Below are 144,179 nucleotides of genomic sequence, written 5' to 3'. Positions count from 1 at the left end.
GATCCAATCTCCAGGCTTAATCTCTCCTGGTGGCAGCTCCGCTGGCAATCTGGGAGGAAGCACATGTCGAATCTCACTCTTATTAGTAACCTAGGCGGGTCAAGACTTCATTCCTAAATTCTGGCCCATTATCACTATATAATGCCTTTGGAATCCCCCACCTATGAATGATTTCTCTACTCAGACATTTTGCTACTGTGATTGCATCTATAGATGTGGCTGGGAAAGCTTCTACCCATTTAGAGAAAGGTCATATCATTACCAATACATATCTCTTCCCTTCACACGGTGTTAGATGTATAAAGTCCATCATCCATGTATGGAATGGCTCAGGGGGTGTAAGAATTGCCCCCTTTTGTGCAACCACCCCACCCTGTGTATTATAACTTTGTGATGTTGGGCATTTCTTAGAAAAGTTTTTTTTTAGGTAAGTGGTGAGTCCAATGGTATAGTAACTTTGATCTATTACCCCCCTCATCCCTTCTCTTGATACATGGCACTGCCAAATGAGCAGCAATGTGGAACCACCCCAAAAAACGGCTAAGGAAAATAAAGCAGGGCGAATAACCCAACCAAAATGAGTGCTAAAAGGCGAGCGCTGCAAGGCCATCCCAAAATAACAACCTAGTATAAAAGACTAGGTAAGCAAAATAAAGAACCTTGAGTCGCAGCTCAGAAAAACGCACAAACTACATACCGGGGACAACGTCCCTCACCCACAGGCTCACATGAGCCGAAAACAAAAGAGAAAACCAAAAGAACCTATAGGAAGGCGTTCGCAGTGTACACCACACTAGCGAGCAGAACACCTTCCTTACCTTATTTTCTTTTAAATGAATTTGAAAACCCAAACCAGCACAATACCTGACTCCTATAATCACTGAGTCTACCGTGTGCTTTACCAGCTTGGTGACAGAGCGAACAGTGACACCGAAGCCACGATGGCGTCTGAGGCTGCCATAGGGACGGCATATATCAAATCTAACAGTGGCTGCACAATCTGTGCAGTCAGGAATCCAGCTCCGGAAGAAATTTACAGTACCCAAAAGTGACATCATGTCCTTTTTAGTTCTAGGTTTCGGCATCTGGGCTATTGCCAGTTGTCGCTCAGGCAATATAGTCTTTCCCGTTTTTGAAATGTTATGGCCCAAATATTGAACTGTTTCCTGCCACAGTTGCAATTTGCTTTTGTTCACCTTGTGACCCTGTGAGGCTAAAAATTTCAAACATGCCACAGTATCTACTTTACATTGTTCCACCGCACGCGAGCAAATTAATATGTCATCGACATATGTTATAATTTGGCTCCCTTGAGGGGGAGTAAATCTCGCTATGTTTGCCTCCATTGCTTGCGTAAATATTGCTGGTGATTCCACTTATCCCTGCGGACAGCGAGTATATGTATATCTCTTTCGCTGAAATGTAAATGCAAACCAAAACTGTGAATCTGGGGGAATGGGCACGGAAAAGAAAGCATTCGCTAAATCAATCACAGAAAAATGAGCAGACTGCGGTCACATATCATTTAAAATAGTATTGGGGTCCGGTGAGACAGGAGCCTTTGGAATTACCGCTGCATTTACTGCTTGTAAATCCTGCACTAATCTCCATTCTCCATTCGCTTTACGGACTGGAAAAAGAGGCGTGTTACATGGAGAATTTGGGCAAGACACAATTACACCTTTATCAAATAATCGTCCGGCAACAACTGTAATGAGGCCGCTGCTAACTCATCGGTGTAATAAAACCATAGAGCTGTAGCAGAAGTCGGGGTACCCAATTTAAATTTGGATTCGTATCTCGGAACAACTTTTTGTCATCACCTGCCCGCCTCATTATATCACGCATAAGTTTTTTTCGTATGGGCAGGCTTCAGCAGTCCACCAAATTCCTTTACCCAAAATGATTCCCATTTCCCCGAACCATAATGCCGACACTCCACACTCTCCCCAGTCATAGTCAAAGTCACGTCATCTGTCCCACAACAGTCCTTACAACAGTTACAACACCCCCCTTTACTGTTAGTGTGTTAGTTTTACTGTTAGTATTTTTTATTTTTATTTTTTTTACTCTCTCTGTCTCACATAAACACAAGCCGAATTCAGGGGTACCGTCACTCACCCGTCCGCTCCTCTCCTAGCCCAAAGAGCCTTGACTCGCTCCGGCTTTTGGAGAAACTCCCGACTGGCCTCCTACTAGCCCAAAGAGCCTTGACTCGCTCCGGCTGAGGTCTTTAGCTATATCGTCTCGCAGACGACCCGTGCACGGTTTGCAGTCAGCGCTGATTCTCCAGGGAGTACAGGTGAGATATTGGTATCCCGGACGAGCCCCCAATGTGGTGGGAATTTTAATTTATTCCTGTAAGAAAACACTCAGAGACAGAGACAGTAAATAAAATCCAATCTTTACTATGCGCATAGGGTCCTAGTTACATGCAAAAACAAGGACAAAGGTTCCAGGACCTTTGTCTGGATATATGTAGGCACAGAGCGCAACAAATGTACGCCCCTTCATTAGTATTCATTAATATTTCTGATAATCAATATTCAAAGACAATCCACCGCTCTTCTCCTTACTATAGATTGTTTATTCATATCTCCCCCTTCAAGGTACGTCATGCAGATGCATGTTCTCAAAACATTCCAGCATGACGTATACGCAGGGGCCTGTGCATTTAACTTGCGCGTCTGAGAATAATCTATCTTATCTTGTTTTAACTCCCTGTTTCTAGGAAGATAATCCCCATGGTAGCTTCCGTCATGAGGTATTATGTTTTTGGTTCTGCAGGCTCTCAGGCACCAAGACAAGATAATCCAGAACACACAGTTAATGGCCGTGGCCTTGGAGGCCCATGGTACAGACAGGGAGAGACATATCCACTCACACAGTTACAGAAAATAATATTGAGTAGCACAAGGCAAGTTATGATACTTTAATAAGTGTGTATACTCTGGATCATTCCAGCATAAGCAACCAATAATAGTATAAGAAATTAGTAAAGGATAAGTAATTCATAATATGATAAGTAATTAATAATGAAATAATCACATGAATATATAATTTCAACAACAGCGCTCCTCTCCGTCAGTGAGTCGCTCCATGCCGCACAAGCAGACTTATGACTCCATCATAAGAAAGAGACTGGGCAAAAATGGCCTGCATGGCAGAGTTCCAAGACAAAAACCACTGCTGAGAAATAGAACATTAAGGCTCGTCTCAATTTTGCCAGAAAACATCTTGATGTTCCCCAAGACTTTTGGGAAAATACTCTGTGGTCTGACGAGGCAAAAGTTGAACTTTTTGGAAGGTGTGTGTCCCATTACATCTGGCGTAAAAGTAACACTGCATTTCAGAAAAAGAACATCATACCAACAGTAAAATATGGTGGTGGTAGTGTGATGGTCTGGGGCTGTTTTGCTGCTTCAGGACCTGGAAGACTTGCTGTGATGAATGGAACCATGAATTCTGCTGTCTACCAAAAAATCCTGAAGGAGAATGTCCGGCCATCTGTTTGTGACCTCAAGCTGAAACAAACTTGGGTTCTGCAGCAGGACAATGATCCAAAACACACCAGCAAGTCCACCTCTGAATGGCTGAAGAAAAACAAAATGAAGACTTTGGAGTGGCCTAGTCAAAGTCCTGACCTGAATCCTATTGAGATGCTGTGGCATGACCTTAAAAAGCCGGTTCATGCTCGAAAACCCTCCAATGTGGCTGAATTACAACAATTCTGCAAAGATGAGTGGGCCAAAATTCCTCCACAGCGCTGTAAGACTCATTGCAAGTTATCGCAAACGCTTGATTGCAGTTGTTGCTGCTAACGGTGGCCCAACCAGTTATTAGGTTTAGGGGGCAATCACTTTTTCACACAGGGCCATGTAGGTTTGGATTTTTTTTCTCCCTTAATAATAAAAACCTTCATTTAAAAACTGTAAAAACTGCATTTTGTGTTTACTTGTGTTGTCTTTGACTAATATTTCAATTAGTTTGATGATGTGAAACATTTAAGTGTGACAAACATGCAAAAAAATAAGAAATCAGGAAGGGGGCAAACACTTTTTCACACCACTGTATATATATATATATATATATATATATATATATATATATATATATATATATGTGTGTGTGTGTGTGTGTGTGTGTGTGCGTGTGTGTCTGTGTGTATGTTCAATGGACTAATCCCACTATTGTTGCAGGCAGGGGCCCCACCAAGGATTTTGGGCCCCATGGGAGGCTCTCACATCAGGCCCTGCCACCCATGGTCTAATATGTTTTGGGCTCCTGTCAGTCAGAGCCCTTGGAATCATCCTAACACTCCCACCACCCTTCCCTTATAGGCTATTTTCTTTCACCAGATGTCAATCTCAATATGAACCAGTCACGCAGCTAGTAAAACACAGCTATGATACACACAATAAATGTAATGCCATTTGTTGTCATACAGGTTTCAGTTACCATGCAGTTCATTTATGATTTGCCCCTGGTAATAATAATGACCTGAACCCCAGGCTTTCCAGGACTGGAATAATCTAACCAAGTTTAGTATAATTTTGTAAAATTTGTGTCATTGGTAAAAAATATGTTTGTGCTACTGTATAGTAAAATCAAATTAATTAATATAGACAAATATTATGACTCATTAAATTATGCACTTCTTGGCAGCCAGGCTGTCATATAAACTTGGTCTTTGGCATAAGAGTAGTTATGAGTAGAACAGATTGTTATTTTTGTTGTTTTATTCATCTTATTCACAATATTGATCTCAAAAATGTAATGTACAATGGAACAGATTGCATGAAAGTGAATGTATCCTCAAGCCAAATGGTAAAAGAAATGGAACTTGAACCCAGGAAAAAGTCCGGAGAAATTAAAATCACTTCCCAATTGTCTTTGAAGTTACCATCTATTGTATAAAAACATAATTTTCAGACCATGTTCCCCCACAAGAAAGATGCCAAAGTGTGAAGTGCAAACAGAACAGATCAGCAGATGGGATTTCAACAGCCTCACTAATACGAACTAAGGCATATCAATGGTACTAGAAAGGAACAAAAACAATAACAAATATAGCTGCAAGCAAGCCCAATACGCCATTGCAACAGTTGAGCTACTGTGCGGTCCGAGTGACCTTGACGTGATATTCCATCATTACAGAAAGGGTACAAAAAGTCATGACTCTGGCTCAAACTGGCTATGACAAATGCCTGTTTAAAACATTTTAGCTTCTTATAGTGCCACCATAATGGATAATCAGCTTCATATTCCACCAGTGGCCATTTACGAGTGCCCTACTACCAAGTTTCAAAGAAATAAACATGGCAGATATGCCTAAGTAGAAAATTTGCTGTCTAGCAGCACAATTTTGTTTGATTAAGCCAAAAAATATACACCATAGCCTTTTAGTATGACTGTTGATTGGACTACCAAGTTTGATGGCATTAGGGCAAGCACTTAAACTCTTATAAGCATGTTTATGAAAGACCACACCCTCTGTAGATTTCATTGGCTAGTCGTGTTTTTGCTTTTTGAGATCGACTTTTTGTTTATTTTAGATATTATGCTTTAGATTAGTTGTACCACATTTCAAAATTTCCTCTACCAATGTGCAAATTTCATAAAAATCAATCTGTAATAGGTGCTACCACAGACTACCGTTGTTAGAAATTTTGCCAATTTTAAACATTTTAGTTATAGTGCTAATGTGTGGTCAATCCTCGGTTATGCCTAAAAACGGAAATACACTTTCTTGCGCCTGCCTCATATTTGATCAGAACAATATATTAGATTATATTACGTTATTGGCGCTTATCTAGAGCGACATACAGTTGATTAGACTAAGCAGGAGACAATCGTCCCCTGGAGCAAGGTTAAGCAGGGTTAAGGGCCTTGCACAAGGGCCCAATGGCTGGTGCAGATCTTATTGTGGCTACACTGGGATTCAAACCACCAACCTTGCCTGTCCCAGTCATTTACCTTAACCACTACGCTACAAGCCATCCCTAGGGTTAGCTTTCTATTATGGTTGTTGATCTACCAAGTTTTGTGGCATCATATTAAACCATCTTGAAGTTATAGGCATGAATTGGCTGATAGTAGCTTTGTTTTTTGACATTTGTATGGTATCTGATACTGTATGGTTCCAATATTGGTTCATGGACTATTTCAACCAAGTTTCATGGAGATTGATCAAATCTTTGAGGAGGAGTAGCATTCGCTGTGTTTTTCACTAAAGTTCAAAATGGTGGAAAATCTAAGGAAGGTTTTTCCTAAAATAATAATAATAATAATTTCACTCTCTGCTCTCTAATTATTCTGAAAATATTTTCCATTTATTCCATTGCATTTTACCTTTGTTTAGTTCTGGTTCATTCTTTCAGTATAAATTGCCTTGGTTCAGATTACTGTAGGCCTTTAAGTGGTTAATGAACTTCTGTACGGCAGAAGGGATCTGCTGACTACAGGTTCTGAACAGCCAGTGGAGATCTTCGTGAATCTCAGGCGTCTGGGAAATATAGCTCTGGAGAACGAACAGTGACCTCGGTCTGTGTATCAGAAATGGTGACAAAATCCAATGAATGAATGAAGTTATAGCAGTTGTACCTACAAGTGATCTACGTGGTTTCCTGCACTCCAAGTAATCAAACTTATCGATGAGGGAAGATAGTTGCAGTACAAAAGCTAATACAATCAATTTTACTGAAGAATACCTCAGATAGAAGTAGCTAAAGGATATTGAATAGTAAGGCACAGGAAAATCTTTGAAAAACGAAACGTCCGTTGCAGACCAACAATTACATCCACTCAGACATACCTACACTCCAGAGTCAGGAAAAATAACAGGTGTGCAATCCAAACAAGTTCGGGCACGGGATACCAAATAGGCTACTTGATTAGCCCCCTGGCTACGGCATCGAAAACGAAGCGAATAATCAAATTGAATAAATAAATATTCAATAATGATATGCTGGTTAAACATAACGTAGAAACGTACAAATATTAAGTTAGCGGTAGCCCTGTCACATTAAACATAAATAATTTCATAAAATAAAATAAACGTTGGTATTGCAAAAGGCGTTCTATACACGTCGTTCTAGCTTACTTTGCTACTTGATCAAAATGTCCTCGTCAACGTCTTCGACTGTTCAAGCAGTAGGCCTACCCATATGGAAATCCTATATCGTCCAGGTAGGGTTGCTACATTTCATTTGTGAAAAACCAGAACATTTGACGCGCGACGCGGGGCGTTAAACCATATTTGCAAATATATTATGTTAACAGTGGGGTTGGCCTTATCCATTCAGAAAAGTGCTCTCTTTTTGCCCCGTCTGAGTTGTACGTTGTATATCGTTTTGGGGGTTTTTTTTGCTGCTGGTTGCTTGTCTGATTTTGTTATCTCGTCCTCCTCGTCTGTCTCTCCAACCATTTTATAAAACCGACAAAATGTATATAAAATAAATCAGAAGTATTAGGCGATTACCTCTGGGTTAGTAGCTAGTTGAACTTTTCCACGGTGGGGTCGTTGAAGTGAACGCACGCGCCAGACTGACAGTCCGTGCAGCAGTTTCTGGGTGATAAGGTAAACTTTCGTATTTCTGCTACCAGTTCAAAAGAAGTAGAGGCATTCGTCGCTGTGTTTAGCTCATGTTTACCTGTTTACAGACACGGGATTGGATGTCTAAACGTAAAGAGGAGATATCCCCTTATAGCCCATCCCGAGATTTCTGCCCATCGGACAGTTTTTTGCTGTTCTTCTTCTTCCCTTCCATTATTACAGAAGGTGGGTGGGCGGTTACATATAGTGTTGTCAAATCATACAGGATTAGTAGAATTTGAAGAAAAGATATATGCTTGCTATGTCTTAAATTGGGAAAGATAAATCACATTTAATCCCATTTTGGACCATCACCCTATGGGGAGAAATACAGTTGATCAAGGTTAGAGGCAGTCAACCAGGAAGGATTTCTACAGACAGCGCTGCAGAAGAATTCGAAAATCTACGCAACAATATAAACACAGGATTAAGTGCTGTGGCGCTTCACAGATTTGATCCATTTCTTTGTCGCGTCACAAGGGGGCGACACATAAAATGGCAAAACTGCTGTTCACGTTTTTATTCCTACCACGGATAACTGAAACATACAACGCAATGCTCGTAAGTAATGAAAATGTATGATTTATTTCAACGTTGACCATAAGAAATAGTTTCAATAAGAAGGCAGTGGAGGGAAGTGATGATTAGAAGATATTGAGGTTCAGAGATTCCAAAGTGAATGGGCTCCAAGCAGAAATGACTTTTAAATTTGGCAGTTTTTCAGACTTTTAAACAGTATTTTTGTATGAAACTTAACACACGTATATAGTGCCCAATAAAAACGATGACAACAATTTTTTTGGTCAAAAATGTCCGTTTTAACGGTAAATATCTTAATTGCATATTTTAGCCTGTATATTATCGATACTATTCTTTCACGGTTGTGTTTCTTATCCAGGCAAATCACAGATTTCACAACAAAGTGGAGCCACTGGAGGTCTGTGGCCATTCCCTCCCTCAGGTACGTTGGACTACAAGATTCTTTTCGAAATTCATGAACGTTTTTAGAAATATGAGGCTATTGTTTCAGCACACACCCTCTTACGCGGATGGAAACATGTTGATCCAAAATGAAGTTGCAGAATTTCCCCAAAATTAAAGTTTGAGGCTGTTTCAAATAGAAATGGATAGTTATCTTATTTCATGTTCTATCACTTCAGCATTTTATATTTTTTAATGGACTCGTGACTGTTCCGAGTTTCGGACCGGGACGTTCAGTACAGAAAGACGTTTGGTGAAAAGTAACTATTTTACTTTATCTGACAGATTCACGTATTTTAAGGAAGACTTTAATGGACCAGTTGTGCCTGCTCTTTTTTTGCCAACAGTGTTTAATATTTATTTTTGGATTTTCACATATATTGTACAATCACAATAGCACTCAGTACTCCATGACATAAAAGTAACATAAAAACAGATTATTGCTGGGCATCACAAACCGTCAAGGAAACAACACTTCAACAGAGTGAATTGGCACTCAGTGAATGAATGAAATAAAATACAAATAAAACAGAAAGACCAAAAATAAAAATGCTACATTGTATTAATGGAGAGGAACTCAATTTCAAAATAGAGAAGAAACGGTTGCTGGATATTATGATTCTTGTGGGTGGAGCCCCGGGCAGTGAATTTAAGCTGTTAAGTTTAAGATGGGATATTACCTCCTCTCGCCAGCGCCTGTGAGATGGCGCCATAACTTTCTTCCAACGAAGGAGTATCAAATGTCTAGTAAATAAGGTGGAAAATGCTGGTAAGTTGTTATTGGTCTCTCCTGCAAGACTACACCAAACAACGCAGTCAATGGGTTAGGATCAATAACCGTAGTACATACATATGAAAAGGGACTAAATACCTGTCCAAAATGGGGTCAGTTTGGGACATAACTAAAACATCTGACTTTGGCTAGCTGGGTCTCGAATGCACCTGATACAGGTTGGGTCTAAACCTGCGTTGAGTTTGGCCAGCTTACTCCCAGATAGATGTAACCTGTGCAGAACTTTAAACGGCAACCGCCCATGTCTAATGCCAACAGTGTTTTAACATTGGATGATATAAGTATAATCTACTAGGGGGGAAATGTCACAGGTACATTTATAACTGCACCACTGCTATATTCTAACTGGTGTCCTATTTTGCTTTGCCTTCCAAAAAAAAGAGGGAAAGAGAGAAAGAGCAGGAAGAGATAAGGGAAATGAAGGCATGGATGAGGCAAATTGAGAAAGAGAGAAAGAGGAGACAAAAAGAGAAAAGGGAAGAAGAGAGAAAGAAAGAAAGGCTGAAGAAAAACATTCAGGAGATGGAAAGAAAAGAGCAGGAGGAGAAGGACAGGAATGCAGCATTAAAACACTTTAGGGAACATGAAAGGAGGACTGAGGAAATGGAGAGAAGAGAAAAGAAGGGCAAAAAGCAGATGGGTGAGCAGATAAGGAAGGAAAGGGAGAGGAAGAACATCCTTGAGAGGGAGAGAAAAGAAAACGAAAGGGCAGAGGAAAAATGTCGAGTGGAGATAGAGCGGAGGAAAAGGCAGGATGAGGAGAAGAGAAAAATACAAGAGAGGGAGGTACAGGAGATGGCCAGAGTGATTGAAAGGGAAGAGAAGATGAGGCAAGCAGAAGAACTGCGGAGGAGAGAGCAGGACATGAAGATTGAGATGCGGACAGAGAGATTGAAGGGAGCCAGCGTTAAAAAGAAAGAAAAAGAAGAGTTGAGGAGAGAAATACAGGACAAGATAATCGCAGACAAGCTGAAGAGGGACTATCAAAAGCATGAGAGGAGGCGAGCGGAGGAGGAGCTGAGGAGAGAACTGGGCGAGAGGAATATGGAGGAGAAGCAGAGGAAGGAACAAGAAAAGGAGGATAAAATGCACATGAAGGAGCTGATGAAGAAAGAGAGATTAGATAAAATCCAGGACAAGTTGGAGAAAGAGAAACAGAGGAAGGACAAATAAAAACAAATAATACGCAACTCCTTTATTCTTAAGCTGAAATTCATATTTTAAATATGCTGTCTATTCACTCAAATTCATACTCTAAACTCATACTCTGAATACACAATCTATAAAATCAAATTCAAACTCATTCATTCATTCCTATCCCAGCATACAATGGGTGAAAGGCAGGAATACACCCTGGACAGGTCGCCAGTCCATCGTAGGACACACACCATTCACTCACACACTCAAATTCACGGGCAATTTAGACTCTCCAATCAGCCTAACCTGCATGTCTTTGGACTGCGGGAGGAAACCCACGCAGACACGGGGAGAACACGCAAGCTCTGCACAGAGAGGCCCCGGCCGATGGGGATTCGAACCAAGGACCTCCTTGCTGTGAGGTGGCAGTGCTACCCACTGCACCATCTGTGCCACCCACAAACTCATACTCATAATTCATATTTATTTGGCTTTTTGATCATTCAAAGATGTTTTTTTCCAAAGGGATGGACCAACTACAGAACACAGGTTAGACAAAGCAATCCCTATAGATTGTCAGTTATCCATAGCCTTGAACACGTCTAGTTCTAGATAAGCATAGGCTATGTCAGTAAAGTTACGTAAAATCATGAACTACAGTAAGGATTTAAAGGTATGGTAAAGAGCTGCAACATCAAGATGAAGATCTATGCGCCACAAAAAAAAGATTTCCACGAAGGAAAGACACACACACACACACACACATAAGAGTTGAAAAGAAACAAAAAATTTAGGAGTTTGTATGAGCAAATGAATTTATATTAAAGCAAGATGCATGTAAACAAAGAATGCAAATGTGTATCAATTACAGTGCTAATAAAATCTATAGATTTTAGCATACTTTGTCAAATGGGGTACATGTTGTTTACAGAGCTGCTACTAAGCAGCATTCAGCTGCTTCCACTCTGTCCTCCAATGGTCAGGAACACAAAGTCAATCCATGATCCATTCATCCATCCATCCATCCATCCATTAAATTACCCGCTTATTCCTGGTCAGGGTCGCGTAGGGTGCTGGAACCTATCAGCATGCATTGAGCAAGAGGCAGGAATGCACCCTGGATAGGGCGAGAAAAAAAAATGAAATCCCTCAATAATGTTTTTAAAGATTCACCCCATAGCAGTGACATCCACTACACAGTGTTTTACAATTAAATTTGAAATATTCCTTTTCTTCAGGGCTAGAAGTTGAGCCCAGCTGAGGACGCACAACCCCAACTGTAGGGGTTAAATTTACCCCTATATTTGGGGTATTTCAGGGACAGTGTGGTAGTTGAGGCCTATTCTGTTTGTGTTTCCGTTTGCGTGTGAGTGTTTCAGTGTGTGTATATGCATGCGCACGTGTGTTCATGTCACAACATGTAACTACCATTGAAGTTTGTTTAAATAAGTATCACTACGAATTAATAAGTAGGTAACAAGGAAGAGCCATACATTCTCCTGGAAATGTGGTGGTGAAATTTCAGTAAAATGGCGGGCAGCAAGATTGGACCAGATATCTGTACAGAAAGAAGCCTGATGAGGACGAGAGGGTGGAGGCAGCATATGGGGGCGGACAGAGCAGCAGAGGCTAGTTTGAGCTGAGGGCTCCTCACACTGTGGGGTCCATCCTCAGTTTGTTTGTGTTCAAATGGCTTTGACTTTGATACGTTTCATCTGCTTCTTCTGTTCTCTACGGTGGACAGCATCCTGAGAAAGAGCATTTTAACCATCCTTTAAATACCAATGACATTACATACACAAAAGAGACAACAACCTATTCCATGTGCAAAAGAAAGCTAGCCTCCCTCTTTGGACTACAAAGTGCCCCTTCTAACACCACACGCTCGGAAACACATTCAAACTCTCCATCACTTCATAATATTTATACCCCAGCATTATTCTACCCCTGATAATACCCCTGACAACCCCACCCACATCTTGGTTATCCCTTCACCAATTATCTTTTTTCAGTTCATATAAATTTTTGCCATTCTAGCTTCGAGTCCAAGAATGAAATTAATAAGCTGGCTGTTGTCTGTAAAAGTTTCCCCCAGTGAACAAAATAAATTCTCACAGCCTGTGAAACAAGGAAAAACTGAGAAAGAGAGGGAGAGATTGAGGTAGAGGGAAAGAAAGAAAGAATAGAGAGAGACAGAGGGAGAGTGAGGAAGTGGGAAAGAGAGGGAGGGAGAGAGAGACAAGGAGAGTAAAAGAGAGAGGGAGAGAGACAGGGAGAGTGAGAGTGAGAATGGGAAAGAGAGAGGGAGAGATGTGTGGGTGAAGTTTCCATCCAAATGTTGAGCAAATGTTGGCAAAAAGTAGGCAAAGGAAAATGTGAATATGTGTGTGCTTCCATCAACTATGATGAATGTGACTTAAGTTACATTACATTACATTACATTATTGGCATTTGGCAGACGCTCTTATCCAGAGCGACGTACAACAAAGTGCATATCCATAACCAGGGATAAGTTCGCTGAAAGACCCTAGAGGGAAGTACAATTTGAACTGCTACCTGTACAACAAAGATAAGGACGAGGGCCAATTTTTTTTTTGTTTTTTTTTGTTTTTTTTAACAAGAAACAAACAAACAGAGCAAAAGTGACCAAAGTTAACTATCAAAACACTGCTTACCTGGCCAACTAAAAAATACCGATACACAAAGCAAGTCACAGAGACAACAATTAAGGTTCACAGGGAGGTAGGGAGGGATGGGGAGAGGTGCTGCTTGAAGAGGTGTGTCTTTAGCTTGCGTTTGAAGGTGGGGAGAGATTCTACAGTTCTGACCTCAACGGGGAGTTCGTTCCACCACCGTGGAGCCAGAACAGACAGCAGTTGTGAGCGTGAGGTGGAGGTTCGGAGAGGGGGAGGTGCCAAGCGGCCTGTGGAGGCTGAACGAAGAGGTCTGGCAGGGGTGTAGGGTCTGATGATTTTTTGTAGATAAGCTGGGGAAGACCCCTTAACTGCTTGGAAGGCTAGCACCAATGTTTTGAATTTGATGCGAGCCATGACAGGCAGCCAGTGGAGGGTAGTAAGCAGGGGGGTGACGTGCGAGTATTTGGGAAGGTTGAAGACCAGACGAGCTGCTGCATTCTGGATAAGTTGGAGGGGTCTGATGGCGGATGCTGGGAGGCCAGCCAAGAGGGAATTGCAGTAGTCCAGGCGGGACAGAACCATCGCTTGGACCAGGAGCTGGGTCGAGTAGGGGGTGAGAAAGGGGCGGATTCTCCGTATGTTGTATAGAAAGAACCTGCAAGACCGGGTCACCGCCGCAATGTTCTCGGAAAGGGACAGTCTGCTGTCCATCACCACACGGAGGTTCCTTGCACTGGGTGACGGCGTGAGTGTGGTATCCCCGAGGGAAATGGAGAGATCCAGATGGGGAGAGGTATTAGCAGGGATGTATATCATTTCAGTCTTGCCTGGGTTGAGCTTTAGATGGTGGTTGTCCATCCAGCTCTGGATGTCCCTCAGGCAAGCAGAGATACGGGCTGAAACCTGCGTATCAGACGGCGGGAACGAGACAAAGAGTTGGGTATCGTCCGCGTAGCAGTGATAGGATAGCCCATGTGCAGTGATCACAGGGCCAAGGGAGTAAGTGTAAAGAGAAAAAAGAAGCGGACCTAGGACTGAGCCCTGGGGAACTCCTGTGGCGAGGGGCCGAGGTGTCGAAACCGAACCAGCCCAGGCAACATGGAAGGAGCGACCAGAGAGGTAGGACTCAATCCAGTCCAGGGCTGTGCCACAGATGCCCGTTGCTGACAGGGCAGACAGGAGGATGGAGTGATCCACAGTGTCGAAGGCAGCAGAGAGATCTAGAAGAATGAGGACAGAGGAGAGGGAGGCTGCTCGTGCGGCATGGAGTGACTCACTGACGGAGAGGAGCGCAGTCTCTGTCGAGTGGCCGGATCTGAAGCCAGACTGATGGGGGTCTAGCAGGTTGTTGTTAGAAAAGAAAGAAGAAAGTTGAGTAGAAGCGGCTCGTTCTATAGTTTTAGAAAGGAAAGGAAGAAGAGATACTGGGCGGTAGTTCTGGATGATGGAGGGATCCAGAGTAGGCTTTTTTAGCAGCGGAGTGATGTGGGCCCTCTTGGAAGATGCCGGAAAACAGCCGGAAGACAGGGAGGAGTTGACAAGGGAGGTGACAAATGGGAGAATGTCAGGTGTGATAGTTTGGAGAAGAGAAGAGGGGATAGGGTCAAGGGCACAGGTTGTGGGGCGGTGGGAGAGCAGGAGTTGAGAAACATCAGAGTCTTTAAGGGGGGAGAAAGTGGAAAAGGAAGAGATGGGCCTAGAGGGGGGGAAGGGCACAGTGAGGGGGGCGGTGGTTGTAAAGGATCTGCGGATGACTGTGACCTTCTCATCGAAGAAATCAGCAAAGTCATCAGCAGCGAAGGAGGACTGAGGAGGAGGAGCCGGTGCGTTGAGGAGAGAGGATAAAATAGAGAAAAGTTTCCGGGGGTTAGAACCGGAGTTCTGAATTTGTGTTTGATAGTATTTAGATTTGGCGGCAGTGACAGCGGAAGAGAATGCCGCCAGGAGAGACTGGTAAGTTGTGAGGTCTGAAGCGTCTCTGGATTTCCCCCACTTCCTCTCCGCTGCGCGGAGGCTGGCCCTGGAGGTACGGAGGGTGTCAGATATCCAAGGGGACGGGGGGGATGTGCAAGGCGGCTTTGAGACAGGGGGACAGAGGGAGTCAAAAGCAGAGGAGAGAGATGAAAGAAGGGCGGCAGAGTCAGCGGGGAGTTTGGAGAAGGATTCGAGAGAGGGGAGTGAGGCGGTGACAGTGGTGGCAAAGGAAGAGGGTGAGAGGGAGCGGAGGTTACGACGGGCTGAGGAAGGGTAGGTGGGAGGAGGGGGAGGAGGATGGGGAGGAAGATGGAGGGAGAATGAGATGAAGTGGTGATCAGATGTATGCAGAGGGGTAACCGTGAAATCAGAGCATGAGCAGTTCCTCACAAAGACAAGGTCTAGGACATTGCCCGCCTTGTGGGTTGGAGGAGAGTGTTGCAGGGAGAGGCCGAAGGAGTGGAGTAGCGGTAGGAAGGCAGCAGCCTGGGAGGCTTCAAGGTGGATGTTGAAGTCTCCAAGGAGAATCAGCGGGGTGTCATCCTCAGGGAAGGAGCTGAGAAGGGTGTCTAGCTCATCAAGGAAGCTTCCCAGGGGCCCTGGAGGGCGATAGATAACTGCAATAAAAAGGTTAGTAGGGTAGGATACTGCAACAGAATGGAATTCAAAAGTGGATATGGACAGGTCAGAGAGGGGGAGAACAGAGAATTTCCACGAGGGGGAAATTAAAACACCAGCACCACCGCCACGGCCAGAAGGCCGGGGAGTGTGCGAGAAGGAGAAGGAGGACGAGAGGGCAGCGGGAGTGGCGGTATTGTCAGGTGTGATCCAGGTCTCAGTTAGGGCAAGGAATTGTAGGGACTAAAGGGAGGCATACGCAGGGATGAAGTCAGCCTTCCGAGTGGCAGACTGGCAGTTCCATAGTCCCCCTGTGACAGCAAAGTCCTTACAGGGGGTGAGCAGGGGGTAGCTGAGGTTGGAGGGGTTCCGACGCCGTGGAGGCCCACGTCGCAGGGGGTGTCTTCGGGGGAGAGAGCACACTGGGATGGGGTGAAACATAACAGCATAGCAAACTGGGACGGAGCGTCGCTCTGAAGACGCCTATTTAAAGCACCTACAAATCGCTCACAAGCAGTATCAAATCAGCGCTAATCTCCTGACAAACTCCTGACAAACTCAGCAATTTCAAACAAACGTTCAATCACTCTACAGGTATGCAACCAGTATGAGTGATTAACAATACAACAAACAGCAATACAACAAACAGACTGGCTCAAGCCCTAACCTCAGATTGTTCAAATTAGCAATAACGAAATTACATTTTACCGTATCTAGTGGACGGTCCGCAGCAATACCACACACCTGGTTACAATGATGCACTAAAGTCCTTGTCATGTCATCATTTATTCAAAAAATCTGTTTCCTTCGCTCTTTATCACATCTCTTTGTAGATACATCAACTTTTCTACTTCAGCCAAGTGAAAAACTTAACTGGATGGTTGGATTGGGCCTGATCCAGTACTTGTTAGTACTTGCAGTTGCAGCTCCTCACCTCCAGGCGGCGCTGTCTCTCAGGGTCCTCTTCCTGCATTATCTTCTCCTGCTGGACCCTCCTCTTCTCTTCACGCCGCGTCTACGCCACCTCCTGCGACTGTGCGTGCGTCTGCGCGCATGCGGTTCCTCTCCGCTTCCTGCCTCCCCGACAGACCCCGGAGACACGTGTGCAGTGTGCAGTGTGCACGCTGCACGCACACACAGGTGCCTCGGGGTAGATCCTGAGGTGCAGTGGGTGGGCGCAGCTGGAAACCAGACACAGGAGATAGCAGATATCAGAAAAAATTATTCTTTTTATTTTTTATGTGTTCGTTTTTTTTTTTTTCGGGGTATTGGTAATGGCGCCCCCCCTCAGGCCAAGGGTAGGGGAAAACTGGAGAAATAAAAGGGGCCGTTCAGGCAAAATCAAGTAAGGTTCTTCCCAGACCATGGTATGCTCCAGGGCCTCCTTCCCTCTTCAGCCGCGTCAGGGCTGGGTGGGGGAAACACAAAGATATGGGGTAAGTAGGATGGGATTTTATTTGGCTCACGTGTCCAGCGTCCGTTTCCGGGTCTTTGGGGTTGCCATTCGTAAAGGTGGGGTCTCCTTCAGGGTCAGTACGGCAGGGCGTAGACGGTCCTCCCTCTCTCTCTCTCTCTCTCTCTCTCTCGGAGCAGGGGTGCCACAACACACAACACAGACATACACACAGACACACACACACACACACACATATACACACTCACACACACACACACACACATATACACACTCACACACACACACAGACACACACACACATACAAACACATACCCAGCCACATACACACACATGCACAGACAAGCATACACACACACACACACACACACACATACAAACATACACACATACAGGCACATACAAACACACGCAGACAGGCATATACAAACACACACACAGAGGCACACACCCACACATACAAACACATGCAGACACGCAGACACACATACACACGCACATAGTTTTTTGTTGTTGTTCTTCTTCTTCCTTTCCATCATTACAGAAGGTGGTGGCGGTTACATATAGTGTTGTAGGGCGGCCTGTAGCGTAGTTGTTAGGGTAAATGACTGGGACACGCAAGGTAGGTGGTTCTAATGCCAGTGTAGCCACAATAAAATCCACACAGCCGTTGGGCCCTTGAGCAAGGCCCTTAACCCTGCATTGCTCAAGGGGAGGATTGTCTCCTGCTTAGTCTAATCAACTGTACGTCGCTCTGGGTGAGAGCGTCTGCCAAAATGCCAATAATGTAATGTAATAATGTTGTCAAATCACACAGGATTAGTAGAATTTAAAGAAAAGATATATGCTTGCTATACCTTAAATTGGGAAAGATAAATCACATTTCATCCCATTTTGGACCATCACCGTATGACCCCTTAGGTGAGAAATACAGTTGATCAAGGTTAGATGCAGTCAACCCGGAAGGATTTCTACAGACAGCGCTACAGAAGAAGAATTCGAAAATCTATGCAACAATATATATTCAGGATTAAGTGCTGTGGCGCTTTACAGATTTGATCCATTTCTTTGTCGCGTCACAAGGGGGAGCCACATAAAATGGCAAAACTACTGTTCACGTTTTTATTCCTACCACGGATAACTGAAACATACAACGCAATGCTCGTAAGTAATGAGAATTTGTGATTTATTTCAACGTTGACCATACGAAATATTTTAAATAAGAAGACAGTGGAGGAAAGTTAACATGATCAATACTAAGATTTTCCAAAGAGTTAGGCTTTTACGGCTTAACTCGTGAGCTGATAATTAGAAGATATTGAGGTTCAGAGATTCCAAAGGCTCCAAGCAGAAACGGCTTTTAAATTTGGCGGTTTTTCATACTTTTAAACAGTATTTTTGTATGAAACTTCACACACGTATTTAGTGCCCAATAAAAAAGAAAAAAACTATTCATGACATCCATCCATCCATCCATTATCTGAACCCGCTTATCCTGATCAGGGTCGCAGGGGGGCTGGAGCCTATCCCAGCATACATTGGGCGAAAGGCAGGAATACACCCTGGACAGGTCGCCAGTCCATCGCAGGGCACACGCACCATTCACTCACACACTCACACCCATGGGCAATCCAGACTCTCCAATCAGCCTAATCTGCATGTCTTTGGACTGTGGGAGGAAACCGGAGTACCCGGAGGAAACCCACGCAGACACGGGGAGAACATGCAAACTCCGCACAGAGAGGCCCCGGCCGACGGGGATTCGAACCCAGGACCTCCTTGCTGTGAGGCGGCAGTGCTACCCACTGCACCATCCGTGCCGCCATCTATTCATGACAGCAACAATTTATTTATTTATTTTTGTCAAAAATGTCCGTTTTAACAGTAAATATCTTCATCGCATATTTTAGCCTGTATATTATCGATACTATATTTTCACTGTTGTGTTTCTTATCCAGGCGCAGCACAGATTTCACAACAAAGTGGAGCCACTGGAGGTCTGTGGCCATTCCGCTCCTCAGGTACGTTGGACTGCAAGATTCTTTTCGAAATTCATAAACGTTTTTTTTTTAAATACGAGGCTATTGTTTCAGCACACACTCTTACGCGGATGGAAACATGTTGATCCAAAATAACTCCAAAATGACTTCCAAAACGTGAAAGTTTGGGCCTGTTTCAAATATAAATTGATAGTTCTCATTTCAGGTTCTATCACTTCAGCATTTTATATTTTTTAATGGACTCGTGACTGTTCCGAGTTTCGGACCGGGCCGCTCAGTAAAGAAAGACGTTTGCTGAAAAGTAACTATTTCACTTCATCTGACAGATATTTTAAAGATGACAGCCTTTAATGGACCAGTTGTGCCAGCTCTTTTTTTGCCAACAGTGTTTAATATTTATTTTTGGATTTTCACATATATTGTACAATCACAATAGCACTCAGTACTCCAAAATAAGATAAACGTAGGAACATAAAAACAGATTATTGCTGGGCATCACAAACCGTCAGAGAAACACCACTTCAACAGAGTGAATTGGCACTAAGTGAATAAATAAAATAAAATACAAATAAAACAGAAAGACCAAAAATAAAAATGCTACATTGTATTAATGGAGAGGAACTCAATCTCAAAATAGAGAAGAAACGGTTGCCTGACATTATGATTCTTCTGGGTGGAGCCCCGGGCAGTGAATTTAAGCTGTGAAGTTTAAGATGGGATATTACCTCCTCTAGCCAGCGCCTGTGAGATGGCGCCATAACTTTCTTCCAACGAAGGAGTACAAATATCTAGTAAATAAGGTGGAAAATGCTGGTAAGTTGTTATTGGTCTCTCCTGCAAAACTACACCAAACAGCGCAGTCAAGGTTAGGATTAATAACCGTAGTACACACACGAAAAGGAATTAAATACCTGTCCAAAATGGGGTCAGTTTGGGACATAACTAAAACATATGACTTAGGCTAGCTGGGTCTCGAATGCACCTGATACAGGTTGGGTCTAAACCTGCGTTGAGTTTGGCCAGCTTACTCCCAGATAGATGTAACCTGTGCAGAACTTTAAACAGCAACCGCCCATGTCTAATGCCAACAGTGTTTTAACATTGGATGATATAAGTATAATCTACTAGGGGGGAAATGTCACAGGTACATTTATAACTGCACCACTGCTATATTCTAACTGGTGTCCTATTTTGCTTTGCCTTCAGAAAAAGAGGGAAAGAGAGAAAGAGCAGGAAGAGAGAAGGGAAATGGAGGCATGGATGAGGCTAATTGAGAAAGAGAGAAAGAGGAGAGAAAAAAAGAAAAGGGAAGAAGAGAGAAAGCAAAGGGAAGAAGAGAGAAAGAAAGAAAGGCTGAAGAAAAAAATTCAGGAGATGGAACGAAAAGAGCAGGAGGAGAAGGACAGGAAGGCAGTGTTAAAACGCTTTAAGGAACATGAAAGGAGGATTGAGGAAATGGAGAGAAGAGAAAAGAAGGGCAAAACGCAGATGGGTGAGCAGATAAAGGAAAGGGAGAGGAAGAACATTCTTGAGAGGGAGAGAAAAGAAAACAAAAGGGCAGAGGAGAAATGGCGAGTGGAGATAGAGCGGAGGAAAAGACAGGATGAGGAGAAGAGAAAAACAAAAGAGAGGGAGGTACAGGAGATGGCCAGAGTGATTGAAAGGGAAGAGAAGATGAGGCAAGCAGAAGAACTGCGGAGAAGAGAGCAGGACATGAAGATTGAGATGCGGACAGAGAGATTGAAGGAAGCCTGGGATAAAAAGAAAGAAAAAGAAGAGTTGAGGAGAGAAATACAGGACAAGATAATCGCAGACAAGCTGAGGAGGGACTATCAAAAGTATGAGAGGAGGCGAGCGGAGGAGGAGCTGAGGAGAGAACTGGGGGAGAGGAATATGCAGGAGAAGCAGAGGAAGGAACAAGAAAAGGAGGATGAAATGCACATGAAGGAGCTGATGAAGAAAGAGAGATTAGATGAAATCCAGGACAAGTTGGAGAAAGAGAAACAGAGGAAGGAGAGGGGAAAGCAACTGGTGGAGATGAACAGGGAAGAGAAAGAGAGCAGAACCCGAGAGAAGTGGAAGATGGAGAAGGAGGTGGAGGAGGCAAAAAGGCAGCAAGCGGCGGGTAAACGGAGGGAAAGGCTGAAGAAAAGGGAGGAGAAGGACAGGAGAGAAAGGGAAAAAGAGGAGAAGAAAATGCTTCTGGCAGAAAAGAAACAGAGGGAAAGGGAAGACAAGCGAAAGCAGGAAGTGGAGAGGAAATTAAAAGAAAAAGAGGAAGAGCAAAAAAGATTCGAGGAATGGAAAAGGAGAGGAAAGGAGAAAGAAAATCTGGAGAAGGAGAGGAAAAGGAAAGAGAAAGTGGAGAAGATGAAAAGAGAGGAGGAGAGGTGGAAGAGAGACACACAAAGGAAAATTCGGGAGAAGGAGATAAGAATAAAAGACAAAGCGGAAGCGATGAAGAGAGAGGTTGAGAACAGGAGACGAGAAAGAGAAAGGAAAATTCTGGAGAAGCAGAGAAATATGAAAGAAAAGGTGGAGAAGGAGGAAAGAGAAAAGCTGAGGGCAGCACAGGAGAACAGGAAAATGAAAGAAGTGGTGGGGACAGAGGGAGGCGAGAGAGAGAGAAAATACCGTCATAAAAAGAGAAGGAAGGAAAAAGAGGATCTGAAAAATCTGGAAGGGGAGAACTCTAAACTTGAGGAGGAGAGAGATGGTAGTGAAAAGGAGGAGAAAATGGAAGAGATGGAGGAGAGGAAAAATCGAGAAAAGGAGGAATCAGACAACGAAGGGGGGGATTCAAAAAATATAGAAAGAGGCCATAAAAAGAAAGAAAAAAGAAGATTAAAATCAGAGAAGGCAGATGGAGTGAAGGCCGGAGAGACAAAAGTCAAAGGCAGGACCAAGAAAAATGAAGGAAAAATGTAATAGTCATTTAATTCATGAATTAAATTGGGGGAATGTGTTAATGCATTATACAAAACACATTATTAAAAAAGTATACTGAGGAAAAAAAGAAAAAATATATAAAATGAACAAAAAAAAAGGTTTTCATTATAGTATTGTACTCTGATTTGTTTTTTATGTCTGGATGTTTTAGTCTTAGTGTATCAATTAAAGAAAAAAGAGAAATGAAAAAAAAATACAAATCTTGATTAAAAACAAAAAATTGATTTTTTCCCTTTTTTTCTCTCCTCTTTTTGGATTATTTGAGTAAGATTCCTTTATTTAAAAAAGTTATAATCAAATTTAGAATTGAAAAACAGTCTCATTTGTGCATGAAAAAAAACAGAAAAAAAGAAAAAGAAAACAAGTTTATTGTTTAAAAAATGTTTGAATAAAAATAATAATCAATTACGTTCTCTTCTTTTATGTAGGTTTCCTTTATGGTATTGTTTTTTTGTTATTTTGAATTCAATAAATAATAATTAAAAACAAGTGTCATGTAATGTACACAATACCATCTTATTCTTAGCAGTTAAAGCTATCTAATTATGTTTTCACATCAATGAAGTTAAGTTTGAGGTATTATATTGGGGAAAGTATTAAAATAATATTTTTGAAACTGTACAGCTTTGGGGCAAATTAAGTCCTGGTTTCTAAACAACACAAATGTTTTGCTGTACTGTTGTTCTTTTTCACACAATTCCTCACATTAGTGCACATCATACTTCAATCTTCTAACTCAAAAACGAATAATATGCAACTCCTTTATTCTAAAGCTGAAATTCATTTTTTAAATATGCTATCTATTCACTCAAATTCATACTCTAAACTCATACTTTGAATACACAATCTATAAAATCAAATTCATACTCATTCACTCATTCCTATCCCAGCATACAATGGTTGAAAGGCAGGAATACACCCTGGACTGGTCGCCAGTCCATCGCAGGACACACACACCATTCACTCACACACTCAAATCCACGGGCAATTTAGACTCTCCAATCAGCCTCACCTGCATGTCTTTGGACTGCGGGAGGAAACCCACGCAGATCCAGGGAGAACACGCAAGCCCACTGCACCATCCATGCCGCCCACAAATTCTTGCTCTACAAACTCAATATATAAATAATATATTCTATATTCATTTGGCTTTTTGATCATGAAAAGAAGTTTTTTTCCAAAGGGATGGACCAACTACAGAAGACAGGTTAGACAAAGCAATCCCTATAAATTGCCAGTTATCCATAGCCTTTAACACGTCTAGTTCAAGACAAGCATAGGCTATGTAAGTAAAGTTACATCAAATCATGAACTACAGTGAGGATTTAAAGGTATGGTAAAGAGCTGCAACATCAAAATGAAGATCTACGTTCCACAAAAAAAAAAATTCCACAACGGAAAGAGCACCATAGACACAAACACACACACGCACACACACACACACACACACACATATACCGTGGTGTGAAAAAGTGTTTGCCCCCCCCCCCCCCTCCCCCCTCCTGATTTCTTGTTTTTTTTTTTTGCATGTTTGTCACACTTAAATGTTTCAGATCAAACAAATTTAAATATTAGTCAAAGACAACACAAGTAAACACAAAATGCAGTTTTTAATTGAAGGTTTTTATTATTAAGGGAGAACAAAATCCAAACCTACATGGCCCTGTGTGAAAAAGTGATTGCCCCCTAAACCTAATAACTGGTTGGGCCACCCTTAGCAGCAACAATTGCAATCAAGCGTTTGCGATAACTTGCAATGAGTCTCTTTCAGCGCTGTGGAGGAATTTTGGCCCACTCATCTTTGCAGAATTGTTGTAATTCAGCCACATTGGAGGGCTTTCGAGCATGAACCGCCTTTTTAAGGTCATGCCACAGCATCTCAATAGGATTCAGGTCAGGACTTTGACTAGGACACTCCAAAGTCTTCACTTTGTTTTTCTTCAGCCATTCAGAGGTGGACTTGCTGGTGTGTTTTGGATCATTGTCCTGCTGCAGAACCCAAGTTTGTTTCAGCTTGAGGTCACAAACAGATGGCCGGACATTCTCCTTCAGGATTTTTTGGTAGACAGCAGAATTCATGGTTCCAATTATCAAGTCTTCCAGGTCCTGAAGCAGCAAAACAGCCCCAGACCATCACACTACCACCACCATATTTTACTGTTGGTATGATGTTCTTTTTCTGAAATGCGGTGTTACTTTTACGCCAGATGTAACGGGACACACACCTTCCAAAAAGTTCAACTTTTGTCTCGTCAGACCATAGGGTGTTTTCCCAAAAGTCTTGGGGATCATTAAGATGTTTTCTGGCAAAATTGAGACGAGCCTTAATGTTCTTTCTGCTCAGCAGTGGTTTTCGTCCTGGAACTCTGCCATGCAGGCCATTTTTGCCCACTCTCTTTCTTATGGTGGAGTCATGAACACTGACCTTAACTGAGGCAAGTGAGGCCTGCAGTTCTTTGGATGTTGTTGTGGGGTCTTTTGTGACCTCTTGGATGAGTCGTCGCTGCTCTCTTGGTCGGCCGGCCACTCCTGGGAAGGTTCACCACTGTTCCATGTTTTCGCCACTTCTGGATAATGGCTCTCACTGTGGTTCGCTGGAGACCCAAAGCTTTAGAAATGGCTTTATAACCTTTTCCAGACTGATAGATCTCAATGACTTTCTTTCTCATTTGTTCCTGAATTTCTTTAGATCTCGGCATGATGTCTAGCTTTTGAGGATCATTTGGTCTACTTCACTTTGTCAGGCAGGTCCTATTTAAGTGATTTCTTGATTGAGAACAGGTGTGGCAGTAATCAGGCCTGGGTGTGGCTAGAGAAACTGAACTCAGGTTTGATAAACCACAGTTATGTTTTAACAGGGGGGGCAATCACTTTTTCACACAGGGCCATGTAGGTTTGGATTTTTTTTCTCCCTTAATAATAAAAACCTTCATTTAAAAACTGCACGTTTACTTGTGTTGTCTTTGACTAATATTTAAATTTGTTTGATGATCTGAAACATTTAAGTGTGACAATTATGCAAAAAAAAAAAAGAAATCAGGAAGGGGGCAAACACTTTTTCACACCACTGTATATATACACACACACACACATACACACAGACACACATACAAATACATACCCACCCACACCCACATACACACACAAACATGCATACATACATACAAACACACACACACACACACAGACACGCATACACACACACACACCTACAAACACATACCCACCCACATACACACACACAGACACACACATACACACACACGCATACACACACACACACACACACACACACACACACACACACACCTACAAACACATACCCACCCACATACACACACACACACACACACACACACACATACAAATACATACCCAGCCACATACACACACACGCACACAGACACGCATACACACACACCTACAAACACACAGACACACACATACACACACATACCCACCCACATACACACACACAGACACACACATGACACACACATACACACACACACACATACAAATACATACCCAGCCACATACACACACACACGCACAGAAACGCATACACACACACCTACAAATACATACCCACCCACATACACACACAGACACAGACACACACATACATACACACAGACACGCAGACACACACACACACACACCTACAAACACAAACCCACCCACATACACACACACACACACACACACATATACACACAGACACACAAACACACACATACACACAAACACACACATACACACACACACATACAAATACAGACCCACCCACATACACACACACACACATACACACACACACGCACAGACACGCGTACACACACACCTACAAACACATACCCACCCACATACACACACAGACACAGACACACACATACATACAAACACATACCCACCCACATAAACACACACACACACACATACATTCTGTTGCAGTATCCTACCCTACTAACCTTTTCATTGCAGTTATCTACCGTCCTCCAGGGCCCCTGGGAAACTTCCTTGATGAGCTAAACACCCTTCTCAGCTCCTTCCCTGAGGATGGCACCCCATTGATTCTCCTTGGAGACTTCAACATCCACCTTGAAGCCTCCCAGGCTGCTGCCTTCTTACCGCTAATCCACTCCTTCGGCCTCTCCCTGCAACACTCTCCTCCAACCCACAAGGCGGGCAATGTCCTAGACCTTTGTGACCTTTGTCTTTGTGAGGAACTGCTCATGCTCCGATTTCACGGTTACCCCTCTGCATACATCTGATCACCACTTCATCTCATTCTCCCTCCTCTCTGCTGCCTTCGACACTGTGGATCACTCCGTCCTCCTGTCCGCCCTGTCAGCAACGGGCATCTGTGGCACAGCCCTGTAGTGGATTGAGTCCTACCTCTTAGGTCGCTCCTTCCAGGTTGCCTGGGCTGGTACGGTATCGACACCTCGGCCCCTTGCCACAGCAGTTCCCCAGGGCTCAGTCCTCGGCCCGCTTCTTTTTTCTCTTTACACTCGTTCCCTTGGCCCTGTGATCACTGCACATGGGCTATCCTACCACTGCTATGTGGATGATACCCAACTCTTCATCTCGTTCCCACCATCTGATACACAGGTTTCTGCCCGTATCTCTGCTTGCCTGAGTGACATCCAGAGCTGGATGGATAACCACTATCTAAAGCTCAACCCAGGCAAGACTGAAATGATATTCATTCCTGCTAATACCTCTCCCCACCTGGATCTCTCCATTTTCCTCGGGGATACCACACTCACGCCGTCACCCAGTGCAAGGAACCTCGGCGTGGTGATGGACAGCAGACTGTCCCTTTCCAAGAACATTGCGGCGGTGACCCGGTCATGCAGGTTCTTCCTATACAACATACGGAGAATCTGCCCCTTTCTCACCCCCTACTCGACCCAGCTCCTGGTCCAAGCGATGGTTCTGTCCCGCCTGGACTACTGCAATTCCCTCTTGGCTGGCCTCCCAGCGTCCGCCATCAGACCCCTCCAACTTATCCAGAATGCAGCAGCTCGTCTGGTCTTCAACCTTCCCAAATACTCACACGTCACCCCCCTGCTTATTTCCCTCCACTGGCTGCCTGTCATGGCTCACATCAAATTCAAAACATTGGTGCTAGCCTTCCAAGCAGTTAAGGGGTCTTCCCCAGCTTACCTACAAAAAATCATGCCAGACCACTTCGTTCAGCCTCCACAGGCCGCTTGGCACCTCCCCCTCTCCGAACCTCCACCACACGCTCACGACTACTGTCTGTTCTGGCTCCACGGTGGTGGAATGAACTCCCCGTTGAGGTCAGAACTGTACAATCTCTCCCCACCTTCAAATGCAAACTGAAGACACACCTCTTCAAGCAGCACCTCTCCCCAGCCCTCCCTACCTCCCTGTGATCCTTAATTGTTGTCTTTGTGATTTACTTTGTGTTTTGGTATTTTTAGTTGGCTAGGTAAGCAGTATTTGGATCGTTAAGTTTGGTAACTTTTTGCTTTGTTGTTTGTTCATTTGTTGTTTAAAAAATAAAAATAAAAAATAGGCCCTGGTCCTTATCTTTGTTGAACAGGTAGCAATTGAAATTGTACTTCCCTCTAGGGTCTTTCTGCGCACTTAGCCCTGGTTATGGGTATGCACTTTGTTGTACGTCGCTCTGGATAAGAGCGTCTGCCAAATGCCAATAATGTAATGTAACATACATACAAACACACACACATACAGGAATATACAAAGACACGCGCAGAGACGCATACACATGCACATACAAACACACGCAGACAGGAATATACAAACACACACACAGAGAGGCACACACCCACACATACAAACACATGCAGACACGAAGACACACATATACAAGCACATAGTTTTTTGTTGTTCTTCTTCTTCTTCCTTTCCATCATGACAGAAGGTTGTAGGGCGGCCTGTAGCGTAGTTGTTAGGGTAAATGACTGGGACACGCAAGGTCGGTGGTTCTAATGCCAGTGTAGCCACAATAAAATCCGCACAGCCGTTGGGCCCTTGAGCAAGGCCCTTAACCCTGCATTGCTCAAGGGGAGGATTGTCTCCTGCTTAGTCTAATCAACTGTATGTCGCTCTGTATGAGAGCGTCTGCCAAAATGCCAATAATGTAATGTAATAATGTTGTCAAATCATACAGGATTAGTAGAATTTGAAGAAAAGATATATGCTTGCGGCGGCACGGATGGTGCAGTGGGTAGCACTGCCGCCTCACAGCAAGGAGGTCCCGGGTTCGAATCCCCGTCGGCCGGGGCCTCTCTGTGCGGAGTTTGCATGTTCTCCCTGTGTCTGCGTGGGTTTCCTCCGGGTACTCCAGTTTTCTCCCACAGTCCAAAGACATGCAGGTTAGGCTGATTGGAGAGTCTAAATTGCCCGTAGGTATGAGTGTGTGTGTGCCCTGCGATGGACTGGCGACCTGTCCAGGGTGTATTCCTGCCTTTCGCCCAATGTATGCTGGGATAGGCTCCAGCCCCCCTGCAACCCTGTTCAGGATAAGCAGGTTCAGATAATGGATGGATGGATGGATATATGCTTGCTATGTCTTAAATTGGGAAAGATAAATCACATTTCATCCCATTTTGGACCATCACCGTATGACCCCTTAGGGGAGAAATACAATTGATCAAGGTTAGAGGCAGTCAACCCGGAAGGATTTCTACAGACAGCGCTACAGAAGAAGAATTCGAAAATCTACGCAACAATATATACACAGGATTAAGTGCTGTGGCGCTTCACAGATTTGATCCATTTCTTTGTCGCGTCACAAGGGGGCGCCACATAAAATGGCAAAACTGCTGTTCACGTTTTTATTCCTACCACGGATAACTGAAACATACAACGCAATGCTCGTAAGTAATGAGAATTTATGCTTTATTTCAACGTTGACCACACGAAATATTTTAAATAAGGAGGCAGTGGAGGAAAGTAAACATGATCAATACTAAGATTTTCCAAAGCGTTAGGCTATTAGTGCTTAACTCGTGAGCTGACGATTATAAGATACTGAGGTTCAGAGATTCCAAAGTGAATGGACTCCAAGCAGAAACGGCTTTTGAATTTGGCGGTTTGTCATACTTTTAAACAGTATTTTTGTATTTTGTATTTTTTATTTAGTGCCCAATGAAAAAATGACATTCATGACAGCAACGTCAAAAATGTCCGTTTTAACAGTAAATATCTTCATCGCATATTTTAGCCTGTATATTATCGATACTATTCTTTCACTGTTGTGTTTCTTATCCAGGCGCAGCACAGGTTTCGCAACAAAGTGGAGCCACTGGAGGTCTGTGGCCATTCCCCTCCTCAGGTACGTTGGACTGCAAGATTCTTTTCGAAATTCATAAACGTTTTTAGAAATACGAGGCTATTGTTTCAGCACACACCCTCTTACGCGGATGGAAACATGTTGATCCAAAATGAACTCCAAAATGACACCAGGGTTTACAGGAAATTTGAACATGCTAAGAAGTTGCAGAATTTCCCCAAAATTAAAGTTTGAGGCTGTTTCAAATAGAAATGGATAGTTATCTTATTTCATGTTCTATCACTTCAGCATTTTATATTTTTTAATGGACTCGTGACTGTTCCGAGTTTCGGACCGGGACGCTCAGTACAGAAAGACGTTTGGTGAAAAGTAACTATTTTACTTCATCTGACAGATTTACGTATTTTAAGGATGACAGCCTTTAATGGACCAGTTGTGCCAGCTCTTTTTTTGCCAACAGTGTTTAATATTTATTTTTGGATTTTCACATATATTGTACAATCACAATAGCACTCAGTACTCCAAAATAAGATAAACGTAGGAACAAAAAAACAGATTATTGCTGGGCATCACAAAACGTCAGGGAAACAACACTTCAAGAGAGTGAATTGGCACTTAGTGAATAAATAAAATAAAATACAAAAAAAACAGAAAGACCAAAAATAAAAATGCTACATTATATTAATGGAGAGGAACTCAATCTCAAAATAGAGAAGAAACGGTTGCCTGACATTATGATTCTTGTGGGTGGAGCCCCGGGCAGTGAATTTAAGCTGTTAAGTTTAAGATGGGATATTACCTCCTCTAGCCAGCGCCTGTGAGATGGCGGCATAACTTTCTTCAACGAAGGAGTATCAAATGTCTAGTAAATAAGGTGGAAAATGCTGGTAAGTTGTTATTGGTCTCTCCTGCAAGACTACAACAAACAACGCAGTCAATGGGTTAGGATTAATAACTGTAGTACACACATATGAAAAGGGACTAAATACCTGTCCAAAATGGGGTCAGTTTGGGACATAACTAAAACATATGACTGAGGCTAGCTTGGTCTCGAATGCACCTGATACAGGTTGGGTCTAAACCTGCGTAGAGTTTGGCCAGCTTACTCCCAGATAGATGTAACCTGTGCAGGACTTTAAACGGCAACCACCCATGTCTAATGCCAACAGTGTTTTAACATTGGATGATAAGTATAATCTACTAGGGGGTACATTTATAACTGCACCACTGCTATATTCTAACTGGTGTCCTATTTTGCTTTGCCTTCCAAAAAAAAGAGGGAAAGAGAGAAAGAGCAGGAAGAGAGAAGGGAAATGGAGGCATGGATGAGACTAATTGAGAAAGAGAGAAAGAGGAGAGAAAAAGAGAAAAGAGAAGAAGAGAGAAAGCAAGTGCAAGAAGAGAGAAAGAAAAAAAGGCTGAAGAAAAGAATTCAGGAGATTGAAAGAAAAGAGCAGAAGGACAGGAAGGCAGCGTTAAAACGCTTTAGGAAACATGAAAGGAGGATTGAGCAAAAGGAGAGAAGAGAAAAGAAGGCCAAAAAGCTGATGGGTGAGCAGATAAGGAAGGAAAGGGAGAGGAAGAACATCCTTGAGAGGGAGAGAAAAGAAAACGAAAGGGCAGAGGAGAAATGTCGAGTGGAGATAGAGCGGAGGAAAAGGCAGGATGAGGAGAAGAGAAAAATACAAAAGAGGGAGGTACAGGAGATGGCCAGAGTGATTGAAAGGGAAGAAAAGATGAGGCAAGCAGAAGAACTGCGGAGGAGAGAGCAGGACATGAAGATTAAGTTGCGGACAGAGAGATTGAAGGAAGCCTGGGATAAAATGAAAGAAAAAGAAGAGTTGAGGAGAGAAATACAGGACAAGATAATCGCAGACAAGCTGAGGAGGGACTATCAAAAGCATGAGAGGAGGCGAGCGGAGGAGGAGCTGAGGAGAGAACTGGGGAAGAGGAATATGGAGGAGAAGCAGAGGAAGGAACAAGAAAAGGAGGATAAAATGCACATGAAGGAGTTGATGAAGAAAGAGAGATTAGATGAAATCCAGGACAAGTTGGAGAAAGAGAAACAGAGGAAGGAGAGGGGAAAGCAACTGGTGGAGATGAACAGGGAAGAGAAAGAGAGCAGAACCCGAGAAAAGTGGAAGATGGAGAAGGAGGTAGAGGAGGCAAAAAGGCAGCAAGCGGCGGGTAAACGGATGGAAAGGCTGAAGAAAAGGGAGGAGAAGGACAGGAGTGAAAGGGAAAAAGAGGAGAAGAAAATGCTTCTGGCAGAAAAGAAACAGAGGGAAAGGGAAGAAAAGGGTAAGCAGGAAGTGGAGAGGAAATTAAAAGAAAAAGAGGAAGAGCAAAAAAGATTCGAGGAATGGAAAAGGAGAGGAAAGGAGAAAGACAATCTGGAGAAGTTGAGGAAAAGGAAAGAGAAAGTGGAGAAGATGAAAAGAGAGGAGGAGAGATGGAAGAGAGACACACAAAGGAAAATTCTGGAGCAGATAAGAATAAAAGAGGAAGAGATGAAGAGAGAGGTTGAGAAAAAGAGACGAGAGAAGGAGAAGAAGAAAAGAGAAAAGCTGAGGGCAGCACAGGAGAAAAGGAAAATGAAAGAAGTGGTGGGGACAGAGGGAGGAGAGAGAGAGAGAAAATACCGTCATAAAAAGAGAAGGAAGGAAAAAGAGGATCTGGAAGGGGAGAACTCTAAACTTGAGGAGGAGAGAGATGGTAGTGAAAAGGAGGAGAAAATGGAAGAGATGGAGGATAGGGGAAATCGAGAAAAGGAGGAATCAGACAACGAAGGGGGGGATTCAAAAAATATAGAAAGAGGCCATAAAAAGAAAGAAAAAAGAAGATTAAAATCAAAGAAGGCAGATGGAGTGAAGGCCGGAGAGACAAAAGTCAAAGGCAGGACCAAGAAAAATGAAGGAAAAATGTAATAGTCATTTAATTCATGAATTAAATCGGGGGAATGTGTTAATGCATTATACAAAACACATTATTAAAAAAGTATACTGAGGGAAAAAAAGAAAAAATATATAAAATGAATGAAAAAAAAAAGATTGATAAAAGAATCTACGTTTCCATTATAGTATTTTGTTTTACTTTGTTTTTTATGTCTGGATGTTTTAGTCTTAGTGTATCAATTAAAGAAAAAAGAGAAAAATGAAAAAACAATCTTGATAAAAAATATTTTTAGATTTTGTCCTTGTCCTCTTTTTTTCCTCTCCTCTTTTTGGATTATTTGTGTAAGATTCCTTTATTTAAAAAAGTTATAATCAAATTTAGAATTGAAAAACAGTCTCATTTGTGCACGTAAAAAAAAAAAACAGAAAAAAAAAAAAGAAAACAAGTTTATTGTTTAAAAAATGTTTGAATAAAAATAATAATCAATTACGTTCTCTTCTTTTATGTAGGTTTCCTTTATGGTATTGTTTGTTTGTTTTGGATTTTTTTGTTCTTTTGAATTCAATAAATAATTATTAAAAACAAGTGTCATGTAATGTACACATAATACCATCTTATTCTTAGCAGTTAAAGCTATGTAAATATGTTTTCACATCAATGAAGTTAAGTTTACATATGAGGTATATTGGGGAAAGTATTAAAATAATATTTTTGAAACTACAGCTTTGGGGCAAATTAAGTCCTGGTTTCTAAACAACACAAGTGTTTTGCTGTACTGTTCTCTTTTTCACACAATCCCTCACATTAGTGCACATCATACTTGAATCTTCTAACTCAAAAACAAATAATACTCCTTTATTCTAAAGCTGAAATTCATATTTTAAATATGCCATCTATTCACTCAAATGCATATGCTAAACTCATACTTTGAATACACAATCTATAAAATCAAATTCATACTCATTCATTCATTCCTATCCCAGCATACAATGATTGAAAGGCAGGAATACACCCTGGACTGGTCACCAGTCCATCGCAGGACACACACACTCAAATCCACGGGCAATTTAGACTCTCCAATCAGCCTAACCTGCATATCTTTGGACTGCGGGAGGAAACCCGCGCAGACACGGGGAGAACACGCAAACTCCGCACAGAGAGGCCCCGGCCGATGGGGATTCGAACCATCTGTGCCACCCACAAATTCATACTCTACAAACAAATAAATGATATATTTAATATTTATTTGGCTTTTTGATCATTAAAAGATATTTTTTTCCAAAGGGATGGAAAAACTACAGAAGACTACAGAAGACAGGTTAGACAAAGCAATCCCTATAAATTGCCAGTTACCCATAGCCTTGAACACGTCTAGTTCAAGATAAGCATAGGCTATGTCAGTAAAGTTACGTAAAATCATTAACTACAGTGAGGATTTAAAGGTATGGTAAAGAGCTGCAACATCAAGATGAAGATCTATGTGCCACAAAAAAAAGATTTCCACAAAGGAAAGGGCACCAAAGACACAAATACACACACACAAGTAAGAGTTGAAAAGAAACAGACACAAATGCAAACAATTTAGGAGTTTGTTTGAGCAAATTAATTTATAATAAAGCAAGATGCATATAAACATGTAAACAAAGAATGCAAATGTGTATCAATTAGTGCTAATAAAATATATAGATTTTAGCATACTTTGTCAAATGGGGTACATGTTGTTTACAGAGCTGCTACTAAGCAGCATTCAGCTGCTTCCACTCTCCTCCAATGGTCAGGAACACAAAGTCAATCCATGATCCATTCATCCATCCATCCATCCATCCATTAAATAACCCGCTTATTCCTTGTCAGGGTTGCGTAGGGTGCTGGAGCCTATCAGCATGCATTGAGCGGGAGGCAGGCACCCTGGATAGGCCAAGACAAAAAATGAAATCCCTGATAATGTTTCCCTGATAAGACTCACCCCATAGCAGTGACATCCACTACACAGTGTTTTACAATTAAATTTGAAATATTCCTTTTCTTCAGGGCTAGAAGTTGAGCCCAACAAGAGGATGCAGCATGATTGGACCAGATATCTGTACAGAAAGAAGCCTGATGAGGACGAGAGGGTGGCGGCAGCATATGGGGGCGGACAGAGCAGCAGAGGCTAGTTTGAGCCGAGGGCTCCTCACACTGTAGGGTCCATCCTCAGTTTGTTTGTGTTCAAATGGCTTTGACTTTGATATGTTTCATCTGCTTCTTCCCCAGCTTCTTCTGTTCTCTACGGTGGACAGCATCCTGAGAAAGAGCATTTTAACCATCCTTTAAATACCAATGACATTACATACACAAAAGAGGCAACAACCTGTTCCATGTGCAAAAGAAAGCTAACCTCCCTCTATGGACTACAAAGTGCCCCTTCTAACACCACACACTCGGAAACACATTCAAACTCTCCATCACTTCATAATATTTATACCCCAGCATTATTCTACCCCTGATCATACCCCACCCACATCTTGGTTATCCCTTCACCAATCATCTTTTTTCAGTTCATATAAATTGCCATTTTAGCTTCGAGTCCAAGAATGAAATTAAGAAACTGGCACTTTGTCTGTAAAAGTTTCCCCCAGTGAACAAAATAAATTCTCACAGCCTGTGAAACAAGGAAAAACTGAGAAAGAGAGGGAGAGATTGAGGGAGAGGGAAAGAAAGAAAGAATAGAGAGACATGGAGAGTGAGGGGAGGGGGGGAGACAGGGAGAGTGAGAGTGAGAATGGGAAAGAGAGAGGGAGAGAGAGACAGGGAGAGTGAGAGTGAGAATGGGAAAGAGAGGGAGAGAGACAGGGAGAGTGAGGGGAGGGGGAGAGAGTGAGAGTGAGAATGGGAAAGAGAGAGGGAGAGATGTGTGGGTGAAATTAAGTTTCCATCCAAATATTGAGCAAATGTTGCCAAAAAGTAGGCAAAGGAAAATGTGAATATGTGTGTGCTTCCTTCAACTACGATGAATGTGACTTAGGTCCTTGTCATGTCATCATTTATTCAAAAAATCTGTTTCCTTTGCTCTTTATCACATCTCTTTGTAGATACACCACTTCAGCCAAGTGAAAAACTTAACTGGTTCTTTTTCTAAATGTCCATAAAAATGGATGGTTGGATAGGGCCTGATCCAGTACTTGTTAGTACTTGCAGTTGCAGCTCCTCACCTCCAGGCGGCGCTGTCTCTCAGGGTCCTCTTCCTTCATTATCTTCTCCTGCTGGACCCTCCTCTTCTCTTCACGCCGCGTCTGCGCCGCCTCCTGCCGCTGTGCGTGCGTCTGCTTCAGGAAGTTCTGCTCCACGCGCATGCGGTTCCTCTCCGCTTTCTGCCTCCCCTACAGACCACGGAGACACGTGTGCAGTGCACATATACACACACACACAGACACACAATCACACACACACACACATACACACACACACACACACAGACACACATACACACACAAACATATATACAAACAAACACACATACATACACATACACACACACACACACACACAGACACAGACACAGACACGCATACACACACACATATACAAACACATACCCACCCACATACACACACACGCACAGACATGCATACACACACATACAAACACACACACATAGACATGCACATACAAACACACGCACAGAGACGCATACACACGCACATACAAACACACACACATAGACACGCACATACAAACAAACGCACAGAGACACATACACACGCACATACAAACACACATACATACACACATAGACACGCACACACACAGACACACAAATGCATGCACACACATAGACACACATACACACAAACATGTCAGAGAGTGCCAGAGAGACATCCGCAAAAAAAAAAAAAAAACACACACATACAGTCAAAGAGAGACATCTACACACACACAAAAACACTCACACAAGAGAACACTGAAGAGACATACTGTACATAGACACACATACAAAACCATGTGTTGTGGTGGTTGAAAATCTGCATTCACCTCTTTGTTGAGGCGAAACTTCCTGATCTTGTCAATGCTGTAAAGAACCATGTCCATGAGTGGAAGCAAGGCATCCATGTCTTTGGGAGATGTGCTGCCCATCCCAGGCACTGCACGCACATAAACAACATCACTATAATCAGATAGCCTCCAACATCACAAACCTCATTGTAATCAGAGAACCTCCAACATCACAAACCTCATTGTAATCAGAGAACCAATCTCATTGTCTGATGGGTTTCAGAGAACATCCATCCATCCATCCATTATCTTAACCCGCATATCCTGAACAGGGTCGCGGGGGGCTGGAGCCTATCCCAGCATACATTGGGCGAAAGGCAGGAATACACCCTGGACCGGTCGCCAGTCCATCGCAGGGCGCCCACACCATTCACTCACACAGTCATACCCATGGGCAATTTAGTCTCTCCAATCAGAACTAACCTACATCTCTTTGGACTGTGGGAGGAAACCGGAGTACCCGGAGGGAACCCACGCAGACACGGGGAGAACATGAATGGAGAGCAGCCCTGGCCGACTGGAATTTGAACCCAGGACCTCTTTGCTGTGGACATTACCAATCTCATTTTATGATGGGTTTCAGAGAATCCCCATGATCAATGTGACTGTGTATGAGCAGAATCAGTAAACCTCAATGACGCCATTGAAGTAGATAAGCCCTTGGACCTTTGTTTTAATGTAAATATTTTGCATTAATGTTTATGGCAGTGGGAGAATATTGTGTAACTGCAGCAGCAATCACTCAAATTCACTGTTCACGATCAATCTGTATGTTAAAAGATCAATACATATATGTTATGAAGAATATGAACATATTCTTCTTTGTAGAACTGCTTTATTTCAGACAAATTGGTAGGTTTTTGACCATTAACTGCCACAGCATCTCCTTGTGTCACATATAGTCTTGGCTTACCAGGCATATGATAAATATGAACTAACCGTCTACATATTTATCAATAATGTATTCATTGATAAATACCTTCTTACCATTAAATGTAAACAGAAGTGTTTTCTTGGTCTCTGGGAGTTTTAAGGGCTGACCATCCCTGAAACACAGCAGTGAAACCTCACGTCTCCTTTCCACACACCACACACCCCATTTCCACACACCACATACCCCACACCACACACCCCACACCACATACCCCATACCACACACCCCATTTCCACACACCACATACCCCACACCACACACCACATACCACACACCACATACCACACACCACATACCCCATTTCCACACACCACATACCCCACACCACACACCACATACCACACACCACACACCACATACCACACACCCCATTTCCACACACCACACACCACATACCACACACCACACACCACATACCACACACCCCATTTCCACACACCACATACCCCACACCACATACCACACACCACACACCACACACCACACACCACACACCACATACCACACACCCACACACCCCATACCCCATTTCCACACACCACATACCCCACACCACACACCACATACCACACACCACATACCACACACCACATACCACACACCACACACCACATACCACACACCACATACCCCACACCACATACCACACACCACACACCACATACCACACACCACACACCACACACCACATACCCCATTTCCACACACCACATACCCCACACCACATACCCCACACCACACACCACATACCACACACCACATACCACACACCACATACCACACACCACATACCCCACACCACACACCACACACCACACACCACATACCACACACCACACACCACATACCCCACACCACACACCACATACCCCATTTCCACACACCACATACCCCACACCACACACCACATACCCCATTTCCACACACCACATACCCCATTTCCACACCACAAACCCTATATAAACCACACACACCCTATACACACCACACATCTCCCATACATACCATGCACCCTCTATATACACACCACACACCCTATACACACATCCCATGTCCACATCACACACCCTATATACACCACAAATCTTCTATACACACCACGCACACACCCTTTCCACACTACACATATTAGCTAAGCCATGCCTGTAGTCTGTGTCTCACATACTCTTGTATAAGCTTCGGGCCAGAGAACTGGTCTGAGAAATGGATGGACTCGATCTTGTCAGCATGATTGATGAGGTAATGGACAATCTGAAAGCATGGGTGGTGGCAAGAGAGAGAGGGGTGAGAATGAGAGAGAGAGGGAGAGAGAGTGAGAGAGATCGAGAGGGAGATAGAGAGTGATGGCGCACTTGAGGACGAAGGAAAGAGTACCTTGAAATAGGTAGGCCTAAAAACTCCTGCCTACCATAAGAACAGAGAATATGTGGTCACTGTATGATAGGTGAGGTTGAAACTGAGGTGCACTTCCTTCTAAATTGCCAAAAATTTGGGAAAAATACAGTAAGAAATATTAAAACAACATATCCCCAACTTCCTCGATTTAGAAGAGAGCACCATACTGTCAATAGTCTTGGGGGAGTGACCAACAGCATATATTGCAGCAAAATATGTGTCTGAATGCCATGCTTTGGCAATAAAAACGCACATTTTGTCATGCCAGTAAAGCAATTTCAAAAGGGGGAGACATCCAGGACTGGCCTCTCTTCTGCATATTGAAATAGATTAATAAACAAAAGGCAGATAAAGGCACAATTACAAGCCTTGAATAGGCACGAGTATCATACTGGGAGTGAATTAGACGCCTTAGCCAGTAAAACAGGGTCACATTCTCTCGTCTCGTGTTTTCTGACAGAGAGCTGCAGGTTGGTCCGCCCCTACCTTGCTATCCAGTAGTCCCTCCGTCACCTCCCCCATCTCTGACAAGATAGCCAGGGACTCAGGAAGGCCGTACTTAGCCCCAGACTTAGGCTTTTCACAGCAAAGTTCACTCTGCAGAGATCCAACAGAAAAACACACTCAAATCGTTAGCGCCGGTTGGGAATATGGTTTGTAATTTCAGTGAAACATGCCGGTCAAAGTTTAGTCGTAACTCGGCATCATTGTGGTATCAATAATTTGGTAGGCAGACTTTCCGGGATTGTGCTGTTTTTCTTATACAGGTGTGTAGAAAGTGCTTTGTGTATGTGAGAACTTTCAACCATTTTGTGTTGAAAATCTTTTTCTTGAGATACTATAGTACTGAGGACATTAGACAACGTGATCATACTACTGTGTATAGTCTCCTCCTCAGTCTCTCTCACCAGATCCTGCATCTCCTTCTGCATCCGAGCCATGACCTTCCTGTTTCCCACCGCAAATACAAACATGTCCATATCCTCGTCGTTCAGGGTGGCCTGCACATGCTGCAAGGAGGAAAAGAAGCAGCGATTCACACTGTATACAAGGGGCAGCCGCGATAAGATCCGTGCAGCGGTTGGGCCCTTGAGCACGGCCCTTAATCCCACATTACAGAGAAGGGTGTATGTTGGCCCTTACAGAGAAGGGTGTATGTCGGCCCTTACAGAGAAGGGTGAATGTTGGCCCTTACAGAGAAGGGTGAATGTTGGCCCTTACAGAGAAGGGTGAATGTTGGCCCTTACAGAGAAGGGTGAATGTTGGCCCTTACAGAGAAGGGTGAATGTTGGCCCTTACAGAGAAGGGTGAATGTTGGCCCTTACAGAGAAGGGTGAATGTTGGCCCTTACAGAGAAGGGTGAATGTTGGCCCTTACAGAGAAGGGTGAATGTTGGCCCTTACAGAGAAGGGTGAATGTTGGCCCTTACAGAGAAGGGTGAATGTTGGCCCTTACAGAGAAGGGTGTATGTTGGCCCTTACAGAGAAGGGTGTATGTTGGCCCTTACAGAGAAGGGTGTATGTTGGCCCTTACAGAGAAGGGTGTATGTTGGCCCTTACAGAGAAGGGTGTATGTTGGTCCTTACAGAGAAGGGTGTATGTAGGACCTTCCAGAGAGAGGTGTATGTAGGACCTTACAGAGAGAGGTGTATGCAGGACCTTACAGAGAGAGGTGTATGCAGGACCTTACAGAGAGAGGTGTATGCAGGACCTTACAGAGAGAGGTGTATGCAGGACCTTACAGAGAGAGGTGTATGCAGGACCTTACAGAGAGGGGTGTATGCAGGACCTTACAGAGAGGGGTGTATGTAGGACCTTACAGAGAGGGGTGTATGTAGGACCTTACAGAGAGGGGTGTATGTAGGACCTTACAGAGAGGGGTGTATGCAGGACCTTACAGAGAGGGGTGTATGTAGGACCTTACAGAGAGGGGTGTATGTAGGACCTTACAGAGAGGGGTGTATGTAGGACCTTACAGAGAGGGGTGTATGTAGGACCTTACAGAGAGGGGTGTATGCAGGACCTTACAGAGAGGGGTGTATGTAGGACCTTACAGAGAGGGGTGTATGCAGGACCTTACAGAGAGGGGTGTATGCAGGACCTTACAGAGAGGGGTGTATGTAGGACCTTACAGAGAGGGGTGTATGTAGGACCTTACAGAGAGGGGTGTATGTAGGACCTTACAGAGAGGGGTGTATGCAGGACCTTACAGAGAGGGGTGTATGTAGGACCTTACAGAGAGGGGTGTATGTAGGACCTTACAGAGAGGGGTCTATGTAGGACCTTACAGAGAGAGGTGTATGTAGGACCTTACAGAGAGGGGTGTATGCAGGACCTTACAGAGAGGGGTGTATGTAGGACCTTACAGAGAGGGGTGTATGTAGGACCTTACAGAGAGGGGTGTATGTAGGACCTTACAGAGAGAGGTGTATGCAGGAACAGGGGCTCACCACTTGGTCGCAGGCTGGCCTCATCTTCCAGGCCAGAACACTAAGTAGGTCCTGCCTCCTCAGCAGCTGCAGCACAGAGACACAGAGATCAGGACATGCTGCTGACTGCCTGCATCATCCTGCTGGACCGCAGGGCTATCCAGAGCGTTAACATCGATGTACTGATTTCTCTGCACTGCCACGGGAATTCACACAGGGCAACGGGGCAATCTGAAGGATTTAGAGCCTTGTGGGTGTGGGTGTGGGTGTGTGTGTGTGTGTGCTTGTATGTGTGCACATATATACCCTGAAGCTGGTGGAACAGCTCCCAGCTCAATATGGTTTAGCTGCTTGACCAGTTCAGAGCAGCTCCCAGCTTGACATGGTTTGACCAGCTCAAGTTGTGTTTTGAAACTCATAGTTGGTTAACCAGCTACCAGCTCAGATGAGCTTCCAGCACTAGCTGGTTGACCAGCTCATACCCAGATAGACCAGGGTATGATTAGCTTGACCAGCTCAATTTCCAAGCTGGTCAAGCCTGCATAGCTATATTTTAAAACAGGGTACATATGTTTTTGTGGTGTGTGTATGTATGAATGTGTTCAAGTGGTCATAATGAACAACAGAACAATTAAAAGACAGGAGTAAGGAGGAGAGGGACAGGGATAGAGAAGGGAGAGGTGGGGGGGGCAGGAACAGGAAGCAAACAGAAGGGACAGGAATAGGAAGCTGACAGAGGGGACAGGAACAGGGAGCAGACAGGGGGCAGGATCAGGAAGCAAACAGGGGGGCAGAATCAGGAAGCAGACAGAGGGGACAGGAACAGGAAGCAGACAGAGGGGACAGGAACAGGGAGCAGACAGGGGGCAGGATCAGGAAGCAAACAGGGGGGCAGAATCAGGAAGCAGACAGAGGGGACAGGATCAGGAAGCAGACAGAGGGGACAGGGACAGGAAGCAGACAGAGGGGACAGGGACAGGAAGCAGACAGAGGGGACAGGATCAGGAAGCAGACAGAGGGGACAGGATCAGGAAGCAGACAGAGGGGACAGAGGGGACAGGAAGCAGACAGAGGGGACAGGAACAGGAAGCAGACAGAGGGGACAGAGGGGACAGGAAGCAGACAGAGGGGACAGGAACAGGAAGCAGACAGAGGGGACAGGAACAGGGAGCAGACAGGGGGCAGGATCAGGACGCAGACAGAGGGGACAGGATCAGGAAGCAGACAGGGGGCAGGATCAGGAAGCAGACAGAGGGGACAGGAACAGGAAGCAGACAGAGGGGACAGGATCAGGAAGCAGACAGAGGGGACAGGAACAGGAAGTAGACAGGAGAGCGAGCGCAGGCGGACCCTGATCTGGACGAGCATGCCCTCGCAGCACAGGCGGCCTGAGCACCACAGGCTGTAGATGTGCTCGTTGTCCCGGAGCAGCTTCCCAGTGCCCAGGGCCTCTGCGCCGGAGCCATCGTCACCTGCGGATCAACAGGGCCGTGAGCGACGTAAGCAGGCCTTCCAAACAGGGCTTCCATGCCCCTCTGCCCCATTGCCTGCCACTACCTTCTCATGAACTGCACCAACTCGCAGATTAAGGGAGGAAAGAAAATGAAGACACTGGGCTCATTCCAATCGCTTGTTTTTTACCTCTTTTTTCTTTTCCTTACTCCTGACCCGGAAACCGATCAAAGTCTGCCATCTTTAAGGACATTCCAACCACTTAAATGTTCCTTCTAGGAGTTACAAGTATAAGTTCTGTAACTGTCTGTAACTGACGTGGTTTCGAACTGATATTTGAAGGAGCAAGAACATTCCATTTGCCTAATTGATTGATTGATCAATTTTCCTCAATCTTTTTAACAGAATGCAGGTTTGACTCATTATCTTAGATATTTCTTTCACGGCTAAAGAGGGTAAAACATCAGAAAAATTAAGAGCTTGCTATAATGCTACGATTGCAATTGGAAGCAGGACCGAGTTTGAGATCCACTGCCGAAGGCTGTCGGCTGACTGGCTGCTCCACCAGGTCCCCTCCCCGACCTACAGCTCTCACCTACAAGGGCAAAGTTTTTCTCCAGAAGCTCCCGGTGTGAGCTCAGCCAGGCCTGTGCCAGCCGGTTGTTTTTCTTCTTGCCGATGAGGTAAGTGACGATGTAAGCAAGCAGCCCCGTTACCAACATTATCTCTATGTAGTAATTCTCCCAGTGGTGCTGCAGGAGGGAGGACACCTGGTGGGGAGAGGCAGAATTACAGTTCATTCACAACCAGAGGACATATAGAGCGCTACTCAACTCCACGTCCTGCGGGCCGCAGTGTCTGCAGGTATTTGCTCCTACCGTGCCCTACGCCACCAGATTTCACTCATTATTTTACTTGCCTGGTTCACAGTTGACACGAATTCTATGCATGTTAAATCATAAATAAGACAGGGTAGTCCTTTAATCCTTTAAATTGTCTGAAATGTAATCTCTCTGCTTTGCAAATAAAATGCTATGCATCCAATCAAAGGCCATTATTGCTTAGGCATATAGCCAGACCCCAATACCCTATCCAGAATTGCAGATAATTCATCGTATACAGATTATTTTTCTTCCTGAAGTTGACCAGTGATATTCTTAAAATGTTCCAGAATAAGTAGCCATTTAATGGAAAATTAAACAATGGCAATTAATTTTGTTGAAGAAAATACACTTGACTAACATTGACAGAAGCATTTATTCAATAACAATGCCTAACAATAATTCAAACTCCCTTGCGTATCTGGATATGTATGGTATCGTGACCCCTGCATCAGGGTGTGTATTGTATCGCTGACAGTGCTCAGGCCTTATATTTACTTACTCTCCATAAAGGAAGGGAATGTTATGTCATGAGAGTAGTCCTTCAGAGATGCAAGCGGTCACACTGAAGTGTCCTGTGGCCTGAGCACTCTCAGTTCACCTCGATCCCCCAGGTGTGTGACACACTTACCGTCACAACGTTGAGAGGGTCTTTGAATGAGGAATACTCAAAGCCCTCAAACTCCTCAGCATCGTATTTGCTGTACATATCTTCATCCTGTGGGACCCAGGAGAGGAGAAATGTCAGATAGGAGTCGGTACACAGAGATGTGTTACAGCTCCAGCAGCAAGGTGCACCTCCTAAGCATTTTGTTAATTCGTCAGTCAGGTATTTCACAACAAAAAGACACACACAACATAAACCTGAGATAATATTCAACTACTACCAAATAGAAAAACCAGAATGAGTTTTGTTATTTTGTCATTTAAATTACCTCACAAAAGCCAGACCCTTTAATGTGTGGGCTATTGACACAAGTTAAATGAAAGAGTGGGCATTCCAGAGAATGTGGACCATGTGATGAACTTTATACGTTTATTAATGAAACAAATGCTTGTGTTGACATGCACCAGAGCACGTGTGCGGCCCACATGTTTGAGTCCCATTAGCTTGCCCCTATGCGCTCACTTCTATTTCCATGTTGTCAAACTCTTCCTGCTCCTCCTCCGGCACCTCCAGGTCCATGCTAGGCTCCTCCACCAGCCCCAGGGCAGGCTCCTCCCTGAGCTCCGGAGTACGGCCGGGCTCTGCCTCCACAAGCGTGCCTTCGGCTGCATCTTCAAACTCTGCAAAGTCATCGTCGTCAAACTCAGCCAGCTCGTCGCCATCGTCCCAGGTCCTGTAGCACCCCCAGGTGGTGTGCAGCAGCAACAGCAGGGCAGGGAGCAGGAAAAGCGTTTTCATGGCCTCAGCACAGGAACAGAGAAGAGCCAATGAGTAGTGCTGAGAAACGGAGGGGGTGGAGCTATAGAAAGAGCAGAAAGAGCAAAAAGGGGGGGGGGTGGGATGAAAACAACTGATAGCACACTGTGTATACGTTTTAAATAGTTCCAACTCTGCCCTTCTATTTCAGCAGATGGATGGAGATACTTAAGATTATGTCTGTGCACTAAGGGTTCCAAACCTCCCCATTCAAATCCCCACAGGGCTAGTAGCAGGTAGTTAATTGGATTAATTTGCAAATCCTAAGCCTTGGAATGTCTAACATGACCCAGTTTGGTGGCCTTTATTACAACTACAGTACTACAGTATGAACAATTTATTAATTACTTTATTACAATTACATTTTAACTGGTAGCAGTTTACAGAGCAGACAGTTCATTTACTACCAATAATAAAGTCCATGCATTATATTGTCACGCTGTTGCAAATTAATCTGCATAGCTAAGTGTTGCTAGTAACAATAAAGCCAAACACATATTCCACAGTTGCTTAATTTCTAGAGAGCCGTATGTCTTCTACCCTCCAACATATTTAAACCTCTATTCTGTAATGGCAGACGACTGCAAATGGTAGCCGTTCAGGAATTCTCACATCACTCTTTCAGCTCTTTGAAGTTGGAGTACGCTGGTAGTTGATCGTTTATCTCGCTAACAAACGTATTTAGGGAAAGTGCTATAATAAAGTAGCCTATATTGTAAGCAATGTACCCAAAGAACACTATGTCACGTTACATCCTCGACCACAAGAAAATAAACGTTAGTTAACTTTAGTTCACCACATACCTGTATCCAGTGGTCACGTCAATCTCACCCGTTACCAACTCCTTTGAGTATTCCTTAGCTTAAGCGTGCTTTCTTTCCCGTTTCGGCGTGGTTAGTGACATCCAATGGCCTACTAATGCTCTTCACTCACAGCTAAATCGCCAACGCCCGTACTCCCCACCTGTCATCTTACCACCATGCAATCCAACTTGATTTGTTGCGTGTCAGCGCATTTGGAGCGGGGATTTACATTTGTTCAAGTATTTACCTTGACAGATTGAATGACTGAGTGAATTGTGCAAAGTGTCATGTTTTTTTACACTTCCAACGAGAAAAATGACAGGCTTCTGAACTCGCTCTTTCAGTATCATTATTCTGATAAGCACCGGCGACCACATGATGTTTGAAATAGCATGTGCAATGTAAATGATATTAAGATCACATGGCTCAAGACATATCCTGTAAATTCCCCAACCACACAACGCAAACAACCACACATTACAACAATGGTATGCAGAACAGCATCTGTGACACACAACGTGTCAAATCTGTAAGTGGATTGGCTACAGCAGCAGAAGACTGAAGTCTAAAGCAAATAAGTCTAATAAATACCTAATAAACTGCTCACAGTGCTCGCTTAAAATAATTTTAATTCCTTAAACAATACAATACTTAAGACTACTCAAAATGCTGAACATGTGAAAAATACTGTACTATGTTTCAGTGGAACCAACCAAAATCAAACATTAATTTAATAAAAACCGAAACGAAGTAATTAACGGCACCCTGGTTTAGTACTTGGCCCATCCACCTTCGGCAAGGAAAACAGAATAGTCTTTTCCTTTAATGCCAGACAAGGTTAAGGAACACATTCGGTGAGACGGGTGCGTGGGGGGTTTAGACCCAAAATGCATGACTCAGAAACAATGGTGTAGTTAAGTCCCGTCAGGGCTTTATTCGGGGAAATCCAGAGAGCGTAGTCAAAAAACAAGCAATGTTCGTACACGTAATATCTAGCCAAAAAACCAAAGCGCAGTACCGAGGGAGAAGGCAGTCTCGTAATCGGTACACATTCGGTAACCAGGAAAGCTGTCAGGGGGGCAGAAGTACAGGCGGACGGTAGGCAGGCTCAGGGTCGATGACGGAGCAAGAGTCAAGACCGAAGTCTGCTCCGCGGGGAAAAAGTACAGCAGCAGGCAAAGATGTGGTACGGGCAGGCAATGGTCAACAAAATAGAAGTCAATAATCTTTGGTCGGTAAACAGGCTTGGCTCGTGCTTGGTATAGCCACTCAAGCGTTGCACTGACGACCAGGAGGCAAACAATTTCGCAGAGACATGCCATGAAACTGAGCTTATATGCAGGTGTAGACAGGTGTAGACAATTAGTTTGAGAGCAGCAAGAGAATGTAAATCAGGTATGGAGGATTGACAAGGTAACAAGGTAATTAGTAATCGTTAGTAATAAACCTATCCTGCCCTAGCATTAGTAAATTAGTAAATGACATGCACAAGAAACGTAAGGTAACATGAACACGTGATTAGAATGTTAGTATTACCCAATCCTGATCTAGCATTAGTAGGTTAGTAAATAGACAAGGGGAATTGAAACAATTAGGGTGTGAGTGACAGAAAGAGAGAGAGAAAAGGCAGGAATGCAAGGTTTGCAGAAAGACACGAAAAAGTGTATGATAAATCAATGAACAGTACAACATAACATGGAACATAAATTGTGACATAACCAATTTGCAAAACAATGACAATAAACTATATAACATGACATGGCAAGACTAACAATTAAATCGTAACAACTAAACCTGAAACATAACATGACATGAAACATAAAAACGTTGTGAGACTAGACTAACATAATACGTGACATGACAATAACATAACCAAGACAATAACTAAACATAAAGCATGACATGACAAACATGAAACGTGACATTCGGATCCTTGATCCTTCAAGATCATTCACTTCTTGGGTTTGCGCTTATCAACTCCCCTCTTCAGTTTAGCCCACAGGTTTTCGATTGGACTGGTGCCCGAGATAGTCACTGCAGAACAGATTTTGTTGTCACAGAACTATTTCTGGGTTTTGAGGTATGCTTTGGGTCATTGTCTTGGCAGAAAGTCCACTTACAGCCAAGTCTCAGCCTTGTGCTGATGCTGTATCTAACAAAGACATTCCATTTTGGTCTCATTTGGTTATTTGAAGTATGATTTAATGAAGGCGCTGTGCTCAGATGAGACCAAAGCATTTTGGTCAGATATAGCATCGGTATATTTGGCGTATGGGTACAGTACAGTAATATGAGCCAATGGCCAGTACTTTCCCTGGCACCCCCTACACTGCTATAAAGCAGAAAGAAAGAAAACAGATCGATGCAAATGTTTCATATGAGTATAATTCAAGAATTGAATAGTAGTGTGTGAGAGAAAGGTTCCCTTTCGGGGCATCATAAAATAGCAACTCTGTCGAAATTCACTAATTTCGAAACTTTAATTTAAGATTTGTCTTCAAACGAGATTGTTCATCTTGAATTGTTTGATTGGGCGCCCCACTGTGGGGAAGGCCGGCAATTGCAGAATATTATTTGGTTTTACAAGAACGACATTTACATTAGCCAATGGAAATAGAGGTCTGAGGTCTGAGGTTCGGCCTTCTCACGAACTCGAGTTAGTGTGCGTCTGCAGTCACCATCGGTTTGTACTGGTTACAGTATTGTATTTTTTCTCGAATGAATGTGTTTCTTTAATCGTTTGTTCTAGCTAGCGACAAAGTAACTTCGGGACCTACGTTTTTATATTTGGACCAGTATAAAACGTCACTTCATTCGTAGCTGTTTATAAGAGTGGATTGAAAAAAAAAAACCCCGAGACGAGGCCGTCTATGGTGGTGGGGACAAGGAGTCGCTTATGTTCAACTGGGGGGCTGAGGTCTCAGTTCAGACCGGGCCACTCTTCATGGAGACCAGTGGAAGAACTGGAGCACGTAGCTAGCTGGAGTAGCTATTTCTAGCCAGAAAGATAATCTCGTTGGTTTCTTTGTCTGCATAAGGCAGGATAGCGAGCCTACTCGCCAGTCAACCGAAGCGGATTGGGGTCTGGCGACAAGCTTGCTAGCTAGATATTTTGAATCGCTTGGATACACAAGCTTTGTTTAAAATGTTTTGTTTTTATTCTTGATGAATACGCCAGTGTGATTGGCGAAATAGCCTAAGTCTATATCAAGGGTTCAGGGTTCGATTGTAAGAACGATATTTCGTGATCATCGGTTTTGTACATCGCTTATTTTCAAACGCCTTCGATTTTTTAGCACAATAGCTCACCATGTCGCTCCACGGCAAGCGGAAAGAGATCTACAAATACGAGGCGCCATGGACTGTTTATGCAATGAACTGGAGCGTCCGCCCAGACAAACGCTTTCGACTGGCTCTTGGCAGTTTCGTCGAGGAATACAACAACAAGGTGGGTATGCTAATGCTTGCTAATAATTCACTCCAATTTGTAGTTGGTTAGCTGAGAAACTAGCCAACTGTCAGTTTAACGTTATCCAACTATAGCTGGCTAACAAGCGACAATAGCGGACACAATGTGTGGTTTTTACAGTGTTTGTGAAAGCAATTAAAATTATGTGCCAAGTGATGGTGATTTGTTAACCGTGTGTGTCATCTGTAACGTTAATCATAAACAAGTAGCAAGTGTAGCTAGCTACAGCTAGTGGCTAACTTAACGTTAGCAAGTGGCCAAATTAATGTTAAAGGTTTTGATTGGGTCCTGATTCAGGTGCAGATCGTGGGCCTGGAAGAGGAGAGCTCCGAGTTCATCTGCAGGAACACCTTCGACCACCCTTACCCCACCACTAAGATCATGTGGATCCCTGACACCAAGGGGGTGTACCCCGATTTGCTTGCCACCAGCGGGGACTACCTGCGAATCTGGAGGGTAAGTTCATTCTACTGCTCGAGTCTTCACTTGTGAACAAGAAGGCGTCTCGTGTACAAGCCGTCTTTCTTTCCTGATCTTTCAGGTGAGCGACACCGAAACCCGTCTGGAATGTCTGCTGAACAACAACAAGAACTCTGACTTCTGCGCGCCTCTCACCTCATTCGACTGGAACGAGGTGGATCCAAATCTCCTCGGTGAGAGCAGCTTGCTTCTGAGTACACTGAGGCATGCGTCCGGTACTCTAAAAAATGTATCCTCTTTCCCTCCACTCGTCTCCTTCTTGTATCTGGAAGTGTATTGAGATGCACCAAGGATCTTTTTAGTTGTAGAGGGTTCCGTATGGGGACTGAAGGCCTTTTCTATCCACACTCCCAGGCACCTCCAGCATTGACACCACCTGCACCATCTGGGGGTTAGAAACCGGTCAAGTTCTGGGCCGGGTAAACCTGGTTTCAGGCCACGTGAAGACCCAGCTCATCGCCCATGACAAGGAGGTGAGTGGTTAGCTGGTGGCCAGTCCAGAGGTGTAGAGGAGTGGGCATCCATAGTACTGTGTTATTATATTTCTGATTAGAGGCAGAAGGAGACTAGCGTGAATGCAGACATTGTGCAGAATTATATGGTGTAGTCTGTCCTGTGCAGGTGTACTAGGGTAGAACGGTAGCTGTTTGTACACAGCTGTGTGATGGTCCTTGTTGATGTCTTGCTGTGTGATGTTGCCTGTTTGTGTGCAGGTGTATGATATCACGTGTGTGTGCAGGTGTATGACATCACGTGTTTGTGTGCAGGTGTATGACATCATGTGTGTGCAGGTGTATGACATTACGTGTTTGTGTGCAGGTGTATGACATCACGTGTTTGCGTGCAGGTGTATGACATCACGTGTTTGTGTGCAGGTGTATGACATCACGTGTTTGTGTGCAGGTGTATGACATCATGTGTGTGCAGGTGTATGACTTTACGTGTTTGTGTGCAGGTGTATGACATTACGTGTTTGTGTGCAGGTGTATGACATCACGCGTTTGTGTGCAGGTGTATGACATCACGTGTTTGTGTGCAGGTGTATGACATCGTGTGTGTGCAGGTGTATGACATCACGTGTTTGTGTGCAGGTGTATGACATCACATGTTTGTGTGCAGATGTATGACATCACATGTTTGTGTGCAGGTATGACATCACGTGTTTGTGTGCAGGTGTATGACATTGCATTCAGCCGGGCAGGCGGGGGCAGGGACATGTTTGCCTCCGTGGGGGCGGACGGGTCGGTGCGCATGTTTGACCTCAGGCACCTGGAGCACAGCACCATCATCTACGAGGATCCACAACACCACCCACTCCTTCGCCTCTGCTGGAACAAGCAGGACCCCAACTACCTGGCCACCATGGCCATGGATGGCATGGAGGTCAGTCCGTTTCTTCCTCTCCCCTTTGTGTTCACCCGTCTTTACATGCAGTTATAAGATGAGATGATATGGTTTTATTTTCAGCCAACTTCCAGCCAAGTATGTCTAATGCATCAAAATTCTAATGGTACTAGAAGTCTCCGTCTACACAAAAAGTTTGAGTAGTACAGTAATGTGCAGAGTTGCATCATTGCGCTTGCAACATTTGCCAAAAAGGAAAAACAAAAATAGTGTATGTACAGTGACCTCTATAATATGTGGGACAAAGACCCATTATATCTTAATTTGCCACAATTTTAGATTTTAATCCCACAATTGACATGTGGTTATAGTACACATTCTCAGATTTTATTGAAGTAATATTTTACTTAAAAAATAGTAGTAGTAGTATTTAGTGAAGTAGTATTTTTATACATTTTGGTTTCACAACGGTGCCCCCCAAGTCAGGGCACCATAATGTTTGGGACAGGTGTTTGTAATTGCTCCGGTGTGCTTAATTGCCTCCTTAATAAGTGAGCTCTCAGCACCTAGGCTGTGTCTGAAATTACAGACTTGTGGACTATTTGGTGTGTAAATCAAACACGGAGGTTAACGGTCATGTGATCAAGTGTGTACCAAACTCAAGTAGAGAACTGGCAAGTACACATCAAATTCACATCAAGTTCTCTTGCTGTACTTGAGGACTGCTTTGGAGCACACTTTCCGTTCCCAGTTGTCATTGCGTTTTCAGAGCTTACAGGAAAGAAGGCTGTCGGCTGGAATTTTCTGGAATTTTAAATATTCAATTGAATATAATGGAATGTAAGCCATCTGTATGTATAAAAATGCCCTTTATTAAAATCTGCACTTTGACCAGATGAGATAAAAAAAAAAATTATTACAGATCATAGACCTCACATGTCTGATGTTTTTGTGTGGCAGGTGGTGATTTTGGATGTCCGAGTCCCATGCACGCCAGTTGCCAGATTGAATAACCACCGCGCCTGTGTTAACGGCATTGCCTGGGCACCCCACTCCTCCTGCCACATCTGCACCGCAGGTACGACTGCTCACCCAAAACGCAACCCCCCTGACCCTACCTGTCCCCGTCCCTGTCCCTATATCTATCCCTATCCCTGACCCTAACCCAATCACAGATAAGGCAGTCACCCCAACTAAAACGTCAACCCTCAACCCTGCTTTATCAGGGAGTATTTATATGATCCTGTGGGTTCACGTTAATGTACTGTGTGTAGTGTTGTGGTTTGACTCCTCTCTTGACCGTTAGACCGTTAGAAGACCGAAATGACCTTTTGTACCTTTAAACAATGTTTTTAAAGTATTCGGTTCAAGTTAATGTCTTTTGTTTGGGTACTGAGTGATGGTGGCTGGTATTACCTAGGGAACCCTGTTAATTACGCTTCTGAGTGTGTGTATGTGTGTGTCCTACAGCGGACGACCACCAGGCCCTGATCTGGGACATCCAGCAGATGCCCAGGGCCATCGAGGACCCCATCCTGGCCTACACCGCCGAGGGGGAGATCAACAACGTGCAGTGGGCCTCCACGCAGCCCGACTGGATCGCCATCTGCTACAACAACTGCCTGGAGATCCTGCGAGTCTGATCCCTGCGAGAGGGGGGGACCGTTTAAAGGACAACGAACTACTTGTGCCACTGTGGCCAGTGGCTTTGTGACTGTGTGTCTTCGTCACACAAGACGTGCTGGTTTTACACGTGCACGTTTTTCTTTCTCTGTTTTTGTTTTTTTATGTAGGGCTCAGTGCTTGTAGAAGAGGTTTGTTGTTGTGATGTTTGATGTTTTGCTATTAGTTCACACTGCTGGGGGGGTTTATATCATGAAACGGGATTGGCTGGTTGGCTCACAAGATAAGTTCAGAGTAAAACCTGGAAGGAGCTGCTTTTACTTCAGTTCGTGCTCCAGGTTTGGAAGGGTTCCGGGTTTTACTTGAACTTATCCAGCTGAGTTGGTAGTCCCGCTTCATGATGTACACCCCTGGTTGACCAGCAGAGAGCATCACGTGTTGCTGACTCCGCCCCTGAAGGACATCACACCCATAGTCCGAGCCAGTTCTGGATCCAGGGCCGCGTTTTTGCTACTGTCCACCAATCAGATGTCCTTCTGACATTTCTGACATTGTCACTGCAGGAACATGAGAGGTGTGTCTGAAATACTGAAATACTTTCTTCCACTCATCTCCTATTTAGAAGTATGGAACGAGGAGACGATTGGAGAAAAGGAGGATGCATTTTCTGAGTATTGGGAAGCAGTCTAGAAAAGCAATAACAATGATCTGAGTACCAATCACAATCAATTGTAATATTACATGCCAGAATGGTTAAAAATATGAAATGTTAAAATCAAGATTCAAAATCCCATTACAAAACCTATTTTCTATATTGTGAAAGTATAATGTAGACCAGGGCTGCCCAAACCTATTCCTAGAGAGCTTCACTCCAACCCTGGCAGAACACATCTTATTCAGCTGCTCATTAGTACAATCAGGTGTGCCAATTCAGAGTTGAAAGGAAAACCTACAGGGCAGTATCTCATTGAGCAGGGTTGGGCCACCCTGCTGTGGAATGTGATTTTGGTATGTTGTCATATTCCGGCATCGACTGGTCGGACAGCACAAACGCAGCCCAAATCCCGTTCTGAACTGCATCTTTGTGCACTGATTTTCAGTTTGTACACACATTTCAAGTCTAAATGGTAAAAAATTTGACCTCCTCCACTTTATTTTGGTTGTTTTGATGACTACTCTGGGATTGGTAGGTTTTGGTTGGGTGGTGGGGGTTTTCTTCTCAATTGGCTGTTTTTGATTGGGTCAAGGTGCTGCTGTAATTGACCGGTTTATACAGCAACTACAGCAAAGTATCTTGACAAAAACCATTTCAGCCTAGCTATCATGCAGTAAACTTCAACAAATGTGCGTTAAAAACCAAGCACTCTGGATGAATGTACAAGGGAGAAAAAAAATGTGATGAGATGCCACATTTTGTCAATTGGTTCATTTTCCAGTATTTAAGACATTCAGGAGTCCAGAGCTATTCGAGAGATAGAGTTCCTCTATATTGGTTTGCAGGGCGGGATTAGTCATGTGGGAAATAAGGATGTGAAATGTATGTGAAAGTGGAAACCTCTGCATTGTATATATGACCATCTTATGTAGAAGAAATTGGGCCTCTATTTCACAGGGCTCTCTGTAAACACATATAATTGTTAACAAGCATAACCGTAGATTAGGTACAAAAACACCCTGTGAGAATGGTAATACTGAAGGAAGTGCTTCATAACGTCAGGGGGTTTCAAACTGTCTTGAGGGGCCCCTGTGTATGTGAGTCTCACAATCCATTAAAGTTGTGGAAAATAGGTTGTTTTTTGTTTGCTTTTGTTTTCACCTTAAAATCTGCATCCTGTTGAGACCCAGGTAATCAGGGGCACGTTCAATCGGAAACCATTTTGCTATGTTGAACGTTATGTTTTCTCCCAACAGTGTGCAACGTTTTGCAACAGGCTTTAAGGTACGTTTGCTCCCGTTTGGTGGGTGTAGTTGGAATGAACAACGACATAGGCCTATACTTTAAATCTCAGAGAACGTCTTCTCAGACGCCAATGGAGCAAACTGTACCGACCTCAGTAAGTCCTCACGCGGTTTGGAAGGATGTTGAACACGCCACCGTTTTCATTTAAATAAATGTTTTGCTACATTTTGTCACGGCTGAACGTGACCCAGGTGAGGTGAGTTAACTGTGGAAGTTGTTTACGTTTTTTCTTTCCTTAAATGTATATTAACACATTGTAGGTTTGTTTTGTTGGTTTAGTTTCAGTCACTAGGTACCCTGATTCAGCAATTAGGAGCCAGTTCTTTCATGTCATTCTAATATAATCAATTCATAAGTGAACTTGTAAAGGAATTGTTTGCCATAAAGCCTTTTAAATAAAGCAAAATGTGAATGTGGGTTGTTTATTCTTCAAGGCATGCATGACTGTTCCTAACGTAATGTGGCTCAAGACAATAATTATTAAATTGACATTAAGTGTCTGGAACAGGGGTGTCCAATCTTTCTTGACAAGGGTCCGTGTGAGTGCAGGTTATAGTTTTAGCCCTGTGCCAGGCTAAAGTAGGGCTCCCAAACAGTGAATGCTGCACTGTCTACAGGCTTTTGTGTTTTCTTTTCAATCAGCATCAGGTTTAGACCCTGAAAAAAGGTGTGTGGATTCTTAAATCCACTAATGATTTGAATTAAGAACTGTAATGCTGAAACGCTCCAAAACCACAAGACACTGAAATCCTCCAGGAATTGATGTAAAGACTACAAAATCTTACAGTGCAATTCAAGATTTAACTTGCGAGTAATGAGAACCTTTTCAGGGCTAACGGAGTATAGCTGTAATCAATGGACTCCCAAACCCTGGCTTTACATTATAATTTAAATGACGACACACTTGGCATATTGCTGCATTGGTTTACTTAAAAAAAAACAAAAAAACCCAGATCTAACAGTGCAGTGCGGTCAGTGAATTGCAGAGTACAATATATACAATGTTTACAGACACTATATACACACAGGTCTGGTTCCTCATCAGACTAGAAAGGCAGGACAATGTTGTGCAGTCAGTCACCATGACAGCACAGGCTTGGCTGGGGACCAGACAAGATTTAGCTTAGCATAGCAAGCTACGTACCTACTGGGTCTCAGAAGTAAAAAATAAAAATAACTGCCCTTAAAGTGGTTGTGCATGCTGGCTGGCTCCCACTAAACAAATATAATGCCATGAAATTGTTTGTAGTCAGTACAAAAAAACCCAATGCCTTTATTATTCATTTGAAGATCCAGCAGTTTTAAAGGAAGAACAGTTTTCTCACATCTTCAGTCATTTCTACTGCACTAGTGGACTGGCTTAGGGACTGGGTGCTCAGCTAAAACACGGATGCCCCCATTTTATTTTTTTTACTAATAAGGCAGGGATGGGGGATGTAGGGACGGAAACCTGTCAAACAGATGGGTAATCTGCATGAAAATTCAGACTGAGGAGTCAGGATTCACTCTGGAATTCAGTGTTTGATGTGAGCAAATCTGGTCTGTATCAGGGCTCCTTCCAATTGCTTAGTTTTATCTCCTTATTTTCTTTCCTTACCTCCTTTCCTTGTCCTAGCTCCATCTATTGGAGGAGGCAAGGAAAGGATTCAAGGAACTGAGGAAACGTTTATTAGTCAGTTTGAAGGCACGTAGTTTACAGACGTGACAGGTGGGGAGAGGTGGATCCACAGGTTTATGTCACGCGTTCCTAAAAAATACTTCCGCAAAGTATGTGCTCCTGTCCTCACTCAAGAATCCTTTGGGAGCTTCCTAGCTCCTCCTTCCTAGCTCCATAGGGGCATTTCATGCATCCAAATGTCCTTAAAGATGGAGGACCTTTGATTGATTTCTCAGGGCTCATTTCAATTTCATATTTTTCTCCTTTTTTTATTTTCCATGCTCCTTTTTCTTCTCCTAGCTCCACCCATCAGGAGAGGCTAGAAAAAGAAACTAGAGGAAGTGAAGACTGGGAAAGTGAGAGCCTGAATTAGACAAATGGAATGTCCTTGGTCCTGTCCTTGTGAACGCTTTCTGAAAAAATGCTTCTGCAAAGGATGGTTGGAATGTCCTTGAAGATGGTCGACCTTGATTTCCAATTTCCAAGGTAGGAGCAAGGAAAAGAAGGTCTGAGAACTGCTGGTTTTCCACCCTCTCTTTACCTGGGAGTCAGGTCTGAAGACAGTATGGCCAATCAGTAACAATACTTGTTCACTTAATTACCATGGAGAAAAGAAAATCGGATCCAGATTTGATGATGGCTGCCCTAGTCAGTCGAGTAACGAGGAGACAAAGAAAAATAAGCAACTGGAATGAGTGTGCCGTTTAAAGGGAGAGTGTCTAGTCTTTATTAAGCTGCTTTCACGTGATCGGTGTCAAACTGTATGTTCAACGCACAGTACGGAGTTAACTACACATGAGAAGAATCGAGTGCCGCCAGTTGTTGATAACTTGTCATCATCCATCGAGGAAGCCGTTAGTTAATTAGTTAAACTAACAAGCGCCAACAATGTGATAGTAGTAGCTTATCTGCGGTTATTAAAGGCTAAATTGTGTAGCCTACTCTCTTTGTGAAAACAATAGTAGGCCTATTGAGTTTATCCCAAAATATCAAGAAACTAACTGGGCTAACTCAGTTAGCCATGTAGCTTACGTGAAACGGTGTTGCTATGTAGTGTATGCCTGCTTCATACAAAGCTGTGATGTGACTGGACATGCTAGGAAAGGTCAGCGTCAAACAAGTTCAAAGTTTAAAGAATTTGAACCATGATGGCGCTCGACTTTGCTTTATTTTGAGCTGTGCGCTACGCCAGGCCGTTGCTGCCAAGTCGGGTTTCAACGCTCCCTCCATAGGTATTTAATGGCTTGACGCTGATCATCTGCAAGCAGTGTTAGAGTTCACTGTATTACAGTTCACAGTAACGTAATGTGTCTGTGTGTAAAGCTTAAGGCCCTTTCATGATGAGGTTAATGACCTAAATGTTTATAAATGTCACAAGGGAACACGTCTTCTCTTTAAAGGTACAATAGGTACGATTTTTGTGTTAAAACATTGTTACATTGTCCTATCGTTGAAAAAGGCTCATTGACATGTTGACTCATCATCTGCCTGTGTTTATAGTCTTTAATTTGGGTTTCAAAATATACAGTTCATCGGCCGTGTCGCTACAAATTCTATCCCCCTTACAAAACGAATCCCCTCCGGGGTCACGTTTCCGGCTCCGTCTCTGCAATGACGTCAATCATATTTGTTTACCGCTGTGTGTAATAGGCTCTGCATCGGCTAGCTAGCGATGCTTTTGTAAATATGGAGTGCTTCATATGTAACATCCCGATTATTTATATACATTGAACCCCGATATAGGCCACATCTAACTAGCTAGATAGAAAGATCCCTAGCTAGCTAGGAATAAATAAACAAAACGGCTAACTTCTTCCTAGTTAGCGAGCGATCTATCCGTCTGGCTGTATCGCTAGCTAGATGCTTATTTTGCTAGCTAGGGAGCTAACTTTCACTAAGCCGTTTCACTAACTATTTAGCGGTACTGATATTAGTCCACCGAGAGATGAGCACTAGCTATCTCTATCGCTATCTTAAACTGTAGGGAAATTGGAAAATGTATATGTTTCGCTAACTTACATACACCGGACTAAATAAATGCTTATTGACAGTAATGACTAAGCGTATGCCGTGCACATAAAGACATGTTAGCCAGTTGACGCTACCGTATGTATCTTATAGATCGCATCATAGCAACCGACAGATAAAGCTTGGCAACCACGCTGTCGACTTGACGCATGAAGGGAACGTAGTTCCCGGAGGGGATAAGTTTTGTAAGGGGGATAGAATTTGTTGTGACAGTCGTCACTCTGTACCATAGACTGCTCTGTACCAAAACATTGGACAACTGCACAAGCTCATTGATTGAAAATTGGTTCTAATTTCGACAGCCAATGGCATGGGGGCTTATTCTGATTGTTCGCGGGTAGCTGCCCAAATTGCACTCGGCAAGCGATCAGTCGATCACTAAAACTTATCCAAGCGAAGACTGCATACCTAGTTATAAAACAATACCAGTTCGCTATCGGTAGCAACAAGCAAATGAGCCATAGTTAGCTTGACGAATTTACAAGTATCCACCTGAAGCAATACAAACATAGTAGCGAGCGTTGCGAACAACTATTGTACCCCTAATAGCTGATTTGCTTGTTGCTTCCGATAACTGGTATCGTTCTATAACTAGATATGTATTATTGGCTTGAATAATAACGAATAGTGTACAGCGATCGCTTGTCTGGAGTGCAATTTTGGCAGCTACATGCAAATACATTTGTTTTAAGTTACAGATGCATCGTCTGTGGTAGACAATTAGATCTTATTTATATCACCAGCTAGTTACATAGCCAAATACGTTGCTTGCTCATATTATAATATAGTTGGTTAGCTAAAGTGAAAACCTCAAAAAGACAAAAAATAGAAATAGTGTTGTGTTGCACACTAAAGTCTAAATTTCATAAAGTCACCTGTTCGGCGAACATTTTTTTACTAGAACACTACGAAAAGACGGCAGGCTCTGTCGCGTTTGTCACTGTCAGCTTTCCAAAACATGAAAAGGGTGTTTGTTGCTGCAATTCCTCTCTTGACCGTTAGGAAATTATCTATTGTACCTTTAACACTTAAAATGAACCTGTTAATCGTCTCAGGACCTGTGACTAATTAAAGCTAGTGGCGCACTTGCGGGTGATTGCAGGGTTGTGAAACATGCAGCTGTCCTTATAATAATAATTGAAAAAATAATAGAGCTGTTACTTCCTCTGGTGTTTTTTAACTTATTTGAAATCATTATATAAGGCAAAGAAATTACAACCTGCATCACACTCTGGTATTCAGTTCACTATTTAAAAGTTGAGTGTCTGTCGTCTGTATTAGAATTCACTGTTTAACGGGAGTGTCTGCGGTCTGTATTAGAAATCACTATTGAATGGGACAGTGTCTGCAGTCTATTGGCCATCATGCATTCCAGAGCTTTGGATCAATCTAAAAAGGTACATTGGCATTAAAGAGCCAGCCAGCCAGCTGTGTGCTGTAAGGAAAGATCAGTCACTGTGGGGAACAGTAGCTAAGGTCAGGAACCTCCAGGAGGAGGCATGGGGGGTTTGTGCTTCTAGTTAAACTGGCTCTGGATTACTGAAGAGGGAGAGAATTCTGTGCATTGAGCTCCGAGACGACGGGAGAGGCAGAGACCAGCCGGGCATACAGCATTGTGTGTGTGTGTGTGTGTGTGTGTGTGTGTACACATACATTTGTGAGAATACATTGCAGGACCAGTGTGTATGTTTGGTAGAATACGCTGTGGGCTGGTGTGTATGTGGATCTCTAGTACACACTGCTCCTGTTCACTGCACACTGTCACTGCACGCTGCATACTGCTTACTGTCCAATGGCAACCCGCTACACACTGTCCCAGAAGCAGGGCCGCTGTCCCATGAGTGTAGAGGGTGCGAGGGAGCCGGGTTTTTTTTGGGGAGGGGGGGGGTTGCCTAGCTGCCAGGCAGGACGGGGTCCGACACGTGCCTCTGGATCTCGGCCAGAGCGGGAGAGGTCTGCAGGTTTTCGGGGAGTGAGGGGAACCGTTGGCTGCTGCAGAGTCCGGGGGACCCTGTGGAGGAGGGGGCCTGGGCGGGGCTCAGGCCGGGGGGGGCGATGGCCTCCGTTTCGGGGGACATGGACATGGTGTTGTCTGAGGCCACGGTCAGGTGGACACCACTAGACAGAGAGTCCCGGGACTTGTGCTTGAATTGGTCAGAGCCTGGGCTCTAATGGAGGAAAAAGGCAGGTCAGCATTTCATAATCCCACATAAACTTTAGCACAGTGAATGTAGCTCATTATCCCACATGACCGCTAACACAGTCACTGCACCCCGTTATCTCACATAACCTCTAACACAGTCACTGTACCCCATAATCCCATATAACCTCGAATGTATAATGTATAACCTTGAGTCAACCTAGCTCATTATCTCATAAATCCTCAAACAGTTACTGTAGCCAAACTAAATTCACAACTATTCATCAATACCTGTGCTCTAAATGTAATATTTTTCAATATGTGCATACCGATGGTCATTGAACAACTATAAAACACAGGTCTGATAAGGTACAATTTACATAAAGCATCACTTATCCATAGCCATAAACATGAAGTCTAGTTCAAAGGCAAATATAGGCGAAGTCAATAAAGTTATGCCATGTCATGAGGTAGAAACGAGGCAAGAATTATGGAGCTACAAAGAACTACAAAATGAAGATGGAGAGACAAGTGCAAAATGAAAGTGACTCAGTGCCTGTGTTATAAATGCACTTCTTCATGTATTTTGGGCTGTGTCTGTGGTGAGTCCGTACCTGTATCGGGGAGGCCAGGCTGTTGATCTGTACGGGCGGAACAGGGTTCACACCGTGGAGTGCCTGCGCCCTGGCGCCACATGACACAGGGGGGTGCGGGGGGTGGCCTCCAGGGGACACGATGCTGTAGGCGGGAGGCACCGGGGCCATCTGGCTCTGGAGCAGCTGCAGGATCACCGTGATGTCGGCCGTCATCCGCGTCTCCAGGCTGGAGAGAGAGAGGGAGGGGAGGAGGGAAGAGGTTTACGCTAACAAGCTGTCACCTTCTTTGCTGGATGTGCGTTCAACAAGATGCCCTCCGTTTTCATGACTATACTAGGTGTCCATTTCATGTTTTCTTGCATGTCTGTACCAGATTGTGTTTGTATGTTAGCCCATTATAGACTAAGGTGCCCGATAGAAACCCCATAGAAAGGACTAGGAATCACAGTGCATTTCAACAATCATGTGTCTTGAAAAATGGTCATATCATCGAATACAATGTGTCGCATCTGTCTGTTAAGGGAGATCTAATGTGCAGGTCGCATCCACCCATAAGGGGTTAAATAATCACATTAATATGAAAACCTATCAAAAGAATCGATTGAATACATTAATTCTGCAGCTTTATCATAAACCATTTCCGGTGCTCCAAAACAGCTAAATTAATGTGTTCGATCATGTCCCTTGTGTCCTGTTTGACCAAAGCAATCTCTCTCTCAGTCTCCCTCCTGTTTGCCACATGCTCACCGGTTGAGCTGGGTCTGCAGCAGCTCCAGGCGGGACTCCAGTTCGCTGGGCCTGTCCTGGGGGCAGGGGGCCCGGAGCTGAGCCGCCCGCACCGGAGAGGGCCGCCGCTCGGGCCAGTACCCGTACAGGCCGGGCACGCCCAGAGGGGCTGTGGAGGAGAGGGCACAGGAGGGGTGAGCGTCCTGGGCCTGGGGACAGAGCTGCAGGCACCCGTCCCTCTCCGCTCTACCTGCATGTCCGTGACCTGGGTCCGGGGGTCCTCCCATCCCTGCGAGGGCGCTGTTGGGGGGCAGCAGGCTGACCACGGTGGGGGGTAGCAGGTCCCGCTTGCTCACCTCCTCCTCGCTGGACTGGGAGCAGGTGCTGGGGCTGCTGCACAGCTCATCCCAATGGCAGTGCGGCACCGCCCCCTGGTGGTTGGGTACCTGGTCAGGGTATGAGTCTTCCCTGTCCATCCCATCTGCACCAATCCACACATACAGTCATCTCATACAACTGATTCATAATACGCATATACTGAGACATCTTTTACACCTGATGAATATACAGTAAATCACAAATACCAATACATATACCAGGATTTGTCAACTATAAACAAATACTGACAGATCTTATAGAACAACTGATAAATAAACCACAAATCTTTTATACCCAATAAATATACAGGACATCACAAATACCGATACATATACCAGGATTTATAAACTACAAATACTGATGCATCTTATACAACAACTCGTATACAGTATAAACCACAAATACTGAGACATTTTTCAGAACTGGAAATATAAACTACAAATATGACAGCTAGCAGAAGGAGGCCGCAGCCCTCAAGCGCTCACCGGGCCGGTTGCGGCGGTGCAGGGAGTTTCTCCTCCGCCTGGGCCGGCGGTATCCGCAGTCAGAGTCCTCGCTGGAGAAGGGCTGCATAATCCGATCTGCCTGATGCACAGGAGCTTCAGTAACTCAGCCAGCCAGCATGTAGCAATGCGCTAGCATGCAGTACCGGCCGGAACATACCGGAGCATGCTGATGTGGTGAGTGCATCTGCTGTCCCCTACACCTGGGCCAAATGTGTATTTGAACTATTTGAAGTCTTTTGACACTCCAGCGAGAGAATAGACAAGGAAACACGCCACTAGCCAAAATGCACAATTGTATGACAAAAGCTTTGTTCTGAACGTTTGGTGAAACAATGGTTGGTGAGACAATGATACAGTCGGTTATCTCCAGGAATTTTTCCCTCTAAAACGGATTTACTAAGACCTTTTGGGTTTTGCATGTGATTCATGGTTTGGCACATGCTAAAGGGCAGACGCTGAGTATTTCTGGTCTGAAGTCGCCACAGCGATGGCACTCACATCTCGCAGGCTGAAGGTGATCTCCAGGTTGCTCCAGAAGTTGTCGGAGAAGTCGGGGTACATGTCCAGCACCTCCAGCAGGTCGTCCCTCAGGATTTTGTGCAGGTCGCAGTAGGTCAGCGCCCGTACGTCCGAGTTGGACTTTCCGGGCCTGGCGTAGAGACTAATGGGCTCCCCGAAGATGTCGTTCTTACCTGTGAACCGGAGATAGAAGAGAGGTAGGAAGGAGACAGCACCGTGAGGTAGAAAACAGCGGGTTAAATACTCACCATTCACATCTTCAGAAACTAAAATGAAAGATTACTTCACTTATGATGAAGGCAATCACTAGAAGGAGGTGCAGAACATCTCTTGCGCATAGAGGAGATACAACAGGTCGCAAACAGCCCAAGGCCCAAACACAACTCCTAAGTAGTACTGAAACAGCTTTCTGAAATGGATCACCTTTTTAGCTTTGAATTCCGCTCTGTCAAAATGCATAGGCTAGAGGCGACTCTCGGCAATCACTGGAATTATGTCAAGAAAGAGGGCGAGGAGCTCTTCCAGACCTCAAAATCCAGAATGGAGGAAGAGGGAGGATGAGATGATAGGTGTGGGTGGGGGGGGGATTGTGAGGATGAGGGTGAGCGGAGGGTCACCTACCTAAGATGGCCACCACCACGTCGTCGCGCAGAATTTCGATGGAGCCGCGGGAGATGAAGTACAGGGCGGTGAGCACGTCTCCATAGTGCACCAGGGTGTCTCCGGGGGGCGCGTGGGTGGTCTTAAAGCGCATGGCCAGGGCGCGCAGGCAGCCCTTGCTGGCTCCCCGGAAAGCCTTGCAGTGCTGCAGCAGGCTGCGGTTCAGGTGCAGGCAAATATCGGCCTGCAGGCACTCTGGGAACCCCTTCAGGACCTGCGCAGAGAGGGAACCACAAAAACCAAAAATAAGTGAATCTCAGCAGGTATATTAGTCATTTTAAGTGCAACGCAAACTTCAGCCCCTGGGGGAAATGTATTGTTTCTCTCAAGTGTTTACATACTGAAGCTAAAATTTAAGATGGTTACCGAAACCTGACACTTGTGCCAACGCCAATGCCAATTCTGCAAAAAAACAAGCACATTTTTTGCTTTTCACTCAAATTGGAATTTTGCATACTTGTGTACAATTGGTGCTCAGTAAGATCTATTGAAATGATGGCGTGTGCAAATCATTTTCATGCAAAGGTTTAATGATGAGAAGCATAATATAGTTTTGAATAGTTTTTCATTTTGCAAGCAATTTGTGGGTTAGAAAGAAAATGGTTAACCGGCTTTGTTTTTTGTTTTAGCTTTTGGAAAATGATGTGTAGGAAATGGATTCAAACATTTGGGAAAAACTCGTAGAGGTTCGGTGCGACATCCACATGTCATTCAGCATTTTTTTTTACGTTGTATCCATTTATACATCTGGATACATACAGAAGCAATTCAGATTAAGCACCCTTCTTAAGGATACTGAACCTGATGGCAGCATGCTTCATGGCAACTGAACAATTTTGACCTGCGACCATTCTGTTACAAGCCCACTTCCCTAAGCATTATGTTACAGGTAGGGTTGCCACCCATCCTGGATTCTCTGGGACTGTCCTGGATTTTTGTTGTCTGTCCTGGAAAAAATAATGAAAGAAAATGTCCCGGAATCTAAGTATTTTCGAGTGTTGCATACATTAGTATTGCTTAATGAAATGTAGATAGCGTATCCAGTGTTCATTCCTAAATGTAACAAATGGTGCAGAGACTTTATTAACCTTCACGAATTACACTGTTTATTTTTGTAATGAAAGAGGAATTGGCACCAAGCACAAGGTAGTTGCGCACCACATTCCTTCAGGCTCACACACCCTCGAGAGTGATTGACAATCCGTCTTACTCAGTTTGCCAGCTTTGTATGAGTCCAGGACTGAGGTGGCAACCCTAGTTACAGCACCGCCTGGTTACATTGCGTAACTGGGAAACGGTCGGGTCGTAGCAGTCTGTGGAACCACGGCGGAGCGTTCGCGGGGTTCCGTGCCGAGCGGTGGCCGAGCTGTAACCCCCGGGTCGGTCGATACGCGGAGCCGGTCTGTGACGGGCGGGCGCTCATGGGATTGACAGGTGGTGTCTGCGCGCGGATACACACAGCTCCATTAGCCCTCCGGAGACCCCGGTGCACGGCTCGCTGGGATGCTTCTTATCGGGTGTATTGACGCATGGCTGGCGAAAGCTTCTGAGGTTTATACCACACATGTCAATGTTGCATTTTTTTTCATGCAGAATTTGTTTTCTTTATGGCTTTATATGGATTGGTTTAACTGTAATCTACAGTTTCCCAGTTTAGTTTAAAGTGTAGCAGTCCAACATTTGGATAAGAATCGGTGTGTACATGCGTGATCACTAAAATAAATAAATATATATATGAATAAGTAGGTGTACTAAAGTAAAAATGTTGATATTGAGAAATATTTCAGGCTCTTTTCAAACACAATATTGCTCTTATTTTGAAGATATCAAATCCATGGGTGGTGCATTTAAATGTTCCGAATAAAGTGCTTGGTGAAAACTTTATTTGGAACATTTAAATGCACCACCCATGGATTTCTTCCATTTCTCAATGTCAACACACGGCCCATAGAGTCTGGCATGTAGAAGTGTTGATACTCCGGGAATGGGTGAGAGAATGAAATAGACCCTTCCTGTGGGTTTGTGCTGTCAAATACTGATTTGCATAATTGACATTTAGATTTACAGTGAAATGGAGATATGTGAGACCCAGAGCTAACTGTGTTCATGTCGATGCCACTGGAGTGTGTTTCCTGTGGGCTGGTTCAGACCTGGGTCAAATACATAATTGTTTTGCATTCAAATACTTCTCTACACTCTACTGAGTTTGCCTGGTGTATTGGAAGCTATGATATACTCTCAAAAACGGCAAACCCCACCTTCTGGTCCTCTTAGTTGGCTCAGTATTTTTGAGCAATCAAGCGCAAAAAAGCATTGGAATGCAAAACAATTACAAATTTGACCCAGGACTGTGGCCTGGTATAAGTGACCATATTTTTGTGGTACAGGTGTGTGGATTGGTACAGGTGAGTGTGTTCCTGTGATTCAGGTGTGTGGGTTATGCCTATGCAAAGCACGTTGAATTATCTTTGTATATGAAATGTGCTATATCAATGAACTTGTTTTGCCTGGCCTTGGGTTGGTACAGGTGTGTGGCTTGGTACAGGCAGCATTCAAGACAGCAAATGGTAGCAAAGTTTTTCCAATGTTCGCCAACATATTCAAAGTTTTCTCCGAAGATGTTAGGTCACATTAGCTAACAGTGTGAACAGTTGCGTGGGGAACAAAAATGGCTGCTAATGGGGAAAACGCAGACCAAAAGTTGGCTTTGTTTTTGGCTGTAACACTTTAATCAATGCAATATTTGTTCTTAACTTTAATAATAAATCACTGTTAAGCAAAGAATCTGCTAGCTGACTTTGACTTTGCTAGCTTTGACTTTTCAGTCGAATCCATTTTTATTAAAAAAGTATTGGCAAACTAAATGGAATGTTCACTTAAATTATAGTGTTTCCTGCAAACATGCAACGAACATTCGCTCTCTGGAACGCACGTCAGGTATGTGACTTGGTACAGGCATGTGGGTCGGTACAGACGTGTGGGTCGGTACAGGCGGGAAGGTACAGGTGTGTGGGACAGTACAGGCAGGACAGTACAGGTGTGTGGGACGGTATGTGCGGGTCGATACAGACGGGTCGGTCCAGGTGGGACAGTACAGGCGGGTCGGTACAGACGGGCCAGTACAGGCAGGACGGTACAGGTGTGTGGGACGGTATGGGCGGGTGGATACAGGCGGGTCGGTCCAGGTGTGTGGGATGGTACAGGCAGGACGGTATGGGCGGGTCGATACAGGCGGGTCGGTCCAGATGGGACGGTACAGGCGGGTCGGTACAGACGGACCAGTACAGGCGTGCGGGTCAGTACAGGCGTGTGGGTCAGTGCAGGCGAGCTCACTGCGTTCATGTCAATGCCGTTGGTGTAGGACCAGGCGTGCTGGAAGTACTCCTCCAAGCGCTGACGCAGGCTCCCGGGGATCTGGTGGAAGCGGATGAACTCTTTGACTCGGAGCATCTGGGTGTGGTAGCGCGCCGTGCCCGAGTACAGCCGCTGGATGATGGCCGACACGTTCCCGAAGATGCTGGCGTACATGAGGGCTGGGGAGGACAGAGGAGTCAGCGTCAGAATGCGAAGTCGAAGCGACACAAAAAAGCACACAGTGACAAGCGTATGGATGCACAGTAACAGGAAGAGGTGAAACTGGTGTGACAGGAAGTGGTGAGACAGGTGTGACAGGAAGTGGTAGACCTTGCGAGAGTGGCCCTGGCAGGGAGGGGGCGGTAGGAGGACTCACAGCCGATAAGCATGACGCAGATGGAGAAGATCTTCTCGGGGTTGGTGTTGGGCGACACGTTGCCGAAGCCCACGCTGGTCAAGCTGCTGAAGGTGAAGTAGAGGGCCGTGACGTACGTGTCCTTGACCGACGGCCCAGAGGCCATGTCGCTGTCGTTGTAGCTCTTGCCGATCTGGTCGGCCAGGTTGTCCAACCAGCCGATCTTCATGCCGCCCAGGCCGGAGGACCCAGAGCGCTCCACGTTCCCGATGGCGTACCAGATGCAGGCCAGCCAGTGGGCGATGAGCGCGAATGTGCACATGAGCAGGAAGAGCACCGCCGCCCCGTATTCAGAGTAGCGGTCCAGCTTCCGGGCCACACGCACCAATCGCAGCAACCGGGCGGTCTTCAGCAGCCCAATCAGGGTGGTTGTCTGGGGCTGGGGGAGGGGAAAGGGGGGGGTTGATAAATGGGTAAAAAGTGTAAGTATAAAGACAAACGATTTGTTGAGATTTGTACATATAGACTGGGGAAAATGTAGATGGATAGGTATAGTAGGGTAGTGAGGTTAGGTTTAGAATAGGAAAAGGACTATGATGAAAGACAGATTTGAACATGTCAATGTTTTGATCAAGTGATCAAAAGACCTTATGCTGATCATCTGATTATCTGATCAACTCAAAAAAGACAAAAACTATCCAAAGACCCCAGAGTGGCTGGAAAATAGAGGATTTCTAACCGGATTTTACACCAGTACATCCCATAATCTCAGGGAGAGAAAGGAGTCAACAACCTGCTGATTCACTTACTACTGACATGCTTCTACTGGACACTGTTACCTCTACAGCAGGGGTGTACAACTCTAGTCCTCGAGGGCAGGTCTGTGTATTGTTTTTTGTTTCAACCAGTTTTTAATTTTCTGACAGCTCTATAAATTACCCTGGTTCAAGCCTGTACTTGAGCACAGTGAAATCATTAGGATAAACCTGCAGTCTGCAGCTGGAGCCAGTACATACACATGTCAGATAAGATATAATTGAGTCAATTAAATAATTAAGACCAGAAGATGGCACAAAATCCTGAAACGGATCGGCCCTTGTTCTGCCCCCCTGCTGGATAGGAACAATATTGTGCCAATAGCATCTCCAGCATCTACCCCATCTACAATCTATTGTATCTACAGCTTAGAAAACATCTACAGTCTCTATAGCAGGGGTATTCCATTACAATGTGTGATGGTCCACACACCCAAATGCTATAGATGTAGATGATATAGTGTCTATATGATATAGTGTCTATATCATCTACAGCACCCAGATCCTCTACAGTATATATGGCCTCAGTAGCATCTACACCATCTACAGTACCTACGTGGCCTACAGCAAGGGTGCTCAACTAAACTTTGTGATGGTCCACTCACCCAAATTTCCAACATGTCAAAGGTCCGGATGAATGGTCCATTTATCATGCCATACAAACAAACGAAAACACTCCTGAAAATTCCTGAACTATGCACAATGGAAAAAGTGGCTTTTTGGAAGTTGTGGAAGACCTTGCGAATGCTTTTAAGCACAGCCATTGGACAGTTTAAGGCAGCATCACACAACTCCATGTATTGCGGACCACAGTGTCTGCAGGCAGTTGCTTCAACCGTGCGCTACACCACCAAATTTCACTAATTCGCTTATTATCTGAACCAAGCAGGTAAAGTAATGTGTGGAATCAGGTGGTGTAGCGCACAGTCAGAGTGAATACCTGCAGACACTGTGGATTTGAGTAGCACTGGTCTAAAGCATCTACAGCACCCATCAGCCCTCTGTACTTTCACACCACTGCTGGAAATGTGCAAACAAATGAGCATGGTTCAGTGGTGTCCGCCCAGAGCAAGGCCATTAATTGATTGGCAAGTGGAACGATTTTTGTTTTATGGTAATTGTGCAAGGGAAATCTATTATTTGGGTCCTAGAGTGAACTCAGTCAACATGCAAGAAGGCCACATCCTCGACCGGCAGCCCTACTATTATGTAGCTTTTGCTCTGTGCCTGTGTTGGGTAAGATTTTAATATTAGAGTGTCTGTAGAAGTAGTCTAACTAACATCACACAGCCCTGGATAGAAAACCTTGGGCACTATACAAATAAAAGTTATCATTAGATTATCATGTATGTCTAAAACTTTGCATTTGTATCATTGAAGTCCAGAGGTCCAAGTTTTGCCTGTGATTCTTACATCTATCAACTGGTTTCATCAGCTGATTTCGCGAATTAGTTCTACCTCCTGGTGGAAGAATTGTGTTCATGAGCAAATCCAGGTGGTTGGAAAAAAATACTGGGGAAGACTTTTACTTTTTCCACCTCTGATTCACTGTTCTTTTTCTCAGCAGAGTCCCTGATGTTATCTGTCTGGACTTCCTAACCCTAATACCCACTTCTTCCTCTGTTGGAGCTTTCCCCTGAGCCCAGCTATCAAGTGGAAGGTTTTTTCATCAATATAGTAAATGTCCCTTTCTCTGAAGGACACTTACTTTTACCTCGTAAATGAGTACGCTTCAGAAAGATTTAGCGCCTTGCAGATTGTGATTGTGTGTGTCGAGAAGACTGTTCCGTGTCGTACCTCGTCGGAGCCCGAGCGGAAGATGAGCAGGTCGAAGGGGACGGCGGCGACGATGTCGATGAGGAACCAGCCCTTGAAGTAGTGCTGCGCGATGCGGCCGGGGTGGCTCACCACCTCGTCGTTGCTGTTGACGTAGGTGGTGCGGAAGTTGATGAGGATGTCGATGATGAACATGACGTCCACCACCAGGTCCACCACGTTGAGCGGGTTGCAGGTGTAGCCGCAGGTGCGCCGCCGCTCGTCCTCTTCCTCGTTCAGGAGGAAGGCGGCCGAGTAGGGCGTGAACACGGCCGTGTAGAGGACCAGCAGCAGGATGATCCAGTCCCACACCGCCTTGAAGGGGCTGTAGTGCAGGATGGTCCACTTGTGGATGCGGGGAGCCTGCAGCTTGTACTCGGGAAGCACATCCGCCCCCAGGGACAGCACCTGGGGGGAGAGAGGTGGGGTTCAATGTTAGAAAGCTGTGGGGCCCGCCTTTAAATACATTTAAAAGCCTTACAAGCCTGTTCAGAAGCTAGGCAGGCTCACGGCTCAGGGATGCTCTCCTTCATTTCATTTGTTGTTAATCATGTAGCAAATGCTGCTATCCGGAACCCCATTGTTTGTGCAACCATTCAAAAATTGGGACTATAACACAGTCATGTCGTAGTATGACACACTTCTGAAATTACTGTGACATTTTCTCTATGCGGGCAGCACGGATGCGGCAGCACCTCGCCTCACAGGAAGGAGGTCCTGGGTTCGAATCCCCGTCGGCTGGGGCCTCTCTGTACGGAGTTTGCATGTTCTCCCCGTGTCTGCGTGGGTTTCCTCCGGGTACTCCGGTTTCCTCCCACAGTCCAAAGACATGCACGTGCTGATTGGAGAGTCTAAATTGCCCGTAGGTATGAGTGTGTGAGTGAATGGTGTGTGTGCCCTGCGATGGACTGGCGACCTATCCAGGGTGCATTCCTGCCTTTTGCCCAATGTATGCTGGGATAGGCTCCAGTGACCCTGATCAGGATAAGCGGGTTCAGATAATGGATGGATGGATGGATGGGTGGATGAATGGATTTTCTCTATGCCTCACTGTAAGCAGTAGACTCTTTTCTTTCAGTCAGGAAAGACGGGAGGCATGCCTTTGTGGAAAAAGCAGTCAAGAGAACATAAATGAGAGGTGTGTGCAGAACCTGGAGGGGACTATCAATTATTGTGATGATATGGCCACCTGACAGCCTGGGGCTTCAGAGTGAAGGCCACCTCCCTTTTGTACATCTGGATACATTGCTACATTCGACCTGGTTGCAGGCTCAGAAACGGCAAACGAGAAAGGCAGGCTTCGATGATGAGCTTCCTGCTTAGAAGCAATTTAAAGGCAATTTGAGCTAAATAATCCCATCACCCATGACAATGCAAACCATCATGATGCATTGTAGGAAATAACAATGCCAGACCTGATATGAGTCAGGCCTGTAGAGTGTGGCACTTTATTCATCATTTACACTGGGTCTGAGCTTTAGAATAAGACATGCAGAGCACAGAGATGACAGCTAGGGCAAGGGGAAGGGGGGATACAGCATCTCTCTCATTCACATAGTCACATTTGTGGGCCTCCATTACATTACTGTCTATGGCCGCTGAGTGGCTCATCTGGTTAAGGCTCCATTCAGGCATATGGAAAGGATTGGATCAGTGGCTTTATTGCTGATGGGGATCACCACCTGAATGACCACTAAGAATGACCAGAAGTACCAGGACATCTGGTTGTCTCCGCTAGGAAGCTGAGGCTTGGTTGTAGGTAGATGTCCAGCAGGGCAATGACCTCAAAATACATCAAAATCCATACAGAAAAGGCCCCGCCTCGGTCCTGCCAGACCTGAGTATGTAGGAGTGGTATAATTGTGCTGCCGCTCTGAGGGTGGTGGGAGGTACTCGGCGGGTGAGGTTTGTTACATGCAAGTGTCCCTGATTGCCCCGGAATCACGGTCCAAGGCTTGAGATTGCCTCCTCATCGCACTTGTCCCTGTGTTCGATTTGCACTTCATTGTATGTCACTCTGGATAAGAGCGTCTGCTAAATGCCTGTAATGTAATGTAATGTAATGTAATGAGATGATGCAGCTTGAAGAAGGCGTTTCGATCTCTTTCCAGCCACCGGGGGGCAGGGTTGTAGCAGTGTTTCTTCAATATACATGGGTGATTGAAATAAACAGGCCACCAAATTGGCCACCAGAATTCTGAGAAAAAAAGTCACACTGAAATAGTTAAGTGAAAACAACATGTTCTGCAATGGTCAACTCAGTCTCCAGACTTAAATCCCAGCAAAAACCTGAGGGCTGAACTGAAGATGGGGGTCCATAAGTGCAAACCCAAGAATATGAATGATTTTGAAAAGTTCTGCATGGATACCTCTAAACGTGTTCTTTAACCTTATCTCAAAGCACACTACACATTTTGGAAAATAAAGCATATGCCAATAACTTATTTAATTGTTTAGGTTACAGTATGTGTACATATTTATCAAGGGTGCCAATAATTATTGAGCCCATTGTATGTCAGAGTAAATACCCATTAGAAGCACCATGTAGGATAGTAGTAGGATGTGTCAAAGTAAAAGCCCTCTAGTAGTAGGATGAGTTAGAGTTAAAGCAGTATATTAAAAGGATGTGTCAAGGTAAAAACCCTATAGTAGTAGGATGTATCAAATTAAAAGATGTATATTAGTAGGATGTGTCAAAGCATAAGCCCTCTAGTAGTAAGATGTGTCAAAGCAAAAGCCATATAGTAGTAAGATGTGTTAGAGATAAAGCCTTATATTAGCAGGATGTGTGAGAGATAAAACCCTATAATAGTAGGATGTATCAAAGTAAAAGCTCTCTAGTAGTAGGTTGTGTCAAAGTAAAAGCCCTATAGTAGTAGGATGTGTCAAAGTGGAAGCCCTCTAGGAGTAGGATGTGTCAGAGTTAAAGCCCTATATTAATAGGATGTGTAAAAAATCCTATAGTAGTAGGATGTATCAAAGTAAAAGCCCTATAGTAGTAGGACGTGTCAGAGTTAAAGCCCTATATTAGTAGGATGTGCCAAAGCAAAAGCCCTATAGTTGCAGGATGTGTCAGGGTAAGAGAAGTGAACCATAGGAGAACTTCAGACAGGATTATGTCCAGACCAGTGATTCAAGCAATGAGCTCAGCCAGGTGTTCCATTGACAGAAAAGCTAAAAATCCAGCAGAAAAGCGGTGCTTAGCCCTGCTGGCTGTGGTCCGATGCACACCAGCTCACATGCAGCTCCTGTAAACGCTGATGCACTCTGCAGCGCCTCAGCCACATTACCATGGCTGCAGTCACTACAGCGTCATCCACACAAACGGCGTCTATCGAGCCCAGAATTTTCCATGAATTGTCCTCATGTCCTGATTTTCAAATCAATCAGTGTCCATTGACAGAGTAATTCCGTGTGCCGAGGGTGGGGGTTTGTGAGCGCGTAGGCATCTGTCTGGTGAGAAAGAGGGCGATTTTTGTAGCACCCCTCTTCTATCAAGAAGAACACAGCAATGTTGCTGCTGTGCATTGTATAGATATTCAAAGTAAAATAATTTTGATGTAATTATGAAAAAAGATCTAATGTCACTTTGAATATCTGTGACATTAACTGCAACATAATTTACCCCCCCAAAAAAATCTGTATATTATTTCTATTAACAGAAAAAAGAAGCATGTTGCTGAGAATGGGATACCAACAGAAAGTGATAGACAGAGGGAAATGAAAGGAAAGACACAAACCTTTAAATGTACATCACGCCTAAAATCCCTGCTGTACCTCCATTTACGACACAAATGAACCTATATCACCAATATCATATAACTACAGCCTCCATACTCCACAGCATTAAAATGGTATTCCTTCTTAGTAGCCATGTTTAGCAGCATTAGCGGTATGTGTCGGTCATGTACACATACCGCGCATGACTGAAGCAGTGGTACAGCAGCAGTCAGAGATGACAAATTCACGAGACAAAATAAGGGGGAAACAGATTCAAATTATAGAAATATTAATATAATGTGTCTAATAGCTTATATAATGGGTAAGCCATCATCAACCAGGTGCTGTTTTTCAGTAGGTATGCTTTCTCTCTTAGTGAAGATGGTTTAACTGAAAGCATTATGCTGCACATTTTAAACCTGTGACCAGCCATCAAGATAGATTAAAAAATAATGCTGGAAAAGCACATTGTCTACTGCAGGTGTAATGTTAATGGCAGCAGTAGCTGTAATGGTAGCCGCGGTAGTAGCCATAGTTGTAGTGGTAGCAGTAGCCGAAAACTGTAGTGATAGCAGTAGTCGTGTCCATAGTATCCATGGATATCCATGTAGTGGTAGCAGTATCTGTAGTAGTAGCCACAGTGGTAGCTTTAGCCATAGGTTTTGCCATACTGACCGGAACCACGATGAGAGCCTCCATGTCCAGGTGTTCTATTGTGCCTTGCTCCCTCCCACAACAGCCCAGCCTTTCCTTCAGCACACCCAGAACACTGTCCTCCTTCTGGAGCAGAAACCTCTCCCACTCCATCCCTGCCTGGTCTCTGCGCTGGATGGTAGTGCTCTAGGGATGCGATGTGGCAGTCTGTCCTTCTTGCCTTTCTCTGAGCCTAGGGCCCTTTTATAGACCATTAACTCACCAGGTAGAACATGTGACCCCTTCTCTGCCAATAGTGAATTGGGTTAATAATGTTCAGATTAACTAAGGGAGACTGAGGGAGAGAACATCAATGAGCATCAATGAGGCTGAATCTACACCATTTCCATTAGTACACAAAAGGGGGAAAGCCATTGGATTTTAGCAGAGACACAAGCTGAAAAAGACAATGCTTTGAGTTTGCTGACACACTATGTCTGCATTTAAGGTTCTGACAGTGCTCACTCTGCCATAATGCGCTGGTTCAAAGTAATGCCAATCAACTGCTTCAGAATCACACATGCCTGCTTCAGAATCATATGCACCTGCTTCAGAATCATTCATACCTGCTTCAGAATCATTCACAGCAGCTTCAGAATCATACACACCAGCTTCAGAATGATAAATGTTTGGCATTTATATAGCACCTTTATCCAAAGAGCTGTACAATTTATGCTTCTCATTCACCCATTCACACACACACACACACACACACACACACACACACACTGTAAATACATGGAAACCTTATTGCGTGGCCAAGTAGCCAAAATTGAGTTAATTTTTAATTATTTAATTATTTACATTTACATTGATTTACTTTTTATTAAATTCGTAGGCTGGAATGCCTTGCGGCAACAATTGTGTTTGAATGTATACTGCTTTAGCCTTTGGCAAGCTACTTAGAAGCGGGCGGCAAGCGACTGGTAGCTTGAGAGCAACATGTTGGAGACCCATGGTGTAGGACAACGACTTTTCATTGGCAACAGTATTAAACCAACCAACAATATAAAATATTAAGAAGAGCTTTTATTTCATTGAGTTAAATCGAAACAATGTCTTCTAGTGCTCATGGACTGATAGCCCTACTTGTAGGCAATATTACCCCGGCTTGTATTTGGGGGCCGGCTTTTATTTGTCTGAATCGGCCACGCCCCCGGCTATTATCCGAGGCCCGGCTTCAAATAGAATCCCGGACACAATTTGAGGATTTACTGTATGTTCTTTCCTGACCTCACACTGTCCTCGCTGAGGGAAACTTCTCACATCTGTAATAGGTTTTTCATCCTGCCTCCAGGCTACAGGCAGTAACAGAGTGATCATTGTGATCTCTGGCTCCCTCTGCAGGATGCTCTGAGAATGCACCTTCAATCTGCGCAGGCAACACAAGGGAAACCCATTATATATACACACTTCCATACACACCCACTTACATATGCACACATGCACACCTGCACACACACACAGACAACTATGTTATAGTACATTCAATAGATATTGATATTGAAGATATTCTTACCCAGAGCAGCTCACAATGGTGGAGCACACAATATTCACAGACCAGTGGGCGCACATGAAACATCAATAAAGCTCTAATGCAAAATAACTATGCTAACCAAGAACCAAAGTACAAATCATTAATACATAAAGGTTATATCTATAACAAGCTCTAAATATAAATGCATAACCCCCTTACCATATACCACTATAACCTGAATTAATACAAAAATAGGGTATGCTGGTGGGCGGGCAAGATGGAGTCTAAAATAGTGGCTCTGGAAGATGGCCAATGATTCTGGTGTCCTGAGCACAGAGGGAAATTGATTCCTCCCCCGGAGGGGTCAGAAGGGCTAGGCATCGTGATTGGGTGAAGCAGCAAACCCAGTCACTCTGAGATCGTGAGGTGATATCTGGCCAGTGTGTGAGGTTTGTAGATTGACAACAGCTATGGGAATGAACCTGTTCGATTTGCTCCCCTCTAGTCTAGTGCCAAGGTCTTAGACGTGATGTGAGCTGAAACAGGCAGCCAGTGAAGGGAAATGAGGGGGAGTGTGACACAGGCACGCCAGGGAAGATTGTAGACAAATGCAAGCTGCTTTCTGAATCAGCTGCAGGGACTTAGTGGCACGGGCAGTGAATCTCTCTCTCTCTCTGTCTCTCTCTTTCTCTCTGTCTCTCTCTCTCTCTCTCTCTCTCTCTCTCTTTCTTTCTCTCTCACATACACACACAAACATAAATGAGTTTAACAATCAGGAGATCAGAATGAGCTCAAAGTTGTTTCAGACTGATACCTCTTAACTAAAACATCCTGTATAATATACTCAGATGCACTGCTAACACATACTCTATAGGCCACCGATTATATACATGGATGCTAAGAGAGTGCTAAGAGAGTGTAAAACGGCAACAAATTCAGCTTTATAATGTATCCCACAAGAATTGCATAGGTATTTTAATACTAATATATCAATATATGAATATGCCAAACAAATTGTAACATCTGTGACAAACAAAACAAATAGAATTTTCTTCACACAGTGCATTAAATCTAACATTATCTGTCAGGGACCTCAAGCTAAATGTTGTTATGGTTTCCTTTCAAGCCACAATTTAGGCCTTGAACACAAGGTGTGTGGACTTTTGGAAATCAGTGCAAAACCAGCAGAATGGGATCCTCCAAGACTAGTGTTAATGTTCCCAGATCTCTGCTCATGGCATTCTATTTTGTAGAAGTTGTCCGGCTATATGTTCTAAGACAATCCACTGCCTTGAGAAACAACCTTAGCAACGACGGTGATATAACAACAGCAGAGAACCCAAAATCACAGCACCAAATCACTTCTCTGTCATTGTAGCATAGCGACCTCAGTGCAGCTATGTCCTGTGGTAGGGGGGGGGGGCATGCAGGTGTGGACAGGTGAGACGGGAGAGGCAGAAACAGAAAGGATAATAAATACTCACAGGTTTCAGTTTCTGTCTGAAGCTCATGGTGAGATGTGACCCTGAGGGAGAGTGGGAGAGCACTGACCGAGGGAGAGAGATCACGCTTGTAAACTCCGCCCTCTTTCTCCCCATCTACCGAGCGCCTGCATACACACACACACACCACAGCACGCATGCTAAGCCCGACACGCATACACACACTTGCCAACTCAAATCAGTACCAGCACCAAACTCAAACACAAAAAAAACAAACCTTTTCTGAAAACAAACTTATAAAAACTGCCACATACATGTATACTGCAATACATACACTATCTTACAGGACAAGCAAATGCACACTTTTTCATGGGTTCCTACCACAAGATGAAAGGGCCCCACACAGCACATCATAACCCCTCTGCACTGTTCCTGAGTCTCGCACCAAGAGAAGAGAAGCAGTGCTATGTGTTCACGGCACAAAACATGCAGGGTTCTTTACGATCAATATGCCCTATCAGAGCCCTGCTGGAGTTACACACCAGCAGCAAGGCAAAATACACCCACCCCTTCTGGACACCCTGTACCCACACACAGCCTCTCCGTGCTCTCTGACTGGAGACCTTGCCGCGAAAAGCCATCCATGCCAAGTCTCTTCACTCTTTCAGGCACACTCTCTTAGCGTTCACCCTAAGTCACCTTACACTTTCAGGCTGACTCTGTTAGCATCCACGCTAATCCGGCTAACACACTTGCGCTGTCAACATCCATGCAAATGTTTTTTTTTCTCTTCTGCAAATTCTATTGTATGCACAATGTGTTCCACGTTATGGAGACCAATCAATGAAAGAGCGATCAATATTTTTTCTCTTTGTGAAGCGCGAATCGAAGTCCAATTACACAAGTGGGAATGATACACAAGTATTTGGCATACCATGCTTCAAATACGTAATTAAAACTTCATTTGAAAACAATATAATTTACTACATATATAGTAAGAAATTGAGCCCGGGTGATAGTGCTCAAACTGAATACTAATAGGAGTAAAGTACAATCAGCTAACTGTAAAGCAGTGGTTCCAAACCTTGTCCTTGAAGGTTTTCACCCCAGCCCTAACAAAGCACACCTCATTCAACATAACTGCTAATGAGTAGAATCAGGTTGGGGTGAAAATCTACAAGACAGTAGATCTCAAGAAACAGGGTTAGGAACCACTACTGTTAGGCATCCGTCAGAGGAGACTAGAAGACATGGGAGAAAGGAGAGTCGGTAGATAGTAGGAGGGGTTCTTGAGCTAACTCCAACACTGCCCTTTGCTTCCATTAGGATTGGGTGCCAAGGTCAGGGCTAGTGCCAGTCAGCGAGAGGGCGGTCAATACCGCTCCACCCTGGCACACTGTTTCATAACTGCCCCCGTGCTGCTGGAGGGGCGCTGTGCACCCCGGCACCAGGGGATGGCGCTGCTGCAACACCACTCGGAACAGACAACGCCACCGTGATGACGCTGACACAGTTACGGTCCGGTATTGAATTCGGGAACGGTGCCAGAGCTGACCGCAGCCCTGCAGAGAGATGTACAATTGAGGATATCCCCAGATAGGGGACAATAGCATCTCCTTGTGCACCAGTGACCCAGGCCGGTCGATTGGGCACACACAAGTCTGCCAGGGAAGCTGCCCATAAGGACCATTTCCAAAACGGCCTCTTGCTTATTGAGTATATATTGTTTATTGAGTATAGAAGTTGCAAACAAGTTGTATACAGAGCAGTCCATAAGTATTTGGACAATTGTACAATTTCGGTTCTTTTCACTCTGTGCTCCAGCACATTGGATTGAAATGAAACAATGACCATGGGCTGAAACTGCAGACTGTCACCATTAATTTGAGGGTATTAGCATCCGTATCGGATGACAGTTGGCTTCTCAGGAGCAGCTTCTGATTAGTCAGGTGTATTCATTCACTTCCTTGGTGCAGGTATATGAACGTTTCCCATGTCTAGTCTTGATTCTAGGCTTTTGATTGCCTTTCAAAAGAGCCAAGAGAGTCAAGGAAGCCATTATGAGGCACCTTTCCATTATGGGAAATGAAAGAAAGAAAACAGTCAGAGATATAGAAGTAGAACGGGCTTATTTTCCCCTTTTTGTATTTTCCTTTTCCTACTTTTTCTACACCTTGCTTCACGCATCGGGAGAGGCTAGAAAAAGAGGTGAGAAAAGGAAGTGAAGACGGGGAAATTGAGAAAATTTTAATTAGGCAAATAGAATCTCCTTGCTCCTTCAACCATTAGTTTGAAGCCACACCAGTTACATACGTGGCAGATGCATGCCGAATGCGGAGAACTGGATTCATAGGTCAATTATTTACATCATACTTTCCCAAAAAATACTTCCACAAAGGATGTGCTCATGTTTTCTTGCTCGCTCAGAGAAGGAACATTTAATGGGTTGGAATGTCCTTAAAGACGCTGGATTTTGTTTTTGCTTCAGAAGTGATTACATTATGTTGGTTTCTAGGTAAGGAGTAGAGCTTAGTGCTTGAATAATCCTGCCTACCTATTTGAGGTGCAGTGGTATACCTTTTTGCTGTATTTTGATTTTAACTCCTTATTTTGTTATGGCCCACGTTGTCCCTAGTTATTGTACAGGTTATTGTATTGGACATTTGGAACGTAACAACTCTCTACAAACCACTTTCCGCTCTACACTTCACACTCCACACCACACCACACCATTCTCTACACTCCACACTTTATACCACACTCTGTAGCCCCCTGTGAGCTCTCATTCACTGATGAGGGCAGGTAACTGAATTAGGCAACTGAATCACATATATAATGTGATTTCAAAATGTGGTATGTTCATTCAGTAGATTGCAGCTTCTCAGGATGAGGTACATGCAGAAGAATCAGCATGTACCACTGATTGTGCTGATTTTTTTAGCTTCATTACTGCATCAAAAATATTTACATAAAATTAAAATGAAAACATTTGAGCTGTCCACCAGATGGCCTTGTCTGTTCCCTAATGCTTTGAAACAATGCCATAATACAGTCCTAATGACTGCAATATGAAATATAATGTCATTATTTTGCTATTAAAATTGCAATGCAATTTCAGAGTGCTCTGAGGCTATTTGTTTAGCGTAATTTCAAAAATAATGAGGAGAGAGCGATTATGGAAACAATGTGGGATGTGGAGATGAGAAAGGAAGATAAAAGAGAAGGAAAGAGATAAAGAAACAATAGAGCAGAGGAAGAAGAGAGTAATAAAGTTAAACACAAGGAACCAGACCCCCACCACCATGCTATGCCTCGGATTTGTCCTAATACCCTGAAAAATATATCCTCATTTGCTTCACTCATCTTCTCCTCCTACTCAGAAATGTGGGGGAAGGAGGCGAGTGGAGGAAGGGAGCATCCATTTTTTTAGTATGGGGACACACCCCTAATATTGCTGTGCAGTGAAAGAGAGCCCTGCTGAAAACTAATGTTGGAGAACCCCCCAAATACTCAACTGAAGACATTCATGAAGAATATCTGTTCCACTACACCCCACCCCAGCACCCCAAGACCCTGTCAGCGTAAAATAAGATGTATTATTATTATTATTATTATTATTATTACTATTAATAATCATTATCTGATGACGTGTGACAGCCCTATGTTGCTGTGCACACTAGCGGACAGAGGATAGATTTTTCCACATTTTTCCACTGTTATGAGGACCGTTATGTTACGAGGACCCGGCAGGCCCCTATGTGTGTATGGTAAGGGCGAGGGTCAATAAGAGTCTCTGAGAGCTGCACTCTGCCCCATTCCCCCAGTGCCTCCAGCAGGTGCTAATCCATTCACAACATGCAGACAGCTACTTAGGGACACGCGTGTCGTCCGTGTTAATGCATCGCTCCCATGTGGGAATGTGGGCCTCCGGCGCGGTGAGTCACATTCACGGCCAGGTCCGGTCCGCTTCGGAAATGATTTCTGTTAACATTCATCGGCGATTGAGTGGCTTTCTGTGCGCAAAATGGAAAAGCACGCAGAGGTCAAAGCGGTATGGCGGCTCGTGATGTCATCTCGCTCACATTCATGAAGCTGAAGCATCACCGTACCACACACACGCACGCACACATGAACTATGTACACACGTACACACACACGCACACACACTACACACACACATGCACGCATGCACATACACACACTACCCGTACACAATATGGGGCGACTTGGCTCAGGCGGTAAGAACAGTCGTCTGGCAGTCGGAGGGTTTCCAGTTGAATCCCGGCCTGGGTGTGTTGAAGTAACCCCTAAAAATGGTCCTGACGAGCTGGTTGGTGCCTTGCATGGCAGGCAATCGCTGTTGGTGTGTGAGTCTGTGTGTGAATGGGTGAATAAGAAGCATCAATTGTCCAGCGCTTTGGATAAAGGTGCTAACCATTTACCATTTACACATGCACGTAACGCATGCCTACACAGACACAGACACACTCGCTCTTTCTCTCTCTACTAAGTCCAATCTTATTAAATATCACACTCGAAAGACATTGAAAAATATCACAGCTGTCCTTTGCCAGTGGGCAGCAAGAAACAGCAAGGAGAGCCAAGTGCAGAAACACAGATGTTGCAACCTTTGCATGAGTGTATCCTTTGCAGAAGTTTTTTTTGGGGGGGGAACTTGATGTATAAATGATCGACCTATGGATCTACCTCTCCCTATCTGCCACGTCTGTAATTGGTGTGGCTTCAAACTGGCGCTTGAAAGAGCAAGGACATTCCCATTTCCAAATACACGTTTCCTCGACTCATCCATCCTCGCATATCCTTTCCTTGCTCCCTCCATTGGTTGGAGCTGCAGAGCTAGCGAAGGATGCAAGGAAAGGATCCAAGAAAGTAAAAATAAGGAAGGCATGAGCCCCCTTATCTCTCACGAAGGGGGCTCCTGTAGCCACACCAGCCGAAAACCGCTGGGGTCGTTGCCCTACCTGTGTGACCTTCTCAGTGACGTTGTGCGTGCGGTCCTTGAGCTTGCTGGGGGCGATGATCTCGATGTGGGTGGGGGAGGGAGGGGGGAGGAGCGTGACCTGCGGGATGCGGCTGACCGTGCGATACTTCATCAGGTCCGAGTCCGATGTGGAGTTCAGCAGGCTGGGCCTCAGATCTGCAGCGAAGCCCAAAGCGCCATGTCAGGGGTCAGGGGTCAGGGCTTGGGGGGTCAGAACTCACAGTTCACATCATTTCCCATGCTTTGAACACGTTCACGAAGACACTGGGTAAATATCGTTTAATGGTTTAACATGCTGATATTTTTAAGGGCGTAGTTGAATAGTGGTTGAATGTGACACTTGTCAGTTGTCTTTAGGCAACAAAATGTGAATTTTTCTATTATTATTCAGTCATTTAAATGTATTTTAAAACTTACTTTTCTTAGCCTAAATTTCCCACTATAAAAGACCATTCTCCCACTTTCAACACATTGTTGTTTGTAACCATAGCTATCTCCATGATACGCGCTCATCTTCAGAGGGATGAATTTTCACAAGCTATCTAACTTAGTATATCAACTATCAATAGCTAAGGTAGGGAAGCTGATTTATCCAATGAAATTGCTGGCTAGCTAGCCAAGTTAAATTGCATGACTATAACATCCTAATGAAAACAAACTAGCTAGCTAATATTATTGATAACGTCACCTTATGAAAGTGCTAGCTAGATAACACTAAATTAATATAACCAGAAATAGTCTAATAGTCTTTAAAAGGCACCTAATGTTAGTCAGATATTTGCATTGCTTTACCAGGGGACCACCAGAGGCGCAAACCATGGGTCAGAAGTTATAGGGGAGGGATAAGGAGAGTGGTTATCTACGCGTAACGCACTACGTGGAGAACATTCTCAACCGGTTGAAAATAGGACAGTATATTTAAAACGCTTACTTCTCCAAAACTAAAGAATGGACATATTTCATAATTTATCGTGTTTCTCCAATGCCCTCTTTTGAAAATTGCATATAAAAACCTACAAAGTGTGACCAACCACCATGTTACTAAATTTAATTTTCCAGCTTTGAATTGTATTCATGTGCACACATAACATCATGTAATTTCACATAAACAACAGAATATGGAAAAAAACTGAAATTAAAACTCCATTTGATGTCAGCTTTTACCCGCTCCTCAGTGAAACATGAAGCACACAATACAATTAGCAATTCATTTTGCTTTAAGGGACACCTCTTGTTAGAGCATTTTGTGTTCAGAATATGTCAGATACTTAAAATGAAAACCCTGTAATTCCCTGATCCTCAAATCACAGCCCTCAAGAGCTGAGAACAGCTGGTTATCAACACCTCTCCCCCCCTCTTCACCTGGGAGTCAGGTGTGAAGACAGCCTGGCCAATCAGTAGCACTAATTGTTCAGCTAATTACCCATGAGAAAAGACAACAAGCGAGGCGGCCTGTAGCGCAGTGGTTAAGGTACTTGACTGGGACACCGAAGGTCGGTGTTTCTAATCCCGGTGTAGCCACAATAAGATCCACACAGCCGTTGGGCCCTTGAGCAAGGCCCTTAATCCTGCATTGCTCCAGGGGAGGATTGTCTCCTGCTTAGTCTAATGAACTGTACGTCACTCTGGATAAGAGCGTCTGCCAAATGCCAATAATGTAATGTAACAACCAGGGCCACATTTGGATTCCAGGGCTAGATTTGCTGATGCCTGCAGTAATTTGTCCATGTAGACTGCAGAAGGATGCCGGACAGACAAACAGAAGAACAGACAGACAGACAAGCAGGCAGGCAGACAGACAAGCAGACAGACAGACAGACAGACAGACAGACAGACAGACAGACAGACAGGCAGGCAGACAGACAGACAGACAGACAGGCAGGCAGACAGACAGGCAGGCAGGCAGGCAGGCAGACAGACAGACAGGTGCTCACAGCTGTTGTTTCGGCCCCCCCAGTCAGCCCTCATGCCGTCGATGTCGTCCAGCGAGGACGCCCGGCGAAGTGACCTGACACTGTCATGTGAGCGGCTGCGGGGGATGACCCCGGGAAGAGGCCCCTGCGGGTCCAGCCGCTCCTGGAAGCGGGGGAACCGTTTGGGGGAAGAGTGGTCCACAGGCAGGGGGTCCCGGTCCTGCTCTATCAAGGCCTCCGTCTCAGACTGCATGCAGCTCTCCTTGGACGGGATGCGGAACTCCTTGAGCGGCACCTCCTCACTGTTGGGCTGAGAAAGGAGCATATGGTATATGGTTGGCATTTTATATAGCGCCTTTATCCAAAGCGCTGTACAATTGATGCAACACAGATACAACACAGCACAAACCAACATTACAGGATGAACCTGTAACACAGCACAAACCAACAGTACAGCATGAACCTGTAACACAGCACAAACCAACATTACAGCATCAACCTGTAACACAGCACAAACCGGCAATACAAACTGAATTCAAACCGGCAATACAGACAAACCAATAATGCAACACAAACTGTTACCACACAACAAACCAACAATATAAAACAAACTGCGACACAAACAATACAGTAAGATCTGATACCAAGGCACAAACAATACCACACAAACTACAGCAAGCCATAGCACAAACCAAGAATACAGAACACAAATTACACAGAACAAACCAACAGTACAGAATGAACCAGTAACACAACAAACAATAGCACATCTCAGGAACACATGCAGTAGATTACAACGAACCAAAAACAAAATGCAAACCTATAACAGAACACAAACAAATAATGCAAAATCCCCCAGTAATACAACACAAACTGTAACAGCACTAAGATGACCGACAACAATTTCATGCTGCTCAAATCACTTCCCATGCTTCCAAATTTCAATTTCACCTCTGTCAGAACACAAACCTTCCTCAGCATAAACTATGCCTTCCTGAATGTATCAGACCTGGCCCATCTGACAACACAATGAACCAGACCTGGGTGAAATGCGTAATTGTTTTGGGTTCAAATGCTTTTCTGAGCTTTTTTTATCTTGCCCGGTGTAACTGAGCCGACCAGAGGACCAGAAGCTTTTAGAGAGGATTCCAATAGGCTCCAATAACCAGACAAGCTCAGTACGATCAGTACTACCTCACCATTCTTGTTTGGAGCCATCAACATGCCACTGTGTGTGTGACTGAACTATGTGTGTGTGTGTTTGTGTGAAAGACTGAAACAGTGTGTGTGTCAGAACTGTGTATGTGTGTGTGTGTGTGTGTGTGTGACACACTGAAACAGTGTGTGTCAGAACTGTGTGTGTGTGTGTGTGTGTTTGCGTGTGACAGACTGAAACATTGTGTGTGTCAGAACTGTGTGTGTGTCAGTACTGTGTGTGTGTGTCAGAACTGTGTGTGTGTGTGTGTGACAGACTGAAACAGTGTGTGTGACAGAGAACAGTGAGTGACAGACGGAAAGAGAGCGTGACAATAATAAAAGTAAAACTCCCACTGATAAATCATGTTCTATAATATATAGTAATATATTCCTGCCATGTTTAATAGGAATATTGCTAAATAAAACATTAGTGTCAATAAGAATTTGAAGATACGCAAATATATGATTTCAGCTCATTATAATTGGCTAATTAAAGTCAATAATCGATTTGGCTAACTGTGCTTTCTGTTGTGGTCTCACGTTGTGCTGTAAAAACCTTATTTAGCATGTCATTCAAACTCAAGCAGTGCATGAAGCGAATAAAATAATTAGTGCAGATGAAAAGGCATTTTTCTATTTGTTTCCATTACGGCTGAAGCTTTGGTCCACACAGTCAAATTAATAAATTGGAGGATTGCATGGCTGTTGCTGTTTTCTCTCCCGTTAGACTGCACCTTTTATCGAGCAGAGAATACGGCTGTATAATGAGCCTTGGACATCAATACAGCTTAACGACTATTGTCCTTCTGAGAGGAGGATATTGACTTAATAAAAACTGTCTTAGATGACAAAAAAAAATCTCAAAGTGAAATTTTATCATTAGATTTATTTTCTTTCTATTTCATGTCCCTTGTCATGTAGGTTTCAGCATTGTAGAATATATGGTTTCAAGTTTGAGACCCAACAGGGGACAGAAATTAATTGCCAGGTTTTATGAGGTTAAAGCACCATCACACAGCCTTACAGTGCTATATGAACTAATTTGGATGCCATGACAACAATTTCTGTGCAGTTAGCTGACAGACATGATTTTAACGCTGGTATTGTTAGGACAAACCCAAATATATAGAGAAATAAATGTGCGTGTATGATATTTACATATGCAGCTGACAAAATTAGCAATACCAAAATGAGGAAAAATGGCACTTGCAGCAAAATGAGCAACAAGCAACTCCACTAACGCCTCCACTACTGCTGTCACAAAATTAGGGCCTCTAGTGTAACTGAAGTTCAGGTATCCATAAATTAAGTTGCAGTTTCAGTCACCCAAGTGTCAGTGTTAACAGCTGAAGTTCAGCCCTGAGTGTAGCTGTGGCTGTGTGTTTGCATGTGTTTGCAGGGAAGCTTGCTCACCTTCAGCAGGTCCACCACCACCCCCTCAAACTGCTCTTTCGAGAGGGAGGGCCTCCGCAGAGCCATCGTCCGCAGAGAGGGCAGCTTCAGCCTCAATCTGCAACTCTGACCTGGAGCACAATACCACCATGTTAATCTGCAACTCTGACCTGCAGCACAATACTGTCATGTTAATCTGCAACTCTGACCTGCAGCACAATATCACCATGTTAATCTGCAACTCTGACCTGCAGCACAATATCACCATGTTAATCTGCAACTCTGACCTGCAGCACAATATCACCATGTTAATCTGCAACTCTGACCTGGGGCACAATATCACCATGTTAATCTGCAACTCTGACCTGCAGCACAATACTGCCATGTTAATCTTCGACTATGACCTGAAGCACAATACCACCATGTTAATCTGCTACTCTGACCTGGGCCCAATTATACACACTCGCACACAGGCAGAAACACACAAGCACAACATATCCATATTATACATAGCACACACAGGCAGACATGCACAAGCACACATACATAAATATAGCTTTAAGCCATCAAGGGTCCAAGGTATCAGATGAGCCTGAAACCATTATGCCGCTGCCAGATATGCAGTAGATACTACGATAATTGTTTCTCCTGATAAATCTACCTGTTGAACTCAATGGAAAAAATATTCAGGAGAAACATTTCTTCTAGTATCTACTGCATATCTGACAGCAGCATAGTGGTTTGAGGCTCATCTGATACCTTGGACCCTTGATGGTTTAAAGCCATATTTATGTATGTGTGCTTGTGCATGTCTGCCTGTGTGTGCTATATAATACTGTATCACCATAATTTACAGCTGAATCTAGACCCACCCCCCCAATTCACCTGCCCTAATCCACCCCTGGGTCATTCTCTTCTGGAACCCCCCCTTCTTTTTTGGGCTTTCCAGCAGCTCCTGGAAGTTGAGAATGAACATGATGACCGCGCCTCCCTCATTCTTCACAGGCACCACATCCACCAAGCAGGGCAGGCAGGCACCTGAGAGAGAGACATAACATAATACACATACACACACACATACACACACACACACATACATACACACATACACACACACACACACACACACACACACACATACATACACACACACACACATACATACACATACACACACACATACATACCAAGGTAGCATTACATTTATTCAAAAATATAGGCAAAACATTGATCATGTTACAAATTGACTGATACGTTTCTTGAGAAAACTGTTGGTTTTGGGCCATTTTTAACTTTATAAATGCCAGTGTACTAAATAGTATAGCAACTGATATTGCTACAATTTGATCAGACCAATTGTTCCAATTGTTGGGGGTGACATTAGCTCAGGAGGTAAGAGTGGTTGTCTGAAAGTCAGAAGGTGGGTCGTTTGATCCCCTGCCCGGTGTGTCCCAGAGCAAGTGACACCTAACCCCCAATTGCTCCCAATTAGCTGATTGGTGCCTTGTATGGCCATTGGTGCGTGTGTGAATGTGAGGCATCCATTGTAAAGTGCTTTGGATAAAAGTGCCATATAAATGCATGTATCATTTTCAATTGTAACATCGTAAGATGTTAACATATCTACATGATTAGGATGAGGTAACACAGCGTGTTGTTAGAGCACTGGAGTAATGGCTGCTGGAAATTGTGGTTTGCAATTATATGAAAAGATCAGTACTGAAGCTTAGTAATTCTGTCAGCCAAAATAATCTACCCCATACTCAGACCAGCATCGCTAACCAGCCACAAATCAGTCTGACCCAAATTATGCAAGACACACGAAAAGACTGTATCTGGAACATTACGATAAAGAAACCAGAACACAAAGTCAAGAAAATTTCTATCTGACCCAAAAAACTGTACTCCAACAGAGTATCTCTTTTCTGTCAGAGATACAGAGCAGAGACGGACCTTGACAGACTCAGTGACCACACCCTTGCGATTGAAAAAGGCAGATACAAAAGCTTACGGCTACCAAAATAGGACAGATATGTGGTGCCTGAAAGACAGGAGAGGTGAAAACAGATATGCACTTCCTCCAAAACTGCACAAAATAATTATAGAGCTTATAATGATAGAACTTAAATTCTAAAAATGTGCAGTTCTAAGGCCCCAATTGCAGCACAATATTTATTTCAGACAGCCTTAAGCTGAGGGACACTGAGTGACCACCCTATCATTCACTGGAGAATCTTTTTTTCTACTTGTGTTGATTTAGCATTAATATTGTTATTGTTATTGTGTATTTTCATCCTTAGAATGTTCACTGTCGTTATTATTTTACTGTACATATCTGTACGTATTTGAATTGATTTCTGTATGCTTTGGAAATATTGGGAATAATGCATATGTATTTCCTGCCGATAAAGCAACTTGAATTCGAATTTGAGAAAGAGAGAGTGACAAGGAGACTCAAAAAGGTCAAATATATGAGGCTTTGAAATCCGGACTGACCGAGACAAGAACTTCAAACACGCCAGACCCAGCAGGCATTCAGCCTGACCACTCCCAGACAGTTCCATGTTCCCGGCAGTGGGGAATACCTGGGATAGGTACGGTTTGAGTACGAGTATACCTGCTCAGCACCTTCTGGAACGCGATGTGTCCAGCGCGTAAGCCACAATCAGATACAACGCAGGAAAACAAGCAGAGCTGATCCAACCCAGGTCCAGACGGACGCTGAGGGCCACAGATTAGACAAGTGTGGGCCTCCTTCAGTGGTTGCCTCTACCCGTCTGTTAACAAACTCTATAAATAGCCCTTGCTCCTAGAGGGTGGAAGGTGGGGGGGGGGGTCTGTGGTGTGTACAGACCCCAGCCTCTTACAACTACAAAAGCCCCTTTTAGCTGTTACTCACACGTGTTACTAACAAGGCCCTGCTCACACAACTTGATATTAATTCCCTTGTGACAATTGTAATGTGCTTACATGGTGACAGCAAAGTCGGACGCAAGCATGCACACATGCACGCACACACACAAATGTCAATTTACCGATAACCTTAAAAATGTCACGTGACACGAGCGAGTATTGCAGCCCTGGAGATTACAGATGTAAAAATAGATGACTGCCAGTAACTGCATCCTGGGTTGTCTCTGCATCCCTGCTGAAATGACTGAAATGTGTGTGTGTGTGTGTGTGTGTGTGTGTGTGTGTGTGTGTGTGTAGAGTAAATAGAAATACTGTGAGAGAGAGACGGGGAGGAAGGGAGAGCAGTGGAGAGAGACAGGGAGACACAAGAATAAAACTATACACCCACGCAGATTGGCTATGATTGCGAAATACTGTATATACATATAGATGTGAACATCCCTGTGTCTTTCTGTGACTCGCACTGACTTTCAATGCCACCACATAAGACATCATAGGCAGTGAAACTCAGTGGGGAAAAATAAACAGTAAGCACTGTAGGAAATAATGCCAAAGTATAAAACTAGTGCTCAAGACAGCCCTTCACACTCAGACCATGTGGGTAGATAGCTGTTATGTGACTTATTCAACATTCCCAGGGCTCTCTTACTTTGCCACTTCCACCAAACACATCCCTACCTCAGTAATGATGCTGGGGTGGGTTTGGGGGGTTTTGGAAGGTAAGGGGTGCTGGAACTGGGGTGTGGTTCTTGCATGAGAGGGGGCTCTTTCCAAAAATTTCTTTTGTCTTCTTTCCTCACTCCTAGCTCCACCCATCAGAGGAGGCAAGGACAGGAAGTGAGGAAAGGAGACAAGGATGGAGGAATCGAGAAAACGTTGCTGGAACTCATTCTATGCATGGCCTCAGTCAGAACTTTAACCTTGCTCCTTAGTACTCTAAATCTAAGTCCCCCGACTTCAGACTCCTCTGCTGACAATTATGGCTGCTCATTAGCTCTGAACCGTATATTTTTCCTCTTACGGGCGTTCTTGCTACCACCTCAATGGCGTGTGCGAGGGGTTAACAATGCATTCCTGCCTAACCCATCCCCCGTCAATCTCTCATCAGGCGGGCCTAGGGCCGGGTCCTCGACAACGTGTAATAGGCAAATGCAGTGTTCTTGCTGTTTCAAACTTCAGTGTGAAGCTACGTCAGTTACAGACGTGGGAGACGGTAGAGGTGGATCCACAAGTCAATAATTTATATGTCACACGTATAATATACTTCCGCAAAGGATGCACTTGTGATTTGTTGCGCGAGCATCCTTCAGGAGCCTCCTAGCTCCTTCATGGAACATTTAACAGGTTGGAATGTCCTTAAAGGGCCTTGATAGATTTCCGGGTCAGTTGAGTGTTGAGACAAGGAAGGATACAGTAAGGGATTGGAATGAGCCCAAGCGAGCGAGTGCCGAAACACACAGATGTTGCTGTTTGTCGCTGCCCAGTGGCAAAGGACAGCTGTGATATTTTTAAATCTTTGCTTGACTTGTGATATTTAATAAGATTGGCCTTCTCTTTGGGTCATGAAGTCAAGGAACGAGGAGACAAGCAAGGATAACGCAAGCGATTGAAGTGAGCCCAGGGTCTGGTAGCCTGGTCCCCGGGGTAGAGGACAGAGTCCGGGGGAGTGGGTTTCAAGGTAGGCAAGGGGTGGATGGAGTCCTTACCTTCCTTGGCGTAGTAGAGGATCTCCACCTGCCGCTCCTCGGAGCCCAGCAGGGCCTGGGCCAGCTGAGCCAGGGCGCTCTTCATGGTCCCCGGCCCCGCCAGGAAGGGGCAGGTGCACGGCTGCTGCATGATCTCCGCCCGCGAGAAGCCAAACATCTGGCAGAAGCCCTCGTTACAGAAGATGATCCCGCAGTGCTGCGTCTGAGCGTTGGCCATGAGGAACTTACGATCTGAGAGAGGAGGAGACAAGGCCATGAAGAACTTACGATCTGAGAGAGGAAGAGACAAGGCCATGAGGAACTTACGATCTGAGAGAGGAGGAGACAAGGCCATGAAGAACTTACGATCTGAGAGAGGAAGAGACAAGGCCATGAGGAACTTAGGATCTGAGCCAAGGAGGAGACAAGGAGCATGGTGACTCAGAGAGGGGGAGAGAGAGAGAGAGAGAGAGAGAGAGAGAGAGATAATGAAAGACAGCCAGTGAGAGTAAGAGTGAGTTACAGATAGAGTTAAAGTTAGAGAGAGATAGACAGAGAGTTATATAGTGAAATACAGCCAGTGAGATTGAGAGTGAGAGAGAGTGAGAGAGAGCGAGAGGGAGAGAGAGAGAGAGAGAGAGAGAGAGAGAGAGAGAGAGAGAACCTATGAACCTATGGCTCAAACTGCCCTGTATCCAGGATGAGCCAGACAGCTACAGACAAAGTAATCTGAATAAATACTGCAGCACACCTGCGGTCCTCTCTCTCTCTCTGTCTCACACATACACACATATAGACACATAGTGTGTGTGTATATTTCTGACATCAGTAGAAATAATACTTACTAAGTAACTTTGGCCAGGCAAGAACTAATATAAATACTGAACACAGTGCCTTCAGAAAGTATTCTCCACCCTTGCACCTTTTCATATCTTGCCCTGTTATTGATGCGCTCAGTGATCTTTATTAGGTAGACCTGTACACCAGCTTGCTAATGCAATCGTGTGGCAGCAACACAATGCATAAAAGCACGTAGACATGGTCAAGAGGTGCATGAAATAATTGTTGGTGCCAGGGCAGGGTGATTTCAGTATCTCAGAAATTGCAGATCTCCTGTCATTTTCACACACAAGTCTCTAGAGTTTACAGAAAATTGCACAGAGAAAAACAAAACATCCAGTGAGCGGTGGTTCTGTGGGTTAAGGAGAGGTCAGAGGAAAATGGCCAGACTGGTTCAAGCTGACAGGAAGTAGACAGTAACTCAAATACATTACATTACATTACATTATTGTAAATCACAAAGACAACAATTAAGGTTCACAGGGAGGTAGGGAGGGATGGGGAGAGGTGCTGCTTGAAGAGATGCGTCTTCAGTTTGCGCTTGAAGGTGTGCTTCAAGCGAAAACTACACTTTCCAACAGCGATATACAGAGAATCATCTCTGAACATACAACACGTTGAACCTCAAAGTACATGGGCAACAGCAGCAGAAGATCAATAAGTCCAGTTGAAGTTGAATAAATACCTAATAAAGTGATCACTTGGTTTACATCTTCACCTTTCAGTTAATAACATTTTTCTCAAGGATGAAGGACTTCTCATGTTCAAGAATGTTTACCCCCAACTGCCCAAAAGTGAATACCTTGCAGATAGGTCTTCTCTTTGGAAATAATTACAGCGAAGTCTTGGATGTTCAGGTTTTTATTTTATTTTTAAATAAAGGGGCAGCCTGTAGCCTAGTGGCTAAAGTACAAAAGTGGCACCTGGACGGCTTATGGTTCAAGCCCCGGTGTAGCCACAATAAGATCTGCATAGCTGTTGAGCACTTGAGCAAGGTCCTTAACCCCACATTTCTCCAGGGGAGATTGTCCCCTGCTTAGTCTAATCAACTGTAAATTGCTTTGCCACTCACACTCAATCTCACACTCTATTACAGTAAAATCCAAATACACAAACACCCAATTACACACTCTCACAGATACAAATAAACAAACACCTAATCGCACACACTCATTGATGCTGATACACTGACACCTAATTGCACACATTTACTGATACAAGCACAAATATGCACAGGACGAATATGCAGACACACACACACATTCTTCACCTCAGTGGCCCCCCTCACCGCAGTGCCCAATGCACACCACTGTCATCTCCAGTAGCTACAGCTTCCCATGGGGGGGCCACATCCAATCAGGAAGGGGAACTGAATGAAATGTGCACGATATACTGTATATTTAAAGTCCATTGTGAATGACATGGGATTAAAATGCATAAGCAGGGATAGATAAGGCATGACAAGCAAACCAGACGGGGTACTGTGTGTTCAGACAGACATCTCAGTCATCAACAGGGCTCCCTCTTGAAAGAGCAGCGTCAGACTCTTCCCTACAGACACGCATTACTGAGCCGGCCCTATCTCCCTCTGATAGCCCACACCTGCTCCTGCCGCTCCAATCAGATCCGCCTGGGAAAATCACACACTGCCGGTAATATACACGACAGGGGCTCCGAGCAAATGTCACGCTGACCAAGACGGTCAAAAAACATCTTTCCTCTTCTCTCCGCTCCGTGCCCCAGTCGTCAAGACCTGGCGTATAGGCACTGGTAGCGTTTAGTCCGGAATTGGATTTTTTGGTAGATATCGGCTTTTCTGCTTGAATTGATTGAACTGGAGTCTCTTCTCTAGCCTCTAGGCAGTTTTGCATTAGCACAAATGATACACTTTAATGTTGCCAACCTTTCACCAAAAACAGGGAACTGTAGCCTACCATTTAATAATTAATAACCAGGAATAGTTTCGGAGGCCATATCTGCAAATATGTACTGTAAATATGTAACTGTTTCCTCAACTTTGCTTTTTCATAAACAATAGTAAATATCACATATTGTGACGGTGTTAACTGTCAACAGATGGAAAAAATAAAGTCAATCAGCATGGAATAAAAAGGGAGTAAATCAGGAGCTGTACAAATTGAAGAAGGCCATAAATCGATGTTTTTTTTTTTGTTTTTTTACTTTGATCATTGGGATTGGACAAATATGTGAGAGCGTTGTGATTCCTGTGTTGGAGAAGTGTGCCAGCGAGTGTCACACACTAAATAAAGCACATCCGCCGGCCCAGTGGGACTGCGAGCCGCTCTAGCGTGATACTGATGCAGAAACCTCTGATAAAGCAGCCAGCTGTTTTCAATCACGACAGAGCCTGAACGTCACGGGGGAGAAGGAGCTCTGATACGGTCTGGAGCTTGTAGAGGATTTCAGCGATTAAAATAACATTACAGTGTCAATACGTATTTGTTCATATAACAAAACACAGTTTCTACTTCATCACATGCCGTTTTGTAGCGAAGTCGAGTCAACGTGTTTGCGTTTGTACATTTTTCGTTTATATGCTGTTTTAAACTAGACGTGTCGGGTGCGACATTCGCACCACACAAAATTTTATGACGTGTAATGAGCTAGAGATTTGCCCGAGGTTTGATACACACACGGAGAACATTGCATTAACGAATGTGGGAAAAAATCCGAAAAGCGCCTATAAAATGAGTTTAATATGTTGGTAAATATTGGTGTTCATGTGTAAACTGACGGTGGGCCAATTATGCAAGTTGAAACAGAATTATTTTTTACTTTCCATTTTGGAAAATAAATTTCAACTTTCAGATTTTTTGTTCCATCTAAGAGTTTAATATAAACTGGACTCGTTTGCAGTAAACTGAACCTGTATGCCCTATAGAAGTTGTTGTGAAAAAAGAAAAACTCGACAATGAGGCAGATGCATAAAATATTGTTACAACCAATAGGAATGATGGAAAATACTGTGAAAGTAAAACAGAATTATCCTTTAACCAAAGTGTTTGAAGGAGGGACATTCTCATGATCCAAAGCCTACCACCTCATAGATGAAACATGGTGGAGGTAGTGTTGGGCATGTACAGTATGGCTGCCACTGGAACCGGCTCACTTGTCCTTATTGATGATCTGACTGCTGCAGCAGGGCGAACACTCAAGTGTACAAACATCTTATCTGCTCAGGCCCAACAAAATAAATCAAAACTCATGGGATAGCGCTTCACTTGACCCCAACCATACTACTGATGCAACCAAGGATTCTTCCAGGGCAAGAAAGTGAATTGTTCTTGACAGGCCAAGTCAATTACATGAACTAAATCCAACTGAACTTGCTTTTGACTTGCTAAAGAGCAGACTGAAGCCCCCTAAACAAACGGGAGCAGGGTATCACCAGGGAAGATGATGATGTGTATAGATCGCAGACTTCAGGTCATCATCCATTAGGGTGGCCTATAGCGTAGTGGTTAAGGTAAATGACTGGGACACGCAAGGTCGGTGGTTCTAATCCCGGTGTAATAAGATCTGCACAGCAATTGGGCCATTAGGCCATTGGGCCCTTGAGCAAGGCCCTTAACCCTGCATTGCTCCAGGGGAGGATTGTCTCCTGCTTAGTCTAATCAACTGTACATCGCTCTGGATAAGAGCATCTGCCAAAATGCCAATAATGTAATGTAATCCAATGCAAAGGATTTGCAACCAAGTACTGAACTTCATGTAAGAATATGTTAATGTGTCCAAATACTTTTGGTCCCCTAAAATGGGGCTGGTAAATATAAAAAGGCCTGTAATACCTACACAGATCACCTGATCAGACCTCGGTCAAAAAAGTAATTGTTTTGGATTCAATTACTTTTCTACACTTTGTTGAGCTTGCCTTGTGTTTTATTGGAGCCTATGAAATACTCTCAAAAAGTGCAAACCCTCCCTTCTGGTCTGATTGGTTGGTTCAATTCCACCAGGCAAGATCAACTGACAAATTGACAGTCAGCACCTTTACCTCATGTTCCTTGTTTTATTTCAAATCCAATTATAAAACAATGTAACATTACTGCACTCACAGACACACAAGCAAAGATACACACCACTATTGTAAGAGTATTATGCTCACAGACATAAAGTAGCACAGCAATGCGCACAAAGACAGATACAAACTCAACATCCCACACGTCCTCCAAGAGTTTAGGACCAGAATCCTTTATTACATTATTGGCATTTGGCAGACGCTCTTATCCAGAGCAACATACAGTTGATTAAACTAAGCAGGAGACAATCCTCCCCTGGAGCAATGCAGGGTTAAGGGCCTTGCTCAAGGGCCCAACAGCTGTGCAGATCATATCGTGGCTACACTGGGATTAGAACTACCGACCTTGCGTGTCCCAGTCATTTACCTTAACCACTACGCTACAGGCTGCCCCTTTATGAATCAGCTGCAATATTAAAGCACAGCACATGTGTTCATCTCTCCCTCTCACTACACACTGATGAAGCCAGTGTAATTTCACACACCAAAGTGAGGCAGTACAAACACCCCACAATATGACCCCACAATCCCTTATGCAACAAAATTATACTTTTCTATATATGGAGAATTAATATATTGACTTATTTCTGATCAATTATGTTTTTCTTATTCTTAATTTACAGCAATGCACAATCACTTGGTATCACCCCAGGAATCTCAGCTATTAACTTTTCATATCATATCAATTAAAGAGGGAGACATACTGTGCCTAACAAGCCAATGTGTACTGAAGTTTAAAAGAAAATAATACATTTGAGTAAAAAAAATATTGAATGTAGTTTAAATTGAAATGAGATGGTTCCTTCTTGCGAGCCTCCCAACCAACTCCGTTCTATACATTGATCCCCGTCCCGCAAAAAAGCTCCACCCAGCTTACGAATACATTGACATTCCAATATATTGACATATATTGGCATTGACATTCCATAGCCGATGATCAATTCTATTGTGTAACGTATTAACGTGCATTCCAGCTGTTTAAATACAACTGAAAGGGGTTGTCATCTGACTAAAACTCCCATAGTATTTACTCTCAGTGAATCACATTAGAACAGTTGCGTCAACTTTTCATGTACTACTTGGAGTGGCAAGTTTGAGTATAATTAGGCTACCTAGTGTGTAATCACCTGGATGATTATTTTAAAGTTTTAAGGGACATTTTACACACACACACACACACACACACGCTGAATATTTACAGTTTGTAGGCTAACGTTTCGCATTACTTATTTTATTGCGAGTATTACGTATCATTAAGTCAGAATATGGCACAAGTGCATTCGCAGTACCATACGTATGTACAGTACAGTCGCAGATGCTGAGATGGCTGTTTCATAATTGATTCAGTGAACAATATATTCCAACAAATGTGTTTCGTTTTTTTTTTTTAAACTAGGGTAGCAAACAAACCAAAAATGATTTATTAGCTCAAATCATTTTGCCAGACTTTTGTCGTATTATCAAATAAATAATTAGCCTAATCAAAGATTTTTCAGCAACACTGACCGACCAATGTGCGTGCAATGCAGTGTTATATTAAATCATACATTTAGCTTAATATATGTTGTAAAATAATTGTCTACATAGGGAAAAAGTGTCTACTTACTTTGACCGTCGAATTTTCTGATAATGGTGTCCAGGTACGTGTTCTGGTGCGCTACATGGCCCCGTCTCACTGGCATTTTGAATACAGGCTGGCTTTTTCAACGCATTTACCTCGCCACTCGTTTTTAACGAAAACGGTTTATCTAACGGAATGGGCTAAAAAGAACAAACATACTGGAGAAGACAAGCTAGCGGCGATACACAGCCCTGACCGACAGTGAGTGCCACACAGGAGCAAAGCAGCCTGGTTGCCACGGCAATAGTAAAACGCTGTGTCCTCTAGCCAGTGAGCTGGAATAAAGCAGTTGTATTGTCGAGCAGTCACAGACGGAGTCAGTCTTAAGCGCTTGACTCAGGCAGGGTTAAAGGGCGAAAATACGAGTTTATGTTATGAGAAAAAAGTGGGAGGAGGCAAGGAAAGATGAAACCATACCATCCTCGCCACAGAAAAGATGTTAAAGAAAAATACAACTTCAAAGTCAAGCTAAGTAATACGGACACAGGTTATGATGTTGTGGGACAGGTCATTGAGGAAGACGCCCATATTCGTTGATACACAGTGCCTCTCCTCCCTCTCAGTGATCATCTTCCCCAGGTTGGCTTTAGGAGAGATGGGTTGCCTGAATGTCACAAAACCGGTATAACCGGATAGAAAGTAATTTAGTTTATTAGATTTTGAGCTCTTTAACTGTTTTTGCCTACAGCGTTTGCGATTTCAGTAAGAGACGCATAATCCAGGTTCACACTGTCCTTCCCCTTGACATTTTGAAACATTTTGAAACTAAATCTTCTGCTGTGACAAAGAACCAGTTGATGAGGTGCAAATGATATTGAGTGAGTTTTCTGTATTTTTCTCATCTGTAGCATTTTGCAGTAGTGACTTTTCACAGTACTCAATTCGATTTGAAAGTGACTGACCCCAAAATGTACACACCGTATGTCTGAAGATAATAATAACACCAATAGGGGGATAGCACATACCTGGCAACCCACATGGAAAGCAGTCAGCACGAGGCTGCCTTTGACAGAGAGCAGAGCAGTGCCCCTGCCACTCACCTCACAACCCAGCAAACAACCCACTGCTCCAAATAGACCACCTCTCCCCTGGACTGCTGTGCCCTTAATTCCTCTATTTTATAGATTGTAGATATGTTCTAGATGTGTTTTAACTAAAACGTCTTACTGAGCTAGGAGTTCTCTCCTGCATTGTCACCTATTGCCATTGTTAGGAAACATAACACAGCGCACCTCATTCAACAGTTAGAGCAGGGCTGCCCAACCCTGTTCTTCGAGATCTACCATCCTGTAGGTTTTCAATCCAACCATAATAGAGCCCACCTCACCCAACAGCTAAAGAACTCATCAAGCTGCTAATTGGTAGAATCAGGTGGACCAAATTAGGGTTGGAGTGAAAACCTACAGGACAGTAGATCTCCAGGAACAGGGTTGGTGACCCCTGAGTTAAAGCAACAATTCCCTGAAGTCGTTTTTCACTTCTGAGAACGTCTCAAAAACATTTTGTTCCCCAGCCACCTGTAAACTCTGTCTCTCCCTGTTCTTCAAACCAGAACGACAGCCTGATGATTTTGAACATCTGACAGGCCTGTAGATATGGTTGAAAAGGCACCCAAATGAACAGCTACTTTAATGGGTGAATGCTGACAGGCAGCAGAGGAGACGGCGGGGAAGATAAGAAAATGAAGAACAGAATACTTCCCGAAACACCGACAAAGGCAAATCTGAGGGGCTAGCAGATAATGTGTTCTTTAAAACTTGAGCAGACACTACGTTCAACACCCCTGCTACATCTGGTACAAGTTCAGTCACAAACAGGAGAAGCTGTGAACAGGAGAGAGAGAGAGAGAGAGAGAGAGAGAGGTAGATGGAATGAGGGAGAGAGATAGAGAATTGGAGACAGAGGTTTCTTTGACGCAGGTCCGTCTCCCTAAGTTTTCATGCTTCATTTTTAGGTTACAGTGACAGGTGCCTTCAGATAAGGCTGCGGGGACATGTAGGTCCCACGGTTTTGACAGACATGCAGACAGTCAATACATTATAAAACCTTTTTTATCCAGCTCACTAATCACTATGGTCGTATAGTTTACAAATGTCATGGCAGTTAAATAAAAGCAGGACATGTGTCAGTCATGTTTTTATTAATTTGTTAATTGATTGTAAATGATATTGTGAAATAAAAAGTTATCACAGAAAAACTGGATATATTGTGTGCGAACAAAGTCGATGCTGTTGTGAGCTATACATACACTGTGTATTACTGGCTCTTCCATTACTAGTACCACTGTGCAGCAACAGGCCTGGACATTGTTATAGATGCATCTGAGTAATAGTTTTTCTTTTTTCCTTTTGTATGTATTTTTATGATCAAAGGGCCGAGAGTATGTCTATGGTGGGCCACATTTGGCCCCATGACAGCAGTTGAATAGCCCTTTTTTTGTGCTGGAGTAAATTGACCTTACACATGAGACAGGACCTGTCTACCCTGGCCATGCGCTTCAAACACACTAGCCACTTCAAAGCCCCAGATTTCCAGCTGAACAGCTCTTCATCGCAGTGACTCTGCAACACAACCATATCTACTGTAAATGTACAACCACGTCTACTGTACATTTCCAACCATATCTACTGTACATGTACAACCATGTCTACTGTACATGTACAACTATATCTACTGTACATGTACAGCCTTATCGACTGTACATGTACCCCCATATCTACTGTACAAGTACAACTATATCTACTGTATATGTACACCCATATCTACTGTACAAGTACACCCATATCTACTATAGATGTACAACCATATCAATTGTACATGTACAACCATATCTACGGTATATGTACACCCATATCTACTGTACATGTACAACTATATCTACTGTACATGTACAGCCTTATCGACTGTACATGTACACCCATATCTACTGTACAAGTACAACTATATCTACTGTATATGTACACCCATATCTACTGTACAAGTACACCCATATCTACTATAGATGTACAACCATATCAATTGTACATGTACAACCATATCTACGGTATATGTACACCCATATCTACTGTACATGTACAATCATATCTACTGTACAAGTACAACTATATCTACTGTATATGTACAATCATATCTATTGTACATGTAAAGCCATATCTACTGCACAAGTACAACTATATCTACTGTACATGTACATGGCTGCAGAAACATTTTATTACTAGCTTCAGCACTCTGGGTAGGAGGTAAACATTAGTTACACACACAGTGAACAAAAAAATAAATAAAATGAACAAAAATGACACCACAGTGTGAGACTTAACTTTTGTGGAACAGAAAAATATATCACAAAGAAAAACAATGTTAACAGTGGGGTGCAGTTTCCCAAGTCACACACAGTAACTTCCGACATGAAGGAGAGTTTCTGTAGCCTTCTGCTGTAGCCTCACACGTGCTCAGGCACACACACACACACACACACACACACACGTACGTGCACACATACACACACACACAGTGCGGGATAGTGACAGGTTAATGTCACTAGCCTGTGATTAAATGCATGTCATGTATGAATACTTAAAATGACAAATATGCTGTACTATAAGTGGTGAGACAATCTTTGAACGTGTTGATTTAGGTTGATCATAGAACCAGAAAATATGCCTGGTATTATTTCTTATTATGGTTTCTTCAAGGGTAATAAAAAAGCAGAATATTTCAAAAAGCATTTGAAGAAAAATTCTAAAGGAGAAAATGGCATACGAGAAACTGCGGGTGTGAGTTTACCAAAAAGAAACCTTGAAGGGAAACAAGAACAGCGAGGGTCATGGCCTCACCAATTTCCCTCAAGCAGCTTTTACTGAAGAACGGCTTTTGAAGTAACTTTACTTCTACTAAGAAATCTACTAACAATGTACAACAAAGACAAGCCTGTGGCAGAGTATGGATCGAAGTGGGAAGTCCTATGAGCAGCCGTGGGAGGGGGTGGTCTCTCCTAGAGCAGCAGATAGCTGTATCCACCGTCTAGGGCCCCAGACAGGGGGTTGTGCTGTCCTACACCAGTCTACATCAGACTAAACACAGGCTGAAAATATCATGCGTCTGCATACTTTTCTAATGCAATGGTGTTACCTTCCCAGAATTATATACATTATATCATATATTTCATTAAAAAACTTTTGTCCATCATAGTATATAGTGCCTACACATAAATGTAATGAGATAAACAAGAATGAGTTGTGATACAACACAATTTATATTTTTATATTTATATCACTCAACTAGATAACGTTACTGCAGCCAGAACTGAAGTGACAGCTAGCTAGTCAGACGGGTTGATTTGTAACCAATAATATGGACATTTCTGTGTATTTTCTAGTAAATTCATTGAAATTGAATTGTCACATGTCAACTGATTCCATGGTGACACCATTCTTGTCGTGGTTAGTAGTAGTGGTAGCAGTAGTAGTAGTACTCCTCTTTCTGTATGATGCTGACAATGACACTACACAGTGCTGGAGATGGAGCATGGTTGGATTTGCTCTCTTATCCCCGCTGGGAAGCATGGGGTGCGATGGAGCCCTGGGATTTGGGGTCCCACGCACCCGAGAGGTCAAGGGTGGGACTCCTAGAGCGGGGCGCTAATTCGGAGGTGTGGGGATAAGAGCTGGATTTTGGCCAGGCTCTGAGGGCAATAGATAGGCAGGCAGACAGAAGAAAGGGTGGTGCTAGTCATGCTTGCTCTCTGTAGGTACAGACAGACAGACGGACAGACAGTGGACGCGGGCAGCTGCGTTTTCTCTCTTTGAGGTGCAGATGTGAGCACTAAATTTATCCCGGGGCCTACATGCCTACGCCTGACCCTCTAGAGGACCCAAGGAGGGCAGGTATGGGTTCTGGCAGGGGGTTAAGGCTCTTCTGCTCAGCATCCCCTAAGAACACCACTTAGTCCTCAACTCATCTCAAGCTCTAGCTACCGATATAAAGAATTGTGCTTTTAGGGATAAGAAAGATCTCCTGAAAAAGACTATCCTGTCTATTTATAGATTAAAAGCGACATGGCTCAGGCAGTAAGAGCAGTCGTCTGGCAGTCGGAGGGTTGCCGGTTTGATCCCCCGCCCGGGCAGTGTCGAAGTGTCCCTGAGCAAGACACCTAACCCCCAAATGCTCCTGACGAGCTGGTCGGGGCCTTGCATGGCAGCCAATCGCTGTGAGTGTGTGTATGAATGGGTGAATGGAGAAGCATCAAATTGTACAGCGCTTTGGATAAAGGCGCTATATAAATGCCTGCCATTTACCATTTTAAATTTAGTTGGAAACTAGTTTGAAAGAAGCAGTAGCTGTATGCGGAACATTAGCTACATGTACAAAGAACATGGTGTAAACTGGCCATAATGACGCTATGCTATGAATTGTACCTATTCAAATAAACATTAAATAAAATAAATAAACCTGTATACTGAAATATGACCCATTGTCATGCTCTCTTCTAATTTTAAACTGCAACAAGTGTGTTGACCTGCAGGAAGGACATTTCAGAGTGATAGAGAGGCAGTAAAGCAATTTCTCAGGATGTGTAACGTTTTGGTGACTCCAACCGGCATGTTTCTGGTGTGTCGATTGCGTATTTGCATATCCTAACTATAATGTCATAATAACTTTAACCTGACTTGAGCAATACATCTCACTACGAAAATGGAATTTACCCATAAACACATAAATCCCTCTGTAATAGGAATCCAAATTACATGACAGGAAATGCAAAACTTGTTTACGGTACTGAGGAGCGCAATTGGTGTTTGTGTTTGTGTTTGTGTTTGTGTATGTGTATGTGTATGTGTATGTGTATGTGTATGTGTATGTGTGTGTGTGCGTGCATGTATGTATGTATGTATGTATGTATGTGTCTGATACTCTAATGTGCATGTCTATGGGTGATACTGTAATTTGTGTGCATATGCGTGTTTATAATACAGTAATGTCTGTGTTTCTGGGGTGTGTAATACTTTCACGTTCACTCTGCGCTTTGTGATGAGGGTCCACTGGGGGCCTCCTGCAGAGGATTTTGGGTGGCTGACCATCAGGCCTCCACACCCTCTGAAGTGCCTTTATCCAGACCGAATGCCATTCTGACCGATTCAACATAGCCTCCACAGCAGACCGATACTGCATTCCACAGATAAGAAGGCAAGACACACACACACACACACACAAACACACACACATGCCTGTGCGCACACACACACACGTGCACGCGCAAATACACGCGGAAGATACACACATACACACACAAACATGCGTGTGCACGCACGCACACGTGCACACACACAAACACACACACACACACACATGTGCACACACACACACACACACACACACACACACGCCTGTGCGCGCACACACACGTGCACACGCAAATACACGCAAAAGACACACACACGTGCACACACACACACAAACACACAAACACACACACACATGCCTGTGCGTGCACACACGCATGTACACGCAAATAGACGCAGAAGACACGCAAACACACACACTGAATATAATATTACTTTAATTAATGCCCACATACTGTACAGGAGGTAACATTAAGATCAAATACACAGTAACACACACACACACACACACACACACACGTGCACACACACACAGTAACACACACACACACACACACACACACACACACAGTAACACACAGCACAGAACAACGTGGACAATAATAATGCACATGTACTAAATGAGCATAGTTGGTGTAGGCTGACACACACACAAGAAAATTGTGTTTGTGTGTGTGTGTGTATGTTTGACAACTGTTTAGATCATGGCAGTACAGTAAAAGGTACAATTACAGTTCTCTAATACTTTCTGTTTCTGTATTATTTTCCTCAGAAGAAAATGGAAGGTCTATAACAAAAGTCCATTCTCAGGTGAGCTCAGCAGTATCACAGGAAACGAGCTGAAGCAGTAAGATCACCTCTGAGTGCTGTGGAGCCAATTAGGGCTCGGTTCGGTGCTGATTACAGCCAATCATACGGCTCTCCGGGTGCATTACCAGCCGCCGCTGTAACTCCTCTAATCCGCTCCGATTGTCTCCCCTCACAGAGGGAGACCCTGCAGTCAGTGCCCCACCGTGAGACTGCACAGAAACCACCCAATCATCACCATCATCACAATTATCATCATCATCATTATCATTGCCTGCAGCGTCATCATCACCATTGCCATCTTTACCCTCATTTGGATTATCATCATTCTAATAGAACCAACGTTTACGTCCCTCGAAAATACATGCACGGCACAAACGCACATACAGTATATGTACCGGCATGTGTTCGTTATCCCCAAGGGATTTCACCTTTTCATTCCAGCAGATGTTTTATTTAGGAATAGTGGCACTTGTTCATTTAACGCTGACACTGTACTAATGAAACATTTGTCTTTATATCAGTTTATTCACACAACGCATCTCTTCTTGTGAAAAGCTTTAACGCTGACACTGTTTTAATGAAACATTTGTCTTTATGTCAGTTTATTCGCACGACGCGTCTCTTCTTGTGAAAGCCGGTTTTTCAGCGTGCCCCTGGGGAGACGAGAATAGCGTGCGAGGAGGAGAAAACGGGACGGGATGTGGGTAGATATTTTGAGAGAAAGACAGCAGAGGGGAGAGCGAAGCCTTAAGCAGAGGAAAGAGGAGGGTGATAGGTGGAACGGGGATGCATTTGGAAGAGAACACATTTCTATTTTCGACACTTCAGTTTGCTTAGTTTTTTGCTTGGATTAGTCTATGTTTGGTTCAAAAACAGGTGGAAGTTTTTGAGGGTGACGGCCTCTGAAAGTAAGCTTAGAGGTCTTGGGTGGAGGAGGGAGTCCTGGATGTGGGTATTCTGCTTCTAGAAAAGAATCCCAGCCCGTAGTTATTTTTGAAATTAGAGATCATGGGGAAGGTCATGTTGCCAGTCTGTTTGCATACCGTGCTAAAATACTGCATGGAGATTCTCCATTCAAAATTGAATTTACTCTAGGACTAGGCTTAATCTGCATCTGCAATGTATCAAATAGACAAACTGTAAATTCATCAAATGAAGCGATACAGAAATCTATTAGATGGGCAATTGGTAGAAAGGCGACTGAACGACCTATCAGACCATTCACATTTTAAAATGTACAGGTTGTTTACAGGTTGTGAATGATATTGTTAGAGGTATTCTGGTGAATGTGGATCTTATTTTGATCCGATTCAATAAATGGCCATGTCTTATTTTGTCAGGTATATAAGTGCCTATATTTGGGAATATGGGTAGCCAATAATTGAAATGCAGTTCAGTGACAACACCTGACTGGGCATGTGCTAGTCTTTATCCCAGAGATAGGCAACTCCAATCCTGGAGGGCCAGTGTGTATGCAGAATTTTGACCAATTCACTCGTAAATTAGAGACAATAAAATGCTACAAGACAAGAAAATGTATCAGCTGCTGTTTGTATCACAGAATGTGGCTATAAATGACACATCATGTAAATGATTGGGCTAAGTAAATAATTAAGAGTCGTTCTGAAATCCAGAATCTGATACAGCCTGGCTTGCCCATCCCTGCTCCATCCCGTTGAAGGTTTCCATCTGCTGAGATGCGATATATGCATGTCACTTGCGGTGAATTGCTAAATTCTTCATGCTTTATTAAACTTTAACAAAGCCTTGTAATATAGTGCACTGAAGCGCTGCTTCGGAAATAATTTTCATCCAAACCTTTTCTTTCCAGGAATAAAAGGCACAAAAATCACAAAAAATCTTCTTCCGGAGAGATGGTGTAATGGAGGGGTTTCAGAGTCAGGCCTGGGGAGCCGTTGTGCACGCTGGTTTTTGTTCCTACCATAATTGCCACCTCTGAATAGTAATGAGCGTGTAATTGTTCTTAATTAGACACTTAACTTCTACCCTCTCAAGGTTGCATTATGTCAGAAATAGCCAGGAGGAATAAATATTCTACATTCACATCCCATGACTTTTCATCTTTGAGAGTGACTCATTTCTTTAATATGTGATATGACAAATGATCCCAGAAAGAGGTTAAAACATTTTTTATAATTGATTCAATTACAGACTGAGTGCCGAAATCCTAACTGCTAAAAGCGTGGTCACCTGGTCACTGAAAACTATATTCGTGAAAATACTTTCACCAGTTATGACCCCAATGATTTCAGCCATCAGTCTATAATTAAAATGCTCATTGTTTGAATAAGTGAAAATACAAAATGATCTTAAAACATTAAAACATGTTTTCAAGAACCCTATATGTTTGCTGTGACAAAAACCAGTATACACAGACCCGAGTTTGAAAACCACTGTTGTTATGGATGGTTTGAACCAGGGATGGACAAGGCGGGCTGTATCTGCTTCTGGATTTCAAACAATCTTAATTAATTAATCAGCCCAATCATTTACATGATCTGTCATTTTTAGCCACATTCTGTGATATAAACAACAGCTGATAAATGTTCTTGTCTTGTAGCATTTTATTGTGGTATAATTGGTCATGGTGCATATGACTAATTAGCTGATTGAGCCAGGGTAACTGGTAGTAGCAAAATTCTGCACTCAGCCTGAACCAGGGTAACTGGTAGCAGCAAAATTCTGCACTCAGCCTGAACCAGGGTAACTGGGGGCAGCAAAATCCTGTAGACACACTGGCCCTCCAGGACTTGAGTTGCCCATCCCTGGTTTATACTCAGGATCCATAGTGTTTTCATAAAGGTAAGAGATGTGTTGATATGGTAAACTATAAGTAGTTGAATGGATTTTTGGTTTTCATTTGTCGATTTAACTCTAGAAAAACAGCTGCCATAATCCATAATCCAGAGTACAATAATGAATTCTGCCTTTCAAATCTAGGCTAATTTGAAATTAAGCTACTCCACTCTAGACTGAATGAAACATTGGGACATGATTTTGAGGTCTGTTTCCTCTAAACATCATTACAGTTACCATGGTTACCAAACCTATTAAGTATAAAAATTCAACAATCTAAGGGCTCATTCCAATCCCTTATTTTTCTCCTCTTGTTCTTTCCCCTTTTCTTGCCCCTAGCTCCACCCATCAGGAGAGGCTAGGAGAAGATGAAAGAAACTGAAGAAAAGACAGGGAAAGCGAGAAAACGTGAATTAGGGCAATGGAATGCCCTTGCTCCTTCAAACGTCAGTTCAAAGTCACATCAGTTACAGACATGGCAGATGCATGGCAAATGGGGGGAGGTGGACCTACAGGTTGATCATTTATATGTCACGCCTTCCAAAAGAATACACTCGTGTTTCCTCACAAGAAAGGAGAGTTTGGAAGCCCTTAACATCTACCACGTGTTGGAATGTCCTTAAAGTTAAACTTTTTATAAAGGAAATGACAAATCTAAATGAAACCTCAAGTCATTTTATTGATGATAATTGGTTATATTTGATTGGTCTCACCATTTAAAGAAAGTTAAGAAAGTTAGATTAATATTTTTTTGTTTTGTTAAAGCAATAATCTGTGCAGGTATCATTTATCAAGAGTCCGGAGGCAAGAACGGGAAGATGATGAGGTGATGAGGGCAGTGAAGATAAGGCTGAAAAGAAAAGAGATGAAAAGGGTGGAGATGCATCAGAGATGAAGTCAAACCTCAGTAAATAATGAACTGACTCAATATACTACATGAACACTAAATCTGGTAAAACGGAGAGAGAATCTAGTTTCATTTGTTGGTTAGAAAGATGGCTGAAGCTAAACCACTCGCAGTAATATCAACCTGCCTGGAGCTTCCACAGTACACACACAGTACAGAGGTCTGGGACATCGCATCCGACTGGGTGTGGACACAGCTGGACAGCCTGGGCCCTGGGTGTCCAAGATGGATTGGCACAAAGCAGAACTGTTCATTCTGTCTGGAGGAAGTGCTCCACTCTGAGGCAAACCTACAGGCCTGATCATCTCCCGCATGGAGGCCCTCTCTGCCTCCACCCACCCTGACCCCTCATTGCTCCTGAACCCTGAACCACCTTTCTCATGGCCTTAACTCTCTAAAATCGCATTACTATTTGAGTAATGCCTGGGTGTGGAGGAAGGGGTGGTAAGGCAAGGAGGTAAAAATAATTAGTGAAATCTGGTGGTGTCAAGCATGGTTGGAGCAAATGGCTGGAGACACTGTGGCCTGCAGGAACTGGAGGAAATTGAGAACAATAGTACCAAATGGGACTGAAGTCTTGATGTGTACTGAGCTGTTTGAAGATGTGACACCAGTGGGTCAAACACTGCTATTGTGCTTATATACCTTCATTGTGAATACACAAAGCAGAAAGCAGCTCTGTGTATACAAAAGGGCATTCAAAGGGCTTCAACTTCTCTCGATTGTCTAAGCAAAGTAACAACTGAGATGCCATCTTTAAAAACTCAAATACCCAACAGACCTTTGACAATAAGCCTCAAAAACAAATTAAGGTTTCTACAATCATCTTACAAAATGGGTTACCATCATCGCATAACCTAAATATGGCTCCTACAATTGTATTAGCATAGGTTACAGGATATTCATCATTTAGAATGGACAGCTGCTCTAAGCCAGACGTCCAAATCAGGACCTGAAGCTGAAAGAAAATGAACCCTATCTGTCTCAACCTGTGTTTGAACCCCATACAAACCCGTTTTTAAAGCTTAAAAAAAGCCCTCATTATTTCTCCTGCCTTGCTCTTTTCACAGCTGGGCCTCGAAGGGGAGGATGACCCCAACGTCATGCGCCATCATTAAAAACAACCCTTGTGACGCTTCCAACAGACAACACACCCTGTAATCACAAGTGGGCACTTCTAGACAGGGAAAGATGCACCAGAAGGCTCACCATCCTGACCGAGCCCAGAGAGGAGAGATGGTGACACAGTGATGGAGGGAAGATAGAAGGGTGTCGGCAGGATTTCAGTGTGATGGAGATGAAAGATGTCACTCACTCTTTTTAGCTCCTCGGGAGCAGGAACTGTGGGGTGCCATGGCTGCCAAGTGAGGTTAATAAAACACATTTGTACCTACTGACAATGTTATAGTCCAAACATCTAGCTTGATCTCCATGTTACAGTCACAACATCTAATATGGGCTCCATGTTACAGAAACATCAAAATGAGCTCAATGATACAACTGAAACATCTAGCATGAATGGCATTTTACAGAAACATCTCAAATGGGCTCAATGATACAGTCAAAACATCTAGCATGATATCCATGTTAGTCATAACATCTAACATGATATCCATGTTACAGTCACAACATCTAACATGATCTCCATGTTACAGTCATTATGTTTGAAACAATCTCTATATTATAGTCACACCGTCTAACATGATCTCCATGTTACAGTAATTATGTTTGAAACAATCTCTGTATTATAGTCACACCGTCTAATATGAGCTCCATGTTACAGAAACATCTAAAATGAGCTCAATGACACAACTGAAACATCTACAGTGACAACATGCACCGTGAACGCTATGTTACCGTCATTTCACCTACAATGAATGGCATGTTGAAAGAACATTATCTAAGATGGGCTCCGTGTTACATCTAACATGAACTGTCTTCCTTCTCTCTGATCTGCCTGCTCTGCAGTCCCTGCCTCCACAGTCTCTGCCTGACTATTCACATACACACAAACCCTACAAATTCAGCCTGCTTTCCCTTGATAGGCTGAGCACAAACTTTGCATCGCTATCATCTGTCTTTAATTCTACACCTGCTGAAGCAGAACAGTCCCACCCATCCACGGCCCTTAAGGGTGGGGCTTGACTGCTTCACACTAAAGCTTGCTTCACTTCTAACTTACATAGAAAAACCTATAACATCAACATTTCTTTTGCAAAATTGGTGGTCAGACATTCTGATATAGAGTTAGTTTCATTCTCCTCTTTGTTTTTGGGCAGGGGGCTGAGAGGACTGCAGTGTGGGAGGGGGTGTTGGATAGGCGCGGGATCAGCACAGGTCCAGGCGGTTAGGTATTAAGGGAGAGTGACGTCTATGGTTGTCAGGGCAGTTCCTTCCTCTCGGCTGTGGATTCCTTAATGATCTGAAAAACAAACACACAAGAATGGTGTGACTCTCCTGACTCAAGAGCTTTACGACCTTGAACCCATTACCGGACTTGTATACTAACATTACTTCTGTCTTTGTCAAGAAAGCTACTCTGACGTTGTGGCTATAAACTTTAAGCAAATGACAAATAATAAAGCCAATGGTAATCTAGGTATCATGAAAAAACATTTCTTCAGTTTTGTAATTGTATTCTTTAGCAATAGTCGCAATATGAGATTTTTTGGTTTTGTGTCGGCACGATTGTACGTGTGTACGTGCATGTGTGCATGTGTGTGTGTTACTCTGATTGAGATAAGTTGCTCTGAGTTCAGTTACATAAAGCTCTAATTTCCAGAGCAGAATTCTTTTCTCCTGGGGACATAGTGCCCTCCCATGGAAGAAGATGAAAATGCAGACAGCTGCATCCTGGGTCTTTTAGACATGAGAGTAACATTGGACTAAGTTACGTATTTTAAATCCTATAACGTGAAACTTGATATTTCCATAACAAAGTCACATAAAATATAAAAACCACAAGTATTTTGGGGCACAAATGTGTGAGGTACAAACACACACACACACACACACACACACAACCACAGATCTTTATCTTGGATGTATCTGGTTGCTGTGGATACAGCGCCCCCTGCTGACGCACCTCTCCATCCCGCGTCTCCACCGTCCGCACCAGGATGCTCCTCTTGACATGAGCCTCAGGAGACAGTCTGGTGTCCATACTGGTCTCTGCTCAGAAGGGAAGAGAACGTCAGAGTGGCCGCCTTGGGCCTTTGGCCTCGCCTTACATGCTAAGATACAGTATGCTCTGTTGAAGCCTCAGGGCTGATTTGACCCATCCTCGTTACTTAGGAGCAGTGGGTAGCCACCATGCAACTCCCAGGGAGCAAGCGCCCATGAGTTAAGGAGCAAGATCTTATCATGGGTACATTGGGGCTTGAATCATCGACCTTCCGGGTCTTAGTTATGTACGTTAACCACTATGCTATAGGCTGCCCCTAGAGTAATACCATCACCAAAGGAAAAGTTAAAGCTAAAGCCCTGAAGTAACTTCATGAGACAGGAGCAACCAGGAAAACTATAAGGATATTTTCCGACATGATGATGCCTGTGTTGTGATGTTGTGATGCCTAGATCTATTTTGACAGTGTTATTTATCATTAGCAGGCCGTAGAGGCAAATAAACTACTGAAAACTTTAGACAGTAGGGGAGTCATGTGTGCTCGGGCACGTCTCACCTCTGAACTGCAGGCTGGAGAAGCTCTGCACAGGGACAGTGATTCTGCAGGGGACGCACAAAGCCAAGCTCAGTTTCGCATCATCGAGAGAGAAGCTCAGGTACTTATGCTCTCTGACCCCTCCCCTTCCTCCCCCTGTCCCTCTATAACTCCTCCCCTTCCTACAACTGTCCCAGTATGACTCCACCCGTTCCTCCCATAGCCCCTCCCTGACTCCTCCCCTTACCGGCTCTCCTCTCCCTCCAGTAGCTTGCGGTAGGTGCCGATCTCGATGTCCAGGGCCAGTTTAACGTTGAGCAGGTCCTGATACTCCTGCAGATGGCGAGCCATCTCCTCCTTCAGACCCTGGATCTCCACCTCCAGACGGGCCACACAGTCGTGGTAGTTAGCCGTCTCCACGGCGAAGCGGTCTTCCGTCTCCAGCAGCTGCCGCTCCAGAGACTCGTTCTGCAGAGAGGAAAGAGGAAGAGAGGGATACGGGATGGATAGAGGTAGAGATATGGAACTGTTTGGGGCAAATAGGGTTCATAGAGCAATTTCTGAGGAGGTGCTTTCCGGCTCATGACTTCAGGACTCCCACTATCACATTGGGGGTTTGTTAATATCCTGCATTAATGCCCTCACTCATCTCAGTGGTACACACCATTAAATGTCATTACAAAGTGCTACATGGACAAGGTGCTACTGTAACACTAAATGTCACAACCCAGTCATCCAATCGAAGTGTCCCTTCTCAAAAAGCCTTCCGGTGAATGTGATGCTTGAGGGAGAGTCACCGTCCCACGTAGCGCTTCCAGGTCGCAGGTGAGGGCCTGGATTTGCCGTCGGTAGTCATTGGCTTCTTGTTTGGCCTGTCGAAGGGCTTCCCCATTACGATTGGCCGCGTCAGTCAGATCGATAAACTGCACACACAAAGCCTAGCATTAGTGTCATAGGAATTACAACATAGCAAAATGGAATAGCTGAGGCTGAGCCACAGGCTAGTATTCTGAAAAGGCATAACAGCATAACTGTTCTTGTAGTACTTGTAGTAGCTGCCAAAAATGTTATGTGACCATGGTATTGTTCAGTGGTTCCCAACCTGGTATAGATTATGTTATATTTTACAATATTTCTGTGGTATTCTCTGAAATAGCTTTTTCTGGATGATGTGTGCAGATGGCTGGGTACTCATCAGCATCTGTTGCCAGGGGACAACACGTGGTTGTTGCTGGGTCACGGTGGGTGTGTTACTCGGCTGCATTGGGTGGGCATTTCTGGGCGACTGTGTTTGCACCTTGGATCGGTACCACTCTTCTGTCTCCTGTATGTTGGAGGCGGCCATGACCTCATACTGAGTGCGGATGTCCCTCAGGGCAGTCGTCAGGTCCGGCTTGGAAACATCCAGATCCACCTGCACGTGCTGGGCCATCATTTGCACCTGCAGATCACGCAGCTCCTGCCAGAGAGAGGAACCTGTTTACACCTCACTCACCTGGTTGAGCTCACATACCCAGTCAACCTGGTACGTGGCCATAGCTTACCTGGTTACACCTCACTCACCTGGTTGAGCTCACAATCCTGGTCACAGTTTGCTTATGTGTTCAGAGCTTACCTGATTACAGCTCACTCACCTGCTCACAGCTCACTCAGTTGCACTTCAATAGACTCAAGCATCCATATAAGCACAGGTCTTAATGGGTCTACTGGACCCCCAGTAACCAGACTCAAATGGGTCTTAGTCATGATACAGGTCCAGCACCCCCACCTTGACAGTCAGGTATGTACCCAAGTGACTGTAATATTTTAGATTCGTACGCAGCAGAGACAAAATTCCTCAACATTGTTTCCAATCTTAGCTGAAGGCAGTTCTATACGTCCACTTTGTGGTGCATATTTTTTGATGTGAGAGATGAAAGCTGGAAGTGAACATTTGCTGAAGTACGCTATCATGCAGTCGAATGGTTTTGGTTCCAGGCCCACGTATGGGGTTTAGGGGAAGTTTAATCTCCACAACGACGGAGCTCACTTCCTCGTGGACCCTCCGCAGGAAGTTGATCTCGTCCTGCAGGCTGTCGATCTTCTTCTCCAGCTGAATGCGGTTCATGGCGGCTTCGTCCACGTCCTCCAGCGGCGTCCAAACAGAGAACAGAGAAGGAAAAAGAGAGAGGAGAGATATTCAGTGACGGAGGGTAACGGGTCTTACGGCGCCTGGGCTGACTCAATGGGGCCAGTGCGTGCTCACCTGGCGGAAGGAGTTGAGGCTGTTCTCTGCCTCCACGCGAAGGCTGACCTCATCCTGCAGCCTGAGGAAGTGAGAGAGAGAGAGAGAGAGAGAGAGAGAGACGGAATGAGAGGGGACCTTAGAGAGCCACAGAGTTACCCTTCATTCTGCATGCAGGCCAATTATGAAAAAGTACTACTCTGCCACGCAACGCAACTGGCTCGGTGTTGCTTACTGATGCCACTTTTCCCCCATTTGCTAATTTCTGTTCATTGCTGCTCCTTGAAGCCCATTGGAGCTCACTGTTTCCCACTGATGTTCTTTGTTGCCAATTATTGCTCTTTTTTGCTCATTGCTGCTCTTTGTAGCCCATTTCTGCTCATTGTTGCTCATTGTCCCACATTGTCTCTCCCCTTTCCCAGCTATAGCTTTAGTGGCCTTTAAACGAAGAAAGAAAGTTTACTATAGCCTATGTCACACTTAACACGATCACTGCTCCCAAGCTGGAAATCACTGGAAGTGGCATTAAGCAGGGTGAGAGTGCCACGCACCATTAGGCATTCGCACAAATACAGAGCGACAGAGCTTTCCCCGTGCCTGCTCCATCTGCCGCTCCTCGTACCTCATACCGTCATGGAACAAACCGGAGACACAGCTGCGTCTGTGCGCTGCATTAAGATAGCTTGCATCGAGCGACCGCGTGGAGCAACAACATTGCTACATTTCGCAAACGTTATTTATCCATTGATATAATCTGCACGCTAAGTGGATCTGCTGCTCTCTGTTATAACAAGAACACGTACAGCAGTTTAAGAGCCTGCTTTTACTGCTCAGCTTTACTGGTTGATCATTTTACTGGTTGATAGTCTTATTCCTGCTGTACAGTAATGTAAACAAACCAGGTGGCCGAACAATGATTCTTTCTTTAACCATACCTAGCATATGTGTATACTGGCCTTACTTCCAACCACACACCTAGTGTCCTCTTTCTTCCTATCCTCCACACACCTAGTGTCCTCTTTCTCCCTATCTTCCACACACCTAGCGTCCTAATCTCCCTCCCCTATCCCTCCCACACATCACATCTCTCTTACTTCTGCTTGAGTGTGGCGAGGTCGGCGGCCATGTTGTCCCTCTCGGTCTCCAGGCGAGCCGTGTCGGCGCTGAGCCCTTCGGCCTGCCGGCGCAGCTGACGCAGCTCCTCCTGGTAGACGTCGCCCAGGCGACTGGGCTCCTTCCCGCGCAGCTGGTTGAGCTCGGTCACCAGCAGCTTGTTCTGCTGCTCCAGGTAGCGCACCTTCTCGATGTAGCTGGCGAAGCGGTCGTTGAGGCCCGCCATCTGGAGCTTCTCGCTGGTGCGCATCTCGCGGTACTGCGTCTTCAGCGCCGAGTCGGCCGTGAAGTCCAGCCGGTCGGGCGAGCCCAGGCCTAGGGGCACCGTGGTCGGCCCGCGGTGGACCGAGTAGCGCACCGAGGAGAGGCTGGGCCGCCCCCCGGCCCCCGGCTGGGCCCCGAAACGCTTCCTGTAGGACGACTGCGTTCTTTGTGCCTCCATGCTCAACAATGTCGGGCAGCGGGGTGCAGAGGCCTTTATACTGCTGCTTCCCCCCACCCTTGCCCCACCGGCGTGGTGGCCCCACACTGGGGAATGCTGACTGGAAGAAAGGGGGGTGACACCCAAATCCTGTGTAAGAGCGATTGTTTGTGCTCGTCCTGGATCTCTCCCACACATGAATAGGGTTCTGTGTGATGGTGCTGTTCTACTCACACACACACACACACACACACACACTGACACAAACTCACACACACAATCTCCCACGCGTACACATACAGTGGCACAAACTCACGCACACAATCTCCCACGCACACACACACACCAAAGGAGGGAAGGATGTCAGAAGGAGGATAGAAGACCGCTATTAGCGTCCTTATTTAGCAGAGGCAGAGGCGGACTCATAGCTAGACATTTACTTGACTCTGGCCTACCACCACCAGTGAAAGCAAAAAGGCCCAAGGAATGCTTTCAGAGAAGAATTCATTCTTCAGAAATTCACTTCTTCATTACTTTTTGTGGAGAGCAACATGATGTCATGGAACACTGCCAGACTGCATAATGAAGACCAGAATATTGATCAACAGAATAAATGAGCTCTTCCATACATTCTTCCATCTAATATGATTATGCTGTATTGACTCTACAGCTGTAACTCAACTCCATTTCCAAGTCATAATGCTCTATTTATCTTATATGCTTTGTTATTTGTTTGTCAAACATTTATCCTATTATCCCATGTGAGAAAATAAACCATAAGCATGATCGCTCCAACTAAGACATCCCACCATTTAACAACAAATTATGATTTTTTTTTCGTTACCAAACCCCAAAGACCCCAAACCTCTTTTCATTGATAGTATAAGGTTCACAACATTTAACATTTTTGGATTAATAAAATCAAAGCTGAAAGATGTTAAATAAGTGCCAGTTATAGTGTAACTACTGGACATGAGCAGGTGTTGTAACTCTGGATGGTAGGTGCAAGAACAGAAGAAGAATTCAAAACAATTTAATTAACTCAGATCTGGCCTCTTTCATCACTGAGAGTTTCTGCAAAGCACCATTTTATGCCCTCTCTGTTTCCACACAGTGCCCTTATTCTCACCCTCTGTTTCTCCAAAGCACCCTTTTATGCACCCTCTATTTCCACACAGTGCCCTTATACTCACTCGCTGTTTCAACAAAGTACCCTTATATGCGCCATGCATTTCTCCAAAGTGTCCTTATACTCACCCTCTGTTTCTCCGCAGCGCCCTTGTATGTACTGTACACTGTGTTTCTCCTAAATTGCTGTTATATGCACCCTTTGTTTACCCCACTCACAGGGGAATCGGGGTGAACTGGAAGACAATAAATACAGCCGTCTTTAAGAGATGGAGAAAAGTAATGAAAAGTAATGAAAGTGGAATTGCTTGCCCCTGTTCATATAAACCAGATGAATGGCTGTGACTGTAAGCTCTAGTTATTTGGTTTTTTAAAGCCCCCAGGATTAATGGTATGGACCAGGCACTGTTGGAACACTGGCTCTGAATTTTTGGGGTGCATCTGTAGTTTCCCCAGATCTGGTCTCTGAGGTAATCCTTCTCAGTGGAGAAGCATTAGGACGGAGGGGAGGGGCTAGTGTCTCTCTGTCTGTCTCCCTCTCTCACGCACACACACACACACACACACACACACACATACACATGCACACACAGATTCCATGTATCTGGCAGCTAAGGCCTGGAAATATTATTATTATATTATCAGCCCTAACGCTAACATCAGCCTGCTCTCCATCAAGGAATCCGCACAGATCTCTGAAAACTGTTACAGCCATGTATAATGTCTCCTGTACCTCTAACGTGTGCTCACCACTGGGAAGATTGTTTAAGATCCAAACTTTTCAACGAAGTCATCTTAAGAGTAGTGCACTGTAAAGTATATTGGCAATTTTGCATATTAAAGTGAATAATAAATAGCATGTGAAATTGTGGAATGTGTTTGTCTTGTTGATGGAGGTTGCATATTTGACAAAAATTTCAATCAATGGAACTCAATCAATATATTAGAATACAAGATGTCATTATTTTAATTATTGTACTTATTTTTTACAATGTTCTTGACCTTTTGCTGTCTGAGGAAATCACAAGGAGAGTGAATGGTAGGTGGAGGTTGAGAGGTGGGGCGAACTGCAAACCATTTTTTTCAGGATTAAAATTGCTGTATACTTTAGTAAGCAAAATACAGTATTTAACATGTCATAACACTCATAATATAATTTTGTTTCCTCATGTCCTTTTGGAGTCTCCAAATGTCCTTTTTGGAAACATGCCTAGACATAGCTCAGAAAAAACTATGCAGAATGCTCATTTTTGCCGATATTGTCATCAAATTTGAAATGGGATTTGTCTGGTGTTTTGCTTGTGGCTCCATCATATTTCTTTGGCCAGGCACGGCCACAATAATCTGTATCCACTCAAAACCAGAACATTTTTTCAGTAAGAAATAAATCCACTTCCACTGTGTTTGAACTTCTGTAACTTTGTTTTAGTAATACTTAGATTAATTCTGAGGGTTAGCTTTCAGAAGAGACCAGGATTATGTCTGTAGTCAAAAGGGTTCAAGAACAGTAATGATTTTAATTTGGGGATGTCATTTTCAAGTTGGTTTCAAGAAAAGGGGGTGACGCTTCTAATTAGGTTTTTTTCCTTAAACATAAACACAACGCAGGTTTGCATTGTCTATGAATTCTTCATTATCTACCAAATTGTCCGTTTTAGTGTCCATGTGTTTACACTTTCACCAATTGGGAGCTCATCTCAGTCTTTAATTTGATTGGTTAAAACATTTGAACCTCTTTTTCATGTACTTTTTTGAAATATATCACAAAACATATAACCACAAAACGAACATGGACATTATATTATTTGAGGCATGCATAGCTATTTCTAACACAATGTGGCTTAAGAAGGTAAAGAATCCCTCTAAAGATGAAAAGAGTAATTAACAAAAATGAACAGCGTGTTAAAATACTGGGATTGCAATTGTGATTGGAAGAAAAACCAGCATACACAGGGGGGCTCCGGGACCGACTTTTGGAACCAGTGCCGTAGGGTGATGTCACACAGGTGATTAATGAGTCCAGCATTGGAAACAGAGCCCAAACAGCCCAACTGTCCCCATATCTGTCTTCTGCAGAGCCAGGCCTGGGCACACTGGGCAACATCTGACAGGCCAATCCGTCTGCTTTGGCGCTGACCGCCGCGCCATCTCTGTGACATGAACAACATCCATACCATGCAGACGAGGCTCCTACTCAGCCCACACAAAAGGTGGGAAAATGGGCTCTAGGTAGACATGTTACTTTGGACCAGGGCTGCACAACAAGGGCCAGTCCGTTTAAAGATTTTGCGCCAACTTCTGGTCGTAATTATTTAATTGACTCAATCATATCTTATCTGACATGTGTATTAGTACTGGCTACAGCTGCAGACTGCAAGTGTGTCCTAATGATTTTACTGTGCTCAAGTATAGGCTTGAACCATGGTCTTTTATAGAGCTGTCTGGGAATTAAGAACAAGGCGATTGATTGGAACAAAAGTATGCAGTGCGCAGAACGGCCCTCGAGGACCGGAGTTGTGCACCCCTGCTTTGGACAGATATGGGAAGGGACATGGGGGAGACCTCTCAGAAAAGCACATAATTGGCATTTGGCAGACACACTTATCCAGAGCAATGGTTCTAAAGTTGAGCTAACAAGTGATCTAGGGCGGCCTGTAGCGTAGTGGTTAAGGTAAAGGACTGGGACCTGCTAGGTCAGTGGTTCGATCCCCGGCGTAGCCGCAATAAGATCCGCACAGCAGTTGGGCCCTTGAGCAAGGCCCTTAACCCTGCATTTCTCCAGGGGAGCATTGTCTCCTGCTTAGACTAATCAACTGTACGTCGCTGTAGCATCAGCCAAATGCCATTAATGTAATTAATGTAAAAGTGGTTATAGACATAAAAACATATTGAAATCACGGACTCGCAGCTCTCATCCAAGAACCCAGATCTAGAGACATAACACATGGGGCCTGCCTTAAGTGAATTTACCCCAAACTAATCTCCAACAGAACTGTGTGCCCTACTGACATTATATTGAGCTATACATCACAATCTGTGCAAGAAGGGAGACTTAAATTGTAAACTGTTGCTATGGTATGGTGGGGGTGTGAAGAAGCATGCAGCATGATTTGGGTGATTCTTTGTTGAAGTGTCGCACATCGTGTCCAAGCAATTTCACACAGCATAAAAAACAGATAAATTTAGTTTTTGTCAGAAAGCAGGTGGATTTGTGCTTAATTACCCCTCTTAAGATGAGACAATAAGAAAACATTTATTTTGGATTAATTTGGATAATTCTTTTATAAAACTTTTAGTATCAGTTGTCCATGAAAAACTGCATGCCCAGAGCCAGACTTTTGCAGACTTTTGTGGTGTTACTCAGCAGAAAGTATGAAAAGTCTTGTTTGAAGAGGTGATTCAGGGAGGTCCTTATCTTCCAAGCACAAGTTTGGTCAAATGCCTTACACCTTTTGTTAAAAAAATGACCCAAATTTTTTAAGACATTCACTGTGTCTGTGGAATTCCTAATGTATAATATAGAATGTTTTTGATATAAAATAACTAATAGTCAATATCAGTTATACATTTCTTCTGAGCCTCCTACTAAATGTATATAAAAAATATATATATATTCCAATGCAAATTTCATACTCTGTTTGCCAATCCGTAGACTCAGTTTTGCAAACTGTACACTCTGGTCCTGAATTGGCAAACCAAACACACGGATGTCCAAACTGAACCAAATGCATGGAACCAAAAACGGAGAGTGCAGACAGTTTCACATTGAAATATAATTTTCTTTCGCCTAGGGTGCCGAGGGGTACATTTGCACATGCAGGAGCTTGCTTTTATCCTTTTTTAGCAAATTGCCATATTTGTGTGCAGTTGCCTATGGTGTTATTACGTGTTGTCACTGCCTTCAGTAGTTACACCACAGAACTGTCTGCAGTATTACTGATCACCATTCACACAAAAAAATACAGTGTACAATTTTTCAATATAATAACTATGAAATAATCAGAATCAGACAACATAACTAATCACTTTATCACAAATTATTAAAATAATTTGTAAAACATGGATTCAAATCAAATCTGCATTAATATGTGAATAAATCTCTCTTGATGTTGTTTCCTGTAGTGTTCTGTGGTGTACTAATTATTAGCCTACAAATCTGTATGCATAACCTAGAATGTTTAAGTGCTTATAATACACTACAATAAAGGGCACATAAAATAATTAATATAGACTAACAATCTTGATGTTGGATCATAAGCAATGGTAACATCCCACCACTAATTGGTTGACACAATCACTAGTTGACACAGGTTAAAATATGTGATAAATATATATATTTTTAAATCTCTAAAATATGCGTGAAAATAATACCGAGGTATTTCTAAATGTTTTATTCTCAACATTTAAATCGAATTTTAAAATCAAACTCAAAGAATTACTCATTTTTATGTCTTAATGGCAACTGGACACTGTGTCACTTCCTATGCGTGCAACAGCGAAGGAACTGAATAAGTGCTTCTGATTTATTATAGTCTGGGCTGTAACTTCAGTCCATCCAAGCCCTAAGGCACATTTCCACAGATAAGTTCAGCGCCTGACAGGGCTCGGGCCACTTAAGATGCGTTTGCTGAAAAACAAAGACATAAAACAAAATTTGTCAGCCATTGCGCTGCAAAGCCAGCCTCACCAAGGCACCATTGTTCGTCAAGAGCTTTAGCGGTGGCGTTAGCGGCTCCTCTCCTTGCCGTGTGACTCTTCATTCTGTCCTCCTTCTGTGAGCGTCAGACAGAGAAACGGGAACCGCCGTGTGCTACAATGGGCTTCATTCAAGCTGCTTTCCTTTCATTCACGGGCCCTGCTGCCTCGTAGCCTGGTGTGTGCCCAGGGTCCGTCTGGGCCGTCCAGAACCACAGAGCTCTTGTTAACAGACATTTCTCTCTCCTGCCTGGTATGGAACGTACCGGAAACTGTACACTCAAACTCATTCTACCGGTCTTCACTCAGAGACAGAGAGTTTTTGCTTTAGCAGTTTATTTTGTCTTGCTGAAGGATGAAGCGCTATCCAATGCGTTTGGAAGCATTTTGTTGAATTTGAGCAGATAAGATGCTACTATTCACTGCAGAATTCATTCTACTGCTGCTATAAGCAGTTACGTGATCACTGACGACAAGTAAGCCAGTACCTATGACCTGTGGCAGTCATACATGCACATTGCATTGAATTTTGGGCAGATCCTTTTGGCCTCCACACTTTGCTTTTGCCATCACTCTGGTACAAGTCTGATACATCTTGGTATCATCTGTCCACAAGATCTTTTTCCAGAACTCTGCAGGCTCTTTTAGGTACCACTTAGTAAACTATGACCTGGTAATTAGTGGTTTGTTTCTAGCAGTTTAATCTCTGCACTTTGGTTTGTGAAGTCCGTGGCCCCTGAGGTGATTTCTGATTTATCAAAGAGGTGTTTGGGGGGGGGGGGGGGTCTTAGGTTCTGCACAGTGGTGAGAATTATTCATCAACTGTAGTGGTTTTCCATGCCGACCATTCCCTTTGCGAGTCACCAGTAACTGAATATTTAAAGCGGAACTAAAATTTACATTTGAATCATTTGACAGATGCGTTCAAGCAAAGCAACTGCATTTATCAGATTTAGTGTAAGAAAACACCACTAGAGCTAGTGTTACAATCAAAAAAGCACCACCGTTGAGGTGAATGCCTTAAAACTGAGGTTTGTTATAATTCCAATATATGTCCACGTCCCAAAAATGTTCTGAAAAAAGATGAAGAGGAGTTGCAAAGCTTTAAGTGATATGTGAATGAAAAATTCAACATGGTTTCTGTGTCTTATGTGGCACCATGCTCTTTTTCAAGCTGAATACAATAATTACCTATATAAGGTCATACCATCGTTGTTAACAGAAGAACTAAATGTGAAAATAAAGCATGTAAGATAAATGCAGCCATATGACTTGGAGATGGAGTATATCAAAAATAGTTACAGCGGTACGGCCAATACAGCATCATATTGGATGGAAGAATGTATGGAAGAGCTCATTTATTCTGCCGATCGATATTCTGGTCTTCATTATGCAGTCTGGCAGCGCTCCATGACATCATGTTGCTCTCCACAAAAAAGTAATGAATGATGACACATGAAGTGAATTTCTGAGGAATGTATTCTACTCTGAAAGCATTCCTCGGACACGCCTGCTTTCTTTCGTTGTGGCAGTGGGCCAATCAGCATGCAGTAAGTGTCGGGCTATAAGGCTGACTCCAAGCACGGATGCCAATAGCTAAGTTTAATTTTATTACATTGAACTTAGTCTTTAGACAAGAAAAGGCAACAGGATTGTTAGCCAATAGATTATGACTAGCACCTGCAAGGACATTGGTTCAATGCCTGGTGCAGCCACAATAAGATCCGCACAGCCGTTGGGCCCTAGAGCAATGCCCTTAACCCTGCATTGCTCCAGGGAAGGATTGTCCCCTGCTTAGTCTAATCAACTGTACATTGCTCTGGATAAGAGCATCTGCCAAATGCCATTAATGTAATATAATGTTATCAAGGAAAGAACATTACAGTTGAGTCAGAGGCAATAATGTGTTTAACTGTATTTCCTTAAACTGAAATCCAATGGTATCAACTTATCTGCATGTCCACTTTTCCATAGTATTCCTGCTCAGAAAATTGGCATTCATTTGACATTGTATCAGTGAGGTTTTCCTCCCATCTAGTGGGATACTTGAGTATAACTGCAGGATATTTACAGTGTCAAGTCTTGCAAACTTACTTAAAAATAATTATGTTGTGATGATCAAAATTGTGTGAATTTGCAAATATATATATGTAAATATAAATAAAGATGATTTGTCTACAATTTTAAACATTATATGAACATAAATTGCACCAAAGCCTGAGCCCCATTTCACAAAGCAGGAGGACTGAATTAGCTGGATCACTGCACTCAGTAGAACCTGGAACCCTCCCAAATATGAAACATGAATTTTAGTAAAATAGAGGAGTGCCAGGTTTTATTCAGCGCAGTTATCCAGCTAATGCACTGATCCTGCTTCATGAAATACCGCCAGGTGTACACTATTGCTGGATAGATCAGGAAAATGCACAACCCAATGCATTTCTCCCACTGAACAAAAAATAGTTTAAAAAAAACAGAATACACAAATTATAATGGAAGTCAAAAAGTGAAAATGTAGAATGGTGTAGTCAGGTGGAACAATGTTGATCTGAACAAACTTAATCTATAAACAGTCAAGCAACATATCAAAATTAAGCAAAAATTAAACCCATTGGGACTTTTAATCATTTCTCTCCACAATGCAGCTTGAGGGTAAAAATAACAGAAGTACAAAAAGTGAGGAAAGCAAAACCAAGCCAAAGCCTGTGTTGTAAGGCCACATCATATCACAGGCAAACTCTATGGTAAACACAAACACTCTGACTATCTTTTGCCTCTGAGGTTGGCATTATAAAAAAGTGTACCTCCACGTAAACAAGATACTGCCATTAACTCACACGTTTATTACATGTATTATTATACAGTAGGTGCCTCGGAGAAAGCATGCATACCGTTTAAAAAAAACGTACGAACGCTGAGAGGATCCATGCAATGCCCTGTGGCAGAGAACAGAGGAACGAATGCATATAGTCTTTCATTTATGCCGCGGAACTGGAGAACTGAACTGACGTTTGTGCCTAGTGTAGCCTGAAGGCACATAAGCCACACTCAGTGCAAGCGTTTAGTTTTAACACACAGGTGTGAACAGTCTGAACCATGCAATAATTCTAAAAAATAATAGCAACCTGAACACATTCCTGTTACCCTGTGTAGCCAGAAGACACCCTGTTAAGGCCAGTTTATAGAGGGACAGAGCGTCACTGCCACTGACAACATGCAATGGATGCCGCTGGTCGCAGCCACATTTGGTTTATACTGCGGGCGACTCGAGTGCATTTACACTCTTTGCTAAGGAGAACTACCACAGTCTATGTTGGGCAAATAGAACGTCCATGAACACTTTTTTTGTTCAGTGTCGCGATTTTTACTCGAGCGACACTCGCTGGATTATAAACTGGCCTTTAGAGTCGGACTGGCTCAGAATGCTACTCTGCGAGATGTGAAATTAACTTTTCATGCAGTTCTTGTGCGGGAATAGGTTTGGTACATGCCCTTCTTAAAAACAGGCTGAAAATAACAATCTGCCAGCATGTCATTAATCACTTTTTTTAGCCACACGGATTGGAAACATTCCTTCCATAGTGCAAGCTTCTTCTAAGGCTTAAATACGTCATATCTTATATCCACAGGCGCTTCACAGTATTTTCCGACAACAGATATCGTTTTAACCATATAGTTACGGAGGGTATTATTGTTTTTGTTGGCTTGGGCATGAAATTTAAATATAATAAATTAATATCTAAAAAAATATATCAAAACATGGCTATGAGACAAACTGAACAAACTAATTTTATGGACAAACAGTCAGTATGCATGAGTTGTATCTTCAGCCAAAAGCCACTAATGGACATGAAGCTGTTGTACAAGGTCTGTACAGTGTCTGTACAGTCTCAGCCGATCAGAAACTAAAACATTTCAGTCACATTTAAGTGAGCCAAGCCGCTCCCTCCAGCAAAAAGTGGAGCTCCCCACTCAACCTCTCAGCTCAGGCATAAAACCATACACGGTCATTTCCCAGCAAATATTTCAACTCACTTGCCTTTATCTCCTTCCAAATTAAACTTGCATAAACACATTGTATACAGTAAATGTCTGTAGCCCTTATGTTAGGGGAATCTTAGAGACTACGGTCCAATGGAATACAGCTGCAAACACAATGGCTAGTAATATTTGTTTGACATAAGGGAGGGTTCATGCTTCTAAACAGTGTTCAATTCAAATTGTAAATACAGTATATCGTCTAAAACTGTAGTGGTCACTGCCAAACTTGTCATAGTAACAGAAAAGGCGCTGCTGGACGAGAGAGAGTCGCGCCTGGCTTGCAGCAGCGTGGTTGTGAGCGATTAAAATGGAGGTGCTGTCCAGAGAGAGGAGAAGAGCTGCGCTGTGTACAAGCAGGTCTGTGGACCGGGCCATCGCTTCCCACCTTTGCCGCGGTCGCAGACTTGCCACTGCCAAAATCAAAAACGAAGTCAATCTTGACAAATATTTTAGTCTTATTTACACTTAAATTCACATTTCTATTACTTTTATGCAAAATAAGACAAAAAGATAGGCAATGAGATGAGTTTCTCATTGCAAGAGTTGCCAACGGGGTACGAATTTTGCTTGTCAAGCAGAAAGGAACTTAAACAAGCTAACATTTTCTACTTGAGAAAAAAAAAAAAAAAAAGATTAAGTCTCGTTACAGGCAGACTTGTTTTAGCGGTGTGAACATCCCCACCCTGTCAAAAGCCTTCAAAACACGCCCAGGATGTCTGCAGTACACAGCGCAGCCCCACAGCCGGCTCGACAGCTCCCAACAGTCGGTTTCCTCAGCATTCAAATTCATCGCCATGGCAGCAGGGGAAACCATTTTCTTCTCTGTAAGAAATACTGCAGTGGGGTATTGGTCGGCCAGTGGCCTCGGTGGTCGGCACTTGTCCCTCCCGTTCTGAAAATGAGGACCGTGCGCCACTCTGTGGCCTTACCACGCAGACTACGGAGCCAGGCCTCTGCGAGGGGCCCTAGACCTGAAGACCTGCCACCAGCACACATACGGCCCGATTCCTGAGCAGAGCCTTGTAATCTCCTGAGGTACAGTGAAAGGAATCCAGCCTTCCCTTTAACCCTGGTGAGGCCGCTTCGCCGAGGGTGCACCATTTCCAGCCGAAGGCTGTTCCTGCATGGCTGAACCTAGCCCAGTGAGTTCAGCCGTTGATTTAATCGGCTGACTCTTTCATCGGATTATACGGCAGAGGAAGGCAGTGAGCCTTTCCACATTGATAAAACAGTCTTTGCGTCATTGTAACTATGTATCAAACTCCTGACTAACTCTACAGTCACCTGGCTAATAACCCTTTGTGCGCATTCGTGTCATGCCAAAACAGAATGATTCATACAACAGCCAACAAAGCCACCCAGGAAAAATGCTATGCCAGGGGAAGGATATTTACATGACACAAGTTTAGCGTGCTTGCTACTTGCCTTCCTTGATAGCACTACTCAGCACAGCAGGACACAGTGTATGCCCATCAAGTATAAATGACTATACAGAACCCTACTTTTTCCAGAAGCTTCTATTGTGCAAAATAAGATGACACATCCCCAGTGATCTACCCAGCATGCAGTTCAATGGGTAAGCTATAGACTGACATAAACCAACCCCACCAACACAAACTGAAGGTAGCAATAAAGAGACACCAAACATCAAAAGACAGCTTCAAGGAGAACCCTTGAAATGTGACAGCTCAACACAGATGTTGAGAGCATATCCCAAAACAACGATTACACGGATACAATTCACTCTCCACAATCAAAGCCGTTCCCAGTTTGGTCTTTAGCACTCCCCGGCTGGCTCCCCCTGCCACAGACACAACCCCTGTGGCGAAGCAGGACAGAACCGGGTGTGAGATATGCTTTGCGTACCCTGTACTCACTCGTATAGGCAAAGATGGAAAGACCTGGGGTCAGAAAGTAAGTACTGCCGTGTGTTTCTTCCACCTATGAATGGCAATTCGTTCCACCTCCTAGCTGAAGAATAGTGCCAACTAGCAAATCCACATCATTGGAACAAATTTGAGTGGTGACTTCTACTTTCTGAACCCGGATTTTCCACCTATGCTTATAGGTATACCCTGTCAGACCCCACCCACTTTCCCAGCATTTACAGTTTTTCTTATTGGAAAACCCACACAAATACATTGAAGCATAAAGAACGGTCAGACAAATTTAAAACCGTAATTAAAAACCTCAGTGTATGCTCAACAAACCAGTTCTACCACAGTAATCTCCGACAGGGTCCAAACTCAAACAGGGGACATCTGCCTAGTCAACAGTTTATACGCTGTGGCAGTACAAATACTTACACACAATCCAAGGCCCAGTGAAACTAAACTCTGGCCTGGTACACGGGAGTGCACATAACACAGTTTAAAACCATTTAGTGACATATGAAAATTAAGACCAAAAAAAGTTTTAAAAACAATACCAAAACCCTATTTTGTCAAAAAACTAAAATTAATTAAAAAGAAAGAGAAAATAAACCCCCCTATCTAAAAAGCTAAAATGGAGACTGTCGAGTCGTCCTCTGGCGGGTTGCGCGCTTGCGTGCCGGAATGTGCTGGAATGTGCGGGGAGCGAGCGTGCCGCGTTAGCGTGCTCCAGAGCCGGGCGGGAGAGCCAGCTCATGGGCTCTTGGTGATGTTCTCCGACTCCTTGTTGGCCCACAGCTCCTTGTGCTGCCGGCGGCCGAAGCCCTCGTCGTAGTTGCCTTTGCTCTTGAACAGCTGCTGGAAGTGCGGCTTGCAGTAGAACTCGCCCTGCAGGGCGGCAAAGGAGCCCAGGCTGGGGGAAGAGGCAGGAGAGGGTCAGAAACGAGGAAGCACTGGCGATTCATCTACACTAAGTGAGCACTTTTAGTTTCATTAATTAGACTTGTTACTTATTGTAAATGTGTGGTAACTAGCCGCCCAAAACAACGTCAATTTTTCCATCGTCTCGGCCACCTATTTCAGTTCCAATCCTGTCTGATTTTTCACTCCAGCCCTCTCGGTCAATTAAAAAGAATACAGAACTGCAGCATGCTCAAAGATGTCGGGTGCATTTGTTCATTAAGCCTAAGGCCTGATTCAAGTATAAGCAACCATTCCCCACTGTTAGACCGGTGTCTAGCACAAACTCAGAGGACTACCACTCAACATCTGATGAAGAGGAGAGAAGTCCCTACTTCTCTCCGTCCTGTCTCAATGTTTTCACCGATTATGCAGCCTCCATTGTGGCACTAGGTGCTGGCAGGGAAACACTTGCGTATGCATGAGGGAAACAATCCTAGCTACGCGAATGCTTGAATTGGTTATCATTCAGAAAAACGTTTGCATATATATTGCCAATATAGCCTACAGATAGTGCTGGAATCTTCCCTGTTCTAGTTTACAGTTCAATCATGGCCTCAGAAAAAATAATCCCAAGCCAGTGCTGGGTAGCAGAAAATCACTGGCTGAGTTAAAAAAAGAACAATGTGCTTGTTTACTGCTGCAATTTGTGTTTTTCACATTCTCAGTCGATCTCTTTTTGGTAGCTTCTGAAATATGATGTAGTTGTATATGCTTATGTATAATCAGGAGGGGGGACTAAGGTAGAGTTTGAAAAGATGTGTTTTGAGTCTGCGTCGAAATAGGGGGAGGGATTCTGCTGTCCTGACAGTGGTAGGCAAGCCATTCCACCACTGAGGAACCAGAGCGGAAAACAGGCGTGAACGTGCAGCTCGACCGCCAGGTGCACGTAGAGAGGGAACCATAAGGCGACCAGAGCTGGCAGACCGGAGTGGTCTAGCTGGGGAGTAGGGAGTGATCAAGGATTGTATGTAAGGTGGGGCAGTCCCCTTAGCAGCCTGAAATGCGAACACTAGGGCCTTGAATCAGATGTGTGCGGCAATAGGAAGCCAGTGGAGGCCAATGAGAAGCGGGGTGACATGAGCCGACCTGGGCTGACTGGTGATCAGGCGGGCTGCAGCATTCTGGACCAGCTGGAGGGGCTTGATGGCACAGGCTGGGAGACCAGCTTGGAGGGAGTTGCAGTAATCCAGGCGGGAAATGACGAGCGCCTGGACTAGGAGCTGAGTGGCTTTCTCCGTCAGGAGATGATGGATACGGCGTATATTATACAGAAAGAACCTGCAGGTTCTGGCAGTGGAGGATACTTGTGGAGCCAGGGTGAGGCAGTTATCAAGAGTCACCCCAAGATTCTTTGCCGTATGGGAGGAGGAAACTACAAAGTCCTCAACAGTCAGTGAGAGGTTGATTGACGGAGAGGACTTAGCAGGGATGTAGAGAAGCTCAGTTTTGGCAAGGTTGAGCTTCAGGTGGTGGGAAGTCATCCACGCAGAGATATCAGCCAAGCAGGCAGATATCGGTGTGGTGACTTGGGTGTCGGGGGGGAAGGAAATAAAGAGTTGGGTGTCATCAGCATAAGAGTGATAAGAAAAGCCATGGGAAGAGATAACAGAACCAAGAGACATGGTGTATAGTGAGAAGAGGAGAGGCCCAAGAACTGAGCCCTGTGGGACTCCAGTTTGTAGGGGGTGAGCGTCAGAGACTGAGCCCCTCCAAGTCACCTGGTAGGAGCGACCAGAGAGGTAGGAGGAAAACCAAGCGAGTGCAGACCCTGTGACACCCATCCCAGACAGCAATTAGTTGTTGAGGGCAGAGGGGTCAAGAGCAGGGGAGTGACTCCGGCCCGCTTCAGGGAAGAGGGCATGGTGCCGGGAGAGAGGGAGGTGTTGATTAGAGAGGAGAGAAAAGGTAGAATGTCATTGGATATAGATTGTAGAAGGGGAGAGGGGATGGGGTCAAGAGGACAGGTGGGTGGGCGGTGGGATGCAAGGAGTTTCAATGTGTCAGAGAGGGGAGAAAAGGAGGCTAGGGAGTTGGGGAAGGTAGGAGGGTCAGCGGGGGGAGAGGGTTGGGAGAAGGAATTGCAAATGGCGTCAACCTTCTTTTCAAAGAAGGAGACAAAGTCATCAGGTGTGAGTGATGAGGGGGGTGGGGGGCGAGGAGAAGGTTGAAAACAGTTTGCGGGGATTAGAGGCGCCCGCGTGAAAGAAGGAGGATTTAGCTAGAGAGACAGAGGAATGGAAAGATGATAAGAGGGCATGGAAGGAAGCTATATCACTGGAGAGACAGGACCTTTCCCTTTTTCCCTCCGCTGCCCGCTTTTTGGTTCGGACAGCTCGTAAAGAGTCAAAGGAAGATGAGAGGGAGGACATGAGAGTTGTAGCAGCAGCATCGGGAGACAGTTAAGAGAAAGACTCCGCAGATGGTAGGGAGGAGAGGATTGTAGATGAGAGGGTGGAGGAAGACAGGTGGCATAGGTTCCGCCGACAGGTGACAGTGGATGGTGGGAGAGATGGATGGGTGTTAGAGGAGAGTGGAAGAGAAAAAGAGATGAAGGAGTGGTGTTAGAGAGGTTGGTTGTTGTGCAGCTCCTTGTGAAGATGAGGTCAAGAAGGTTGTTTGCTTTGTGGGTGGGAGGGGAAAGAGTGAGGGTAAGGTCAAAAGAAAAAAAGGAGGGAGAGAAAGGTAGACTGGGTGGACTCTGAGTTGAGGTTGAAGTCACCCAGGAGGTTCAGGGGGGTGTCATTGGTAAATGGTAAATGGTTGGCATTTATATAGCACCTTTAATCAAAGCGCTGTACAATTGATGCTTCTCATTCACCCATTCATACACACACTCACACAACAACGGCAAGTGGCTGCCATGCAAGGCACCGACCAGCTCGTCAGGAGCATTTGGGGGTTAGGTGTCTTGCTCAGGGACACTTCGACACAGCCCGGGCGGGGGATCGAACCGGCAACCCTCCAACTGCCAGACGACTGCCTTACTGCCTTACTGCCTGAGCCATGTCGCCCTCATTGACTGGTGAGGAGCTAAGGAGGATGTCCATCTCATCCAAGAAGCTCCCCAGAGGACCCGGGGGGCGATAAACAACAATAAACAGTTTGCACGGCAAAGTAACAGAAACCGCATGAAATTCAAAAGAGAAGGCGAAGGATGAGGAGAAGACACTAGGATCTCCATGAGGATGAGATTAGGAGACCTGTGCCACCTCCTCTGCCAGAGGTTCTGGGTGTGTGGGGAAAAAGAGAAGGCGGAGGAAAGGGCAGCCAGGGTGGCTGTGGTCTCTGGTGAGAGCCACGTTTCGGTTAAAGCAAGAAAGTCAAGGTTGAGGTGGGAGGCATAGGCAGATATGAAGTCTGCTTTCTGTACGGCGGACTGGCAGTTCCAGAGGCCACCAGCCACACAGAGATCAATACCAGCGGATCTGGGAGGGAAGATGAGGTTTGAGATATTCTGCCCATGTTGGAGGGAGGCGAACCTCCTACCTGACTGGGACCTGGGGAGAGGAGAGAGGACAGGGATGGGAAGGAAACACATGGATGGAACTAGGGAGGACAAGAGGAATACTACGTAGTGAAATGAGGGCAGGCAGCGAAAACAAAAACACTCATCAGGCTCTCAGACAGCCTGGATGGACACCCGTAGATAGACACCCTCGACTTTGTACGCCTGCAACTTCGTATGCCGAGGCTGCCGCTACACAACTGCTTAAATAACACTGACGCTGAATACAGAAAATGCTACCAACCCACTGCAGAACACTGAGTTCAGGTGTGCCAGTAATTATACCCTAAGCAGGGTGCAAACTATTGGCTCCTCCTACAACAAAAGCTGTGGCCTGCCAGCCAGTAAAAACAATAGCCTAACTCAATAGCCTAGCTCACCTGAGAGAAACGAACACCTAACCCAGTTTCACTGTAATCTAAATAAACACCACTTGTATTAACTAACAAACAAATAAACAGCAGAACACTATAATGACAACTAAACTGAATTAGAAACAGCAAACAAACAAATGATACTCAACTAATCCAGGAGAAAGGAGAAAATGCTACCAACCCACTGCAGAACACTATTTAGCTTGATCTCTCCCAATTTTTTAGTCCTCTGCAAAATGCTGTTTTTAGCTATCCTGATTATTATTGGAAGGGTGAAGAGAATATTTAGACTGTAGACTTCATTGAACAGTCATTGTGTGAATAAATGAAATCTTTTTTTTTTTTTTTTTCTCCAATAATTTTTATAGGATTTAATCATCAGGCACTTTAATCATAAGCAATAGGTCAGTCAGTGTCAAATGTGCTGCATCTCACAAGATAATGTAGGCCTAGACACAGTCAGTTAAATCATGTCTTCAGCTAAATAACTTCCTTTTAGTAAAAGGATATGCAATGTGCAATTAGACAAACAGAAAGACAAGACAAAGACATCCACACATGAAATACTGTGATTTTGTACAGAGCCCTGAGTTTGTGTTACCTGAGTTTGGTGTTACAGTGTTTGCAGCAGAAGCAGGTTGTGTGGAAAATCAGTTTATCTGCTACCAGCCTCTCCATGGGGTACACCGTCTTCTGACAAGATGAACACACCTCCCTGTGCGTCTTAAAGCTGAAGGACTGAGCACACATGCACAAACGCAAGCACAGACACCGACACAAAGAGACAAACACAAACGCACCAGAGGTTGGCAACTTGGCATCACAAATACAAGTGAAAGAGAATGTTCAACAGCATTGAGATGGACAGCTGGATCTCTACTGAAGCTAGTTATTTAATCAGAGTCAATCCCTGCTAATTATAGAGATATAGTAGGGAAGGAGAGAACAGGAGAGATACTGGGCTCATTCCAATTGCTTATTTCTCCTCCTCGTTCTCTTTACCTTGCTCCTTTTTCTACTCCTAGCTGCACCCATTGGGAGAGGCTAGAAGAAGTGAAGACGGGGAAAGAGGGAATGGGATTGAGACAAATGGAATGTCCTCGTTCCTTCAAACGTCAAAGTCACGGCAGTTACAGACGTGGCAGATGGGGAGAGGTGGATACACAGGTTGATCATTTATACATTTTTTCACGCATTCTGAAAATACTTCCGCAAAGGACACACTCATGTTTCCTTGCTCAAAGGCAAGATTGGGATTAATGGGTTGGAATGTCCTTAAAGATGGTGGACCTAAATTGATTTCCGGACAGGAGCAAGGAAAATAATTGGAATAAGCCCGTAGAGAGAAGGAGAAAGAGTAATGGAGCAGGGAGAAAGGAGAGGGACGAGTGGTACAGAAGAGCACTTACCTTGGAGCGCTGCACAGGTTTGTCTTCTGGGCCAGTTCTGTTGTCCTGCAAAGAGGAAAGCGAACATTATACAAAAACTGTTATTACACATGCACACACACTTTCTACTCAACCCAACCCCCAGGGAACGGGTTTGTTTGCCTGCACTGGCATCTGGCACTGGGTGTCTTCCAGAGAACCAGCTGAAGAAAAAAAACCTCAGAGCTGAAAGTGCTGAGTGATTACAGCTCCTGGTGAGAGAGAGTTTCATAGAGGGACCAAAGGGACCACTGCTATACCAATGGCACCATCATAAGTACTGCTGTGTGGCACCAAACATTCAGCCTCCTGCAGCCCTGAGAGGGAGAGGGGGCTACACTGAGGGGAAGGGAGCTTTGCATACTCTGCAGGATTTGCCTCGCTGTGGCCCCGTGTTTACAATCAAGGAGAACTCCTCCTCCTCCTCAGTCCTCAACCCAGCCCACTTACCTGCATCTTTAGATTTTATACGGTTAACCTCCATTTTTCGATAGCGGTCACCATCGTGGAAAAGCAATTCCAAGGTTGACTGGTTTTTGAACCAGCCCGGTCAGCTTGTCGTTTCGCCTCACTGTGCTTATTTACCACTGCCATTGTCGTTTTACCCATCTACACGGAAATACTTTTCTTCCATGCATGGAGTTAAATGTGACCAATCAATGCCCTTGGCCTCCCTCCATCCAAAGTAGTACATTGACAGCGACTAGGAGAAAATACCCAATGAAGAAGCATTATGGTTTCCTGTAGATATGAGACACAATCGCACTGATGCACAATTCCTGCTACTCTGGCCTGTGCTGCAGTCACTGATTAAACGAGACTGGGCGAAAAATCAATATTCATCCGGCATTAAGAGAATGCAGCCTGAAAAAAATACAAACCCTCGGCCGGAAAAAAAGGGCTTGGCCTAATAACGGAAGCCTGCATAGAGCCACACTGAGAAGATGTTCAGGATGTTCTGGCAACCACCTAGCAACTAAAGGGGTTCTGCCAAATATACATACACACAGCGCATCAAAAAAGACAGGAAACCCTCAGAAACACCATTAATACTGCAGACTTTGAAGATTATGCAAAGAGACGCAAGTCCTATTATGCAAGACTGGCCTGGGTCTGAGGAACGTTGCAGAAGGGCTGACTTCCCTCTCTCTCGCACTCACTCTCTCAGCCCTATCTGCGCCCAGTGTCCGACATCTACCCTGGAGACCAGAGCCCGAAATGAACAATTGGAGAGTAGGTGAAGAGTTATTGTCGATGGGTAACAACAGCAATCCCATGGTAACCATTAGACCAGCAGGATATTTGAGTGGTAAAGTACAATATATTTGCATAAAAGACTGACGTGTGCCTTTATAACCCTCAAGAGGAAATAACTCTCATCAGTCTCTATTATCTAGCTATATTGGGCTTTACTACCCAAATATACAGCACGTCATTTACCATGGAATTGGCGTTATGATCATTACCATATAACAGACAGTTATTACCATGGACTTCCCCAAGGGCCAAAATGTACTCATAACACAACACCAATCGATCAGCGAAACCCAACCCAGGACACAATGTTTCTACAGCACAATAAGCCTGACGAATAAAGAACTGCATTGTGTGGGCATGTGAGTTTCTGAGTGTGTGTGTGTGTGTGTGTGTGTGTGTGTGTGTGTGTGACGCAGCATAACGTATGACACAGGGAAGCTCCTCTGCGGGGAGAAGCGGGTATCTGATGCACAGTTCCCGACAGGCGATTAACACAGGCAGTGGCCAAGGCAGGAAATGCCAGTGAGGTCACTATAATGGAGGCAAAGCTGAAGCAGGCCTGACTCATTCCTGGCAGGGCTTGATCCTCCGGGGAGCGCACAGTGCACTGAATAAAGCTAAGCGGCCATTGACTACACTGAAGAGGGCAGGAAAATCAGGAGGCGAAGGCACGAGCCAAGCAAAATGGTGACCCATTCCCTTTCCAGGAAGCGGCACACACCATGAGGCTCACAAGTAGACACGGTCATAGGGAAAGTGTGATACAGGTTAATAGTAATACAGACAAATATTTATCATCATCCTTGACAATCCTGTTCTGTGCTTCTTTTGTTCTTCCCTCATCCAGTTTCTTTATACCGCTGAATTAAAACCCCATATTATGCACCAATCAGGGAAACCTTCAAAAATGACAAATTTGTCCTTGCTCTCAGCATCAGGTTTGAAGTTGTAGGCCAACTGAATTAATTCAGTCTTCGTTTTGGAACATTCCAATGAGGGGTTACGATGATTCCTTCTCCGTATTCTGCTTTCCTGGCCCTGACCTCCTACCGAAAGGTGCATGCAGGCCACGAGAAAAGCATATTTCCAGCTCTTTTCATGTGTCTACAGGGATCAAATTAGTCCTACATCCTTTGGTTTGTCCAGTTCTGTTGTGAACTGCCTAGTCTTTGCCTCAAGCATTCTAGATTTTCTCCCCAAAAAGATGCCCCATCTTGACATTTCTTGTGGTGTTAGGGCCTAACTGGTTATTTTTGAGCTGAAATTCTCATGTACAGAACTTACATACACTGCAGTGGTGTTGACCATAATCTAGCTTTGTGCTATACGCAAACTCTCAGGAAATAAAGGTCAAGTGGAGGTGCATTTTTGTTAATGAACAGATATGCTAAATGGTACATCTCTACCTCAGTCTTGCACCGGAGTGCATTTTTGCCTCATAAATATGGTTCCCATAGCCAAGGGCTAAACTGGGCTGGAACAATCCGGAATGACATTGCGGTACTTTTTGTAAATAAATACATTCAAGTTGTACTTGAGATTTTTGAAATAATGACAATCGAGTCAGTTTCTCCTATGGTGTAATCTATCAATGCCTCTTCCCAGTTCACTCACTCAACCAATCAGTTAAAGGCAGCCTTGCAAAGGACTAATCATAACCCTCATTGAAACATTCCAAAACAAAACCCAAGTGTTCATAAGTGAATAAGTGTTCTGCCTCTCCTTGAATTTCTTTCCACTCTCAGACATTTCCATGCCAGGCAAGCTGGTGATCAAACGTTTTCCATTCAACGTTGATAGAGAGCTGTACAGCAAGGGGAAGGGATGACTATCCCCCCTGGAGCAATGCGGTTAACCCCTGCCTTGCCCAAGGGCCCAACAGCTGTGCGTCTCTTATCATGGCTACACTTGGGCTTGAACCACCAAAATTCTTGGTCCCAGTCATGTACCTTAGCCACTAGGCTACAGGCTGCCAAGCCTTTGTGAAGTGCTGGGCACGGCAGCATCTGTTCAGCAGGCTGGGAAAAGGCTGTGTAGCCAACCGAGAGCCTACAAAGCTGAAAAACGGTCTTCCACATGTCCGTCAAAAGGAAAGGAATATCTGTCTGTTGGAAGCTGAGGGTGGTGAGCTGAATCGTGCAGCAAAGCACCAGGCTGGTTTCATAGCCTGAGGCCACAGCTCTCGATGACTGGAAGTCAGCAGCCAGAAGTCAAGTGACACGCACACGTTACGACACTGAGGAGTAAAAATAAGTGCTGCCAAGTATGGTGGTACGGCAAAAAAAAGAATCTAAGACCAAAGACTGTTATTTAATAATGTAGCATCAAAACCAATCATTGGACGCATAAAAATCCAATAGCGTTGTAAAGCATTTTGTATCGTTCTTATCGTACGCCTAAGTTAAACCAAAAGTCTCATCTTTATAAAGAATTCCATGTCCTTGAAACTTCTAATCCATTTCATCGGCCTCCAAAAGATACTAATAAAAAGGAAGAGACAAAAGCTTTTGTTACAGCTACAGTGAAGGTCACACTTGTACGTTCACACCATTACTCTGCAAAAGTTTTGTCTTTTCAAGATGCCATGGAAGATTTGAACAGGAAGATTGTGAATGATTTTCCAACAGAAAAAGAGATGTGTGAATTCATTTCACTCGCTGAAAAAAACATTTCGTAATTCTTGTTTACAGCATCAGGCAATCTGTCACGGGTGCAACGGACAAACTTCAGCGGGTTCAAAATATGCTACAGTTTTCCATGCATAAGTATGCAATAAATAAATATCATGATCATTGAATAACATACTTTAATCAAAACTAGAAAGTAGTGGAGACAGTATTGAAAGTACAGCTCATCAGTGTTAATGAATTATACACGAACATAAGGTTTGACGACAACAGGCCATTCAGCCCAACTTGGCTCATCATTTTAAAAAATATTTTTATGAATATGAAAAAACAACAAACAATAAAAACAAGAGTCTATATTATTCGGGGACCACTCTATCGGAGCCGATTTACACAGAACATTATGTTGCGGTACCGCAAATGTATTGTCTTCTCCGTGTGCTTTGTGTGACACCTGGACCTCGGTGTCATTTCAGGGAAAGAGCTTATTAAAGCCAGCATAACATACTGCACAATTTCTGTATCACCCACAAGACTGGGAGAATATGGATCAGTGACTGATCATTATGTAAATAGGAATGCAGCTGTACAACATATTATTGTTCAAAAAAGAAAACTGGTTTACCCTGAATCCCACTCTCAGTTCAGAGTGCACAACCCATGGTGTCTGAGCTAGGTTCAGGCTACAAACGCTGCCAGGGTTCAGTCACTCAAGTCGCCAACACAAATGGCGTTAGGAACCTACGTAACGTTACAATCGTTCTCTCAACTACACCACAGAGAGGCACTTACAGAACAGGTGGACGTAAATAGTATGAACCCAGTATTTTCAAATCGACTAGTTTTCCATTTTCATCATCTTTGCTGTTGCTGATGTTGACAATATGACTGAGGTATGCATACACACACCACCACACCTGAATTCTGCATACAGGCATTGCTGTTGGAACTACAGCTTATGATTTTTTATTTAGGTAAGTTGGCCCAGTCTGTGTGGATGCTCGCGGATGAGGAGCCTACCGACACTGCCTTTGTTACGATACAATTAACAAGGATCGGGGACAGTCGGTTCAGTTGTCCTATCCAGAAACTCCATCAAGCAACACACAATGTGTCTAAGCATTCAATTTATGATCATTACTCTGAGATCCTGTCCTCGCATAGACTGCGGTTAGATGGCCAAAACTAAACAAACAGCAACTAGCGAAGGGAATAGAACGTCTAAGTTACAATTAGCTAGCTTGTGTGTCAAGACAAATCTAGCAGGCTACGTTAGCGGAATTTGTTTAACTTGCAAGATAGTAACACAGCACCGGTCCACAGCGATGGACACCGGGACAACGGTTATTTTGCAATCTATTTCTGCTTTATGCTCATAGCCGTTTATTGGGTAACGGTGTGTGCACTGTCATTGAAACGAAACTATTGCCATTGTTTACCTTTCAAAATGAGTAATGTTATTTAAAAATCGCAAAACGGGCTGATTCTCAACCAGCTAGAGATTAAATAGCTCGCCCAGATAGCAAGCTTACTAACGTCGCATCCCTTCATGTGGGTAGATGGAGTGTGCACGATTTTTAGACAAACGAGAAAGGAGAGACACTCACCATCTGCGTATTGTTGTCAGCTTGGTAGACAAAGATTAAAGGCGTCCACCAGTCTGTTCAATATGATTGCCGTGATCTTGAGTTGATGCTTTTACAATCGTTCCCCAGACTTTAAGTTAGTGGTTTCCAACCAGCACCAACATCAGTTTCCTTGTCAGCTTCAGTTTGCTGATCCTTTTGCCGAGTTCCGAGACTCTTCGGAGCTGTAAGGGTTGAAATATATTTTTCCCTTCGGCAGGATGTTGCACGCTATTGGTTCACATTATATACCCCCTCCGTTTTCCCCTCCCTATTTTTCTAATAAAGCATAGCTAATCCACTAACTTTAAGTAACATGGGGGCGTATTGTGTTTCTTTGTGCATCGAAAAAATATCCCGAGCGTTATACATTTTAAAAGAAATAAGTGCCAGAGATCTCGACATTTGCTTTAATCGCCTTAATTGGTTTAATTATTGCCATAATGGTTACACACGCATGAAATATGTTTGCTTCAAATTAATGTCTCAACGTGTCTTCAAATTTGAACTTGAATTCTTGGATTTTCGTTTCCACGGTCGCAATGTAATTTAAATGTAAACGCAATACGGAACCATCACACACACACACAAAAGGTAGAATTTTTTTAAATACACAGTTGCACAAACACAGGCCTTTATAATAATAATAATAATAATAATAATAATAATAATAATTATTATTATTATTATTATTATTATTATTATTATTATTATTATTATTATAAGGAAAAGAAAAAAGGTGCCTCTTTACAAAGTCTCCCCCCAACTGCAGAGGCGACCAGCTTTGTTCATTTTTGCCAGGTGAACCCAGCTGTACAGAATTGCCAATCAGTCAATTGGAGGAGGTAGCCACAGGAAACACAGGGAAACGTAACAATTTCCATCACATATATTGGAAATGCACTTGCACTTGAAATTAATTTATTTTGCATATCATTAAAATGCTGAAATGTGTCAAATATTTTTATAATCATGAAATCACTTGAGATAGACTATATTGAAAGTGCAAGATTCCTATTTCACATTACCATATTTGTATAGCCTAATACATGTTCAGATGGAATACATTTTTAAACATGCAGTAGGTGCAGTGCAATCATTACAGTAATTTTTTTTTTTTTTTTCTTGACCCCACATTACGTATTCCAGTATTTTATACACTGTCATCCACAGCACAGGGGAAACAAACACAAGACCTAGCTAACAACACTACATTCCCAAGTAAAGATGCAGCATCAGCACAATAATCTCAATTCACATGTGCTGGCTGTGTATCACCCATTTGTGTGGCTACCCTTTGAGATCTTTCTAAATGATGAAGCATAGCTTCATCGCAAGCTAGGTTTAAGATAAAGACAATCGACAAAATACCTTCAAATCTGACCATTTCATTGCATAAGGAATAGTGTTCTCAGTCCTTAATCCTTAGTCCTGCTGATCTGAACTCACAATCAATGATAATTCTGTATTGCTGCTAGATTTGTCCACTAAGTGGCGCTGCTTGCTTGTTAGTCTATCTTAAAGGTACAATAGGTAAGATTTTTGTGTTAAAACATTGTTACAAGACCATTGTAAATTCCTTCCTATCACTGAAAAGGCTCACTGACATGTTGACTTACCCTCTGCCTGCGTTTATAGTAAATTTGGGTTTAAAAATATACCATTGATGGACCGACACTGTACCAAAACATTGGTGCATTACGGTACCTACAATAGGTCATTTCGGACTTCTAATGGTCAAGTGAGGAATTGCAGCAACAAACACCCACAAACCACAATACTGTTTATCCTTTCCCCTTCTCTGTGAATGCACTGGTATTGCACTGATTTTGTCAACATGCGGCCCAGAATTGTGCCAATGACAGTCAAGGAAGCCATTATCAGGCTGAGAAAGAAGAAAAAACAGTCTGACAGATCAAAAACACTCTTCTAGAAGCAGTTTTGGATGTGGACCACTCTGCAAAAGTTTCACAAACAGATTTACAGAGGCTAAACTGCAAGACACAAACCACTAAGTAAGTTGCAAAAACGGGTTATAGCTTGCTAAGAAGTACCGAAAAGAGCCGAGTTCTGGGAAAAGGTCTTGTGGCCCAAGGTACTTTCCTTCCCTCAATGAAACCTGGAAGGCAGCAGCTTTTCAAACTAGAAAACAAATTGCGACGGGCTTAGCAAAATAGCTAGCTCAGTGACAAAGATACATATATATTTGTTAAACAATACAATAATGAAAAACTGCCTGCAAAGAAATATGTACACATGTGGTTGGCTGAGCTGAACCTGCTGCCTTCCAAGCATTACTGTCGGGAAGCAAAGTAACAAGGGGCCACCCTTTGTGCCAGGCAGCCAGGACGATGTCTTTATATGGTCATATGGTAATGAAGCCACATTGCATGCTGAAATGAACCCAAATGTAGTTCTTTAAAAGAATCAGTCCCAGGGGAGACATTGAACTATTCAAACCATAATTTTTTTTTTTTTTTTGACTTTATATTTCCACAAAGAATATCGGCCTCTTTTTGGGCTTGGAGGGCGGAGTTTCAAGTTATTTTTGGAACCAGGCGTTGCAGTCCACTCTAGCACACTTTGAGAGGCTTGTTGTCGGCGCTTACCAGGTTTACACTCCATGCCAGTTGGTGGCGGTAATGCGCAATTTCTTAGTTTTGACACCCACCGTCATAAAACACATAAAAGAAGAAGAAAAGTTTGAGCGGGCGATTTGGAAACTGTGGGTCAGTGAATATAGTACTTTCGAGAGTACAAGAGAGGCGTATTGGTTTATTTTAATTATTTGTGTTTTTTGGAAGACATCGCGGAGCTTGTGCTTTTCATATTTATCGTCTGTGAAGCATATTCAGGTAGGCTGCTAAAACATTATCCTTGCAATGTTTTATGGACGAAAGTATTAAGGCTATTGTTGTTAAGTTAACTTGGCTAACGTTAGCTAGCTTACGTTACAACTAAAGCTGACATTGGTTCTTACCCAACAGACCAAATATCCGTGTTGAATTCCCTGTCAGTTATATTAAACTCCAAAAACGAACGCTTATGATAAAATACGGTGGATAATGCTTCCACCAGCTTCTTAAGAAAGATCATAGAGTCGCTGACGTTAGTTGCAAAGCTAACAAGACGTCATGCCAATAACGTTAATGTTTGCCAAGTTACAACACGTTTTGGGCGAAGTTGAACTGGTCGAATTATTGTGACCGTTAATTTTGTTTTGTCTAATGTTTTTATTGTTGCTTGTTTGCCCTGTTATACAACGTTACTTGTGGGGTTTATCCGTTGTGTGAGAATGTTGCCAACACTAGGGTTACAGCATTCTCTAACGTAATATCTGCCAATATCTGTCAAAACTTAAAACGATTTGTGCTACCATTGTGGGTTATTTAAAACAAAATAGAATATATTTAGTCTCAGTAGTCTGTTACAGTTGGCCATCTTGCAACCCAACGTTGACGTTTCTTGGTTCCTTACCTAGGACAGGTCACTTGGTTAACATCAATTACTTTGGTACGTTAATTAATATTGCAACGATTTGTTTGGTTGGCAAATATTATTTTGTTTTGATCAAACTCCGTTTTTTTATTTTGAAACCTGCCTTCAAGTTGCAGACACGTTTTTTTTTTTTTTTTTTCCCCGAGGCCAATGTTGCCAGATTTGAAAACGCTGAACCCTCCCCTTCAGAGCCTTAAACCCGCCCAATCTTGAAAACGTAGCCCAATCAGGGCTCAACAATTGCCCGTGGCAAGTAAAATCATCCGTCCGCCAGCACTATAAAGGAAGCAGTGTTAGTTTTTTTTTCTTTTTTTCCTGACAATCCGTTCATTGAGCAATTCTACTTATATAGCCAAGCGAGCCATGTAAATATGTTTACAAGTGTCAATGCTAAGAACCCCCTCAATGCACATTAAAATGGACTAATCCGGTTTTGCGTCGTGCCACATCCAGCCAATCGTATTTTTGTCTCCAGAGTGAGAAGTTATTCAAAATGTCGGCGAAACAACAGTAGAAGGCTAAGCAAATGCGAAATTGTAATGAATGATTCCAAGGTCTAGGTGAATGCTTGATTCAGATTGGCTGGGCATGTGTGCGTGAAGAAGTGACCACTGCACGCCCGTGGCAGTCAAACGCTTCTAAATTCAAACGCTGGTTACCGTTGACAATGTCAATATCCGCTTGCGATCGCAGAAGCTGATAGACTTGTTTTGCATCATATACAATGCTGGTACAAATTGCGGAGATACTGCTCTTTATCCTTACGTTTTAAGGGTACTAAAAGTCTTTATCTGTATCCTTTCTTGTTTTCTCAAAGCCATTTTCATCTGTAAAAAAACTATTGGCTGTCTTTTTGACCGCAAGTGGTCATAAGACTGAATGTCTGTCATTTGAAATAAGGCCAAAAAGGATTTTTTTTTTTTGTATTTATTTTACCGTTTTATGTCAAAATACTGGAGAAAGAAATGTATGTTGAAGTTGATTTAAAAAAACTTCCAACAGTAAGGCGTCGGTAAAGGGTGGGTGGAAAGGAAAGCCCATAGACTACAACATCTCTAGTGGAAGGGTGTTGAGCGTGATGGTGGAAAGCCAATAATTAGTGATCTAC

General features: G+C 43.8%; 6 protein-coding genes across 8 annotated transcripts in view; 2 read left to right on the top strand and 4 right to left on the bottom strand.

The window, feature by feature from the left end:
* Positions 1 to 34,083: 34,083 nt before the first annotated feature.
* On the bottom strand, positions 34,084 to 45,741 carry LOC133115347 (PAT complex subunit CCDC47-like). The gene is made up of 13 exons (XM_061225215.1): positions 45,632 to 45,741; positions 44,535 to 44,871; positions 44,037 to 44,123; positions 43,120 to 43,294; positions 42,423 to 42,544; positions 41,094 to 41,159; positions 39,553 to 39,654; positions 39,131 to 39,241; positions 38,415 to 38,500; positions 37,303 to 37,361; positions 36,295 to 36,404; positions 35,475 to 35,642; positions 34,084 to 34,566 (listed from the first exon to the last, which is right to left on the bottom strand). Exons 2-13 carry the CDS (start codon positions 44,808 to 44,810, stop codon positions 34,492 to 34,494), a joined length of 1,437 nt encoding a protein of 478 aa, XP_061081199.1. The 5' UTR covers positions 44,811 to 44,871; positions 45,632 to 45,741; the 3' UTR covers positions 34,084 to 34,491.
* A 2,483-nt stretch (positions 45,742 to 48,224) lies between these two features.
* On the top strand, positions 48,225 to 54,923 carry LOC133114458 (DDB1- and CUL4-associated factor 7-like). Its single transcript, XM_061223869.1, has 8 exons — positions 48,225 to 48,314; positions 48,928 to 49,079; positions 49,398 to 49,556; positions 49,642 to 49,753; positions 49,935 to 50,053; positions 50,754 to 50,963; positions 51,885 to 52,002; positions 52,395 to 54,923. The coding sequence occupies exons 2-8, from the start codon at positions 48,942 to 48,944 to the stop codon at positions 52,565 to 52,567; spliced, it is 1,029 nt and encodes a 342-aa protein (XP_061079853.1). The 5' UTR covers positions 48,225 to 48,314; positions 48,928 to 48,941; the 3' UTR covers positions 52,568 to 54,923.
* Positions 54,924 to 60,084: 5,161 nt separating this feature from the next.
* Positions 60,085 to 98,051, bottom strand: LOC133114589 (potassium voltage-gated channel subfamily H member 6-like). The gene is made up of 16 exons (XM_061224109.1): positions 97,976 to 98,051; positions 91,512 to 91,742; positions 87,782 to 87,930; positions 86,914 to 87,075; positions 84,325 to 84,613; positions 82,371 to 82,546; positions 70,039 to 70,464; positions 67,448 to 67,865; positions 67,051 to 67,250; positions 63,679 to 63,931; positions 63,037 to 63,230; positions 62,518 to 62,617; positions 61,905 to 62,135; positions 61,676 to 61,823; positions 60,947 to 61,154; positions 60,085 to 60,360 (listed from the first exon to the last, which is right to left on the bottom strand). Exons 1-16 carry the CDS (start codon positions 98,049 to 98,051, stop codon positions 60,085 to 60,087), a joined length of 3,537 nt encoding a protein of 1,178 aa, XP_061080093.1.
* A 10,344-nt stretch (positions 98,052 to 108,395) lies between these two features.
* Positions 108,396 to 116,081, bottom strand: LOC133114721 (glial fibrillary acidic protein-like). Of its 2 annotated transcripts, none has more exons than XM_061224306.1 (10): positions 115,621 to 116,081; positions 114,548 to 114,608; positions 114,332 to 114,427; positions 113,600 to 113,761; positions 113,100 to 113,225; positions 112,550 to 112,770; positions 112,324 to 112,367; positions 111,729 to 111,814; positions 109,853 to 111,065; positions 108,396 to 108,586 (listed from the first exon to the last, which is right to left on the bottom strand). In XM_061224306.1, the coding sequence occupies exons 1-9, from the start codon at positions 116,079 to 116,081 to the stop codon at positions 111,024 to 111,026; spliced, it is 1,299 nt and encodes a 432-aa protein (XP_061080290.1). In that variant the 3' UTR covers positions 108,396 to 108,586; positions 109,853 to 111,023. The 2 variants fall into 2 exon arrangements, with proteins under 2 accessions (XP_061080290.1, XP_061080289.1); XM_061224305.1 differs by having other exon boundaries at positions 109,959 to 111,065.
* An 8,393-nt stretch (positions 116,082 to 124,474) lies between these two features.
* On the bottom strand, positions 124,475 to 139,778 carry LOC133114640 (LIM domain-containing protein 2-like). Its single transcript, XM_061224186.1, has 4 exons — positions 139,556 to 139,778; positions 134,047 to 134,091; positions 133,239 to 133,375; positions 124,475 to 128,708 (listed from the first exon to the last, which is right to left on the bottom strand). Exons 1-4 carry the CDS (start codon positions 139,556 to 139,558, stop codon positions 128,549 to 128,551), a joined length of 345 nt encoding a protein of 114 aa, XP_061080170.1. The 5' UTR covers positions 139,559 to 139,778; the 3' UTR covers positions 124,475 to 128,548.
* Positions 139,779 to 142,275: 2,497 nt separating this feature from the next.
* incenp (inner centromere protein) overlaps positions 142,276 to 144,179 on the top strand; it is a 19,881-nt gene continuing 17,977 nt past the window's right edge. For both annotated transcript variants that reach the window (XM_061224286.1, XM_061224285.1), the window contains exon 1: positions 142,276 to 142,428. The gene's annotated coding sequence lies outside the window, so the exon portion shown is untranslated. The remainder of the gene's footprint in view (positions 142,429 to 144,179) is intronic.

Source organism: Conger conger, chromosome 16 (assembly GCF_963514075.1).
Source record: "Conger conger chromosome 16, fConCon1.1, whole genome shotgun sequence".
Lineage (NCBI taxonomy): Eukaryota > Metazoa > Chordata > Actinopteri > Anguilliformes > Congridae > Conger > Conger conger.
Note: the sequence above shows the minus strand (reverse complement) of the source record. Positions and strands in the feature narration are given on the sequence as shown.

What these genes read in the sequence shown, in the direction of transcription:
- LOC133115347 (XM_061225215.1), bottom strand. Translation starts at nt 44,810, where the DNA reads ATGAAAACGCTTTTCCTGCTCCCTGCCCTGCTGTTGCTGCTGCACACC. An exon ending in GAAAAACTTTGCCCTTGTAG is followed by an intron (nt 42,545 to 43,119) that starts GTGAGAGCTGTA and finishes GTTGATCCGCAG; the next exon opens with GTGACGATGGCTCCGGCGCA. An exon ending in GGCCAGCCTGCGACCAAGTG is followed by an intron (nt 39,655 to 41,093) that starts GTGAGCCCCTGT and finishes TCCTCCTTGCAG; the next exon opens with CATGTGCAGGCCACCCTGAA.
- LOC133114458 (XM_061223869.1), top strand. Translation starts at nt 48,942, where the DNA reads ATGTCGCTCCACGGCAAGCGGAAAGAGATCTACAAATACGAGGCGCCA. An exon ending in TGGCCATGGATGGCATGGAG is followed by an intron (nt 50,964 to 51,884) that starts GTCAGTCCGTTT and finishes TTTGTGTGGCAG; the next exon opens with GTGGTGATTTTGGATGTCCG. An exon ending in CTGCCACATCTGCACCGCAG is followed by an intron (nt 52,003 to 52,394) that starts GTACGACTGCTC and finishes TGTGTCCTACAG; the next exon opens with CGGACGACCACCAGGCCCTG.
- LOC133114589 (XM_061224109.1), bottom strand. Translation starts at nt 98,051, where the DNA reads ATGCCAGTGAGACGGGGCCATGTAGCGCACCAGAACACGTACCTGGAC. An exon ending in CTGCGTCATGCTTATCGGCT is followed by an intron (nt 67,251 to 67,447) that starts GTGAGTCCTCCT and finishes TGTCCTCCCCAG; the next exon opens with CCCTCATGTACGCCAGCATC. An exon ending in GCCTGGCCTCCCCGATACAG is followed by an intron (nt 60,361 to 60,946) that starts GTACGGACTCAC and finishes TTCCTCCATTAG; the next exon opens with AGCCCAGGCTCTGACCAATT.
- LOC133114721 (XM_061224306.1), bottom strand. Translation starts at nt 116,081, where the DNA reads ATGGAGGCACAAAGAACGCAGTCGTCCTACAGGAAGCGTTTCGGGGCC. An exon ending in CTCGCCACACTCAAGCAGAA is followed by an intron (nt 114,609 to 115,620) that starts GTAAGAGAGATG and finishes TCACTTCCTCAG; the next exon opens with GCTGCAGGATGAGGTCAGCC. An exon ending in CTGGAGGGAGAGGAGAGCCG is followed by an intron (nt 112,368 to 112,549) that starts GTAAGGGGAGGA and finishes CGTCCCCTGCAG; the next exon opens with AATCACTGTCCCTGTGCAGA.
- LOC133114640 (XM_061224186.1), bottom strand. An exon ending in AACCTGTGCAGCGCTCCAAG is followed by an intron (nt 133,376 to 134,046) that starts GTAAGTGCTCTT and finishes ATGTGTGCTCAG; the next exon opens with TCCTTCAGCTTTAAGACGCA. An exon ending in CACTGTAACACCAAACTCAG is followed by an intron (nt 128,709 to 133,238) that starts GTAACACAAACT and finishes CTCTTCCCCCAG; the next exon opens with CCTGGGCTCCTTTGCCGCCC.